Source organism: Diplotaxodon limnothrissa, linkage group LG13, assembly GCF_057381915.1.
Source record: "Diplotaxodon limnothrissa isolate DT_005_m linkage group LG13, D_limnothrissa_male_GT1.1, whole genome shotgun sequence".
In the NCBI taxonomy this organism is placed as follows: Eukaryota; Metazoa; Chordata; class Actinopteri; order Cichliformes; family Cichlidae; genus Diplotaxodon; species Diplotaxodon limnothrissa.
The window spans coordinates 14687765-14830352 of NC_140608.1; the positions used below are offsets into that span (position 1 = coordinate 14687765).

A 142588-nucleotide genomic window follows, 5' to 3' on the forward strand; every position below is an offset into this window, starting at 1 on the left:
CAGTACTGTGGTGAAGTTTACATCAATTTATGCTGTTGTAAGGAGACATCCAGAGCAGATGGTGATGATGCTGATTAAATTCACTTACTAAATTCTACCTTTTATACTAGCTTTAGGCTGTCTGAATCTGGAATCTATGTGCTAATGTATCTTGTTCAATTTTTTCTTTTTGCTAAATCCACAGGAAACAGTGAATACTTGAGTAGCAGTACATGTCACAGCCTGTAGACAAAGAAAAATATATCAGATCTCACAAATCAAGTCATTATGTGACTTATTACCAAGTGATTCTTTTCCTTTCACCTCACTGCAACATCAGATCTTAGGGTTCCCCCACCTACCAAATCCCTGCATATATTACCTGGCAGCTCTGATATCTGTGGTCTTAACACACGTGCGTGAAGACCTTTTCTAATGTGAGGGGAGTTACAATTAGCAGAAAGGCTATGCATAAATTTCAAGATCTAAACAGAAAGAGTGATAATTAGAAAAATAACTACATACAATATAAAGTGTGGCATGTAAAACAAGTTACCAACATGCCCATATGAATGTCTCACCTCACAGTATGGACAGAACCTTTGTGGGCTCTGGTTCTTCTCCACCAGATCAGCGATACAAGAGAACTGAGGATCTGATTCTGCTCTGTCTAGTGTCCCAGGGTCTTGTGTCAGAACCTTACAGAATAACCCAAGGAGTATGGAAAAGTGGACCATCGACACCTGGGTTAAACTACTGGTTGGCCACACACATTCACAACATTAAGGATAAAAATTTTAATAGCACACTTTACATACATTTAAACAGACTCGGTAGAATACCAAATAAACTAGCTGCAGTTTACATCAGTGTTTGCTGGAATTCATATAAAATTGTAAAATGTATATATATGAAAATTTGAAAAATGTAACAGTCAGTAACCAAAGATTAGTGTAACCAATTCAAAATGGTAAATATGGTTAAATTTTCATCTTTTCCCTTTCCTGAGTTACACCATTTTTTTTTGTTTTCGAGTGGTTTATAATGTTGCAGTGAAGTTGAGTTTTGACTTCTTCTTCGCCACACCTGCCTCCATATCACCATATCCCTATCCTCTTTTCCTTCAACCCTCTGCATGTCCTTCTTCGCTCCATCTGTGAATCTCTCCCATGGTCTTCCTCGCTGCCCATATTTAGCATCCTTCACCCAGTGTATCCACTATCCCTCCATCTCAGCCTTGTATCTCTAACTTTGTCTCCAAACTGCTCATACTCTTTTCTAACCCTGTCCCTCCTGGTCACTTGCACCAAACTCTTAGCATCTTCATCTCCCCCACCTGTATTTTTGTCAGCGCCACCATCCACAAATAATACATCACAGCAGGTCTCACTACCATCTTGTAAACCTTCCCTATGACTCCATCTGTCACAAATAACCCTGTTCACTTTGATTACACCCAATGCTTTGGATGGTTGACCCCCAGGTACTTAAACTTTCACTACCTCTACTCCTCGCATCTTCACTGTTACACCTGCCTCCCTCTCATTCACACATGTATTCTGTCTTGCTTCTAATTACTTCCATTCCTCTTCTCTCCAGAGCACATCCACAGCTCTTCAGACTCCAGACTCACAATCACAATATCGTCTGCAAACATCGTCGTCCACGGAGACTGCTGCCTGACCTTATCTGTCAACCTGTTCATCACCAGTGCAAAGGAGAAGGGGCTCAAAGCTGATCCCTGATGTAATCCCACCTCCATCTTCAACCCATCTGTCACTCCTACCACACACCTCAACAATGCCTTGCTCACTATTGTCCTCACTCTCTCCAAGATTAGATTAAACAAAGGTCCCCTCTATCCTACATATCTCCATATGTGACTATTTGAATATAAAATGTAGTCACTTCATCATACAGTGGCATTCTATTTTGTCATAAATAGTGTATGATTCTGATGTGTTCATCCATGCAGTTGAACAATTGTGCTGAACTCCTCCAAGACTCACAGCTCAGCTAACGTAGGTGTGTGAAAAGCTGAATTATCAAGAAATATGTATGAGCAAAAGACCTAGTATATGCTAGCTTTTCAAAAGGATATTAGGCATCATTTTTCCATAGAAGCAGAGCAGAGAATGGATCAAACCAGCAATGAGGGTTCCCAAGTAGATCGGGTTAGGTAACCTAGAAAGAAGACATATGCTATGTGATATAATAGCAGTAAAGGATGATTATTTACATGCACTGCAATTTTTGCCAAACCTTTGGTATGTGGTCATGCGGTGGTATTGTGTGAAAATGCTTCTGGCAAGCCATGGGAAGAGCAAACCACAGATTAAACCCCCATAGCCTCCCAACATGGCTGCAATCAGCAGGATGGCAGCTCCACTCAGCGATGGAAAAAACAGTGTCCAGTAGTATAAAACTGTTAAGAAAGAAGAACACAAAACACCCTTTTACCTGTTTATAAGATCACATTCAGCATAAAACATCTAAAAAAAAAAATCCAATTTCAGAGTTGTAACATGAACTGTTTTGCAATTATTATCTTTGTGTTTTTATTGTAAAATAAATGAATAGAGCTCATATACAGATCCAAATGTACCATGAGACTCTCTGGGCTTGTGGTGTATTGGCTCATTAATGTACCGACTCAGTAGTTTGGCGAGTTGCTGATGTCTAGAGAAAAAATACAGCAGAGTAATAATCAGCATCATAATCCCAAGAGAAAGATCGAATCAGGAAAAGCAAACATACTGGATATTTCATAGGTACCAAAGGATGCTAGAATGAAATGCAGCATCCTTCTAGTTTTATGAGGGGGGTGTCACATATTTCTGGAAGCAGCAGATTCACCTAAATGTTTTGCCCTGTTTGCTGAGCTCCAGTGGTGTCAGGCCGCTATGATTCTTCTGATGGAGCATCCCGCACCCTGTTCTCTGCAGTAGTATCCAGCACACTTCCACTCCACCCCTCTCTGCTGCGACGTGAAGCGCTGTCGCACCCTGCTGGTCAACTGCATCCACAGCACACCTCTGAAACATATTTGCAAATCCCAGAAAATGTACATAATTTAAGCCTTAGTTTACATTTTAAACAGTTTAAAAGTGGAAAAGTAAAAAGAAGAAAAAACAAATATTTGCAAAAAAAGTGAAAAAGATAAAAACACCAACAGAATGCCTATTATTTTCAGACGCATTAAAACAGGTACAGGCATTGGTGGAAATCACTGCTCAGGCTCTTGAAAACAGTCAGTGACTACACTTCAATGCTCCATCCCCAAAATGCAAGTTGAAACCATGCATTCATCATGCAAATATATACTCTGTGTGCTACATGCAACACACAGAGTGAGAGACAACCAGTCACACTATTTACATTATTAATAATCCATACTCTAAATGTTTGGGTTAAAGAAGCACAAAGATCAAAAGTTGACTAAAGCATAAAGTCACAGTACATTTTTGTATGATGACGTTCGTCATCCCGGCAGCTTTTACACAATATATATTTGACTCAACATTGTTATTAAAACTTTTAGATTGGGCATTATCTTGTGTATTACTGTGTAATAATACTGTTGCACAACTAAAGAGGGTGAAAGAGGCAGACAGTGAAAACTGTATCATACCTGGTCCTTGAGCAAATACCGAATAACTTCTGTGTTTCCTGTGGATGCAGCCAGGTGAAGGGGAGTCACCTGGTACATGTCTGTGTCTGTGAATCTAAACATTCCTGTCTCCCACAAATAGTGCACTGCAATGCTGGGAAAAACAACTAACAGTTAGTGCATGCATAATACAGTACTTTGCAAAAGTCACCCCACATTTCTTTATACTTTCCTTCCAAGAAGCCAGACTTTCTTCTCATTTTTATAAATGTCTTGAGCAATAGTTCTCCAGGCTTTCTGGAGGGTTTTTGTTTTTGTTTTAATTGAATTTTGGCTGCTTTTGCACTCATTTTCTGTTCAGGACATACAGGAATGTTCTGTCTGTTAACCCCCTTAACGCTGACCTGGACTAAAAATCAGTCCAATAGTTTTTTGGGTTTGTTTTGGAGTGATCAATGCAAATTTGGAAATGTTGGTTCTATCTATTTATGTTCAAATCAGTATACATACAGTGAGTGTCTACAGCCATCTGTAAAACTGGCAGAGGCTCTTTCATGGCATGGGACTGCATTTCAGCCAGTGGTGCTGGGAATCGTGTAAAAAATTATGAATGCAGAAAAGTACGGTAGGATTTTCATCCACCATGCAATACCATCTGGACAGTAACTGACTGTCAACAGCTTCTTTTGTCATTGTGACAATGATCCCAAACACCCTGCCAGTGTAGTAAAAGCATACCTGGATAGAAACACATATAGTAAAAGACTATCAGTGGACTGGGTTCACCAAAGCCCGGACCTTCTTATTAAAGCGGTGTGGAATTATTTTGACAGAAAATGGGAGCAAAGGCAGACAAGATTTAAGGAAGAGCTTTGAATGTCCTTCAAGAAGCCTGAAGAACAATTCCTGAAGTCATCTTAAAGAAATTCAGTTCAGGCTGTGTTGAAGAATAAAGGAGATATTAATGACTTTGAAACTTATTAGAACTGTATATCCTCTATGTCAACCTTATATACTGTATTTCTATTTCTATTTATGTTTATACATGTATCAATAGATCACTGCACCTATTTCCCATTCTTATAGCAAAATATAAAGAAATTAGGAGTGGTTCAGGGCTTTTGCATAGCACTGTATATATAACTGTGTAGTAGCCCATGGCAAAAACGACTAAGTTTGTGATACAATGTTTCATCCACTTACATGCTCCCCCCAGTGACCGCATGGTGCAGTGATGTTTTTCCCTGTAGGTCTATGAGACGTAAATCGGCCCCATACTGCATCATTTGATGTATGATGTAGATGTTCCCTTGCCTGATAGTAGTACAAAGTGCACAAGCTCAAATCAAGCTCTCACCTTGAAAATCCAGGCTTTAACTAAATATGCAGCTGCTGCTCACCTGCAGGCAAAATGAAAAGCTGTCTGTCCTGCATCACATGTCAGGTTAGGACCAGCTCCTGCACTAAGGAAAAGGTCGACCAAGGCTCGGTTACCATGCAGAGCAGCATAGTGGAGTGGGGTAAAGCCACCCCAACCTGAATGATGAGAAACGCATTTACATTACACAATCAAGCTTGATGACACTGACCTTCAACTCTGACTTTGACTAACAATATGAGACTGGCATAAATGCATCGACTGTCAGCCTGTTGACGCTGAAAGCCCTCTCAAGTTTGGGGGTTGGAGTAGTTCAGCACAATGTGACTTTGTGCTGTGTTGTCACTGGATCTGTCCATCTCTTCATCACAGGATCTGTGCCAGACCATCTCACAGAAGAGCTGCAGCAGAGTTAGGTTTCTTTTTGGCATTGTGGCAAAATCAAACCAAGAGAGACCAGAAAATGATCAAATATACAATAACATCCGGTAAAACTATAGTTAACTCCCAAACACATTTGCACATTATTCCAAAGTTCTAAAGCCAGGCATGGCAAACAGCATAAAGTGGGTATAAACGTTCTCTTTCTAACTAATGTTTCAGCAGTTTTCTCGCAATAAAATGAGGAAATTGAGAAATCCCGTCGCGATAAGGTTGAATAATGACCTTTTAAAAAAGCCAGATCTGAAGTTTGCACTGTATCTCTTCCTAGCTTACCTTTTTGCTTGAGTATAGATCGGTTACTCTGAACGAAGTGTATACACTCTTCAATATTTCCTCTCTGTATACAATCAAATATGTCCCCACCGCTGACGGAGGACACGGGCATCGGATGCATTATGATGGGTACACGGAGGCCACCTTCTAGTGTTACCACCGACAGAAACTGCAAAGGAAGCAAAATCAACTCCTGGGAAGCGGCGCTACAACATCATAAGGTGAAGTGAGAAGGGATCTCATGTATCGCTACAAAGCAACCGACATCTTTCATTGTGTCAAACTGATTGAGGCAATCCACGCCCTGGACACCGCATTGGTTGCAAGGTGTCACGTGGCCGCGCTTTGCCCAAAGCACGTGGTCGCTATAAATACCATGACGCCTCCAAAGTAAGCAGTAGCGCTGTGCTGTGCCGCGATACCAACTATTACTAATACCAGTACCAATACTTTAAAAACATAATGACAGCTTATGTGGGGGAAGCAGAATGTCGTTTTGAAAATAAAACATAGATGATCCTATTTCACGATTTCTTAAAAAATAAATAAAAATAACAGTCAAAGTAGCCATTCATTTTTCCTGACTCTTTGAATACCCCCCTTCCTAATTATCTCCCTTCATCTATTTTCTTGTGTTAATTTAGTCTTTCTCCATCTCTTCCTCACTTCTCCACAGATGGTGCATCAGGATCAGTTGTTGCTGGTACTACTGTTCATGGTGCAGCAGCCCAGATAGTTAACATGTTGGTTAATTTGACACATTGGGCTGCATTTCTTTTTCTTTTCTTTTCATTGTTTTATCTCAGCTTTCCATCTTTTACCCACTTCTTCCACACTGAACCTTTTCTACAAGCTGCATGAGCGTGCAGCAAAGGTAGAGGAGGGAATGGGCTGTAAGTGCTTGTATCCACTGGGTCGCTCTTCAGGCCGGCCCATCGGCCGAAAAGTGCATCGGGAAAATGCCCTGTATGCCAGAGTACCTGACTTAGAGGATAGAAACAACATATTGATCCGATCGCAATGCCAGTGTTGGTATCGATATTGTCGATATTTGGATGGCCCCGCCCACCTCTAGTAAACTGAAAGTGGCCTGGGGAACTTACCAGAATAGTGTAAAAGAAATGCAAACACCACGGTCATTTAATGGAAGTGTAAGGCATATACTGAAGGAAAAGAGAGCATGCCTTTTTTATTACTTGCCCCTTGCATTTAGTCGTGTAAGATTATGTAAGAATAGCATGGTTTAACCTATAGTGCTCAGGAGGTGAGCTTGTTGGAGTCGGAGGCTAAAATAAGAGTCCAGCTTTTTAACTTCAGAAGGAGCTCGTCAGTTACACATGTCGTCAGCTTACAAAGGTTGGTTAACACTTCTCGTTTTGAAAGTGGTTACTATATGACAGCTTGACCCTACAAAAGAGAGGGCAACTTTGACTGGGGAGCTGACTCATATGTGTGAAAACGTATGTGTGATTTCCATAGCCACACTGTTATCTTTACTCTTTAATTTGCATTCGCTAATTCTGGAACCCTCTTTAAGTGCAGGCATTTTCACTTGTGATACTTAATCTCAGTACTAATACTGAGCTATGCGGAAGGACATTGCTAAGCCATTTTCTTTGCTACATCAGCGTCTCTGCTCTCTTTACTGAAAAACACCGGTTCACTTAACTTATCAAGCTTGAAAGTCTGTGTAATTTTGAGCCTTTTCTTTTACTCCCAACTGCTGTTGATGACACGTTTCTGTATCGTCAATACTCACAAGATGGCGCCGTTTAGTCATTTAGCTAAACACTTCACAAGTGCCGCACACGTCTGTGTGCAGAGTTTCTGCTGTGGTTATTGGCTTTAATTCACATTCACGAATTGTGGTGTGTTCTGCAACGTTGCTAAAGGCTAGTTTCTGTATTTAAAATACTACTTTAGCATATAAATACATCAACTGTCAACTTGCATGGGTTGCTCTTCTCATAGGTTGGTTTTGAAAAGTCCTTCCTAAACACAAACAGTCCAGCCATTCTATTTATTACCAGCAAACAAACAAAAAGCACTTTGTTTCCAATTGTTTCACCAGCAAGTCAATTCCTTCACGCGACGTGACTAAAAGCCAGGTTTGTGGCTTTTGTTGGTGAGTCATGGGCCATGCCACTGTGATTAAATATCATAATAACCTTACAAGACCGGTCTATAAAAAGAAAAGGGACGTTTCTTTGAGCTGCAGTGGGAGGGCCTCATCTAGCCAGCTAAACAACTGTTATTTCACTTCTGCTTCTCTAAGGAAGTGGGAAAGCACATGACTCGCACCAGCTGATTTGAGTTGCTCAAAGTTCAGTCTACTTGGTGGAGATTAGTAAGAGGCGGGTACTTTTACAAAGGGGGCTGCAATGTATGCACTAGTCATGTCTTAGCAGGTTTCTTCTTGTCCATTCCTCCTGACATGGGAACAGAAACAGACCACTCAAGTAGTTGGAATAACACAGCACAGATGACAACATCACCTTAGTGCCAGGAAAACCCCAGATGGCTCTTACACAAACTCAGGTAAAGAATGATCTGTTGCATCTAAGTATTCATGAATTTTGTGGGAAATATGAAAAATGTGTTGGCTTTAAGTTAAGCCCTCTGATTCTTACCACCATTGTTCGTTATGAGTACGTGATTCAAAATGGAAAGTAGTCGAAATAGAGCGACTATAATATGGAAACGACACTCTGGCTACAATTGCCATGCAGTACAATGGCATGAATGTTTAGCAGTAAAACTCCTCACCTCCTGATATGCTGTTAAGCAGAAGTGAAACACATTGCCTCGCAGTATTTAAATAAAGGGCTTATTCAGAGTCACTTACTCCCAACAATGTTGTCCTATTATAAGGATAACAAGCTTTTGATTTTGGAAGTGCAGTTGTATTGAATTGACTTAGGAGTGCTTATTGTGTCATTTTCACACGAGCGATAACTGGTGCTGGTCATTTAACACTACACTACCGGCCTATTCTTAGCAAAAGATCAGTCTTATTTTTTTGACAAAGCAATGGTGCGTGTGAAGCGTGAAAAGTATCACACAGTAGCTCTCAAAGTACTGAAAGTTGGACATCCTTTGTAAAATGCAGACCCTTCATAAAGATGGTAATCAGTAAATGAGAATGGCACATGACTGCCAGTGGTTTGTCCTTCTGCCTATTTCTGAATTGAGACAGTGTGACCAGGGTTGACGGCAGAAGGTTTAGCTTGGGACAAATTAAACTGAGTGACACAAGTGAAGAAAATGTGATTAGATAATATTGTGAAGATTATATAACCTTGCTGTATCTAAAAAGAAAAAAGATGGAACTGTCATATATATTTTTTTTTCTTACCCCCTCCAGGAGCAAACCTTTAGAGGGGAGAGGATCAATAAGGAAACTGGAGAGCTGAGTGCTTCGGGAGAGTTAACAGTCTCTGTGGAGTTGAAGTCAGAGAAAGTGGAGGGCTCTTGTAGCAACCCTCAACTCACACAAGTGCTCAAAGAACAACTGCAGGAGCTGAGAATTCAAACAGCCTGTACCCCTGACCACAGAGCTGTTACTCTGGAGCAAAGAAAGGACCATCTGCGGAAAGTCCTGCCTCTATACATACAGGTATAGACCACTATAAGCAAATAAGTGCATACTTGCCACGGATTGTTCTTCTGTTTATTGTTTTCAGAATTATGTCTTGCACCTCAGTAGTCTACCAAGCATGTTATGTATTTCTGAATATTGTATAACACAGAACAAATTTTCTTCTTGAGAGCCTTTATTAGATTATGTCATTCCAGTTTGCAGTGGGGCCTAAGTTCAAATTTATAATCAACTTTGAAATGGGTAAGTAGATTGCTGGAGACAGTGTGGCATCTGGAAATGCTTCAAACCACAGGAATGAAGACTTAAAGCAACATTAGATGACAGTCAGATGTTTCAACCTTAGGTGATCTTATCACTGAGTGGTTCCAGAACTATTGTGTATGTTGTTCCTGTATCTTTAGATAATAATAAAAAAACAAAAACTCCTTTAAATTGGTGGCTTCATGCCTTACTTTGATTAACTGGTGAAAGAGGTTTTTCTGTTTTTTCCTCTCTCGATGCATCCCAGTTATGAGGAACCCTTACTGTTTTTTGTAACACTTGCATGCACTGTTTCACCACTGTGCTCTTACAAATGCAGACATAATTAGTCTCCATACAACCACACGGAACCTGATGGCTGTGTGTGGTTGTATGTGAAAACCTCACAACCTCATAAGTCCATCTTTAGCAAACTAAGTAAAATCTGATATTTTCTCATGGAACTGAAGACTGTATAGTGTGTGGTACCTTTCATTATTTATAGTATAAAACAGCGGTCTAAATGTAATATTTTACTTAACTTAATGCCAAGTACTTAGTTAAGTAAAATATTAGTTATCTTAATGTCAAGCTGACGAGATTGGCTACTGAGAGGCAAAAATCGGTTGCATTTTAACTTACTCTTACACTCAGTTTCAAAGTAATTCGCAGAGAGAACTCTTATTAATTAAATTAGTTACATCAAACATGTTGATAGTACATCAAATCCAAATAAATATTTCTGTTCTCAGTTTTTACTTAAAGGTTTTCAGAGAGGTATTGGGACTGTATTTTGTTGTATAGAGAGGGAAATGGTGTGCACAACATGTAACTTAGTACATGGCTACATTTACAAAAATCAGCTTCTTCTTCGTCTTCGTCTTCTTCTTCTTCTTCTTTTATTAGTCTTTTATTTATCCAGGTAAAACATCTCACTGAGATTAAAAATCTAATTTCCAAGAGAGACCTGGCATCATGGCGACATAAGTCAAAATACATGTGATGGTTTCTATCCTCTTCGATTCCAGGCCTGTGAAGATGGTGGCCGATTTGAAGGTTTGGACATCAAGGAGCTCGCAGCTCTCACCGCTGACACTGTCATCAGCATTGTCCACAAGAGACTGGCAGACAGACCTGCAGGTACTGCTTCTTACAGTAAATATAGCACAGTAAATTAAGACTTTGGGACTTTCCTCCACCTACTTCTGCTATTTCTGGGTGTCGCTGTTTTTTTCAGTCAGTTATTTTGGCCACTTGGTAAATGGGATGCATATTGAAAATCAAAAGCATACAGTACAGTGTAATGCAGACTGTTCTAAAAAATTATGAAAACACAGAAAGAGGTTACCACTTTTCTGGTTTTATATTTCTATTTCTCTGTCTCTCTCCCGTCTTACTCTCTGTTCCAACTGTTGCCCGTTGTTTATGAAACTGTATATTTCTTTAGATAAGAAAGAGAAAGTTATTTGAGGAAGTAAATGCTTCTTCTTTTTGACACGTGATTTAATTTAGAAAAAGGCCAGCATGGTCCCTGTAGTAGCTTATTAGTGATTTACCTCTTCTCAAGTTTAACCTTCATTTCATTTTAAATGAGTTTACTAGAAACTGTTGTGTATTAAATAAATTCAATTTAGTTATACTTTACTGAAACACTTCTAACTTAAAAAAAATCTGTTTGTTAATTTGGATTTATAATTATGCCAGCTAAGCACATGGTAAAGAACTAAATTGAGCAAAACCGCCGTATTTAACTGTTTTTGAGTTGCATTAATGCCTTCAGATTGTCACAATAAATCTGTTTAATTTGTTTGTTTTTAATCTCTCAGAGGAGGCCCGTGAAAAGGTGGTGCAGTTCTTCAAGAGGCCAGATAATGACACAAATCATGAAATGGAAGAAAGTTTAGGATGGCTGCTGTTAAAGTCTCTCTTGCTGCTTACAGCTGACAGCTCAGTGAGTCATTAACAGTTTTAAAGCATAGTAAAGTTTCAGTCGGGTTGCTACTCCATATTTTTAGTTGATCAGGTGAATTAATTATGTGTTTGTTTTCAGGATATACTGTCATGTATAAATCAAGAACTCCCTGGTGCTTTGATGAAATGTCTGTACCTTCTAGTGTGCCTTCCATCTAAAAAGGAGAGCATCAAAATAGAAGAAACCTTTCAGGAAACATTAACACAGGTTAGTAACAACTGACTTCTCCCTTTAGATGGCAATGGGTTATTTTTGTTTCTGTGATTTTTGGTTTTCTGTTGTGCAAACTCACATTTTCTTCTTTCCCCAATTTTTGACAAACCATACTTCTCTCTTCTTTCTCTTTTAGGTTATTCTTCAGCTGTGTAGGCTGCCAGTCAACGTGGAGATACTGGTAGAGACTCAGGAACTGCAGTGTCTTATTATTGGTCTCACGTCATTATGGGATCAGACCAGTGCCACCTGGAGGTATCAAGCCTCCCGCATCCTCAAAGCAGTCTCTGCTGTAGCAACAAGCAACACTGTCCCCAGCTTACTAGGTAAGATAAAACACAAATATTTGCAGTAATTAACATTTTTGTAGCAAGTATAGTCTTCTTACTGATTTGCTTCTTACTTGTAATAGGCCTCATTGCACTCTTAAATATTGTGTCAAAACAGGATACATAGTAGCATGAGTGGGAAGTGATTTGTGCAGTAATGAATTAATTATAGCAAGAAACATGATCTAACATCTCAACAGAGTTGTACTGAAAGTCACATGAAGCCTTAATAAGCACAAATAATTCATTCGAATGTTCTAGTGCACATGGGTTTACTCAATTTATTTTGGATACCAAGATGCTATCAACACTTTTCCATGTGGTATTTTGGTCAATTGACTCTGTGCCACTTTGCTGTGGAATTAACATTCTACTGCAGTTTGTGGAACTTTGCACTAAGAAAAACATTTTATTAAGTCACTATTCAAGACTGCTATAAAGATGTATGGTTGAAAAAAATTGTTTGATTCAACTGTAAACTTTTATGCAAATGGATGTTGTTGTCAATTCGCTAACCAAGAACACTGCTTTTCTTATTAGGCAAGAACTGTGTTCGCATCTGCATCCAGAACCTCTTGCACATCACTGGTGATGTCTCAGGATCACTGCTAGCTGAGGTGGCTGTGGCTGTGTTTAGCTTCATTAGAGACACCTATCACCTCAGTCCAGCCCTGTTCATCGAGTTTGACACAAACAATGGTTACAAGGCCCTCGAGAATATCCTGAAACGGTGAGAATAAAGGTCGCTGACACAAAAAACAATGAAACAGAAGCTGAAGTTAATGATACTCAATTAAAAACATATTAAGCAGACATACTTATCTAAAGACAATTAAATATGTTAAAAGAATTGTATTGTTGTTTTGTTGGTCTTTGTAAGCAAGGAGATGCACATTAGTGAAAGTTAAGTGGAATTTATTAGGATACAACCACTTCAAGTAATGAAATGTTTCATATAAAATCAATTTGGTTGGCCAGCACAGAGGAAGCTTTATTTATCTTTAGTAAAGAGCTTATCTTTAAATATTTATTTCTACTCATCATTTCTTATCTTTGTTGTCTCCTATTGTTATAAAATCATTAGCTGTGAGGAGGGCGTGTCCTTAGAGCAGTTTCAGCCTGTGGAGGAGTTACTGGCTCTCATTGGGTCTTTCACTCTTCTTGGAAAAACTGAACTGAAAGTGGCTCTTTGTGTCACCAACCCCCAACCTTCAGGCTTTAAATTTGACCCTCCACTCACTAAAGGTAGGCCAAGCCTTCATAATAAGCTCTCTATTGTTATTCTCAGGACACCTGTCACTAATTATCACTTAAGAGCTGATTGTACCTTGAGGATAAACTCTGTATTTGGAAGAGATGCTTCATATTCCAAACCATCTAATTAATATCAGTTGCATGGCTCAGCAAAGACAGAATCAGATTTCCCTCCCAGAAGAACCACACAGGTCATCCCTCCTTTGCACTTTTGCCTTTATATAACCCACCCAAACTACACTACCCACTTTCTATGATTTCCCACACATCCTGACTCCCCATACAGCTACCCCCACTGCAGCACACAACGCCCCTCGGGTTAACAGGAAGCTGAGGTGATTATGTCTGGGATGATGAAGTGGAGGCTTCCCCTCTAACTCTGTTAGGATGCCCCACATCCATTCACCACTGGCCTACAGCAACCAGTCATCTATCATGGATGCACACACATCTCTATCAACACTCATAAATAGAGTGTCCATAACAAACACATACATATCATCCCAGCGTACACACAGACACGCACTCAACACCCATCTATCACATCAAGGAGTAGATCTGTTTCCAGCAGAGGGACCAGGGACTGTTTTATGCTGACCTTATTTGGTTTTGATGCAATTTTGTGTAATCGAGAAAATGAATCCTATTACTAACCAGCCTTTTATTTATTCATGACAAACACAAGTGTGTTTTGGCACCTAAATGTAAGGCCTCCTCTTAATATTTTGACAGTACAGTAAACAAACTCTATCAAGGTAGATCATGCTACTTTTCTTTTGCACTTATGCATGCGACACTATCAAATCTTTGCTTGTATAACTCAATAGGTTTGTGAGATTGAACATGTGCTCTGTTGTTTATGTCTTTGTTTTCCTATGACATTCACATTGTGATGCCAGGAATTTGCACGGATAATTCAGGTTTTAAATTCAAAACATCTTTTAGCTAAATTGACCTCAAACTGATATTGTTTCACATTACTCTGTGTCATAAAGTAGTATAAGAGTGCATTCCCTACCCATTCATATAGAACATATTTTCTCAAATCTGATCAGATCTAAAAGCAAAAATCTTATTTTGAGAAGTGTTCTAGTCTTTGGACACATTTTAGTTTCCATACTCGTGTCTCCAGGTTTGGCAGTGAAGAACCTTCGTGCCTTCCACTTGCTGCAGGCCTCCTTGATGCATTCTGAGGATTCTCTGCTTGCCTGCCAGCTTCTTCGAACCTTACAGACAATATGGGAGAGAGACCCAGCCAATTTCTTCCTCTTGGAGTGGACTGTTCAGTCAGTGGCCCAGCTGGCTACTTGTGTGTGGCGTAAACCAGCTCCCGTCCAGAAACTCTTCTTTTCCCTTGTAGAGATGGTATGATTTCTGATATTGACAGTAAAATACATATGCATCCTTTGTCATCAATGCAACAAGCATACAGGGCCTGATTAAATATCTTTTATTTATTTATTTTTTATTTTAAACAGGTGATATTTAAATTGAACTACATCCCCCATGAGACTTTGCGTGCGCTGTTGAATGTGTTGAAGCAGAGCTGGGCTGGGACTCTGGCCGGTGCGGTGGCAGGGATAGAATTTGGAGTGGTGGCTCTTAAGAGTTTTCACAAGTAAGCAGTGCAAGTTGTTAAAATATTTATCTTTTCAGTACGTTCCTGCTTGCTCGTTTATATTTATTTATTTATTTATATATATATATATATATATATATATATATATATATATATATATATATATATATATATATATATATATATATATATATATATATATATATATATATATTTTTTTTTTTTTAATCCTAAAATAAAAAATATATATATATTGTTTTCGGTCTTGTTAGTGAAATTACTTTAAAAAAAAGAATGCAGCCAAAAAACAGTTGTCTTTAAAAGCAAAAAAGGTGGGTTATTCAGATCATTTAAATGTCTGTCTTTAAATATTAAAAATGATGTGTACTGCTCTTTTAATTTCTTTAAATAAAATCTCTGTTTTTGAAGGATGACTATGCACAGTGCAATGCTTTCCGAGGCGCTAACTGACTTGGGTCTGCTGGAGCTGCTGCTTGGAGAACTCCGCAGGAGAGCTAAAATCCTGAGGAAGGCTGGAGTAGTCTCTTGTCCTAAAATGGGTATAAATGATTGTTTCAGTTTCCTCAACTTGTCATATAATTAGTTGTACAAGTACTAAGTGCAGACAAAGGGTGCTTGTGTGACATAATGCCTGCCGTTACAAAAAACTTGGGAATGAACAGAACACTTGGCCATGAAAGAGTACTTAAGAATACAAAGTGTGTCATTGTGAAATGAAACTCGTATGCTTCTTTGTATTTGGCCATGTACCTTCGGTCTAGCAGGCAAATGTAACCTGAAAAGTGCATCTTTCATCCTGACTATGTGCCCTGCGGTTCACACCTTCTCTTTAGATTCTCAGCAGCTGCCATGTATCGAGGAAGGCGAGAAACTGCTCACTACTTGCATGCTTCAAGTTGTGTCAGCCCTTACTCTGCGTTCAATCAAAAACACAGGTACATGCAGTCATACTTTCCATATCCAGTCACTTGTGTACCAGGCATAATAAATATTTATTTCTTTCATTTGTCTTGAAGCTGCACACTGTTTTTGCTAAATGTTTTGCACATGTATTCCAGTTTCAGTGCGAGACCTTGGTATGATTCCCTATATCAAGATCTTCTTGGATGTTGATCAGTATCGAGAGTCCACTTTGAGCATTTTGGAGCAGCTAGCTGAGATTAACCCAGAGGAATTCATGAGTACAGCCATTGGAGCTCTCTGCTCCTCCACACAGCAGGAACTTGGATTAAAGCAAGACCTTTTGCAGGTACTTTACATGGACCCTCCATCAGAGACAACCTCACACACACACACACATCCAGTGATCTAAGTTGAACTGTGCATGTAGCCTCTATATCACATCATAACAAATAGTAATACACTTAAAACATAATAAGCTTCTGAATTTATTTTCTTAGCATGTGGGACTCTTATTCCATTATGGACAAATGCAGATTGATTTGTTAAAATGCATTTAGCTGTTAACTCTGGACCGATTTGATTAGACCTGCAGCCTTGTGCTGTGGCACTCAGAAGATTACCACCTCTATCAGATCAGTGAATGGGACAGATCTGATTAGACTTAACCAAGTTACACACCTACTGTATGTGTCCATTTTTATAGATGGCAGCAAGAAGACCACTTACTTGCTGATATTATGTGTACTTTGTGTGTGAGCGCGTGTGCTTGTTTGTGCACACATGCACGCTTTTTTTCTGGAAGTGTGGGTATGTGTGTATGTGTGTGTCTGTTCTTTGTGCTAACATGGTTATAGCAGGTGGCAATCAGATTGGGTGCGACCTGGGCTAGCAAGTGTTGAGAGCCATTGTGATTACTCCAGTTTCAGTTAATCACATTTCCCCCTGCGTTCTGTCTCACACATTACCTACCTGATGGATTAGTTCTCTAAATTTGATAAAGGCTAATGGGATTTTGTTCACTTCCAAAAACTAGTTACCAGAAATGATTTATGATTTATCTATACGTTTCATCTATTTTTTATGACACTGTTTTAATTGAATGGGGAGATCTTTTAAAAGCCAAGATTTTAGGCTTAGTGCCTATTACATTGCTTTATCTGTCAATGCTTGATCAGAATCTACTGGGTAAATGTATTATTAAGCTAAAATGTGTTTTAGTGTACATGCAGATTGTTCAAATGGTCTCAGTTCTGTCTTTGGTATTTCAGTCTTTGTTGAAGGTCTTGGAAAGCCCCAACAGTTGGGATGCCTTCAGGAGGGCAGGAGGCTTCACTGGACTGTTGTCTCTGGTGACGGACATGGAAGGAGCCCTATCTAACCCTCCGCAGGGAGAAGTGTGGAAGTCACTGGGGCATCAACCACTAGTTGACCACCTCCTCCTCACATTGCACATTTTGTCTGTGGTTGTGCATCTTCACACTGCAAATGCCCATCATTTTGAGACTGGTGGCTTTTATGAAAAACTGGCAGAGGCTCTACTTCAGCTTGGCTGCTTCCATGCTGAAGGCTCTGGGAGAGAGAAGTGGGTTGGTGAAAAGTGCTCCTGTCCCTGGACTGGAGAAGAAAACCAGGCTCCTGGAAAGAGCTTCTACCAGTTTGTTGATTTGGCAGAATCCCCTGTAGCTTCTGCCTCTCCCTCCACACCACAGCCCAATCTGCCTCTCACTCTTCAGACATGTATAAGGCTGCTGTCCTTTCTCGACCAGTTTGCCACAGGAACATACTCTCCTCAGAAGTTAAATTTGGGACCAGAGCGAGAGGATGGATGTGATGACAATAAAAGAAAATCAAATGGAACAGCAGCACATGAAGGAGTTTATTCAGGATCTCCTCCTGCCCACTTGGGATCAGGCTCACAGTCCATGGAGGACAAACAGGGAAGTTCCAGAAACATGGTGCCCAGGAGTCCCTCAGTTTGCACGGAGTCTCAGTACAGGTGGATATTTCATTTTGGAGGGTTTTTCTTAATATAAATTTATGCATTCACATCTAAATTGTACACATAAATGTACTAATTGTCTGTGATGTCAAGTATTGACCCTTTCCCCCCCCCCCCCCTCTTTTTTTTTTTTTTTTTTAAATCTCTTTTTTTATTTTTATGTTGCCTGGTTTATAGTAGGTTCAGTTGTGATCCTGTTATTCTTCACCCAGGAGCAATCAGAGTTATTATGACTCTCCTTCCATCGGTTTTTACTCACGAGGACCCACAGGTACCTTTCCATACCTGACATTTTACAATCTCTAATGTGCCATACTTTTTAATCCTCAAAGAGGCCCGGCATTAGAGAAATTTATTTTCCTCTTTCACAGCTCTCAATGGAAGTCCAACTCTCACTTGCACACCACATCCAGGCAATGGTCAAATCTGAGCGAAACCGTCAGATTATGTGTGAGGGTGGGCTGGTCTCCATCCTCCTGGCCCACTGTCAGAGCATGTTGCTCACTCCTAACCACCCACTACATCTACCTGTTACACGCATTTTGGAGAAGCTCTCTTCCCAGTGCATCACTCCTTCAGACTTCAGGTCAGTTATGCACATAAACTGGAGTTTATATTCAAAGTATTTCTTTTTTGTACTGAACCCACAATATTGTCTATATAACCTTTCCCTCCTCAGAAAATTCCTGTGTTTGGGGGATCCTCTCATGTGTTTGGGAGACAAAACAGCCAAGCAAATACAGTCAGAATGTAACCCAGAAACCAACGGACCTGTATCAAATGGTACACATGTGTCAGGTTTTTTTTTTTTTTTTTTTTTTTTTAAATCAATAAATATTTCATTTCATCCTCTTGAGATTTAGCTTTGGTTTTAATACATGAAACACATTAGATTTTGCTTGTTGTCTAAACCAGGTCACAATACAGGGGTAAAGACATTGAAGCGCAGCTTCAGTTTGTTGCAGTCTACAAACTCCATTGGTTCAGCAATCCCTGTCCACCAGATCCTCAGTCTCGTGTCCATGACTTCACCGCGGACCTTTAAACCACACAGACTCTCTTGCTCACCTGCTTTTGTGGAGTTTGACATGAGTGAGAGTGGATATGGGTGAGTTCTTGCTTCACTGAGCTTCTGACTACTCTTGCAATATTAAATAGAGTAGATGATTAGATGGGGTTTTGTTTGTTTTTTTTGTTGTTGTTTTTTGCTGCAGTATCAGATTTCATCAAGTGATAAGAAAGGGAAAAATAGTGAGAATACAGTAGTGAAAAGAGATAAGAATTTTAAATCATTATGTTAATAAAATATTGTGCTGTAAGTGTTGCACATAAAATTACCTTATAATTAAAATAAATAAATAAATCAGCCATTTGCTAAATACTTGTAATGTAACATTTTGCTTTGTAGCTGTCTTTTCCTCCCCTCTCTGGCCACAGTGAAAGGCGTGACTGCTGATTCAGTCTCAACAGGTGGAATTGGAGGAGGCAAGTCCCCATACTTTATTATTGCAGATTTGTGCATGATTCTGAATAACTGTTTAATCAGTTCCCTCTCATATTTCAGACTGCAGAAGTTTTCCACCTACAGCTGGTCTTTCATTTACCTGCTGGTTCCAGATCAACAGGTTCAGTTCAGCCTGCGATTCCCACCCAATCCGCTTACTGTCTGTGGTTCGCCACATGTCCCGCACTGAACAACAGTACATCTGTTTGTCCATCTCCTTCTCAGCCTATGACGGCTGTCTGGTAATATCTACAGAGGAGGAAGCATTAACATATCTAGGTGAGAGTACTGTTTGTTCTTGGTATGAACTTAGCAGAATTTGTTTTGAATTTTAATTAATTTTTAGTTAAAAACATCAGTGTTTTTGCAGTGAGGTGTTTAAACTACAGAGACCATTATCCTCCATGTTTTTCAACAGATATGATGGAGCTGGAAGCTGAAGTAAGCAGTCCCACATCTTTGCCTACGTCGCTGAGGTTCCGTTGCTCCAGTATGCTGGTCCCAGGTCAGTGGCACCATCTGGCTGTGGTCATGGCCAAAGACTTGAAGAAGAGCTGTGTGACCTCGGCCTACTTCAATGGCAAAGCAGTGGGGACAGGAAAGGTATGCTGCTGAGAGGAGAGAGGAGCTGCACTGATTCAAAGTCTTACTGTAGCATTCATGTGTTCATTCATGTGTCCATTTCCTGTCAGATGAAGTATATTCAGCCATTCCCTGGTCAGCATGTCTCCATGGACCCCTCAGCTGTGATTGATGTATATGGAGTAATGGGGACACCTCCTCTCTGGAAGGAATATGCTGCTGTAGTGTGGCGAGTGGGTCCGTCTTACCTTTTCGAAGAGGCTTTGAGCTCTGAGGCAGTGGGTGCTATATACACACAAGGCACCGCATACCTTGGCAATTTTCTGGCTTTGCGAAACACAAGTGAGTCAGCGTTGCACTAATTTCACACATCTCTAATTTGTTCACTTTTAGTGAGTCATCCTAAATGGGCACTTTAGGTTTAGTCTGATTTTGTCTTTTGTCATGAGTTTTCATCATGTGAACCTACAATTAAGTACAAGTTTAATAGTGTCATAACAGTTCTCATTCAAAAAAAACATCATGGTAGATTATTTTAAATTATTACATCAGTTGCATGTAATTGCACAAGTAGTTTTTCTTAATATACAGAATTTGACAGTTTATTGTGATCCATTATGTGAATCCATCCATTGTGCATTGTTTAGCTTCACTCACTGGACTTGATATACTTCACCGGTCTGTATTTACCTCTCTGCTTGTGTCCAGGCCATGATCGAGATCATGACTCTCTCCCTCTCAGACTTGTTCCTGAGGAGAGGATCTCATTTGGCATTAACCCAGCAGTTTCCACATTAACAACTGTTGTTCAGATCAGAGAGGATTACAACGAGGTGGATTGCAGGCTGATTGCTAAAGAGGTAAGGTGAGCCTTTTGTTGAAACTAATTGTTTGTTGTTTTAATAGATTGTAGTAATCCATGTGTCTAATTGCAGATGGGGATAACATGTCGCGATCAGTCCACCCCTGTGTTCCTTGCTCAAAACATCAGCCAACACCTGAGTGGTACAGCTCGTACCATAGGAGCAGCGCTGGTTGGACATTTTGGTAATTCAAATATTGTCCTGAAACTGTTGTTCCCTATTACTGACACTTTATTTATTCATTTATTCATTTATTGTTTTACGTTTGACTACTTCCTTCTAGGTGTGCGTACGTTCACCCCTAGTTCTGCATCTAATGGTTTTCTGTACGTCGGTGGACCTGCTGTTGTTCTCAGTCTGGTTGCAATGGCACCAGATGATAGCTCTTTGTATGCAGCAGTTAAAGTCCTTCATTCTGTTTTGGAGACCAACTCTGCCATGCAGCAGGAAATGAACCGCATAAATGGATACAAGGTCTGTGAGATCTTCATGTGCTGGAGTAGCACAGTTGATTCATTAAAAGACATAAATATCTGCTGTTTACAGTTGTTATCTCTTTTTATGTGTGTCCTTGTAGCTGCTAGCTTTCCTGCTGAAGATGAAGAGCAGTCTGGTCAGCCACCGAACCTTTCAGTTGGTTCTGCATCTCACAAATTCATTTGAGCCGGGCTATGGATCTGGTTGCCTACAGAAAACACCTGCTTTCCAAGCTCTGCTGTGTGACCTAGATGTGGGTATCCAAATTTTACCCTGTTATTGTTTTATTTTATTTTTGAAGGCTAGTGAGAATCTTAATGTCTCTCTGTTTTTCAGGTGTGGCAGAATACTCCAGACAGTCTGCATCTTTCAGTTCTGAACTACTTTGCTGAAATCCTGAATTCCTCAGGGTAATTTCCACTGTTATCAACGTGTAACCCGACCACAGTGTCTACATATGTAGTAGCTAATTTATTATTAACTCAGATGATTGACAAGGTACGGGGCACAAAAGAGGCTTTTGTTCAGAATTGATGACAGACTTTATCGGTTGTTCTGTCAACATTTATAACGGCTTCCCATCGATATCCTGGAACTGTATGACAGAAAGTCAAGGGAATGTTCAACAGAATCAGCGACAGAGGCTGAAGAGAAGATTGAATGTTTGAGTGGATTGCTGTATTAGATTTTCTGTCTGTGGGAACAGATTGCGATTGATATTAATACTGTTTGCCTTTCCTTCACTGTATCCTCAACAGTGACAACGGGAATGCAGCAGTCATCCACAGCGTGGACATGTTACCAAAGCTGCTATTTGAGTTGTGTGACCCTGCTGTGACCATTCAGAAGGTTGTGATTATTTCTCGTGTCATCACATCTCTCCTTAAGGTTTACTTGACCGCCACTGACATAAGCAGGTATAGACAGGGAACGCACTGTCAACAACAACTGTCCTTTTGTTACATTTTTAAAAAAGTATGTTATCTCATTATGGTTGGTAAGGGCTCATACTTTCTCTGGATTCCTTTTATTTGATTAGACTTGGGCTTTTCCTGGTCTACACTCTTCCTCCTTCCAGTAATGCACCTGAAAGCGGTGAAATATCTGATGTTTCACAAGATGTGCCAGGTACAGCACAAAAAACCAAAACCGTATCTCATAGTGTGTCATGTTTAACTCAAGTTGTTACTTGTACTGAGCCAGGCCTGTCTCCCCTGTGCTGCAGCTCAGAGTACCGGCCCAGCCAGCCTCATCTGGATCCGCAACCAGATGCTGCTTTTGCTTTGCGAAATCCTTGAGCCAGACAACTTTTTAAACAAAGAGTGAGTCTGTTACCTTTTAGCTATCCAAATTCTGAGCATAAAGAATTTATCCATTTTCTTGCTTAACCTTGAAAATTTTTTTTCCCCCTGCTAGTCAACAGAAGGTCGTATTTGATGCCTTGGGCAGTGATTGGTTCCTGTTCTTCCTTCAGCCACACCTTCATCCTTCCACATTTAAACTGGGTCTCATTCTCCTCACACACTTTCTGTCAAGTCCAAGCCAGCAGAGAAGCTTCAGAGAGGGAGTTCTTCCAGGAACACTCATTGGGGGCATGGAAGAACCCTTTGCTGTCATGGGTACATAAAGTTTAACATTATATTTACTTGTTTAATTAGAAGTTTGATTGCTTTTAAGTACTAATACAACCACACTAAACAGCAGTTTTTATAGAGAACGTTACTTATTAATTTTACACATATAAGTATTTCACCTAAAACCAACTAATATCAGTAATTTTTTGCCATGCTGCCAGACAATCTTCAAGCCAATTCTTGGTCTCACGAGTGCGTCAGTACCACGTGTTCTGGTTTTGATGTACTGCGGGAGTTGCTGATCAAACAGTCTCATCTACCTCACGTGTATGAAGCTCTGGCTGCTCTGCTCCAGGGGAAGAAGACCAGTCACACTGCAAAGGGAAATGTGGGTAATTTGTTGTTTATTTATTTTTAAATGTAGTAATCTGTCTTGGTCATAATTTATGATATACTGTAGGTTTGTTTGGATGATATCCTGCAGCCACTTATTGACAACCAAGTGGAGACTCCTGCCCAGCCCCTCTGTGTTGAAGCTGGTTTAATAATGGTGGAATTGGTCAAAGTTGTTGTCACTCAGGTAATATAAATAAGCATAGCACTTCAGTTTTTCACCAGAAATGGATCATGTTTAATAACTTTGCTTTTGTTCTTACAGCCCTTTTCGCCATCGAAGTGCAAGTCAGTCACTGATACATCATGGGAGTCACAGCTTCCAGCAAGCGTGATGCAGTTTCTTTGTCTCATTCATAACCTCCGGCCAAGAGACCCACTGTGGGCATCACCCACATTCCTGCACGCGCTCGCTGGCGTTGTTTTCCCTCTGGATATTTCAGAGGTCTGTGTGGTGTTCTAGTTCCACAAAATTCTTTAGCAGTTCTCCTCTCTCTGGTCTTATTCACTCATTTTCTCATGTCTTTCAGGGGGCCAGGAAGTGCAACATAGTGAGTGAAGGCGAGGATACAGTCAAGAGTCATCAAACCCAGAAACCAGTCCTTGATTTCATCCGTATTCTTCTTATGGACAGTCTTCTCAATGTGTCTGCCAACACCAACGCTCATCCTTTTGTTCTGCTACTGGAGGTGAATTTACATGAGTACAAGTTATTGTGTAATGTTTCGGCATAAAATATATCAAACATAGACAACATGTCCTTATCACAAACAAAAATATATTTCCATTGAAGAGGCCTCTTTATTTTACACTAATACTGTAAAACTCTCATTTGTCCAGAAGGTGCCACTCTATACTCAGTTACTAAAACAAGCATAGTCAAGCTATTCTCAATTAAATTATTCACCACTAGGAGGGCAAAGCACAAAGAGGGCAAGCAGTGCAGAGTTCTACACGTTTTCAGCTAGACACTGCAAGTGCAGATGCTGATGGCAACAAACATCAAATTAAAAGAGAAAACTTTTACCTATCAACATGTTGTCTCATTAATTTCTAACCACTTAACTACTTAAATGTTGCAGTTTTCCCCTGATGGTGCATCATTTGAACAGAGCCAGAGTTTTCAGAGTGAGTTGCTGGAGCTGGTCATAAATATCATCTACATGCTCAGCGATGAGGAAGACAACAACACTCATCTGAGTTCACAAGGTAGAATTACAATCCATGCTTTATACGAATACTTGAATTCTGTACACAAAAGTGTGTTTACTTTTTTTATTTTAATTTCCCAGACTCCAGTAGCGAGAGGCCTGAAGGACGGATTGTTACACTGATGGAGAATGTGGTGCTTTTCAGTCAGACTTTGCTATTGAAACTTTACATCGGAACTTATTTGGCAGACTGTGAGATTTTGCTCAACTTCCTCGCAGATCAGATTGTGGTGGTGAGACAAATGCACATACACAAACATGCATGTAATGGTATGTGAATGTTTCCTCTAAAAAGTGTACATATTAAATTAACAAAACTTGCAAAGCTGCTCTATAAATTGTTAATTTGGAGACAATTTTATAATCAGTGGGAACTTTAAATTATGATGGTGCAACATCTGCCCACAGTGCGCAAATGACTCATTTTGTTTCGGTTTTATTTTAACTGATGATAAATGCACTGCTGTATTCTTCTAGGCTCTAGAGAAAGGCCAAAGTCAAAAAGAGAAGATTGTGTCTGACCTCTACTCATGCACCAATAAAGTCCTCCTTTACTTCTTGTCTCAACCGCGACATTCCCAAGAAGAAAAGGAAGTGGTCATCAAGGCATTGCAGACCTTAATGGAACGCTGGGATGTTGTAATGGCAACTTACAATGGAAATGCCAACTTTGTTACTTGCCTTCTTCACTGTTTGTTACTGATACGTTCTGGCAGGTAACAGAAAAACAAAACCCACACACAAGTGCGCACACAGTGAAACCTGATTCACTGGTAATTCACACTCTCACATTTTTGTAGCTATCCTGAAGGTTTTGGGTGTGTGGCACAAAAACGGAGCAGAAGTTCATCCAGCCTGTCTCTTGCCAAAACTAAGCAATCCAGATCCCTCAGCAATGGAGGAGATGGTTTGACAGGTATATGAATTTTCCTTTACTTTTACCACTTTAGTCTGACATTTTGTCAATTTTAAGTCCACCAGGTCACTCAGAACAATTTGGTGCTTGTGTGTTCCAGATGAGAGCCAGCTAGTGTCCTTAGTGGAGGCCTGCTGGTCAAAGGTCATATTGGAGAGGCAACGCATGCTTGAAGAAACCTATAAGATAGAGATCTCAGCGAGCCACAAAGTGCAGACAGAGCCTGTCAGCATGACTGACATTAGTCCTCTTTGGGAGGAGATGGCACGCAAAGCCTGGCTTCTACACACAGGTTAGTTCCTGCCATGGGAGGTAATGCCTGACCATTAGTGCCATGATACTGACATCTAAACCCTGACTTTCTTTCAGAGTATCAGAATAAGAAAGTGGCCAGCAGCTCTCAGAAGAAGTTTGACATCAGCAGTGCTCTTCGCTCAGCTTTGAGAAAATCAGTTCCAGAGTCAGTAACTGTAGAGGTAATTGTGCACTTACGTTGTCTCAGTATTTGGTTCTTCTGCACAGAGCAGGCCCAAGCTCTGTGACTGTTGCCCCCTGTGAGGATTGTGGGGTTGTTACCTTTCCCATGTGTCTCTGCATCCTAGAGCTCTGTGCCAAACACTCATCCCAAAGTCACCACTATCCTTGTGCTGTGGGCCATCCAGCCCTGTGGGGGTGTTTGATTATTTCTTTAAATAGATTTGGATTATCACAGCTGATTGCCCCTGAGTGGGCATTGTAATTGATATCTGTTAGGCCAATCCATGGGAACACTCACTACAACACACTGTTTGCAGCTGAAGGTTAAAGACGCGTTTATTGTTGTTTTTTTCCCCCCGAAAAACACGTGGCCCACATCATTAGTTCCCCCACAACGCTTAAGACGTCGAGCCATCTGGAGCAGGGAGCAGGGACATATTACTCAGGCACACAGGCATGAAATTACCGCGTCTGTGTGTCTGTCTCACACCCTTAAAGTGTGTGTGTTCTTGCGCACGTCTCTTGCCCACAGAAATCGGGTTGGCAATTATAGTGGTACCAATCTGATGAAAACATTATTCATTTGATGTTATTCTTTATCATATCAGTCTTTGACAGGCTATCAGAGAGGGTGATGAATTGTTTTTCCATCTGAGATGCAGGAAAGAAGAGGGAGGAGAATTTTTTTTTTTTTTTTTCCCTCTCTGCAGTGAGTTGCACCACTTTGCTCAAAATAGGTTGCAGCATGCACTGAGTGCTCAGGAAAAAAAATGGAATCATCAGCTACGGTCAGCCAGTCAGCTCCTTTTTTTTTTTTTTTTTTTTCCCCCATCCTTCCTCATGAAGAAACAAGTGAGTCATTAATTAATTTCTGGATCATCAACTTATGACCTTTGTTTGGCATGTGACGAGCTTATGGGGAGTCTCTTTTCAGACACAGGATCCATGGTTGCATAGAGCACTGAGCATAGTTTCTTGGGCTCAGAAATGTACATTTGTTGAACAAAAAAGAGTTTTAAAGCCCACTGTAGGTAATGAATGAGAATATAGAGACTGATAGGCAGACTGTGTCCTCAGTCAAGCTTCAGTGCAATCCTTCCAGAGATTTATTTCATCACCGAATGCAGTTTCCATAATCATATCTGTGTCCTCATATTAGAAAGATAATTAACAGCACTAATGATCACGTTAAGTTCATTACACATTCACTGCCAGCCCAGAATGAAGTTGACATTATGTTGCCTTATCATCAAAGGTGGCGTATTGTTGGGAAGTCATTAAAATGGAAATGAGTGTGATGTTCTGATGTTAATTGCAGAGGGAAGAGATGAGTTATGTATTTAATGCAGCATTTAAAAAGCCAATGAGGTTCCTATCTGCTAAATGGGGTAATTAATGCTATATATTACTTATGTTTGTCAAAATGAAGGAATGAAATTAGGAGATGATGACGCCGACTTGCTGTTTATCTGTCACAACATGGCTCTAGCTTGCAAACTTCATTATTACACTCTTTTCTGTCTGTAATATTTCTATAATCTCCCCTCAGATTACCCCTTTATTTCTTTTTCCCTACAACTTCTCATTTGAATAGGCAGTCAGTCATTTAGAGAAACACTTTTCATTCTCTGGCGAGCTTGTCAAAGTTTGGAACATTTTTGGGTTTCACTTTTATTCTCTCCCCCCCCCCCCCCGAATTCTTTTTCCTTTTTCCTGCATCTCTTGTAATGCAGAACTAGTTGTTTTTCCTTTTATTCTACTTGAAATCAATTATTCTGTTCGTGGGTTTATAGTTCACAAAATAGAATTAGTATCTGTAAATAAGACTCTATATAAAGACTTACCGCATTTTCATTCAGTCAATTAAACGGCTTTCCTGGGTCAGCTGTGAGGATGGACACATGTTGTTTCACTAGTCTCTCAGCGAGCACTGCTGTGATGATGGGCTTAATGAAGCAGTTAACAGTCAGAATATGATCCCAGTGTGTCTGCTGAACATGAGCATCCTGCAGTGTCAACACGGCTTTGTTTTATTTTTTTCCCTCATTTTTCATTTCTATCCTCTTTTAATCGACGCATAAACTCTGACTCGCACAATATAAAAGCATAGACACACACTTACCTTGCCCTTTACGGTGGTGTGGCTCAGCAATATTAATGTTTATGTTAATTAGATAATACCAACAAATGATTACATTTCCAGACAGGGTTATTGTAAGACTGTAGCCACTAGCTTATTTTGCCCAGTGAATGCAATTTAGAGCAGATGTAATTGTATGAATGCATTGTAATTGCATGAAGAAACAACAATACTATTATGCATATACAATTTATGTGAACATGATGTGTACTGTGTGTGTTTGTACGATATGAGCTGGGGGAAGAGTGATTGTGCTGCCCCTCTTTTCATTTGCACCCATCAGGTTACTCTTGTTGCTTTGCAGGAGTTTTTGTCCAACATGGAATCGCATCGACAGAGAGGCTACAAAGTGTTGGAAAAAATGAGGGCAAACCACTTACAGGTTTGATGGAAATTTTTAACATGAATACGCTGCAGTGTATTTTATTACAAATTTAAAAGCGGGTCTAATGCTGTTTACCTCTGTGGCTCTTCACCCCCCACTATTCTGCTTCGTTTCGCAGGTACGTGCCTCTGAGTGGGAGCATTTGAGCTTCACGTGGCTGAAACTGGAGGCCGAGCTGCTGAGGGAAAGAGCCGTTTTCGGACCTGGCCCAGGAGTGCTGTTGAGCCAAGATTGGGTGCAAGACGCTGCTGAAGGACGCAATCGAACGAGATCACGTATTCGCAGAAAGACTCTGAGACAGTCCAAACGGGTATAACACTTTTGTGTGAAACACATTTGATGTTCAGATAGTGCACAGTCTAACCTGTTACAATGTCATATGTTTTTACAACAGGCGCTAGGAATGCTGGGTATAAGGCCCGACATGTCCGAAGTTGGCAAAAACAGATCAGAAAGTGACGCGGGTAAAGATGATACCTGATTGTTTAATTTATTTTTTTGTATTGACTCATTATGCTCAGTGGGGAAATGTATTTTCATTCTAACAGAGCCTAAGCTCTTGTGTGAAGTTGCTGCTGAGGTTAAAGACGAGGAAGAGGATGGAGGACATTTATGTGATCGACTGACTTTTTTCCCTGCACTGAAAGACACACCTGTTATCACCGAGGATCTACCCGACCATTTAGCTCCTGTGCCCTGCTCCCTCACGCAAGACTGCCCGGACATACGTGTCATCCTGCAGGAGCTGCTCCCAGGAGAGGAGGTACTTTGGGTTGGAGTGTGTGTTGGTATGCTGGGCTGCAAACATGGTCCTAAAAAGAAGCACAACTGCTTCCCACCCTACTAATATTCACAATCATAATTATCTGATGTAGACTAAGGGATTCCAATTGCCCAGTGCTGCTATCAGAATTTCATCTTTCCTCATTAGTATAATGTTTTAATGTTGAGGCCCAGCACAGCTCTTCTCATTCTTACAGTGAGTTAGAAACCAGTGCACATGTTGACAGGGACTCTCATCGCTCCGGCAACCAGCCGCGGCTTTTAATGTTTCTGACAGAAGTATTAATAAAAACAGTAGGAGGTGATGCAAGCTGTCTTACATCCGCTTAGTAAGTGTGTGATGTGTGCAAGTGTGTCCTGTTGTCTTGCAGTGGTTGAGTGCATGAGTCCTGCTGAGCTTCCTGTCAAATGAACACAGTCATTAGCTCTGAAAAATGCACACACATGCACAGACTTAACACACACACATGCAGTAACACACAAAGGGAGACCCACTCATAATTAGCTTGCCAGCGCCAATAGTGTGATTATGATAATAATGTGTGTGGGGAGAAATCAATGGTCTGACATTAGGGCTCTTAGTCAATAAAAGTCCTCCTTTTCTCTCCTTCTTCCCATCATCAGCTAAATCGCTCTCAGACTGATAATGCGTATCTGTCCAGCGCACAGTAAGGAGATAAGGAAACAAGTTTATTGTTATGTATTTAATCTTTGATAACAATAAATTTAACTATTTTTTTCTGAAATATAGTCATTGTTGGAGACAGTAGGCTGGGTGCCAGTTTGCTTTCACTGTTGGAAACTGCTTCACAATCTGAACATGATATAACTCAGTGCAAGATTTCTCTACCATGTCGCTAAGACTCACTCACCTTGACTCTTCTTAAACACTTAAGTGATATTATTCATAGCATATCCCTGCGTGTGCATTCAGACAAGAGGTTCTGATCACTTATCAGGTTTTCTATTGTGTGTGTGGCAGTGATTAATTCTCCTAATAATGGCCAGGCAGGGCCTTCTCCTCCACGTGTGTGTGTGTGTGTGTGTGTGTGTGTGTGTGTGTGTGTCTGGGGGTAAGGAGTCTGATTTGATTAGTATAAATTGTGAGGAGCCTGCGGGTGTGTAAGGGCCCCATATGGTTTTTGGGCGCTATGTCTCAGAGGGCCTGCAGAGGGGCCAACACATGGAGACAGCCAGGTGCATGCACTCGTGGTGAAATGAGGGGAGACAATAGAATTATCCACGCATTATCACAATGCAGTTAGCATTAGCTACAACCAGTACTGAAAGCAGCATGTGGGTTCACTTTGGCACTGGATGGAACACACACTGCTGGAAAAAAGGGGGCCGGGCCTGCTAAACCCCATCAATCAGTTCAGATAATGAAGTGTTCAACTGTGTCTTTTTAATAATGATTAAAATATGTGATTAAAATGATCAATCAAATAAGGCCTGAAGTGCCTGTGTTGCTGCCATGTCATGTCCTTAGAGATTGAGCGAGATGGGCGCTGATGTGGATTGTGCTCCTCACATGGGGTTTAATGTATATCTCCTACTCTATGCTCAATGAAATTCAGTTTGAAAGGATTTTACTGGCATGAAAGTTCAAAAGAACAAGTTAATTTCATTTTTATTTCATTTTTATTTATTTAAATGGGACAGTGCAATTTAACATAGTCAAAGTACAAAACATGACACTGATGTAACGCACATACGTTTATAGCTGTTGCTAATTTTCAACAATTGTCCCTTGTTGGGCTTACAATCACAATACATACATTGTAAAGTACTTTACACAATAACAGCAGTATGAACATTAATGCAAGAACTCTTTCTCTCTTGCTGTAGGTAATCTCTAAGATATGTGTTGTGATGGTGAGCGGCCTCAGAATCACAGAGGGTTTGCTGCTGTTTGGGCAGGAGAGCCTGCTCTTGTGTGAGGGATTCACCCTCAGCCCTGCTGGAGATGTTTGTTGCAGGAAGCACCACCCCAGCAGGTATAACTGTGCATGTTTACAGTTCTGCACACCATGGATCTTCACTTGTCGGTCATTCATCATCCTGTGTGTCTCTTTCTGCCAGTGTGAGGGATTCCTTTATTTCTACCATGCTAAATAAAGACCTGCCAGCAGCCAGTTGCAAATGCTGGCTGTATGAAGATATCAAGGAGGCACGCTTCATGCGTTTCCTTTTAGAGGTCAGACACCCATACACCTACAGATATCAATCACATTTGATCTTAAACTTCCTCTTCTTACACACATTTTATTTGCTCTTATCTTTGTGGAAAAGCGAATCTGATAGAATTTCTGTTTAAAGTGGGGGAAAATATGCACTTTAAAAAGGCTACTGTCCCTCTCTCTGTAACTGTAAGGATGATGCTATTGAGATCTTCATGAAAAACGGTCACTCAGCCTTCCTGGTATTCCTGAATAAAGACCATGTCTCTGCTTATAAAAGGTAACATATTTATATATACTGGATAATAAGAAAGATTTATTTTCAGCATTCTGATCTTTGTCTTTGGTCTTTTTCTCCCTACAGGTTGAGCAGAGTAGTGCCAGCCTTAAAGGGCAGAGGAGTTGCTGAGGTCATTGCTAATGCCAAGTAAGTGTCATGCGTTTCTTAGAACCACCCATAGGCAATATTTCAACAAATTTCTTTTTAATCATCAGTAGAAACATTAAGCTTACAAAAAATAGTCACAGCTTGATATAATGCACACGCCTATTAAATGCTGTGTGACTGACCTATCATTCCATCCTTTCCTGCTGTTTTGTTTTTTGATAAGTTGACATCAGGAGACCTGCTGGTCATTTGACTTGCACACATTCAAGCTTTTCTCGTAGTCTCCACAAATCCTGATTGACTGTAGCCACTGAGTTTGGTGCCACCAGGCCAGGAAATGCGCTTTTCTTTTTCTTTTCAGACATGCAACTATCTACTCCTTCTGCTTCCCTTCCCCTTCTCCCTTCCGCACCTCCTTTAATAAGCTTTTCCCTCTCTGCTTTACACCTTTTAAGGCAGGTCCTACACAAGCTGCTCTCATGGACCAGATACACATCCTCCTTATGCTCTGACTTTCCCTTCAGTAATGTCTCATCTTTCCTTTGATGGTATGATAGAGGATTTCGTTTCACATTCACCTTGGTGAGGTTGCGTAGGCCTTGCAGAAATTGTGGTAACTTTTTAAAGAGATTATCAAACAGGCCCAATTCTTGAAGATTTTCCAAGGCCACCAAAGTGAGAGGCAGGTCATCAAGCTGATTCATTCCTAGATTGAGACTCTTCAGATTAGTCAGGGAGCCCAGGGTGGAGGGTAAACCTGAAAAGGTTAAGCAGTTGTTGGAGAGGTTTAGGTGTGTAAGTCTCCTATGGTTGCCAATGGACTCGGGCACAGACACTAGCTTGTTACTGTGTAGATCCAGCCATCTGAGTGATGACAAGTCCCCAAAGTTTTCTGGGAGTTTTTCTATGAGGTTGCGGCTCAAGTCCAACTCGTCCACAAAGGTTATCTTGAAGAGGCACTTTGGGAATATGGTTATTCCCATGTTGCTGAGAACGAGTCTACGCCGTCCATCTGGGGTCGTGCGTATAGCCTTCTTTGCAGTTTTGAGGGTCACCTTTGTCCCTTTTGCTTCCTTTCTCTTGGGCATGGTACTGCAATGCACAGAGAATTACTGAACAAGTCGGTTTAAAATTTCAACTTGGCCTCCCTTTTGAGATTATTTCACCAAGAGACCAATTTACAATAATTTATCTAATCTACACCACCACACAGTACTCTAGCAAACAAAAGGGTTGTGAGTTTATGCGTAAAGATGTGAGCGTGTGTGTGCGTTGTGTGAGGCTGATGTGATTTATTCAAATACACGGGCTTATGTAGGCCTCGGGCGGTGGGGAAAGCATGCTCTCTGAGGAATGAGAGCTCGAACAGCGTGTGTGTCTCCATGAGTGTGCATGTATCGCAGTGTTGTGACTGCACTAGTGCGTGCTCACCCAGTGTTGCCCATGGGGGTATTTAAGAGCATGACTCTCTAATTAAGGCTAATGCTGGGGAACAATAGGAGAGAGGCGACACTGGGTAATACAGCAAAAACAAATGAGTGCTGATGCTCCCTCACCATTCAGTGGATTGCGTTGCTTGGCTCTTCTCAGGCAAGAAAAGTGTGTGCGTGTGACATATTGCCATGCAGGTGTGTTGACAGACATGGGGGTGTGTGTGTGTGTGTGTGTGTGTGTGTGCAAAGAATCAAATCAGGACTTTGATAAATGATAGTTGGTGAGTGTTGGGAGTGTAATGAGGGCTTCGCTCTTCTCCCCTCCCTGTCTAAAAGAGCAAGGTGTGTGTCTGTTTGTGTCTGTGTTACACCCCAAGGCCCTCTCTCGCCTCATTCATCATCCTCAGGATGAGAGAGGTTATCCACTGGTGCTTGTTCCCATTATAACTCCTATAGAAAACTATTGGATGAAATTATTGCCTGCAATTAGATAACACGTACTGAGCCAAATGCAATGATTGATTTAGTGCAGTTTTACAAAATATTTGGTCAGGAGTTATTGGCGTTCGAAACGGACACACTTTAAGAGGCTCTTGATCATTTGAACTCATTTCCCACGTGCATCCTTATTTCATCTTTGAGTTTCTGTCTGTACTGTACTTTTAAGACTTTCATCCGCAGTTTGTTTTAGGTGCAATATGCCTTTAATTGCCAAGCCAAATGAAAGGACGGACAACAAGAAGCAACTAATCCTTACAGTACTTACAATTTAACAACAAAAAAAGCATGGCAGTACATCATATTGATCATAGGTCTCACTTGTAAATGAGACATTGAGTCTCAATGGGGCCACCTGTATAAATAAAGGTATTCGTCTAACAGTTTACAGTTTATAATTTTAAGGGTGTATAATGTCAAAACATAAATAACGTATACATACCATGCTAATGCTAACATATAATTCTAGTTGTCTGACTTTTATTGAAATGTTTTAAGTATAACAACTTTAACTAAAATAGTGTTTTCTGTGTTAGTGTTAGTCTAAGTTTGTTGTTGTTGTCTTGCTTCATGATCATCACTTGTTTCTGACCTGTGTGGCTATATAAGATTTCTCTTTTAAGTTCTAAATTTAGACAACAGTAGGTTATTTGTAAGGATAGCTTTAGAGCTTGGACTTGTACCACTTATTATCAAAATGGATGAAGGCAGGCACTTACCATATTTTTCCCTTTGGATTGTTGTTAATCAAGTGAAGAGCATTCCTTAAGCTTCTGTGAACTGGTTGCTCATCTCACAGTCTCTCACTTCTGTGCAAAAAACAAAACACGTTTTATTGAGATGCAACACCTTCAAAGTACATTTACAATGATCAGTACAATTTGGTTGGTATGTGAAAGTTTTTGTGATTAAATGACAAGGAAAGACCATTCTTCTATATCAAAATTTTCCTTGCCTTCCTGATCTGAACGGGGATAGTTGAGGTTCTTCTTGTTTTATAACGTTACTTAGCAACTGGGCTGCTTGGCGCCTGGACTTTATTGCCCTGTTACTAGTCCACAGAGGAAGAGAGGAGATTTCAGGAGCAGTTGATCACTTTCCTTATTTAGATTAAGCACATTTAGGCAGGAGTATAATACTGAATAAAATGTTTAGTCACACTGTTATTAAGTATCTATTTTCTCAAGCCAGTCACACACTTTCTTGTAATTAGAGATAAGCAAACTGGTTTAGTTTCTTAACAAGCAGCTTTTATTGTAGTGCCTGAAGAAATGGGGCAAATTCAGCATGTCTGTTCAAACATCAGTATCACCTGATATGGATCTGTCTGGAAATAAGCTGACATTTAGCAGTGAACAGCTAAAAGACTTTAAACAGTTGTTACTTTTTGTGACTTTTCTGTTTCCTTCTCGCAAAGAGTGGAATCAGAACCTAAACAGGACAAATTGACCTGTCAGCATTGATATTTCCCAGTCAGTTATAAAAAATAACTATACAACAATACAATACCTAAATAAAGTAAAAACAGCTGACACCAAGTTAGATATTAACCGTTGTTTCTCATTGCTGGGAAACAGGAATTTCACAAGATGATGGTGCCCCTGTTGTCCAAGTAATCATCAACTTCCGTTAGGGAAAAATGGTGCCACATGTCAAAACATGCCCTTCAAGTCATCAAATCTTCTTTCAAACATTCCAGTTTGCTGAAGTAGCTCCAAGTCAAAGAACCTAGTCTTAATTACCTCGTTTCCTCATCATGTGCTATATCCTTCACATGTCTGCTCACTATTTATGCTACATACTGTAGCTCACATCAGCCCCTTAACTGCTCCTGCAGCTGTGTACACACACTCTGTTTTCCAAGTTTGCTCGCTCACCTCAGCTACGCTGCTGTTGCTGAACTCTGCTGTGCATACATTTAAACTGTGGTTGCTAGGCAACAAAGCAAGCAGGAAAACTTTGTGTTGATAGGCACTGCTCAGTGATCAGCTTCTGTTGCTAATTCAAAGTATTTTCTCTTGTTGTGCTTTAGAAAGACTCCTGTGGTTGAAAAGACGGCCCTTGTTAAATGGCAGGTAATGCATGTTACGAAGTTGTTTGTGCTCACAGATTGTTTTGGGAAGACATCCATTGCCAATGTTGAAGGAGCAGCCAACAAAGTTGAATAAATGGCATTGATGTAATCCACTTTATTCTGAATTGACTTGTTTCTAAGTTGTTGTTTTTTCTTGTCTGTCCTTTAGAAGGGGGAGATAAGTAACTTTGAGTACTTGATGCATTTGAATACGATCGCTGGGAGGACATACAATGACTTGATGCAGTATCCGGTTTTCCCCTGGATCATTGCTGACTACAAGTCAGAGGTAAACCTTACACATGACGTCTCTGTCTTAAATATTGTCTCAAACTGTGGTTTTTCAAGGGTCCACAACCAGAAGCTAACGGGTCTGCAAAAGATTTGCTCTAAATTGTAACAATTTACTCTATCAATCAAAAGTGCATCAATGAAGATGGGGATTGTTAATTCTAATTTTAAAAAAGCATTTTGTGTCCATTTTTATCCTTCCCTGCTGTAACTGCAACATGTCACATCAGGTGTCACTCATTTCTCTCAGGGTGAAACAAATCCTTCCTGCTGCTCTGTAGCTTGGCTTAGCAAGCTATCCGGTGAGCCTGGAGAAATTTCAGTCGGCCCAAGTAATACCAAGTCCAGCTAAATTGGTCCAATAAATGTAACGAGATCCTTTGAGGGAGGTGGGGACAAAGATGTGTCAAATGTATGATTTATCTGTGTCCTTCACAGATTCTTGATTTGTCAAATCCTGCAACGTTCCGGGATTTGTCCAAGCCGATGGGAGCTCAAACAGAGAAAAGGAAACGGATGTTTATCCAGAGATACGAAGAAGTTGAAGGCAAAGAGAGTGAAGGTATCCATTTGGCTCAATTTTATTTACTTGTACTGCTTTATTCATGTCACTGTTAGTATCTTTAAAGTGATTTTCTCTAACAGACCTGACAGCACAATGCCACTACTGTACCCACTACTCCTCGGCCATTATTGTGGCATCCTTCCTTGTCAGGATGGAGCCATTTTCGCACACCTTCCAGGCGCTACAGGTGAGTCCAATAACAGAAATTTAACAAAATACTATTTGCATGTAGGAAAAAGTAGACCTTGTTACTGACATGTCTGTAAAAGTGGTTTAGATTAAAGATGATGACACACAAAGTATAAAATTCAAGACTTTTCATTTGGCAGTCACATTTTTGCCAGTTAGGCATCATAACTTCACATTATTATTAAAGTCCAGAATTTGACCAATTGGAGCAACTCTAGCAGCAAAAAGAAATATTAACCATTTTGCAGAGGTTCATGTCATTGCTGTGGAGTGCTGTGGCTCATAAGACTGAAAACATGCAAAATTTGTTGTGGTTGATAAGGTTACAGCATAAATGAGATCATTAAAGAAGTTTTGTCTTAATTTGTCAGATGAAATGACGGGGAAAGTTGTGTTCAGTATGTTTTAGTAACCCACAGGGCTTTCTGCAAACCCTGTGCTTTCGATGCCCACTGGCATTCATCACATTGTCATTTTTTTTAAATGTAATCTTGCTATTAATATGAAACTAATGTGAGCTATTTTCAGCTGTCCAGATCCCATTTTAATGCTGTTTTTGGTACAAAAACAGATTATAAGGACATTTTAATATGTATGCAAATAATTACACATAGCGTCCAAAAGAAGCCAGTGGAAATAGCCACAGATGTTACCAATTTACAACACAGCATCCAGTTGATTATAATGAAAAGGCATGCATATTTGATAGTCAGAATAAAACAATAAAGATGTTGAATTAGGAAGCCTTTTTGTCTTCTGAAGCACATAATGGGTGTGTAGTAATATCCATAACTGGATTTACATCTCTAACCCAGTTTACCAGTATATATGCTATTTTCATTCATTGAGGTAATTGTTTTACTCTAAATTACATTCACTCTCATGAGATTCGCATCACAGATGATGGAATTTTACAGAAAGATGAAAAGCTTTCTTCTAATGGTAGCAAATATTCTGTGCTTACATAATACAATAAAGAACATAAAATATGATTCTCTGCACTGTATCAGGCAGACTGCTTTATTAATATGCCCAAAGAAAAGTTTATCTCAGTGATGTTCTGCGGGTCTGACAGGGTTTTGTCTGCTCTCCTCACAGGGAGGGTTTGATATCCCAGAGCGGATGTTTTACAGTATAAAGAAAGAGTGGGAGTCTGCCTCAAGAGACAACATGGGGGACGTCAGAGAGCTGATCCCGGAGTTCTTCTACCTGCCAGACTTCCTGATCAACTCCAACCAAATCCAGCTAGGTCAGCTTTTTGAATCCTCTGTGTACCTAATGTTCGTAAATGAAAACAAAAGAATGTAAAGTGATTAATTCAGACTTCCCTACCCTGTCTCTTGTTTTTTTGTTTTGTTTGTTTTGTTTCTGCGAGGTCAGAATGTGTACTGTATGTCCTCAGTCATATATGCTACATACAATCAGCAGTCACTTTATCAGGTGTACCTTGCTAGTAAAGGGTTGGACCTCTTTTGCCTTCTGTGCTGCCTTCATCATGGCATACATTCAACAAGGTGCTGACCTTGTTGAAAACACCAAATATTGACATGAAGTTGCTGCACAATTGTTTGCTGCCCATCCTGTTCTGGTGACGTTTGACTACAGTCTGTGTGCCCACATACACCCAATTGCTATCATGTCATTGGCTTTTTGCATATTTGCATTAATAAGCAATTGAACAGGTATATCTAATGAAATGGCCAGTGTATTTTCATCATGTTGGTGATTAAGCAATGATTCAAATGAGAGGAACTCCATGTGGAGTTATGTCCTGATTGGATTCTGAAGCACTCTATGTTAATTTGCATATGAGTGATCAACGATATTGCAGAATTTGCTATAACTATTCTTCTAAGCTTCTGGATAATAAGCTGCATAAGTGATAACAGATATGAAGCATCCAAAGAAATGGTGTGAAATTTAATCAAATCATTTCTTTATAATTCTTTTGTTGCTTAACTGATGAACTAATTAGCTTAATTTGAATGAAAGACGATACAGTAGAAACTGCACATGTATCCCACAGATTGACTGATTAGGTTTTGCATACATTTGTTCATGGTAATGAGGGAGCATATAACAGATCACACCACAGTGGTTTGCTGGAGTGTTCGTTGGCCATCAATGAAGGTGTGGCACAGAATAATAAGCTATATTAATCTCTGGCCTGTTCCTATTACAGTCATGTCGTTGGTCTTTCTTTATTTGGCAATAAAAATATATAGTATGCCACATGAGGATACCACTTTTTTCCCTTTATTTTTTTTAATCAGAAAGGCCTTAAACATTTGCAAAGCCAATTTGATTGTATATTGTTTCTTGGCACATTTTCGCCAGTTGGTGTCAGTCAGTGTAATTGCATGAAGCCGTTGGCAATATTGTGAATGGCATTATTCAAGTGTTAATGCATGTATATGTGTGTCTCTGCACACAAATGACACGCAAACAAAAACGGTATTTACTAATTAAAACACTGCTTCACCCATGTCACCAGTGGCTCCTCTTGATTTCTTTTTCCTACACAGTTCACGTAGTCAATAATGCATATGTGTGTCTTTTTAGGCTGTATGGAAGATGGCACAGCTCTGGGAGATGTCGAGCTACCTCCATGGGCAAAAGGTGACCCCCAGGAGTTCATTAGAATCCATCGAGAGGTCAGTGACACCTAGACTTTCCCCTCCAAACCGCTAGCCTGGCCTGTTGTGTACTCTGACTTATGTACCCACAACACCTAATAATGATAGTCATTACCGGCTGATGTATACAGAAGATTCACTGTATTAAGTATCTCCGCACATACATTCACTACATGTGTGGCACTGTAATAGTGTAGGTTGCAGTTTGTTGTTCATATCACAGATGTTGGTCAGTTCAGTAAATTCTCAGAAGGCAGTTTTGTCTCGCTGAGTTTGGTTCAGTTATGTTCTTGTGGTACTAACTGTTAGTCAAGTATAATGACCAGTTGTTTTCCTATACAGAAGATGCATAAAAAGGCATTTATCTGAAGCTTAGATGACAGACAATACAGGACAACAAGCCTATTTAACAGGATTCGGGGAACACATACGACTCTCTCTTTTTCATAATGTCATTATTTCTGCCAGTTGTTGATTGGTTGAATATTCTCACTATCTTTCTTCTTCTTCTTTTTTTCCCAGCTTACCCTCATCTATCCCTCTGTGGGGTTATTGTACTCGTCTGTTCATTTTCTTTCTGTTTCTACATGATGACCCTCCCTTTTTCCATTCCTGGGGCATATGTGATGGTTATCACTCTGTAATCTACTGAACTACTCTTATTGCCTACCATTCTCATAAAATTAGTGACTTTAGAAGATTTTTTTTTTCTTCCACAGACAAATTAACTCAGGACAATATATCCTTGTTATGATACTTTTTTCTTTTTTTCCACCTTTCTGTTCATCCAGGACCTGTTTATTAAAATGTGGCGCTAGGATATAGCTGGTCATAATGCCCACTTTTCCTCATTAACTCTTCAAAACCAATCTCTGGCTAATTCAACCCAAATCATTCTTTAATTGTAACATGAAGATATGCTCATAACACAGCTGTTCGGTCTCTTGCTGTCCTGGACTTCTAAATTGACTTTTGGAAGGAATTGTAGGGTACCTTAATAATTTGATTGGCTGTACAGTCTTAGAAGTTTTGTGCATTGGTGTCATATTAGCAGTTTGACTGATGGTTTGGGGACCACAATAATAACGAGTGCTAAACACTGCTGGGTTTTTTTTTTTTTTTTTTTTTTTTTTTAAAAGACTGTTGTATGCATGTTTTAATAGCTTTATAATATTATGTGACTAGATGGCTTTAGTTTGTGCAACAATCTCCTGCTCTGTTTGCTTTAGGCACTGGAAAGTGACTATGTGAGCGCCAACCTACACCTGTGGATCGATCTGATTTTTGGATATCGGCAACGAGGTCAAGCTGCAATAGAAAGTGTGAACACGTTCCACCCTTACTTTTACCCCCAGAAACGCTGGCAGGACACTAAAGACCCTGTCATCAAGAGCACAATCTTGGGATATGTCAGCAACTTTGGACAAGTTCCCAAACAGGTTTAAAAAAAAAATGATGATAATAATAATAATGTGACGATGAATTAGTGTAATTGGAGTATATTTACTGTATTATGTATTTCCCATAGCTCTTCATCAAGCCCCATCCGCCTCGCAGTGGCTCTAAGAAAGAAGGGTCATCAACACATCAGCCAACTCCATTTTATTTCAAACTGGATAAGCTAAAGACCCCTGCGCAACCATTCAGAGGTATACCTAAACACAAAGATGTTCAGAGAATATGAAACATATCTTAGAGAATTTCTGGCTTCCTGCCCCTCAAAAGCTTTTTTCCCCCTTCTTTGCTTTTCCTTTCTTTTCTTTCTTCCTTAAAATAAAAAATCTTTATTGTAAGCTGCTTTGTTGCTACAGGCCTTGGTTTCATATTTGGTGTAATTGCGGCAAAACTGTCAAACTATTCTAGTCTTCAAACTATGTTATAAGATAAAAACAAATCTTAATACAGCCTCATGAATGATACACATTAAACACTTTTATGCTGAGTAAACTAAATTGAATCAATTATAGTGATCTTCGTTGTTTTGCATTGTTCCACCTTTATTTTATTCCCTACTATTTGATGTTGGTTATTATACACCGGATGTGCCCAAATCTTAGGGGAATCATTGAAATGGAGTGAGAATGCCCATAGATTAATTTACACTACAGAAAGATAGAAGCTATCTGTTAGAGCTACAATATGGAGATGACTCTGCTGCTGAGCCCTACTTAATAATCGGAATATCCCTATAGGCCCACTGAGGGATAGGAGATGAATCTGCGAATGCTCAGGGAGAGATTCCTGCATATTACATTTCATATTAAATCTTAGAGTGTCTGATCTGATCAATAAGCAGATAGAGATGAATAGGACGAGGAACACTAAGAACGAATGCAGACAGAGCTTCTTTCTGGGGATTATAGAAGCAGAACTGGCAATCGGATGTAATGATTTTGCCTCTTCCTGCATGAATAGGTCAGTTACAAGCGCAATCACTGCCTTACCCCCAGATGCAGGTGCCCCCTAGGACCAAGCCTCAGCTCGTAACCATGAGGATGGCTGTTTTAATTGCCCAGTTTTTCTGTTCTCTCTTTAATGAAACACTTTACAAGTTTACTGAGATACGAAACTCTTTAATATGATATTTTTGAAGAGCTATTATCTTTATTACAGGTACACGTAATATAGAAAAAGGTCATTTTCTTTACTTCTTTTTTTCTTTTCTTTTTTTTAAGACTATAACATTTTTGTGTTGGGTTTGACAAGTTATATATACTGTTCTAAATATTACTGTAGAGCTGTCAAGAGGCCCGGTAGGTCAGATACTGTGCTTGGAAAAAGAGGTCTTGGTTCTGGAGAAAAACCAGCTCCTCCTGTCACCGCTACGGTGCTGCTTCTTCAGCTGGGGATTTCCTGACAACAGTTGTGCCTTTGGAAACCATGCCACAGAAAAGGTATTATGTAATGTCAATGCATTTTACACATTTCCATAACTAGTTGATTGAAGTTGATGCTCATTAAACTTGAGCTCAGATTTTATCATAATATAGTGTAATTCTAAACACTTTATGTATGTCGACTTGTAGACGTTTGCAGTGTGTGAGAGTTTATGTGACTGGGGAGACATATTGTGCGCCGCCTGTCCCAATGTGACCACCGTCATCACTGCAGGAACCAGCACTGTCGTTTGTGTGTGGGATGTGGCAGTCACTAAGGATAAACTCACTCACATGAAACTCAGACAGGTTCGTCTGTCCAAATGTTTGTATGCTCTTGAAATGTAACAGTATTGTTGACAACTTATTTGCAACACACACGCACTAATACTGACCCCACTGTCCTTCACAGCCGTTATATGGTCATACGGATGCAGTGGTGTGTCTCGCTGTGTCTGAGGTCCACAGCATAATAGTGAGCGGCTCTCATGACCTCACCTGTATCCTGTGGGACTTGGAAGAGCTAAGTTATATCACTCAGTTAGCAGGACACACAACCATCGTCTCTGCACTGGCTATCAATGATCTAACTGTAAGTCCACCTTCTGGGTCCCCTTCTTTCCACTGCTCTGTCTCTCCTGCTCTTTTCCTCCTGTCCTTTGAATTTTTTGGCTCACTGTCATCACGTTGTTCCTTTTCACTCATCTCGCAGCATGAGGAAGGGAGGGTTCTCACTGTTAACAGCATGAATATCCTGTTTGTGTGTGTTCTTCTCCTTTTGTTCCCTCTTTCTGTCTGTATGTCTGCACACCTGAACGTCAACACTATGTTAATATGTCCAAGGGAGAGATTGTGTCATGTGCTGGACCGCAACTCTACCTGTGGACCATGAAGGGCCAGCTGTTGACCTGCACTGACACTTCCTGTGGGCCTCAGTCAAACATCCTGTGCATCAGCTTTACACAGAGACACGAGTGGGATTCCAGGAATGTCATCATCACAGGCTGTGAGGATGGCATTATACGGGTGAGTTTTGTTTTAGTTTTTTCATGCAGGTAAATAACATAATGGTTGTGTGTATGATGTAGAATGTTTTTTGTTGTTGTTGTTGTTGTTGTTAATGCTATCACAATTCTCTATAGCTCCTAATAGATCAGTGGGAGTGTTTCTGTACAGTATTCAACTGTGGCAGTCATTACTTTGGTTTTAGCCTTGCTGGTACCAGCTTGGGTGTCCATCAAAGTATTAATAACAGTATATGAGTTGTGTGCAGTGTGTGACTGTTTTTTGCTTAAGATTAATATAAGCATGTGTTGCCTTTCTGCAATCAAAGCTGCAAACAGTAAATTGTGCTTCACTTTGGAGTGGGTGCCCATGCCACGTGGACAGCACGCACACATAAACAGAATTATTACGGTGTGTGTGTGTGTGTGTGTGTGTGCATATGTGCATGCATGTTGGTGCATATATGAGTGTATTTGTTATTATCTTGAATTATATTTATGATTTTGTTACTCGTTATGTGTCTCTCATACAGATATGGCGGGCAGAGTACACCAGAACACAATTACCTGCCCCTCCAGAAGAGCCTGTGTCCCCAGGGCAAGACCAAACAGAGAGAGACGGTAATGGCAGAACGATGGGATATACATGCAGGTGTTGTGTTCATAATAAAATGAATAAGAGTGGTCGACAATAACAAAACTGTGAAACCAATTGAAAAGCAACTGCACACAAAGACCATCATTATTTATAGTGTTTAAAAAATAAAAAAAAGAAGACGACGAAAGAACCATTGCTATCTAATTAGATAAATTCTTAAGTGAGATGATTATTTTTAACCGCTCATCTCAGAGCTAGACAGTGTGGTTTCCAGATGAGAGCTTGTAATGTTCATCCTATCCCTCACTAGCATTAGGGCTAGCAGGAATTATGTTGTTATAAAGTTATTAAACATAGAGGCAGTAAACACTGATGAGTAATTTTGCTGACGTGTGTGAGCGTGTATAATTTAGAAAGCAATAATACCCAGATCCAATTTGGCATACGTTGGTTACAGCCTCGCGTCACCTCATAGGAGTATTATGCTTTCCAATTACATTGAGACAAGTTTTTACGTAACACTGAAGCATTTATATTTGAGGGCTTTTTCTCCCTTTTGCAGCCTGCTGACTGCAGATGGACACATGCTTAATACACTCTGAATTTTTTTTTTTTGGTTTTTGGGGTGGGGAGGACCACTGAGGTTCTGATTTCAGGCGGGGTGGACAACTGCCCTGTAATTCACTATTAAGTAGATGCTAATGTATTCTCACGAATCCACAGTGAGCAACTCCAGCCAGGCTAAAGGCTGGGAGAGACATCTGGTGTTACATCAAGAGCTGAACAGAAGTCAAGCTGTGTCACAGCGGCGCTACAAAAATAATCCAGCCATCACAGCGCTGGCTATGTCCAGGTACAGTAAATAAAAAGCACCCACTCATAGGAATGCCAGCTGGGGTTTAGTTTCTGTTTATTACTGTACTTTAAACTTTATTCATCTCTGTGTTCGAAGAAAAATAGTATGAGTTTATATTTAATTATATGCAGTATTTGAAAGCTTCTAATTCTCTTTGTATGTATATCACTGCATGCTTTACAGCACAACACTGCATTTCCCTTGCTGTATTCTTTGCAGGACTCATGCTACTCTGTTGGCAGGCGATGCCTGGGGCCAAGTTTTCACCTGGACGTGTGAGTGAAAACACAATTTCTGCACGCCCTTTATCCTCCCAGAGAGACTCTGATGGGAAATTCATTAGTATCTCAGGTCTGACTGCAGCTGAGCAGCAGAAGTGCTGTGTGTGTGTGTGTGTGTGTGTGTGTGTGTGTGTGTGTGTGTGTGTGTGTGTGTGTGTGTGTGTTCTCTCTCAGAAAACAGTGTTACAACATTTGATGCATTTAGACGAAACATGACTTTTACCTTCTACACAAATATTTAATTTTGTATTTTTCTGTGTGTAAATACAGAATTTCAGTATATTTGAATAAAATTATTGATAGACACTTGCCAAAACCTTTTTCTGCTGGTCTCCTTGATTTTTGACTGAATTCTGTGTTGGATTTAATTGAATTTAATTCGAGTTAAACCAGAAGGACACTGGCTAAATTTTTCCAGAGTTGGTGGAAGGATACGGATGAGAGAAACACTCGTACAGTCATTTAAATGGACCCTTACTGCTTTAGCAGAGCTTTCTAGGGCCCACAGCAGAAGCCTGTGGTTGAAATGGGCACTGCTAAACTGAACATGAGAAGGAGTGTATGAATGATGACCAGGGGCATGTGCGCTTCATAAACTGTTCCTGAGAAATGCAGCTTTTTCACTTAAACATCTCTGAGAAAAACTGGAAGTCAAGCAAACACTGTTGTGAAGAGACAAATAAGTCAGCGTTTAATCAAGTAAGCGTTGTAATGTTTTGGTCTGGTAAATGTTCGTGGTAAGAAAAATTCAGGCTGTTTAGTTTGATGTGAATAGTTTGCTGGCTTTACTATTTTGAGTTTCACAATGTGCTTTCATTTTGCTTTGTAATATGGTATTTATGAGGGTTTTTTTGGACAGCCCATTTTGTACCACTTAAATTTTGCACCGCCTTAAATTTTCTGTGATCATATTATGTCTATAATGGGTGATTTTCTCTCTCTCTCTGTGTGTGTGTGTGTGTGTGTGTGTGTGTGTGTGTGTGTCCAAAGATATTAGAGACCAAATAAACAGAGTATCTGACAAATTTCACAAGATGTGGTATGAAACTCGTCCCAACTTGCAGATGAAAAGTGTAATAGCAACATTATCACACTTGCACTCCAGTGAATAAGTGGGCATGTTAGGCTGTTGATTGTGGAGGTTTGTTTGCTTTCTGTTTCCTACTTGCTCTCTCATGCACATGCGCCACTCCTCTCTGTCATAAAGGAAGAGGTCTCTCTCTTTAACCTTTGTGTGTGTGTGGCTAATTGTGCTAAGTGGAGTAGCTTAATAGAGTGGAAAATAGTCCTCATAATTTTCCCAGAGAGCTAGCAGTGACCTTCTCTAAAGACAACGGCTATCTCCATTCTCTCTACATCGCTGGTTTTATGATATGAAATGTCAAACCATTGGGTTCCTCAGAATAATTAAATCAAATAAATTATTGCACCTAGGCAGAACCATCTTGTAGCCTAACCCAATTATAATGCACTGTAAAGCTAATTATTAACCATGATTACAATTAGTCTAATTTGAATAAATGTAGTCATTAGTGGGTTCATTGTAGTCAGTGAGTATGAACTGTGGGGGATGATGGTCTCTCTCAATCTCTCCCACTCACCAAGGGAAAGGTGTGGATTTGCATCATTCTCTTCCTCCATCTTCATCCCATTTTTCACACAGTGACCTTCACAAAATGGCCTGCACCCTTCACCTTTCCTGAGCTTTATGTCTGCTGCTTCTAAGATTTATATTTGCTATTTATGCTTGTGCCACAGTGAGTACACTTTGAAATTAGAGGCACTTTGTGCTGTTTCTATTCTTTCTACTATTTTATTAGGAATCATGCATGTTTATTGTTGATGGATGAGAAGATTGATACGTATATTAGATTGTTAGCTTAGCATAAATACTGGAAACTGTTGGCCTGCCTTTTGTCTGAAGGTGGCAAAGTATTGGATCCATTACACCAGTTTATTAAATGTTTCATCTTATCCATGCTATTGTGTTAATATAGACCAGAGACATGATAGCGTCACGCAGTCAGCTGCACATCCACGATCAGAATCTCCGGTTTCACCACATGCCCAAAGTGCACCGTTGGGTTGAACTTGATTTGATGATTTGATCTTTGTACCATGTTGGAAGCAGCTATCAGAAGATGGGTACACTGTGATCATAAAGGCATTGGCATGCTGAGCAACAACACAAAATATCTTCCATGCCGTTACACCAGCAGCAGCAAACTCGAATCATTGATCCAAGACGGGATGAAGACATCCCACCAAATTCTGAGTCTTCTATCTAAATGTCGCAGGACAAATTGAGACTCATGAGACCAGGCAACTTTCTTCAAATCTTCTGTTGTGCAATTTTGGTTAGCCCCTATGAATTGCAGCCTCAGTTTCCTGTTCATAGCCAACAGGAGTGGCTGCTTCATCATTCAGAAACGCTTTTCTGTGCACCTTAGTGTGAAGCAGTCTGTCTGTTCTCCAAACTCAACAAGGCATTTTGACCACCTTTTTTTTTTTCCCCCTCTCTTAGCCGTTCTCTGTAAACCCTAGAGACAGTTGAATGGTTTCAATCTTGTGTAACTTTCATCATTAGACGCAGAAAGGACATTTCCCAACTTTGAAAGATTATCAAACATTCCTGTTATGTTTGTATATGTGTCTAAAATTTCCAGATTCGTAAGCAAACTGGAATCCACCCTTCTTTAGAGAAAAGATGCACTTAAAAACTGTATTTACAGAAATCAAACACTGTACTCTTTAGCATCTCTTAATATGATGTATTAGTACTGTAATCATAAATGCATTTCAAAACTGACTTTTACAATGCCTTATTACACTGCGGTAAGAGAGCCTGGACAACAGTTTCTTCCCACACAGTCTCCTGAGTTTATAAAGAATAGTTAACGGTAAGAGCATTCTATAAACATCTGGCTCACAGGCCAGTGATGCCAACAAACAAAGAAACAAAGTTATGAGACCCGAAGCTGCTGTGCTGGAACTGAACACAGCAAGCACAAGCCTCCCATTTACCCACACATGACATTCTTGCATCCAAAAAAGAAAACCAATGTCATACTAACAGTTCATAAATATAGTCCTTCGGCTGCTGCACGGTTCCGATCGGAGAGCTGGATCTCTGCAGGAGGTACCAAGCTTACATGTTTACAGGTATTTCTCCTGGAAGAGGATCTGAGCATAGACTGTGTCGGGGCTGGAGGGTGTGGGGTCGGGGGTGGAAGGGACCGGGGGCTCCTGTCTTGGTCGGACAAGCTCCAGCTCTGCATATGTCAGGCTTTCTTCCTGTGATATTCGAGGCTAGAGGAGAGAGGAATTGGGTAAAAGTAAGTTCAGCTACAAAAAAAAGAATTGCTGCAGTATATACAGTGGGGCAAAAAAGTATTTAGTCAGCCACCGATTGTGCAAGTTCCCCCACTTAAAGTGATGACAGAGGTCAGTAATTTGCACCAGAGGTACACTTCAACTGTGAGAGACAGAATGTGAAAAAAAAATCCATGAATCCACATGGTAGGATTTGTAAAGAATTTATTCGTAAATCAGGGTGGAAAATAAGTATTTGGTCAATAACAAAAATACAACTCAATACTTTGTAACATAACCTTTGTTGGCAATAACAGAGGTCAAACGTTTACTATAGGTCTTTACCAGGTTTGCACACACAGTAGCTGGTATTTTGGCCCATTCCTCCATGCAGATCTTCTCGAGAGCAGTGATGTTTTGGGGCCGTCGCCGAGCAACACGGACTTTCAACTCCCGCCACAGATTTTCTATGGGGTTGAGGTCTGGAGACTGGCTAGGCCACTCCAGGACTTTCAAATGCTTCTTACGGAGCCACTCCTTTGTTGCCCGGGCGGTGTGTTTTGGATCATTGTCATGTTGGAAGACCCAGCCTCATTTCATCTTCAAAGTTCTCACTGATGGAAGGAGGTTTTGGCTCAAAATCTCACGATACATATCCCCATTCATTCTGTCCTTAACACGGATCAGTCGTCCTGTCCCCTTGGCAGAAAAACAGCCCCATAGCATGATGTTTCCACCCCCATGCTTCACAGTAGGTATGGTGTTCTTGGGATGCAACTCAGTATTCTTCTTCCTCCAAACACGACGAGTTGAGTTTATACCAAAAAGTTCTACTTTGGTTTCATCTGACCACATGACATTCTCCCAATCCTCTGCTGTATCATCCATGTGCTCTCTGGCAAACTTCAGACGGGCCTGGACATGCACTGGCTTAAGCAGCGGAACACGTCTGGCACTGCGGGATTTGATTCCCTGCCGTTGTAGTGTGTTACTGATGGTGACCTTTGTTACTTTGGTCCCAGCTCTCTGCAGGTCATTCACCAGGTCCCCCCGTGTGGTTCTGGGATCTTTGCTCACCGTTCTCATGATCATTTTGACCCCACGGGATGAGATCTTGCGTGGAGCCCCAGATCGAGGGAGATTATCAGTGGTCTTGTATGTCTTCCATTTTCTGATGATTGCTCCCACAGTTGATTTTTTTCACACCAAGCTGCTTGCCTATTGTAGATTCACTCTTCCCAGTCTGGTGCAGGTCTACAATACTTTTCCTGGTGTCCTTCGAAAGCTCTTTGGTCTTGGCCATGGCGGAGTTTGGAGTCTGACTGTTTGAGGCTGTGGACAGGTGTCTTTTATACAGATGATGAATTCAAACAGGTGCCATTCATACAGGTAACGAGTGGGGGACAGAAAAGCTTCTTACAGAAGACGTTACAGGTCTGTGAGAGCCAGAGATTTTCCTTGTTTGAGGTGACCAAATACTTATTTTCCACCCTAATTTACGAATAAATTCTTTACAAATCCTACCATGTGAATTCATGGATTTTTTTTTTTTCACATTCTGTCTCTCACAGTTGAAGTGTACCTCTGGTGCAAATTACTGACCTCTGTCTTCATTTTAAGTGGGGGAACTTGCACAATCGGTGGCTGACTAAATACTTTTTTGCCCCACTGTATGTGCAACAATTTCAGAATTTACAACTGGGAAAAACAGTCACAGACAACTGTAACTGTCAGCATTTCATCTTGTCAGCAAATTGTAGTTTTTGTCAACTTCCATGGTAAACATCTTTTCTGTTTCCCAGCAGCAGAATCTGTTTACATTGTTTTCAGGACCTCTTGGAACATTTAGTTTACCCGGAAAACATTTGGTACAACAGGAGCCCTATCCAAAATCCTCAGATCCTCCTGGCTGCACTAATCTAATCAGCATGTTCGTGCTAAAGAAAAGCTCACATCTCCAGTGCTTCGTTTCAGTACAAAATTACAAGAACGCCATTAGACGAAATACTGATGATGCTTAGTTTGAGTAGTTTTCTTCTGTACACACTTGTTTGACACTTTTATTGAAGATATAAAACCAATGAAGCACTATAAATAAATAATTGTGTTTCAGAAGCAATAAAGCTAAATAGAATTATCAAGCTCATAACTGAATGAAGACATGGCAATAAACTGCTGTAGACAATCATGCAGTCGTGAGACAAATTCCCTCTTGCATGCATCTCAATAACAACTGTGCTCACGGAAAAAAATCTTTTCGAAACATTAAGAAATACATTCTAAAGGTATTAAGTACCTATGTTTCATAACTGATCTTCATAGTTTTAGTTCACATAGGTTTTGTGCTTGAAGGAAGAGACTTACAGTGGCAGATCTCCTTGGCTGAGTCTTCAACCTTCTGGGCTTTCGAGGTCTCTTTGCAGCAACGGGCACTGAAAACGGAGACAACCTTAATTGACTCAAAATAGCAGCCAGGAGGAATGAACTGGCAAGTATTAAATTGTGGTTGAAGTCAAAATTGTCCTTCACAAGCACTTTGTGTTAAACCTAATCACAGTGTTGTTTAAAAACGGATGTAAATGCTTTCTTCTGCTGTTTTCAGTGACAGTGTTCATTTAATTCGTAACACACTAGGCAGGAATTTCACATTCTCTGACTGTTTTTGTGCAAGCTTAATTCCTGCTTTTCTGCTTGCTGACAATTTACTGTAATTTACTGTTCTTTGCCAAATTCCTGCTCTTGGGGCTAGGGCCTCTCACGCCACTCTGTGACTCTGGTACCTCTAGTATGTTTCATCTTAGGTTTAAAAGCTGAAACCTTTATATTTTACTTTGTGAAGGACTCTGCAGGACATTTTACCTTTGGCTGGTATGTGCAGTGGAGGCTCTTCAGGTAGCTTAGGTGGCGCTACTGCTTGTGTTCGGTTGGTTTTCTGTCTCATGTCTCTCCTTTGTGCGCTTGGGGAGGAACTGGAGCAACTACTAGAGCTTGTTACAGTCTCTCCTGAGCTGTAAGGAGTAGATAAAGTTGATCTTAATTTATATTAAAGCTAAAAATGCTCTTTTAAAAATGTGTAAATAAATAGACATTTAAAAATACTTCTGAAGCTCAACATAATGTTTGTTTGTTTTGCATATATATATATATATATATATATATATATATATATATAATTGGCAAATACTGTGTTTGTCCCCCCCCCCACACACACACACTCCCCCAGCTTTCTGATTTCTAAATAAAGAGCATACTAGTACCTGCTTTCTGGACATTTGACCAGAGGGTAACTGGCTGTAGAGAAAGAAGCAATAAAGACAAACATTTGATGTGACGGTTTGTTTTAGATACAAAAGTGGGAAACATAAAGCTATAAATCTACGGTTGCTTTGGGAAAACAAGTGGTTTTACATTTGAGCCTGTGTCTTCTGTAGAAGTACTGGCAGATTAGGACGAGAGTGAATAGGAAGATGGACAGCAGGCCCAGTGAGCAGATCAGCACAGCACACAGATACACATCTAAAAACAGAGACATCAGAATAGAATAAGCTTTATTTAAGCAAGATGTGTAAATGAGACAGAATTAGGAATAGAGCTGAGAACAGTACCTGCAAACAAAAGCCACAATCCTTCACTTCTACCATCCTCGGGTGTAAAGTGCACTGTAGAAACAGACAGTTTAAAATGTCATCAGAAACTGTACATAAAAGATGGAAACTGTGCCCAGACTGAGTATCTTTATATTTGTTGATGTCTGAGGGCTGTGGCCCTGTACAACAAACCCCAGTGGTTCTTGGAAATATCCAAACCACTGTCATAAAGGGAGAGTCTGCTTCACCATCAGCCAAACACAACATTAACACACACACACACACATATATCAGCTGTGTTGCTGTTCTTGGACCATGTTTGGGGGTTCCCCATTGTTCCACATATCAGCTATCAACAGTGTTCTCTTTGTCCTTATTAACTAAGGAAAAAAACAACAACAAGGGAGCTGTCACTGATTTTGTACAGGTCAGGGGTATTTAGGGAGAGGTTGAGAGTGAAGACTGTCTCTGCTCTCCATAATGAGATTTTAATATGACTTTTCCACACAGGTTGATGCATATTGTAAGATATTAACTCTAATTGACTTTTAGCCTGTTTCCAGACCACTGAACTAAATGCAAAATTGTCAATGTGTCTTCACTGTTCTGTTTCAGTAACACATAATTAATGTGCAACACTGTGGGTTAGGGAATATTTCTAGGATGGAAAAAAGGTATAAAAAGTAAATAATCATGTTTTTGTTCTTCTTGAAATGGAAGATTTTTTTTTCACAAATATTTTTCCATTTCATCAAATATAACAGCTTGTTTTTAAAAATGCTCTTACCACATGCTATCTTTGCCATGAATATAACTTTCTTTTAAGACTAATAAAGGTGTGATGGGCCAGGCTATCATGTCTTTGCACTGTTAAGCTAAGATAAAGACTTGTGAAGCAGGCAAACTTTACCAGTCTTGTTCACCAGACAAGGCGACAGTTACAATTGGCTGGAATCTGGGCTGAGGTTAACCACCAGTTAAACCGCACATCTGATGAGAGCAAACACACTGAGGTCACCAGCTTCTCTGTAAGGGAGCTATTAAATGTAAACGCTCACTAAAAATGTTTCTACATCATACCAATAGTGATACGTTTATGTGAAATGTAAATACCCTATACCCCTGTTACACCATCAGGTCCAGATTTAGGCTTATCTGAGGTCTTTCAGCTGTGAAGGTAAATGTGGAAAACAAATTACCAACCACTGAAACTGGCAGCTCAGTGAACTTGAACACAGTGTCTAGAAAGTTTACCAGTTTAGAAAATCAGCACAAAGCAATCAAACTTTCTTATTAAAGGTCTGAAGCTGGGAACTAGATATAAAGAAGAGGTTGGAGTTTTGTGAATGAAAGTGGTCCATTGACCTCTTTAGGTTGTAGTCTTTGCTCTATGCCCTGCAGACTGAGATCTGCAGACTAAGGGGTTCCCTCAATATAATTTTTTTCCCTCTTTGTTTACCCTCATAATGTCAGGTCTTCTGTTTCTGGTTCTGTGGTCAATGCATGGCGGAGATGCCTGAGGTTGTGTGGCTTCCTTAGTGGGACATTGCCCTGAATATAGGGCAGGGCGTTGTCAGGCTCTGTCTGACTCGAACCTCTGCGCTTTTCTTGCGTAAAACTATTGAAAGGTAAACTGAGTCACACACGGCCTCCTCAAAGTGTGGCAAAGCCTCATAAATCTCTAGTAAACCCCTTCACCCAGTGCATCTCACCGATGATCGGTCCAGTGTGTTGCACAGATAAAAATAAATATTGAAGAAATATTTATTACTTCATGTGATTTAAATGATTTCTTAACAGGGTTCTCTTTGTTTTGTTTGTTGATTTCTGCAAGACCATTGGCACACACTGAATAAGCTGCAACTAAACTCTCCAGTATTTTTTTTTTTTTCCTGAGGCTTGCATAAAAGTAAACCCAAAATGCTGACATCAGAGTTTTTGAACCCTGCCAGCTCAACAACACCCTACCTTTTACTCCTTACACGCACACAGGCAGGGATTTTGTTAAGTGTGGTTTGGCTGTGTGAGCTCATTGTTTTGAGATGGAAATGCCAGAGGACTGGGGTCGCACTCAAACATATAGGCATGACCGTCTGCAAATATTGCAAGTTTAAGTTAGAGGACACATTTCTACACAATCTTTGTTTCTTAGTAGAAGAAAATCGTGGCCCTTCCTTAATTTGGTTGTTTTTATTTCCAGATAACTTGGTCGACATTTTTACTAAAACGAATGTGGGCTAAGGGAATTCTTTGAAAAATAGCAGTCTGAAAATATTCTTTTTAATTATCTCCTGAAACAGTTTTATAGTTTTAATATGCAAATAAACAAACGGATCATCAGCTTAAATAAAGGTATTCATATACATATGATTACATGTGTATATGAATACAGAACAATAACTAGGAACATTGACAAGTCTCAAGTCCTCAATTCTCAGCATCCACCTCATAAGTCAGATGAGTCCATGGGTCTGTATTTTAAGAAATATGGCACAGAGATGTGAGGGAATACATCTTTTTACCTGTCATCTGTGTGGTGCTGGTACCATTGGAAGTGATTCTCCATATGTCTCTGTGTTTGCGGATCTCCTGAACTTTACAGCTGTAAAAACCCTGGTCCGACCCAGTCACGCTGAGAATCCGCAACTGGTACACCTCTCCCTCCGTTTTCTCGTGCAGATGAAACTTTGGTTGTGGGAAACGGTAGGTGTAGTTCCCATACAGCTTCCTTCTCCTTAAGCCCATCTTTACAATCAGAAACTGCGGGTGGTCGAGTACGGGAGGAGAGTTGGGTGGAAGGGAAGCAGGAGGCACAGGAGTAGGAGCGGTTAGAGGAGAGAAGAACCAGTGAAGAATCAGGACACTCGTGGTCCTCTTCCTTTGAGATACCAGACAGGACAGTGTCAGGTTGTCGTTCTCTGTTGCCAAGACGACAGGCCCAGGGGTCACTGTCACATTAAGAGCATGGCATACCTCTGTTGACAAAAAAAACCACAAACGCTTTTGGTTATATATGCACAAATGTATACAGCTTTCATTTTAATTCGATTTTGTACATATATCATTTAGTTTCAATCTACTCAGTATGTTCCTTTTCCAAAATGTCTGCTTCTGTTACTGTGTAATACTTTCCGAGTAAGATATCTAGGTAAATGTGTGTCAGAATAAAATTAAATCAAACCATAAGCCTCACAGAACGCTTATATGACTCAATCCTTCTTTCGAAATTAGTAATAAACGAGTTAAAAGTTTGTCTGCTGTCACAGCTTCAAACAATCACTGGTTCTATTTGTGCATCTTCCCATGATTGTATGTGTATTCACTCTCTTTTAGCAAGGAAGCGTAAAAGCACTGCGAAAGAAACAGCTAAAGTATGACTTTACTTTCTTGGATGTGCTCTTGGTTTAGTCTGCTGTGAGCCAGGGCAGAGACAAAGGGGTCTGGACACAATATGTGTCCAGACCCCACACAATATGTGTGACCAGACAGGCAAAGAATAGCTACAGGTGGGAAACATTCATCCTCGGTATGGAACAACCCAGAACAGGCAAGGAGAAACATGGAAGGATAACAGGGACCATCTGGTCTTCCATGCTGCTTTTGCTTAATTTTTTCTTTTCTTTTCTTTCTTTCTTTTTTTTTTTTTTTTTGGTCTTGTTTGTTGGGGAATCTCCCTTAGGCTCTCTGGGGCTTGTCTAACACTATTTAATGTGGCAACAAAAGCAGCTGAAGTACTTCAAACAACATTATGCACAGCTGAAAAAAAAATATAGGACATAAAACACGAGTTGTAAGTCTGCTTCACAGCAGTTTTTAGGACACAAATTATATGTAAAAACTATACTGAGGTTTTCTCTGATCACAGACAACAAACCACCCTAACGCCACAACTGGTTGTTTTTTTTTTTTCTCTTTTTTTTTGTAAACAACTTTTCTGCACCACACTATTAACACAATAACAAATGCACTAGCAAATTGTGATTATTTTAGATATGATGACCTCTAGATGCTAACTGTAGTTGTATGCTTTCTATTATTTCCTTACCAAAGGTCCATAATGCACTGAAACTTTGACGATGGTGTGTGATGACAGCTCAAGTTACAACTCAAACACATATTGCCTCTTTTACGCCTGCTTGCTCACTTTCTCATTGCTGTATGCTGCGGTAAAGAAGGCACACTTACCTGTGACCAGAGCCTTAGTCAGGACAAGGATCACTACAGAGAAGTACATTTTCCACAGTCAGTGAATCCATAAACCCAGACAACTGCACAGCAACTTACACAAGCAGCTACATTCAAAACAGAGCCTGACTGCACAACCCACCAGAGCCCTTACCCACCATTAACTCTTCTCCTCTTTCTCCTCTTTTCTGTGTAATATGAAACAGTAAAGGCTCTGTTCCCACTTAGAAACTCCCACTCTCTCCCAGTACTCTCTGCCTCCCTCTCCCTGTGGCTGTCTCTCTCACTCTCTTTCTCTTGTGTGTCCTGCAAAACGTAGGAAATGTCATTTCCTGTGTTCTGAGTGTGTCCTGGACCGTGGCCCAAAACCCCCAGAACTCCAAAGTGATGGTCAAGTCTCGTGGTTTGTGTGCACGCGTGTGTGTGACATTGTGTGCAGTTCTAAGAAGCATACACAGTAAACTGCTGAAAATGCATTTCCATCACCTCAGTCACCAGGAATAATGCTCATCTTGCATCTCGGAGTAAAGGCCAAATGCTGATGTTTATTTGTGTGAGGTTCATATTTTTGTGTATGTATGCATGTGTTTATGCATTTATGTTGAGGCACATTTGTCCCCGTGTGTGTGTGTGTGTGTGTGTCTGTGCTGGGACCTCTCCCAGCTGCTGGACAGAGTGGCATGGGTTTGTCTCTGGCTGTGGTTGTCAGACTGTCCCAGTGGTATGAAGCCTGCTGCTTTATTGGGCAGGCTAAACTGCTGAGGCAGGGCTTCTGCTGGCGCTTTGAGCTCTGCCAAAGCCAAATGGAATTACACAACAGATTTAACCCTTAGTCGTATGTAGTGTTCTCTTAAGAGGAACTGAGTCTGTGGGAATCTACTGGTTTGTTTGTTTGTTTGTTTGTTTGTTTGGTTTTTTTTTAAAAAAACAGACAGCTGTAATATAAGGTTAAGCCACAGTACAAGTTTTATAAATTGAGGATCATGTGTTAAAATGATACTTCTGATTTTGACTTCTTAACAAAATCTTGTGTTCAGGGTTTCCTTCAGGTTTTTCTCTTCCCAGGTCTTAAGTTCAGGTCTTTGCTCCAGCAGATGAAGCACTCTGCTCTGCCCCACAGTGGTCAAAGCAGGTTACTGCTTCTCAGGGGATCAGCTGTATGGTTATGTTAAACTGGAGAGTATAGGCATGCATTCTCACCACAGCACCGTACATTTAATTGGAGTGTGTGGATCAAGGGAAATAAAAGAAGGCACATTTTCACACTCTCGTGGGTATAATATTAAAAGATTTAAACATTTGGATTGCTTCATACAGTAAAAAGGACACAAAATAAATGCCATCAACAAAGTGTTATTTTCCTTTATCTCTCAGGACATATTACTGCACATTACAATAGCACATTGTAATTGTCTTATGCAATCATAAAAAGACTCTTCATTTTGAATCACTCAGGCCCAGGGTACATTTCAGAAGTCAGAACAAGATGTCATTATATTACATTATATTATGGTTGTAAAATAAAATCAGCCTCTTGCATGAACCTTTTTATCTTTTCCTTTTGGGTTATTTCTAACTTTTACAAAGAGGTTTAAAATACACCGTGATGAGAAATTATTAATCGATTATTATCTGATTCAGCCCATTTCACGCTACTGTTTCACAGCAACCAAACAATTTTTACAAACATTCAGCTATAAAAATAGACTACTGTATGATATTAATTCTTAAAAACAGCAACAGCCACATCACCATTTTTTCACTTCATACATGGCTGAATTAAAAAACTATGCTTCTGAATCTCAAAATCTCCAATTTGTGCTTAAAGGTAAAGCAGGCTTGTCAGTAGCAAAAGTTTTTCCAAACAACTTTTGATATACCGTATGATATATAATAAAATGCAGTTAGGTTGAACAGGCAGTGCTAATGACACTGTTTACACAAGAAGCATAGCTTAGCTTCTCACATTCAAAGTCAAATGGAATGGTGAACTCTGTAAAACAAGTAAATCAACAGCGAATCTCCAAAAGCAGAAACAATATAACAGTTTGCTATAGAGACTTATTAAAACTACAAACCAAAAACATTCTGAGACTATTTTCACTTGAAAAAGTCATTTGCAACCACTTAAAATCATGTATATTATGATCCATTCACTCTTTACTTTATTAAATATTTAATATCAGTTTTTACTCTCACCAATCAGACACCTCCATAAAGTCCTCCAGTTCACTCATAGCTATTATATCACGAGGATTATATTGCGAGTGGGCTGAGTTATCATTTTCACAAACTGAGCTTCCTGCAAGCTGGCTGTTTGTGTCACACTCTGGGAACGACTCATATGAGCCATGTGTGCTGTAAATTGTGTTATATGTTTTGTCTTTGTCATTAACCGTGTCCATGTATGGGGTCTTCTCTGGACTGTAGCGATGCCCTTCAGAGTTTTGTCCCAGTTCAAAAGCCTGATGTCCAGGCTGCTGGTTCTGGTGGAGAGTTGCAGGAACCTGCGACTTGTTGGGATGCAAGGAATTGATACTTGCAGGCTGGTAGTGTTGGGGATAACCGTGGGACCCTTGATAAAGCACAAAGGGTTTGCCAGCAGGAAAAGTCTGGGAGAAGGGCTGTTGCTGGGACTTGATCTGCATCTCAGGCTGTGGGCATGTTTGCTGGGGTTGAGGTTGTGAGATGCTCTTGCCAGACTCGCGCACATTCAGTTGGATATACTTTCCTGTCTGTGGGTCAAAGAAAGTCTTCTTTTTCACTTGAACAGGCAGGTCCACTACAAAATACTGACCAGAACCGGGGTCTTGCAGCACCTTGCGCTGGGTCAGAGGGTAGGCCTGGGGATAGCTTGACTCTACATGATACTGTGTCACTGGAGCTGGGTGGTGGGCTTGGTGGAAAGTGGGAGAAGAGGGAACATGAGCAACAGTCTTAGGAGCAGCAGTATGGGAAGCAGGGCCAGTAGCATAATGAGACACACCAGGGAGGGAAACGGCGGCAGTATGAGGGATAGAAATAGGACCAGTGGCATGAGGGGAAGCGTGGAAAAAGTGGTGTTCTGTATGGGTGGAAGGCAAGCTGGACCCTGACACAGGAGCATTAGCAAGGGAGACAGGTGAGGAAAAATGAGGGGAAGCCATAGCATGGCGATTAGAGGATCGTACCTCAGTGGATGAAGAGGAACGAATAGTGGAGACATCTTTCTCAACTCCAGAAAGGCTGTCTGCACCAACTTTGGACAACTCTTTCTTCATTCTCCGGGTAGTTAGCCTTTGAGCCCTCCGTAGGGCTTTCTCGCTCTTTGGGGGAACAGCTGGAGGCTTGCCCAAAGAACGGGACACATCACTGCTGAAGCTACATGCTGATTCTGGTCTCTCGTAGTCATAAAGACCTCGTATGTCTGCAAGGTCTGCTGCACTGGTGGCAAAACTTTCCACATCTTCAGACATATTGCTGATAAGAGAGCGTGAGTCATCTTCCTCCATAGCAATGCTTCTCCTGGAATAGGGCCTATAATGAGGGATAGGGGCTGAGTGATCCTGTGGTGAAGATGCTGACTGGAAAGTTGAAGATTCACTGACAGCAGTGAGTCTATTTAAACCTGTGTGATGCTGGACAGGAGTTCCAGCACTGTGTCTTATTTTCTCCTGTCCTTCCTCTCTTTTCTCTAATCCCCTGTCACTGGGTGAACCCACCCGGACATCGTCTCCAAAGCTCTTATAGAATCGTGGCTTAACCGATTTGGTGGAAGCGGAACCTCTGAAGGTGTTGTCCTTTACTCTGAACATTAAGGGCTTGACTCCTAGAGCAGGTGAGGAAGTGTTGGATCGGGGCAGAGATGGAGCTGGAGATGCAGGGGCATGGGGTCTATAAGATCTCGTGTGGGACCCGTGGGACTCAGTTGACTCATTTTCTGATAGATTGTTTCTTTGTTGGGAGGGTGAAGGGGAGCATAGTTGCCTTTCTCTTTGTTTTGTCTCTGATTCTGTTGAAGTAATGGCATAGTACTGGAGAGCATCCACCTGTGCTACTCTTTTTTCCTCTCTCCGATTATCTCTCACCTTCTCACTGTCAGCTGTTACCTTTTCTTCTTCCCTCTTGTTAGCCTTGATGTTATTCTCTCTTTGAGCTAGCATGCCTTCTTTTTCCACTCTCATCTCATTTTTCAGTGCTTCTTGGCTGTTTTCATGAAGTTTAGGTCTCTCGTTGGCTTGCTTTTCTTCCTTTATGATGTTTACTCTTTCTACAGCTCTCATTTCTGCCTCCCCTGTTTGAGTTCTCATCCATTCTTCCTTTTTCTGCCTTTGTCTCTTTTGCTCTTCCATTTGTATCTGTTCAATCCTTTCCTCTTCTGAAATATGCAAAACTTTATCTCCTTCTCTTGGTTTTCTTTTATTGTCTGCCTCAGTATTGGCAAGTATCTTCTCCTCAATCTGTCGTTGTTCCTCAATCAAAGCTGCTTTCCTCTGTTGAATCTCCTGAAATGCTCTCCTTTGTTGCTCTCTTTGAGCTACTCTCATCTGTAGCTCTTCTTCTGCAGCTCTCTGTAGCTTTTCTTGTGTAGTTTTCCTCTGTTGCTCTTCTTGTGCAGCTCTTCTTTTCAGTTCTTCGGCAGCCCTTTGTTTTTCTTGTGCTACTCTCAGTTGCTCTTCATGCACAGCTCTTCTTTGTTGCTCGTCTTGTGCAGCTCTCCTTTGTTGCTCTTCTTGTACAGCTCTTCTCTGTTGCTCTTCTTGTGCAGCTCTCCTTTGTTGCTCTTCTTGTGCAGCTCTCCTTTGTTGCTCTTCTTGTGCAGCTCTCCTTTGTTGCTCTTCTTGTGCAGCTCTTCTTTGTTGCTCTTCTTGTACAGCTCTTTTCTGTTGCTCGTCTTGTGCAGCTCTCCTTTGTTGCTCTTCTTGTGCAGCTCTTTTTTGTTGCTCGTCTTGTGCAGCTCTCCTTTGTTGCTCTTCTTCTGCAGCTCTTTTCTGTTGCTTTTCTTGTGCAGCTTTCATTTGTTGCTCTTCTTGTGCAGCTCTTCTTGTAAGGTCTTCAGCAACCCACTGTTTTTCTTCTTGTGCTATTCTTAGTTGCTCTTCATGCACAGCTCTTCTCTGTTGCTCTTCTTGTGCAGCTCTCCTTTGTTGCTCTTCTTGTGCAGCTCTTCTCTGCTGCTCTTCTTGTGCAGCTCTCCTTTGTTGCTCTTCTTGTACAGCTCTTCTCTGTTGCTCGTCTTGTGCAGCTCTCCTTTGTTGCTCTTCTTGTGCAGCTCTCCTTTGTTGCTCTTCTTGTGCAGCTCTTTTCTGTTGCTCGTCTTGTGCAGCTCTCCTTTGTTGCTCTTCTTCTGCAGCTCTTTTCTGTTGCTTTTCTTGTGCAGCTCTCCTTGTAAGGTCTTCAGCAACCCACTGTTTTTCTTCTTGTGCTATTCTTAGTTGCTCTTCATGCACAGCTCTTCTCTGTTGCTCTTCTTGTGCAGCTCTTCTCTTCAGTTCTTCTTCAACCCTCTGTTTTTCTTCTTGTGCTATTGTTTGATGCTCTTCATACACAGCTCTTCTCTGTTGCTCTTCTTGTGCAGCTCTCCTTTGTTGCTCTTCTTGTGCAGCTCTCCTTTGTTGCTCTTCTTGTACAGCTCTCCTTTGATGCGCTTCTTGTGCAGCTCTTCTTTTCAGTTCTTCTGCAGCTCTCTGTTTTTCTTCTTGTGCTCTTCTTAGTTGCTCTTCTTGCACAGCTCTTTTTTGTTGCTCTTCATACACAGCTCTTCTTTGTTGCTCTTCTTGTGCAGCTCTTTTTTGCTGCTCTTCTTGTGCAGCTCTTTTTTGCTGCTCTTCTTGTGCAGCTTTTCTTTGTTGCTCTTCTTGTGCAGCTCTTTTTTGCTGCTCTTCATACACAGCTCTTCTTTGTTGCTCTTCTTGTGCAGCTTTTCTTTGTTGCTCTTCTTGTGCAGCTCTTTTTTGCTGCTCTTCTTGTGCAGCTTTCCTCTGTTGCTCTTCTTGTGCAGCTCTCTGTTGCTCCTCTATTCTTCTGTTCTTCTTTTCCTCAATTTCTTTCATTCTCACTTTTTCTTCTCTTTGTTCTGCTCTAATATCCTCTTCTTTCTGTTTGAATTTTGTTTCTTCATCTGATCTCTCTGCTTCCCTCTGCTTCTCTCGCCTCTCCTTGATCTTAATAGCTACGGCCTCACGCTCTTTTGCTCTCCTCTCCTCTTCTCTCTGAGTGGCTCTCCTCTCTTCTTCAGCCAGAGAAGCTCTACTCTCATCCAATATATGCTTTATTTTCATGTCTTCTTCTCTTTTTATCTCTTCAGACATGAATGCTTGCTCTTCTTCTAATTGTTTTTTCGTACGCTGCTGCTTTGCTATGATTATTCCATGCTGAGTTTCAAGACTTTCTTCTTTTAGTTTTTCTGTCCTCTCATCGTCAGTCTTAGGCCCCAGGTCTTTATTTTGATGTTTTTCAAATCTCCCATCTTGCATTTGTTGGGTAAAATTTTCTTTCCTGTTGCGCATTTGCTCCATGGTTGGATGTAGAGAGTCGTTAACTACAAAAGATGATGTTGCTGGTTGCAAAGAATGACTATTTGGCTGACAAACGGTTTGATCTTCTTGGTATCCCTTTTGGGAGCCAGCTTCAGATATTTGTATTGTCTGAGTTTTTGGTGAATGGTTCCTTTCTTTGTGTTGGGTATATTTTGCTGCATTGTCTGCCGGGCTTTTCTTCACTTTGGAATCTTGTCTTTCTTTTTCTCCCAGTTTGAACATCCCTGTTCTTTGATGCTCTTTGTCTGTGATGGGAAATACTAGTAGTTTGGGTACTTTATTCACCTTAGCACTCATTTCTGTCTTATCTGGCAAACTTTTCTCTTTTACAGAGTTCTCATGTGGGTCAGTAGTAAACACAGGACGTCTGCTATGACGGGTCTGTATTAGTGGAAAGAATCCTTCCTTTTTGTTGGGTGGGTATTCCTGAAAAGTATTTGCTTCTCTGTCCTCTGAAACAATTACTTTTAACCTTGCATAGTCTGCAATTGCTGATATCTCTGGTGTTGTGGATAGCTTTCCTTTTGGTTTTGTTTTAACTTCAGGTTTTTCTTGAAATGTGCTCTCCCTTGCTGGGAATGAATTTCTTGAACTTTGTCTTTCGGTTGCCGATACAGTGGAGTGGTTCTCAGTTTGTTTTCTAATGTGATTAGCTTGTTCTGCCTTAGCATTTTCATTATTATTCCATCTCTTCCTAGATCTGTCTGTCTGTTTTGATTCTAGCTTATCTTCTGCGTCCCAATTTTTCCTTTTAGCATCTTCATCTTGAACTGTACTTGAATCGGTTGTTTTTCTTTTACTTTGATCCACAGTGAACACAAAGGCTTCAATCTTTCCTTCATTGTGTGTTTCATTGCTGGCAGCTGTTCTGTTTGGTGGTAACCCTGGAAGTCCCCTTCCCTCTGATGCATCTCTATCAGTTTTGCTATTGTACTGTGGCTCATTACTGGTTTCTGTTATCCCTTGTACTTGAAAGTAGTCTCCATTTGCTTGTTGTTCACTTGATTCACCCACCAGTTCCTCACATTTCTTTACTTTTTCAAGCTCTTCATTCTCAGATTGAGTATTCTCGCTTGTTGCATTGTTGCTATTCTGTTGATTGCTAAATTTCAGCGAATCAGACAGTTTTCTAACACTGGACAGCACATGTGTGTCATCAGAACTAGATCTCTCAGTGCATGCTTGTTCTTCTGTGCTTAAAGTGATAACTTTTTCTTGGCAACTAGATGATGTAACTTCTTTCTCTTTATTACCTTGCACTCGATCAAATGGCAAAGTTGCACCATCTTCTTTTCCAACTATCGCCATGTTATCCGTCTCAGTTACTGATGGTACAACTCTGATGGCGATGCTGTCAATGTGCACGTTATCGTTCTCTTTTTTATTATCCCTGATTTGGTTGTCATTATATTGAAATTTGTGTGATCCATGTGTGTTTTCATTTTTGAATAACTTGTTGGAAGGACTGGTGTTTAACATTTTTGGAACTATAGAGTCATGTTTGTTTTCCTCAAGTAGCGGTGCTGTTTTGCCATCTACATTGCTGATGCTGGCCTGATTGTCCACATTTGTCATATCTTCTTTCAGAACTTGCTTAGCGACCTGCTTTATCAGCATTTCAGCATCATTCATGTTGTTGATTCCAGTGTTCACTGTTGTGACAGCTAAGTTCTCATTGCTATGAGCTGTTTGCACTTTTTGTGGATTTTTCTCTTCATCTGTCCTCTCTCTTAGCATTTTATCTGTGTTGTCATCCTTTCCTTGTCTTGCTTTTATGTCCTCTTTGTGGTGAAGGGGTTGAGTTTCACCTGGCACTGTATTTTTAGCGGGTACAGTGATGGTACCTTTTTTGGTCAAGGTTTCTGGCTGTGTTTCCCCCTGAGGTTTTGTATTCATAGTAGAACCATCCTGCTGTGGATGTGTCCTTTCCTGACACATCTTCATATTGTTCTTTACTGCTTCTGAGAGTGGTGTTTCTTGCACATTTTCAGGATGACTTTCTCTAACAAATTTAGCCTGATCTTCTGTTTCCTGCGTGTTATTTTTCTTTATGACCTCATTTGAAGATGTGTTTCTTTCAGTTAATTCTAGACATGAGTTGGGAGAACACTTATCCAGTTCTGAACTGTTGTTCTCTTTCTCTGTTACATTCAGATGGTTTTGAGCATTGTTATTCCCTTGACCAGTGTTCACAGTTGGCTTTCTTTCGTGTACAGTTACCATTATTCCCATAATCTGCAAGCTATGATCAGCTGCAGGTTCTTTTTTCTGACCAAAGACAATGTTTAGTGAAGGTGCTAAGTCTACATAAGTTTCTTCTTTACTTTCAGCCTTTTCTGTCATCACAGGTTTGGAGCTTGCAGCATTGACACAGGTGGTGTCTGCAGGATCTTCTTCCTTTTTGTTGGGAATGTCAGCTTTTATATCTGAAGAGTCTTTACCTCCATCTTTTGGTTTTCCAGATATTTCTGCATAAACTGCTTTCTGTTCTTCTTGGTTGATCGTGAGTGGCTGCTCTTTATTTTGCATTGGTTTGGACTCCAGCTTTTGATTTTGTAGCAAGCATTCAGTTGTGCTCATGATATTATGAGTGGTGGTTGCTGCAGATTTAACTGGTATAGTAGCAGAGCTTGAAGGTGAAACAGACTTGACACGGTCCATCTGTACTCCTAAAGATCCCATCTGAGGTTTCAGTGTTGCATTACTGGGCATTATACTTTCATGCTTTTTAGACGCCTCCTGCGATGGCGGCCTCTGTCGTATCTTAACTGTCTGACTACCAGCTAATTGCTTGGAAGAATTTTTGGATATGAATCCATCTCGTATAGCACAGCCCTTTTCTTTAATTGCTGAAATTTCCTTTTCAGCATGAGCTTTTATCTTGGAAGTCAGAATCTCTTGCTTGGTCATGGCTCTTTCTTTATGAGACAGTGATTTGGGAGGCATAAAATGCTGATCTTTACTTGGGCCTACATTGTGCTCAGCTGACTTAGGTTTCCTTTCATGGGGTAGCAGTTTCACCCAATCAGAATCTCTTTGCTGTGAAACCTCAGTGTCTTTCACAGGGGTGCATTTTTCCAATTTTTCAACACTGTTGTCCTTCATGTTATCGCTAACAGTGTCAAAATTTGCTCTGTTTTTTACATTAGTTACAGAATAATTGGCACTGGGTAATTTGGATTCTTTGGCTGACACATTGTAAACAGGCTGACTTTCAGAGACTTCACTGGATTTAAAGCCACCTACTTCCTCTATATTTTTTTGGTTAGCTGTGATAAATCTGCTTGTAGGACTGTGTTCTTCTGTTGATTTCTCCTTATTTACTTTCTCAACTTTATTAGGAGGTAAAACTTGCTTTTCATAAGGACCATTTAATAAGACATTCCCTGTCACTGATGAATTGTTTTTGTCTGTTGAAATTCTGTTAGTACAGCCATATTTCTCTCTCAGATGTTCATAATCATCACTGCCTCTGCTGGATTGATCATTGTCTTTTCTGATAACTGTTTCTTCCTGGTGACGCTTTTGAACTTCCTTATCTTTCTTTAAGTAATTCTCTTTTTCATTTATATTTAACTTTAAAGGAACATCGTTCTTTGAAGTGCCATCCTCTTTTATGATGATGGCATGTCTGCCTTTCTCTTTTTGCTCACATCTCATTTTCTCTTTTATTTTGGCTAACTCTGCTTTAGCTTTAGCTAGCTCGGTCTTGACTTGCTTGACTTTATCTGGCTCACTTTTGACCAGTTGTGCAGCCGTTAGTTTAGCTGTGAGTTTAGCTGACATTTCCTGCATGCTTTCTGCTTTTATAAGCTCTGCTTTAGCTCGCTCCTGCTTTGCCCATTCTGCTTTTCCAACTTCAGGTTTAGCATCTTGCGTTGTGCTTGTTCCTGTTGTAGACTGCTCTATATTCACATGAACTGAAGCTTTTACTTCCTTTGCTTTTCGGAAACTCCCAGCTTTAATGTGGTCTGTTTGGATCTTCTCCACTTCAGCTACATTTGTCTTCACTTCTTTTGCTTCAGTTTGCTGCTCTTTTGCATGCTCTGTTTTTTCCGCCCCGGCCGTTTTTACATTAACCTTTTCTGTTCCAGATTGTTCTGTTTCTGTCTGCTCTTTCTTAACTTGTTCAGTGGTTACCTCCATTTGCTGGACTTGTGCTACATTGATCCAATTTTCTGTGGCCTGTTCAGTTTTAGCTTCCTCTATTCTCGTCTGCCAAGCCTGCTCGGTTTTTGCCAGTTCAGTTTTTATGTGCTCTTCTTTTAGCTTCTCTGTTTCAGCTCGTTCCGCTTTGACCTGCTTACCCTGCTCCTTTTTAATGTGCTCAGCTCTTGCTTCCTCTGTGATATTTCTTGGCTCATCTCTTACCTCGTGTACTCTGGTTTGTTCAGCCTTTGTCTGCTCCTCTCTGGCAAGCTCTGGTTGTTTTTTTCTGAACTGTCTTGTTTGTTCTCCTTTTATCTTCTCCTCTTTATTTTCTTTAATATGTTCTGCTTGGGGTTGTTTCCCTCTCTCCTCCTTTATTAGTCCTGATTTGACCCGCTCTGCTGCGTCTTTCTGCGAATCATTCTGCCCTGCTAAAATTAACTTAGAGGGTTCTGCTTTAGGCTGCTCCACTTGAGCCCCCTGCTGAACTTTTGCCACCTCTGCCTGGGTGTGGTGGGATTTTATATGTTCTGCCATGACCTGTTTAGCCTTGACCTCAGCAAACTGTCTCTCCGTCATCTGCTCTGCTATTTGGGGGGCAGATGTTTTGTCTGGGTTAAATGAATTAATGTGTATATTATGTTCAGACTGTGGTTTCACTTCTGAAGGCTGAAGACTCTGGACCTCGTGTCCCCTTGGAATTTGCATATATTGTTTTCTTTGACTTGTTTCACCCATGCCTATATGTTTGTCTTTAGCTGAAGAAAACATCTGATGGCTTATACATTCATTGTCATTATATTTGTTATAATCCTGTTTAAAATAATGATCTTTCAAATCAGTTTTCTCATTACATCCAGAATGTGTTTGAAGCACTCTTTTGTCCTGGTGACTTTCTTGCCTTGTCTTTTCCATTAAAGTAGCTGTTTCTTGTTTCCATGGAGAGATAGTTGCATTCATGCTGAGCTTTTCTGTATCTTGGCTGTTTGTCTGCCTCCACTTATCCTGTAAGGAGACATTACTGTAATCATGTTTGTTGTGTTTGAGCTGCTCACATTTCTCCACCTTTGTGAATAGCCTTCCCACTGTTTCATTAAAAGGTTGTTCAATGTTTGGCTTGCTTATTAAATATTCTCCACTTTGATTGTTGTCAGCATTTAGCCTTGGTGTTTCTGTAGCTGAATAAGGTGTTTTATGTGTGTATAAAGCCCCTCCCAACGTTCCTACATCAGCCATAGTATCCTGCCTATAGGGAGCAAATGATGCTAAATCTTCATGGAGATTCTGTCCATTAGCCAGCTTATTGCCGGTGTAGTTTTCAGGTAAAAATCCAGTAAACCCAGAGTGATGAACCATCTGGGCTTGCATCTGAGCTCTATGGTAATCGCTTAAAGAGTATTCTGCATATTGGCCTGTAGTTGCCATTACAGGTTGAGAATTTGACATTGTAAGTGACAGTTCTGGGATGCGATACTGGTTCATAGCAGCATTTGTCCTGCTGGATTCTTGTAGCTGTGAAAATTGAATTTCTGAATCTGGAAATTCAGGGATATCTATCACAGTATCTCTAGACTCGTGCGTTGGTGGCTGTTTGTTGTTCTCAGACGTCTCCGCTGCTTTAAATTTGGTAGGACTGTAGGTGCTTTTTACTCGTTTTCTGTTGTCTTTGAGATTGAAGAGCAGACTCGTGGCTCTGGATTTGTAGGTGGACATCCTAATGTCGGGAGTCACACCCCTGCTTTCAGCTCGTACTGGAGAATGCTCTACAGGTTGAGGAGAAGTTGCATAATGTTGGAGATCAGAAGAAACAGCTTCTTGATGTGCATGGACCAGAGGTGTCAGCAGCTGGCTGATGTTAAATGGCGTGGTGCTTGTGTTACTGCCAATAGCGTTAGGTGCCACTGTTACTGCATTATTGCCAAGACTTACATTTTCTTTTCTGTAAAGTACTGTTTGTTGGTTTTCTGTCACTTCCGTAGTAATATTTTGCTCTGCCATCATTTTGATTTTCTGCTGGAGGGCTTTGACAGAGCTGATGGTGTCCCTCACACGTCGAGACATCTCAATGGTGGGTGATGCAGTCGATGGGCGATGGGACGGAAGCCTGTTGGTTCCCACACTCTGGCTTCTTTTTCTGTACGGGTAATTACCTGCCAACTCTGACTCACAGCGTTTCTCCACAGCTGAAGCGTTCTGTAGCACTGTAGATGTCGAGGTGGAACGTGGAAGAGATGGTGAAATCATGGGTGCCAAGTTACTCCTTGGCCGTCTGATACCTGTATAATGACCCTGTGGTTGACCCATTTGTGAAGGCTCCTTGTACATAGGTGTCTCATACCATTTAGCGAACTCGGAACGGTGCATAAAGCCTGAGATTTGTCCTTGCTGGAAGGGAAACCTGTTATGGTCCCTCCACACCTTGAAGGGACTAAACTCGCTGTGTATAAAGACATTAGAGTTGCAGTTGACCTGTGTGCACATGCTCTGTTTATTGTGTGAAGATCTCATAAAAGAAGATGCAGAACTGTGAGACACTGCTGCTACATCAGATCCAAAGGAGTGGAGGTTGTTGTCTCCATATGAGAATGAACCAGAAGAGGGGAAATGACTGCTGTGAAAATTTTGCTGGTATGATGTAGAGAATTCAGAAAGTTCCCTCTGGATACTCATTAGAGCTGATTTGTCCCAGCTCGTCTCATCTTTCCACTCTCTGATTTTGTCATCCATTCCTACTCCATCCCTGTTTCGCTCAGAATTAAATGCTCTGATGAGAGAGGAAACTCTGGAGTTGCTTTTGCGTTGCTGTGAACTCAACTCTGTGGCTCCATTGCTGAGAAAGTTGAGCCGTTCCTCCTTTAAAGATGTTTCCTTTTGAGAGGTTTCCACAACGGAGTGCTGGAATGTGGCAGAAATCCTCCCCTGTGTCCTTTCTCCATGAACCTCCCATTGTGGATCTCTGTGAATCTCACCTCCATACATTCTTCCATGGCTCCAGTCCTGTCCATACTGCTGCACCTTGAGGCTGAAGTTCTCACGTGCAGCTCTCTTAAGTTCTTCCCTTTCTCTGTCCTCTCCGTCCTCTCTGTCCTGTCCGCTCTGGCTAAAGGCCAGCTGTCTGTCTCTCTGAGTGCAGGGTGAAGACAGACTTAGGTCTGAGTCATTATAAACAGCTTCATCGCCGATACAGAGACTCCTGAATGCCCTGTCTGTCAGACTGCAGACCTCACGGTCATTCTCATCCAAGAAGGACCCACCGCTGGAGGTGTCGCTGTAGCCTCCATCGCTGTGCCTTCGATGCCCGCCACTCTTTCGGCCAGAGCGGCGCTTCTCAACGGAGGTCATGATGCAGAATTGCAAACAAAAATGTCTGCCTTCAGTTGTTCAAACATTCATGCAAACATAGACCTCAAAATTACACACTCTGCCTGCTGCTGGAGCTGCTGCACCCAGAATTTAGGGCCCTGGGTCAGGATTTTGTAAAGCCAGTAGCTCCTACGGCATCATGCCATTTAGCTGGCCTGTCTCCAAAACAATCCCAGAGTTTGTTGTTTTCCTAGAAGAAAAAGGAAATGGGAAATAGGCTAGGATGAGTGCTGTAATCCATCACTGTATAAAACACAGTTTCATAACACTATTTTGCTCAATTTATTGCAAACTTATCCAAAGACTAAAATATATACAATATTCCCTCCTATGTCATTTGTTGTGGTGCTTAAGTTTTTGGTTGCTGGTCTTGATACGTTTAAATTTTCTTTTGCATTAAGCCACAATGTACTGTATGTGGTTCTGAAAACAGCGCTGTAAATCCTTCCACTCAATCACCGTGACCTTCAGAGATCAGAGACATGTTGTGAATAAAACTACACTGTTGCTAGGCGCGGCGAAGACAGCCTCACGTGAGTTATTTAGGGTAATCAAGATGCATCTGTACAAATTTAGATGGGCACGCATGCACCACAAATTGACTTCGCAGTGCAAGACAGAAACTGAGTAATCAGAGCTTGAAATGAGCACATAATGTCACATTTTCAAGTCACTAATGCTGCTGATCTTCAATCAGCCTGTTTCCTGTCTAGTCAAAGAGGGAAAACATCTTATTAGGACTTGTCAAGTGTGACACTGAAACTTTTTTTTCTTTACATAGGGGGTGAAAATTAGATTATAATATCCTTAAGCATAGCTCTTACTATTCTGGGATTTTACATGTATAAATTACCTAATCTACTGCCAGTAAAGTGCATAATCTGTTATCGATTTTTTCAAACAAACTATATGTCATTTAGACTCCTTTAAATTATCATTAATTACAAAGAATGTTCTTCTTTCATAAATAAACATGCAAAGCCTTAATCTAAATGAAACTCAAAACATCCAAGGCCACATGTAAGATCTAAGTAGTAGAACAGCTGACACAGAAGCTTTACTTTTCCTATTATTTACACTCATGAACTTCTTGTGGTGGGCTTCAAAATTCACTAAACTGAATTAGAAAATATATCCACAATTCTACAAATCACAAACCCTGGGTTATATATTAAAATATAGTTTAACATATCTGCAATAATGTAGTTTGTTTCTTCCCGGCTGCAGGATATAGGTGAGGTATCACATTCTTCTTCTGTTGTACTGTAAATGGGTAATATCATGGGTATATTTTGGTTAAATACTATGCAGCTGCCAAGCAGCCATCACCTTGCTCAGAGTACTCAGTGGTTCATTAATATCTTTTGACCTGGAGGCTATCCATCTGATACACATCTATAACACAGTTACTCACCACACTGCTGTACTGACCGACTACATCAGCATCTAATAAGAGCGACGCAGAAATAAAAAGAAGTTTAAAACTATAATGCAACACGTTTCTCTATTAAGCAAAAAAAACAAAAAAACAAAAACGCAGTAGCTTGAACAAGGCCACATGTTCCATGTCTTTGCATTGTCCCAGTACACTCACAGCAAGTATCTTCTTTCAGTGTATTAAAAGAAACATTGAGAAAACGATCAAAGCAATTAAAACATTTTAGATTTTTGTTTTCATCCCAGTCTGTCTTGACTCAAACAAAACATTTGGTATATAGAGAGAGACTTCTTAAAAAAGAAGCATTAAAGACGTGCACAATTTTGATAGCCATCCCTCATTCAGCTGCATTTTTTTTTTTTTTTTTTTGCAGTGGTGTCTTGTAAAACTGCCAGCTTGATTTCAGCCCATTCTTGCATGTGACAGGTTTATTTTTGTGCAGTGACGGGTCTCCAGCTTAAACCTGACACCAAAGATGACTCGTTTTCAGATGGGACTCCAATCCAGTCCAAAGGAAGACTGAACAGGAATGTCTCTGTACCTTCTCAAAGGATAACAGTAAATGTTTGCTGATGTCAGCAAGTTTCAGTGGAACAAAACCAAATTCTATAAGTGCAGCTAAACACTGCACAGTAGCTTCAGTAAGTCAATTTGTATTACCTTTTTACAAATGGGATCAGAGATTTTCTTATCTCTTACCTTTCTTATCTGTGTGAAAATCATTGAAATTCCAAGCTTAAGAGTAATGTTATGTACATCTGTTATGGTCATGTTTTTTGGGGGCATTTTTCATGTATTTCTTTCAAATATGAACAAGAATGCACACTGAGATTCTTGTCTTACCTTTGAGTTTTATATTCCATAATTTGCGCCTTGTTGTAAACTCCTCAAAAGTGTTTCATCTCTTTAAAAAAGCCTTTGACGCTGATCTGATCTGTCCCCTCTCACAGCTTCAGCTCTCAGAAATCCAAAAAACCCCTCTATGTAGTCCACTGTCAGGTCTCTGAGCCGCTAGCAGGACTCGGGGCTGGAGACTAGACAGAAATAGAGGAGTTGTCCCAGGGAGAGTGTCCACCATGGGGGACCAGAATGAGGACTCGGGCTAGCATGTGGGTCTGTGAAATCCTTTGGTGTCGAGTGTCAGATGGATGAAACAAACAGCCTCTCAACTATTTATAAATCTGGACAGCTACTATTGGCCATTAGCAGCCAGAGCTAACTGTCAGTAAACTGGAAACGTATTGCAAGTTTGTGAGGAGGTTGCAAGATCTAAACCAGGAGAAAACACTAATTTCCTGAGGATGTGCTATGGTGCTGAGTGTTTGGGAGGGTGTATGGAGGGGCTGTAGCTTGGGTGCCCTTCTGGGAGACAGAAATAACTTGATTGTGTTGCACTCAAGTGCCACCTTCTTTGTTGAACAGAACTGACAAGCACTATATTGAGTGTCAACAAGTGGCCTCCGGCCACTTTGCTTGAATGAAGCTTCATGTTGGAGACCAAAATGAGGGAATTTATTTTTCTATCATTGTTGGGCTTTCCCCCCCCCATCTATTTCCTTTTATTTTTTGTTTGACACATCATGTCTGAGAGGTTAATTTTAACCTGAATTTTCACTTTATTACAGTACTCAAACCATGGCCCGTCTAATCTCCCTGACTACAGCCTCACTCAACCCCCAGCAGAAAAGGCCATAAGGCAAAGGAAGGGGAGGAACTGTACCTCCCCCTTTCACCCCCATAGCTCCTTCCCCTCCTACAGCATGCTGCTATAATAGGAGATTGCTGCAGCAGATAGTTTCCTGGGATTCTTGGCGGGTGCAGGGCTGGCCTGACAGGATGATGGACACACACACATGGGCCTTAATGGAGACGCACTCCTCCGCACATGCCCACACACATACACAGATGGTTTTACGTAGAGCTCACTAAACTTTAGGAAAGGCTGATGTAATCCCTTTTTAACTAATCTCTTTCCGCCCTTCTAAACAGACTCCACCCACACGCCCTTCTCATGCTCTATTTTCCTCTCCACCCTGAAACCAAGTCAGTCGCTGACAATCAGCTGTATGTTCCACTCATATCAATAACAGATGCAAGTTGCTGTCATAAAATCTTGTTTTGCTATTTACTTTTGGGCCTTTAATCTACGAGTACGGTCTTTTAAAAAATTGTTTTGATTGATAAACTGTCATTTGTAACATGCCTCAGTAAGAATAATCTGTATGTCATAAACCAAAAGGCTCAATTTCCCCACTTAGGTTAGACATGATGCCACTCACATCAGTTTCCTGCTCACTAAGTCCCTCTAGTGGGCAAATTTAGATTACAAAACACCCAGTTTTTACAGTTCTGTGCAGAAATGTGGACTTTTGATACAAACCTCTCAAGTTTTTGTACAATGCAGCTCTCCAGCTTTGCTTCAGAATAGCTTTATTGAGAAGCTGCCGGGGACTGTGAGCATTGATCACAAACGCTGAGGATGCTTTTCCTTCTGCTGAGTAAGGGGGAGCAGAGCTGTGGTTATGTGGCAAACAGCAGACAGGCACATTACTCGCTGCATTAAGATATGCTTTGTTTGTATAATCTCCATCCAGAAATGAGCCTAATTGATTCTAATTGATTGGGTTATTGGTCAGCTTCGCTGCAGGAATTAAAAGCAGAGACGATACTTTAGCAGGTTGTTTTGGCCCTTCACTGGACATAGGCCTGAATTCACTTTATGTCTGACTTTGGGAGCTAGGTATGTAAATAGTAAAAATTTAGTGTTGCACCTAATGTCAAGCAAAAGGAGCTGCATGTATGGATGACTCTTTCTTGAGTGTACGGCCTCTTTCTGTCTTATATTGTCTGCGTGCGTCTGTGGATGGGTGCATGTGCGCAGCGTCTCCCTGTTTCAGGACATTTTTTCCCCACATCCCTGCAAAAATATTTCATTACTGCAACAAAAGAAGCCCATTAACTGCACTGTAAGAACAGAGTTCAACTGCTGTCCCCCGTATTCACCATGTTTGTCTGCTTTTCTGGCCACTCTCCAGCTAATTTGATATAACAATGCTCCACAAAACCGCCTCAGGACTTTTTTTAGGTGACAGAAAATTATCAATGATGCCACATGCACAGCTGAATGTCAACACCAACTTGACTTGTTTATGAAATATTAAAGCAGTGAATTATGGGCACCATGCAGAACTTAATGATGATCGGAGTCATTATAACTTCAGCATCCTTTGTTTTGGCTAATGATTAAATTCCACAACTGCTGTATTCAATTTTGGAGAGACTGAATGTGTTTTTCTGTGTCTTTTGTATGAGTTGGCCGGATTACGTCGTCCATACTGGTACATTCTGGAGAAGAAGCTGGTTTGTATAAGGATATTGTGTTATCATTAGCCGCCATGTCACTGGGCTCAACATATTTGCTCTGGAGCTCTCTCATGCACTTAAAGATAAAGCATTATATGAAGGCGCAATGTTTTTGGTAATAATATTTGGGCCATTTTTAGATCCAGGAGAGCAGTCGCTACATAATGCAATATTTCTATACCTGCAGTGTTTTATGATATCAAATATGTAAAATTAAAAAAAGGGCCTCCAGTTGAAACTTTTGTCTAAATTTGGGGATTTTCTCTGAAAATGTAACACGAATGTTGCATGGGTTCATAGAAATTAAAAATCCTACCAAAAAGTCTTAAAGTCACAATCAGTAAAAGATTCACTTTATTGGTATAGTTTTCAGATATTTACAACATGCACACATAATGGTGTGAAAAAAAAGAAGAAAAAGATGATCTGTGTACAACCTGGCACGACTTCTGACATTATCTCCCTCTCCTGTGTCACCAGGGTGTCGCCTCATCAATTATTGAACCACTACTTCATGGTAATACATAATTTCTTATCAATTATTCATGATAATGTGTGTGTAGTTTACTTAATTGTGTTATTGACTATCAAAAGTAATTTCCTGAAAATCCTCAAGGACGCAAATTGAATCAGCAACTACTGGTTGTGTGCACTGCGGTTAAGTATTCTCAGTCTGATCAGTCGATCTTATAGTCAAGAGTCATTCTAGTGAGGGGAGATATTTAAGAATAATGAATCAACAAATATATTGCCCGTGATAAACTACGTTGTGAAGAGCCCTGAGGTGATGACAGATGATATTTTTTCAAATGTAAATCCAACATTAACAAATAGCATATATCATCTTTAATGGGGTTTATTAAAAATAAAAATAAAAAAAAGGCTCGCAGAGAGGAGGGGTGAGCGCAAGCGTTCCTAAAAGTAAATAAATAATAAGAGTCACGAATGCTCTCCTCTCCCAGCTTTAAAGGAAGCTGATAAATAATGTATTAGAACAGATGGCTGGAGCGAGAGGCAACAGGAGAGGAACATGAGCGAGTACATCTTTAATTGTTTTAAAGAACATGTCACAACAGGACTGGTGTGTTCCCTGTCTGCTGGCACTACAGATGTGCTAACAGAGTGGAAGGGACAACTGCCGCTCTCTCGCTGAGTCTGCTTTAGCCTGCCTGGGGTTCACACATAGTCTAGCACATGTACACATTTACACTTAAAATGCCTGATTAATATTAAAGTGCACTTTCACTTTTAAACTCAAAAGAATGAGAGGCGATTGCTTGACCTGATGCCATAAACAATATATTGCCCAAAATCCTGCAAAACTCTTCACTGTCCTGCCAGCCATTTGCACACTTACAGTTTACATGCATTAATGTTTACAAGGTAACCACCAGACCTCCTAATGAAAATGAGAGGAACAACATCAGGATTATTTAAATTCACATTATCAAATATGTCTTTGTCGCACACATATTGTATCTATGTAAGTCCATCGAAAGAGTCCAAGAGCGCATGAAGACAGATAATAGATCCAAAAACCACAGTTGTGCTTTTATGAGGGAACGAGGCCCCAGTTACTGAGCATTTCTCACAATCATAACTTACTGTCAAATAAATAGTTAAATGTTTTCATCCACACAGTGTGATATGAGAAAAGTCCGTCCCAGGCTGTTTCTGGAGTCAGTCATTTGTGCTTAGTTTCTCATACAGCCAGGGTCGAGTAGTTACAGCAGGCACAGTCACACAGATTTAGAGTATCGGTACATCCACGTTTGTGTCCAGCGCCTTCACTTTTTCTCCAGTGGTTCCTTAGGGCAGTGAGGGTGCTTGTCAGGACTGCTGCCCAGGACTGGGACCTTGGAGGCCAAGGTGGGACTGGAGCTATCTCCCCCTCTTCCGACAGCGCCTGACACCTCAATGGGAGGACCCACCGAGGGTCTTACCACCCCAGCTGCGCTCACGCCGACTCCTGACAGGACTCCCACGCTGGCACCTGGTCCGGTTGCTGCACCAAGCAGGTTAGCAGACTGCAGCACTGCCTCAGAGTGCTCACGGGCCTTCATGCGCAGGGCGGCCACACTGGCTGTGCGGTTACCCTGACAACCATAGGGTGGCAGGAAGGACAAGCCCATGGGGTCCGAAACGCAGCACGAGCACAAGCCATTACCTGAAAAATGAGAATCAGTGGAATTTGTGATAAGACAACTTAAAAAATAGATCTTCATCATCTTTATTACCATCTTTATTCATCAGTTAACAAAAATCATATTTACCTTTCAGAGTGGCGACCTGCGAGAGAGCCTGGGCATAGGTGGCAGAGTTAAGGAGGGTGCCTGGTAAGCAGGATGGAAAGAAGGGACCACCAGGACCCACTGTCCTGTTGATACTGGAGAGAGAACAAATACTTAATTAAGTATTAGGAATTACTTAGTACTTAAATATCCAGGTATAACTTTAAGCAGACAATTTATTCTAGTAATATATATCTAGAAATATCTACAGCTATTTCCAAAATACACTAATGAATTAGAATTATTGACTAACGATATGGAGCTTTCTCCAGAAGTTAATGTTGGCTATCAGAGTTTTGAAGAAAAAAAAATTCTAGTCTGGCCGACAGTGCTTCACAAATTTCCCCTTTAACAGGACGCTGTTTCACTAAGATAACTGTGACGACGGTCGTCTGTCTGTCTCTTCTCACCTTGGCTGCATCTCCAGTGGTTCTTTCTGTTTTCTGCCCTGGTCCACTGGGGACTGAGAGTTGATGCTGCGAGATGGAGGAGTTCCCTCACTCATCTGCTCTTTCCCTCCTTCAGGGTCCGAGCTCCCTCGCTCTGTCTTCCTCCACTTTGCTCTGCGGTTCTGAAACCAAACCTGCATTTGACAAAAAAAATAATATTAATTAAAAATGTGAAAAAATAAAAAAGTACAACAAATTAATTAAACCATAAATTAAAACTGGAATTCTAAAATGGGCCTAATGACACATCAATAATTTCAGTTTAATTCCTTGGATTTAGGCTTGTAATCTAACTTGCGTAATATTGAGAGAAATTGAAACTACATTAAATATATATATTCCCAATTTTTGAAATCTTGTTAACAGTAAAGTTAAAAGAAATATTCCCTACTTCCTTTGTTCTGTGACCTCTCTTATCAAGTGGCATTTGAACCTGTCAAAGCAATGCTCTGATTTCCCACAGTCCCTGACTTAGCCCCAAAACCTTCAGCATCCACAGAGCTGAGAGCACATATAGCCAAGTTCTGGTATCTTAATCGAATGAAGGTCAGTGCCTATAACAACATTTAATTGAGCAATTTTTCATTATCATATTTTAATGACTTCCCACTGACAGTTGTGCTGCCCAAGAGAGAGGCGGCAATGATGAAGTCGTTTATTTCCCTATTTAGTGATTGTTTGACAACATCAGATTCGATTAGGACTTGGTTCTAGCAGGCATTAATCATGATGTGTGAATGGAGGTTAGAGTCGGTGTGCATGTGCTCTGCATCCCTGCTATTGTACCGGGGGTATAAATGATGTCAACAGCCAAACAAAACACATGCATTCATTCGGCATAAAGAAAGGACAACATTTTGGTGGCAGGACAACAATACAGCCGATGGACTTATCTCACCCCTGCACCTTCCAGCTAGAAGTCGCGCCCCCCCACACACACCCATCTCTGAATGGGCTATAATTGCTCCATTAATCTCAATTTGCGGCGTGCTCTTAATGCGGGGGAGGCCCATTGACACTTTACACACAAAAAAGAGGGGGGGCAACAACACTACAACAGAAAGGAAATTTATTTTCTAATAATAATGTAAGTTTAATATCCCTGCATACTGCGGTGGATTCATGTTCAGATTTAATAATAGGAATGTGGTAATCGGATTAGGAGGGGAATAATTTGTTTACAATCCCTAATTTACAGCGCTGGATTCCATTATCAACCCAGCCATTGGGTTTAAGCGATAGTAAGATGACCCTGGGGAACAAAAGGCAAACTATTATATTTCCCACAATTAGATCTGCGCGCACAACAAAACCCAAAAGCAAATCTGGAATGCAGGAAATTACATACAGGACACATAACTTAATTACATCTGGCCAAGTTTATAACCGCGCATATGTGCAGGGCAGGAGCGGAATATAAATTGGCACATTTAAGGTGCATGCTTGCCCATTTTTTCTTTTATGTACGCGCGCGTGTGTGATAGGATCAGGGAGATAGGAAAGGGGAGTTGTGGAGGCTACGGACTTTGCCCTCTTTTAAAACACGTTTTTTCTCTCTCTCTTTTCTGGCTGTGTCACGAGAACGAGATCTGCGCGGATGATGTATTCCTACCTCAGAGACGCGGACAAATTAGTGAAGAACATTATCGCTGGTTAATTATGAATGACCGATTAATCAAGCTAATCTAATATTCACCATTATGTTGATGTTATTAAAGTGCATAGCCGGAATGACAGAGTGCCTTAATTTACCCTCTCTTGCATGGTCAAACGTGCCCAGGACACACCACTGCTGCAGCCATACCTGCACCCTGGCCTCGGTCAGGTTGATCTTCATTGCCAGCTCCTCCCGCGTGAACACGTCCGGGTAGTGGGTCTGGGCGAAAACAGCCTCCAAAGCCTCCAACTGCACATTGGCAAAAAACAGAGGGCAGACTTTTAATTATTAAAATGATTTGCCAGTTGATTTGAATATAAGCAGACTATTCTCTTTCTTTCTTTCTTTCTTTCTTTCTTTTTGTAAAGAGACATAGTGAATAACGCTAAATAAAGATGTCAAAGATTAGCCTGTAATTGTAAGTACTTACAGTTAAATACACGCGTGACAATCCACAATTATAATAAAAATAATCAACAGATCTTTCGTCGTCTTCTATTTTCATATGATTTTATGGCATCATTGCCTCTGGGCTTTTGGAAATAAATTTGGGATAAAGGTTTTATTTTTATTTTATTTTTTATGTCTGTGGTGAATATCAGGGAAATTCCCCCTGCCTTAAAATAGAAAACTTGCCCAACTTTGTATTTATTTCCTCCTCCTGTTGAAAGCTAGAGCGCCCTACACCTGCTTTGCTTTAAGAGAAGTTTCAGCTAGGCCCATTTCTTTTTCTCTGATTTGCATATAGCCTATATATATGTGTGTATTTTTTTTTATTTGTTCTGGTAAATAATTACCTGTTGCAAAGTAAATGTTGTTCTGTTTCTGCGCTGTTTCCTACGTAGAAATCCATCGTCAAAATCAGTTGGGGCGTGGTTGCCAAATCCGCCTGAATTCACTGAAAAAAGAGAGAGAGGGAAATTGGAAACAATTCAATCACTTAAAAAAAAAATAATAATAATAATAATACTGCTTTAATAAGGAGTTAATAACTTCATGATGTATTTAGGTAAGTTCAGTGATAAAAGTGATAAAAGAAAGGCTATAAAAATACAAATATTAGCCAAAGCAGGCACATTTTGTGTTTCCATTAGTTGCATGAAACATTGACGTTAGGTGTCTAAGGGGAACCATGGCGGACTAAAAGCCATGACACCCAACATCTGTGCCCGGGACAAAACGCCCCTTCTGCCCCGGGGCCAAACCACCAGCTCTTCTCACCAAAAGAGAGCAGAGAGAAAATCAGACTTAACCCTTTACATACATACATGAATTTGTGTGGGGAAATATACCGGCTGCTGTTTTGGACTTGTATAAATATTACCAGAGATGCAATAAGCAACCAACAATTTCAAGTTAAAATTTGAAAAGAGTGTTTTACATGCGATATTCAGATTCACAACCGAAACAGTTTGACTTACCTAGTTTTAGTTACATATTACCACGACATAAAAAATACATTTTATAAGTCGGTGTTGTTTTAATTAACAATTACTAACAACACATTGTGTTAAATGATTATATTATAATGATTTAGAGAAAGTAATGATAAATTCGGGCCCATTCTCAAGTCTCCGACAGCACACACACACTTTACGCGCAGAATCACCGCGCGCTGTCTAAACATCACAAAAGTTTACAGAGAACAACTTTAAGAGTAACGTTAGAAATAATCCGTAGCTGGAAAAAACAGCGAGACAGCGAACTTACGCGTGTTGGAGCGACAGCACTCTCCGTCCAGCTGAGGTGGACAGTGGAAGTAGAACATCTTTGCGCGCTTAAGAGACTCCGAAACGGAACCTGGAACAAAGACAAAAGTTTCAGCTTAAACCCACAGACCTAGAATAATGCAGATTTGTGACGGGAGCAACAAAAACACTCTTAAACCGTCAGCAGAAGATGCGGAACCGCGCGGGATTTGGCGAGATTCAAAGTTAATGTGTGAGAGCATCCTACCTGCGGTGAGGATGCTGATGTGAGTGAGTTAGCGCTTCGGAGAGAAGTGGCTGCTGCACTTCCACCGACTCTCTGCCTGGGAGTGTCCAGATCTCTCTGTCTCTCGCTCCCCCCACACTCTTTCTCTCGCTCCTGCAAACACACACACTCACACGCACCCCCACACACTACTCACTTCTCTCTCTCTGTCTGTCTCTCTATTTCTCTCTGGGAGTGTCCAGATGTCTCTATAACTGTATAACTGTCTACAGAGTGTTAAGGCTTTCAGCTAGTGTCGCAGAATCTCACGCCTAATTGGTCCTAATCGGATTATCACGGCTTTGTCTTTCTCACCCCCAACCCCTGGTGTGTGTGTGTGTGTGTGTGTGTGTGTGTGTGTGTGTGTGTGTGTGTGTGTGTGTGTGTGTGTGTGTGTGTGTGTGTCAGAGAAAGACAGAAAGGAGGAGAGGAAAGACATACCCGGGGTGGCAAACGGCAGCTCTGCTCTGGTGCCAAAAAAATTCATCACAAGTGATTGTTATTCCAGAGTCAAGCATATTCCCTAACCATAAACATGCACACATACCCACTGCACTTTTTATTTGGTTCTTTCATATATTAAAAAAAGCAGGATGACTGCTTTTGGGTTTTAGATTGACTGTCGGGTGGTTTAATTGCTCGTCAGGGTGTGTTAGGGGGTCCACTTTACAAGGGTTTGCGCATGTAGAACACTCACAAGGCCAAATTTTTGATTTTGTTCACAGCAAGGGGTCCAGCGATTTATTTCGCTTCCTCAGATAAATGATCTGCTGCGGGACCCTTTCAATTAGTTTTAAAGCGCATCTGGGACGGCAGAGCGCAGACGCCATGCGTCTCTGAGGTGGAGGCAAAATGAGGCTTCGAGAAGCAGCTGAAATTTAGAAGAGGAGTGCGGGATTGGACTAAACCACATAAAGTGCAGAAAATCCCTTCTAATGGCGCGTAATTGGTTCTGTAATATCATTACAGGCGGATAATGGCCAGTTACAGGGCCCCGCGCTATTAAGGGTTTCCCTGGCGTGCAGCGTTTATGTTATTAAAGGGGGAATATAATGATATTTTAGTTATTAAATGCGCGTAATTAATTTATGCACCACTGAAAATAAAGTTGTTATTATGACCTCGGTGAGGTGCGTGGAGAAAATTGAAATCAAATAACGGTTGATAACTTTATCCCAATATTTGGTCTAGACAACTCTTGACAAGAGTGCAGGCCTTAAGTGTGTGTGTGTGCTTCCTGTCAGCGCCTTTCCTCTCCATCCTCTGATGATTGCTTAAAAGACTAAATGCAATTACTCCTCATCTCCGTAGGTCGAGACACATTTACAAATAAACTTTAACTAGTTCAGGTTTTGCAGATTTTGCATAAGCCGTCGACTATTTCAGGACCCTGGTCAGCACCACAGTTAAATAAAAGGTATGTCAGCTTTTCCGTCCAATTTTGAGTTATCTTGTTATTTTAATGTCCTCACATTTACCTGTGTTCTTGATTCAAAACTGTCCCACATGTCTTTTGTAACCTGCAAATAGTTTGGCATATATTCATAATCATAAATCTTCCTTTACATCTGTGTATTTTTGAAATAACAAAGCCAGAAAAGCAGCCATCAGATTTATTGCATACAGTACATGCAAGATATGGAATTGCATTTATTTTTTTAATATAAAACACCGTTTTTAAAATGCCTGCAAACAACGGAGAGGCAATATTAATTTGTTTTGAAGTGACCAAAAACCCCTACAGTGTACAAGAAAGTTTATTATAAAATCTACAAAAACCTTTAGTGAGGTATAAAATGGCACCCTATTCTTAAACTTAACAGAAAGTTGGTATAATCTGACATCGCTGAGGTTTTTGAAGAACAAAGTTTGAGAGTAAACGCATATCTGAATATGATATTACACCGTTTTAGTCAAATCAAAATAAATGAATTCAAGTATTACCAGGTACAAGCAACAATGAAAAAAAGAACAGAACAACTGCCAAACTCAATCACAGAAACTACCTTCAAGACTTGCTTAACTAATTATGATTTCATTAGGTAACCCAAGACTGTACGGCAAAATGTCTTTCCTGAACGCAAGCAACAAGAAGGTTGCAAGACAACAACTGTAAGCTTGAGCTTGAAGGGGTGTTTAAATGTTCTTCCCTCAGCGAAAGCTCTCTTTGAGTCTCCAGATGCCCTCCTGACCAGAGGTCCTATGAAAGTCACAGATACTCCTGAGTAGTTCTCTGAAGACAGGAGCCTGTTCCTGGGTCAGTCTCGGTTTGAAATACTCGAGCACTTCCTGGGTGGTGGCTTGTCCGTCCACACTCGCCTGGAAGGCTACAAAGTTGCGCAGATCCACCAACAGCTCATCGTGCTCAGTGGGCGGAGCAGCAGGAAGACTCCCTGCAGCTCCCGAGGCATCCTCCTCCTCCTCTTCTGGTTCTTCTCCCCTGGAGGGCATGCTGAGGTGATTACGGGCCTTCATCCGGGCCAGCAGAGAGGAGGATGACAGCGGGGTGGAATTCAAGTCACTTTCTGCACCCTCCCCGCTAAAATGAGCTCCCGAACCTGGTTTCTTTGACACAGACTTCTTTATAATAGCAGCATCCTAAACAAAAGAAATCAATGAATACACCCAAAAATGGCATCAGAAATGAAAAAACACAGAGTAACATCTTTTAATGAGAACCTGGCCATTACCTTGCATTTGGTTGAAGTGGGAACAGACTGAACAGAAGGTGTAGCTAAGAGAGAATTCTTCTTTTGTCCAAAGCGTTTCCTGAGAAGGCAAACAAGAGAATGCCTTAAATACATTTGAGAAAATGATAAGTTTGTTTTAAATTAAATTAGTGAAGTTCTAAAAAAACAGAAAAAGAAAAAACCCCACCGTGTCAGTGTGAGACTACATACTTTGCAGGGGCAGGAGGAGTTTTGAAGCGCAGTCTGCACTGCTGCCGGGAAATTTTAAGAGCTTTAAGGGCATCTTGAGCCACCTTATTGGCTTCTGCTTCCACAAGAACATAGTCAGGATTGGAAGACTCTATGATGGTGTCATGCTGCATCACACTGTGAATACCTGAGAAACACCATGGAAGAAAAGAACAGCACATTTGAAAATAAGAAAAAGAAGCTTGCCGTTTCGCAAATCTTGTATATAAAAATTTCTGATACTGCAGACGGTACAAAACAAACAAACCAACCAAAAAAAACTTCTACCAGATTTCTTGAACAGCTTTGCCAAGACATAATCGTCTGATTTCTTCTGGTCCTCTGCTGCATTGTCTTCGCTCTCGGATTTCTTAAATGTTCTTTTCTTTACCAAATGAGAGATGCGGTGGCCTTCGAATCGAGCATCCCGGGAGCGCTTGTGTTTCTTATGTTTGCGTTTGTTCAAGTCGTCCGAGTCACAGTGTTTCCTCTTCTCCCTGTGTTTCTGTGGGCTGGTCCGGGCAGAGTTTTTGTCTCTGTGCTGGTGAAAACTGGCTGAGTTTGAGGTATTTGTGTCTGGTTTGGCTGCATCACAGTCGCTGTTTTTATTTTGTCCCGCAGGCGCTATATCTACAGCATCCTGGTTGGTGCTTGGACTGTCTATCGGGACATTTTGTTTACCCTGAGAGTTTTTACTGCATGGAGACGTACTTCCGGCCCTTAATGTAGGAGTGTGCGTGCTGTCTGTACCTGTATTAATGAAGGTTGCTGAGGAGTGTTTATGTGCATGGCTGCTGTGATTTACTTTGTGTGATGGCTTTGGCTTTTCGGGTTTTTTGGGCACTTTGATGTCAGAACCTGTGCCTGTTTTTAGGGAGAAATAAACCAAAGTAAATAAAATTAAATCCCTCAAGCTTATTTTAACAACCCAATAACTGGACAATGAAATGTTTCAACAGACCTGCAAAAATAGCACTTGTCTCTGTTCCCTGACCTCCATCTGGATCAGCTAGAGTAAACAGCTCATAGATGTCATTTGACTTGAAGAACCGTCGCTGTTTGGGATCCTTCAGTACTCGATTGGTTAGGAACTGTTTGAAGATTTGCCTGAATTACAGCAGATAAAATACAGAATTACATACTTGAATGCAAGCTGCCATTTCAGCTCAGCATGCAGTCCTGATCCCCTGTCACCACAGAGTAGTTTGGCTGATGGATGAGCACATTAGTTAACCTCACCACTGTAGGTATCAAAACACAATGCCTGCAGTTTTTCCAACTTGCTTTCTGAAAGCACTTTACAGACAAAAAAACAAACAGAGCAACAGTTTAGAAGTCCTCAATTGGCCATTTAATAATGCAGGAATGCTTTTCAATTACCTAGAACCGGGACAGTGCAAGTACTAATATAGCAGTGATGTAAGCAATTAGTCACGTCATTGCCAATACTCATGAATGTGTGAAATCAACAGAAAGAAAACTGAAACAAAAAGGCTCGGTGAGAGAAAACACAATGGCCAACAGAGGATTTTGTTTTTGCAATTGAATATTATCCTTATAAAGTGCTTAGAAAAGTAAACTGCTGTCTGACCTGTGGTAGATTTTCTCTTCAATGGTCCCAGCAGTCAGCAGTCTATAGATTGTTACTTGCTGCTTTTGACCGATCCTCCAAGCCCGTTCGCGAGCCTGCGAGCAGCGTAACACATTCAGAGCAAATGATTAAACCGAGCATTCAGTGAGAAAGGAGGAAAAGCGATGTTACAGAGCAGCAGGTGAACCAGGCAACAAGAAATTGGAAACGCATGAAAAGCTGGCATCCAACAAGAAAAAAAAAAGTAGGCAATTTAATGTGACAAATCACAACTCTAAGGAACATTAAGACTCACATGAGAAATAATTCACTGAGTCAATGTTTTTAATTATTTTACGTGTGGCTGTCTAACCTGCGTGTCAGTACTGGGGTTCCAGTCTGGGTCATAAATGATGACTCTATTGGCTCCAGTCAGATTGACTCCCAGACCTCCGACTTTAGTGGTCAACAAGAAGATAAAAATGGATTTGTCCTGAAAAAGAAAAGAAAAGAGAGAAGCAGAGAAAATACTGGTGATTAATGAACCCAATCTGCAATTTCATACTCTCTTTGATAATCACTTTCGGCTATAATCCTGTAAAAAAAAAATTTCATTAGTAAATTGTTAAAATTTAATGCAAGTAAGATAACAATCTCCTGCTCTCAAATTATTCTCAAATTAAACCCTATTTAAAGACGATAAAACAGCTTTATCTAAATGCAGTGTATGTTGATCAGATTTAGTATTAGATTGATTGATTGATTGATTGGTAATTTATTTCAACATGTGAACAATATACAAGTACATTTAGAAAAGAAATGAGAGAAAAAAAATATACTATACAAATTACATACAAAAAATACAACACATTTTTAAAAAGTTTTAGTTTTAAAGAGTGCTTTAATGCTAAGTGATATTTCAACATCTTCCACACACAGAAAATTGAGCACATCCACTTTGAACAACAGATTTTCATCAATTAGCGTCCCCACCTCGGGGTGAGAAGGATTCCACTGAAGCATTTGGTCCCTCAGGGCAGGATTTTCATTGGAAACACATACAGCCATTAGAGATGACTAATCCTTACCTCATTGTAGCGAGCGATGAGAGGCTGTCGGGAAGATATTGTAGTCGTGCCGTCCATTTTCAGGTACGAGTAGTTATTCTCCCTTACAAACACCTCCAAGATGTCCAGCATCTGGAAGGAGTGGGAGGATAAAGACAGCAGAAAGAGGAGATAAAGACGGGGAAAGAAGGGCTGAGGTTTGGATTATCTCTAAAAGGATTAGAGCAGATTAATATTACATGGACAGAGATACCGACAGGGAGGGTCTCAGGTTCCCTCTGAGGTATAATCTCATTGGTATTGACTGCAACAGCTGGGGCCTCCATCACATATACACACTCTCTCACTTCCTCACTTTTTCCTTCTGTCTCGCACGTTCACAGACACACTAAATTTAACAGGCTTATAGGTAGCTGGCAACACATGACACCACAATTTAAGATGTAAAGGAGGAAAGAATTATCTTGGCTTTACAAAAATCTTTTGTATTTATACAAACCACTGTTAATGCGTCTTTAATACTGGTGATTATTTCAGGAAAGTGTTCCTCACCTGTCTGGACTGAGTGAAGAGCAGGACTCTGTGGTCCTGTCTGAACCAGAGACGTAGCAGCGACTCCACAACAATCAGCTTGCCCGAGCGCTTCCAAAAGCCAAAGTGTTCCTCTTCAGTTAGCTGGTCCTCAGGGATTCCTCTCAGTATCCGGGGTCCGCCTGAGAAAAGGTCCGGGTGGTTACAGATCTTACGCAGAGCTATCAAACCTGAGAACACCTACATGAGACAAAAAGAAAAAGGAGATTCCTTCATGAACGCTGTCAGCAGAACTGATGTCAACTTTGATAAATTTACAGATTTTTACTGTGTTGCACCTTAAAAAAATCTACAGGAATGAGTTACATAATTTATTTAAAGACAATTTAGCCAGTTTTCCTGATGAAGGCCCAGTGGTCACTGCATTAGTAATGGTGGTTAATGGACTGAGAGTGACCACTGAATACGTCTGTAAGAGCACGCACGTGTGCGTATATGCATAATCTGTGGTCACCTCTAGCTCTCCAACCACGTCCATTTGGTCAGTGGTGATAAATGGTAGTTTCTCTCTCAAGGGTTTCACTACTGTGAGAAACACAACTGTACAACCTTCTCGAATTGAACCTCTTAAACAATACCAAAGTCAAGCTATTAGGGGTTTAACATAATTTACATGGCAAAAATAATTTCAATTCCACAGATTCCACTTAAAGGTGGGGATCTTTAATTGTACGAGAGTTGATAAAAATCCACACAATGTCTCTGTGAGAGGGAGGTAAACGGAAATGCCTCTGTTAGGTGGTTAAATAATGCATGTCTTGTTCCAGGAAGTCTTCTACTTTCTTATCCTCGTAAAGTGTGTGTCAACCAAACACAAAAGCAGAACACAAACTATGAAGGCTCACCTGCATGTCCCCATTTAGTATTTGGTAGACCTCTTTGGAATCTAAGAAGCTCTGATACACTTGACGCTGCTCTGCTGTCAATCTGCAAAACAGAACCTACACACAGACACAAACACACACAATAGAGGGCAGTGTAAGAGTTTATAATGAGCAGTGAACATCCACTTTAAAGCCCCTTGATGAAGTGAAGTGTTTGAGAAGAGAAATTAGAAGGAAGCAACGGCTTTTTTTGAAGCCACCGGTGTCCTGAGGGACTGACTTAATGAGCAGAAGTGGACTGAGAAGTCCACCAGCGTCAGCCGCAAGGACAGACCAGAGACCAGCCGCCTTAATGAATACCTGCTTCTTTTACTTTACTGGGACTTTATTAGCTGGTTTCACCTGACAGGGGCCATGCACATTCATCAAATACTCCTTAGATGTGGTACATAATAGTCACATCCAATCAGATAAACATCTCCCCTGTTAAGAGATGCAGGCGTTAGACGCTGTTCAATACTTAGAGCAGGGTCAAGTGTCTTAGAGTATGATGAATACCTGTTCATTTTTGTCAGGTAAGGAGAGGTTAGCCTTGACGTCTGCCTTCATTCTTCTGAGCAGGTAAGGATTTATGGTGTCCCTCAGCACACATGCGCATTTAAATGCTGTCTGGACCTTAAAAAAATAAATAAAAATCATACCTTTAAGGATAAACAAACTGCTTTAAAACAAAAGGAACCTTCAGGTCAGCATGCAAAGCAAACACATACACACTCCTGTCAGCGCTCATGTTTCCTAAGGCATGGCTGTTGTTTGGCCACTCATCTGCTATCTCTCATCACCTCATGTTGCTGTCCCTCTAAGCGGTACAAGCCATTCAACATTGATCTGAGTGCTGCTGGTCTCGAGGGACACAGCCTTCTTTCATCAGTGCTGCTGGCCAGTTCCAGTGGAAACAGAGGGGGAGATTGAGACACACTTGGTCCACACTAGAAGCCCCACTGCAAATGGCCTGCTAAACTGTATGTAGGGTCAGTGCTAAAAGCCAGTTAGTCTTTTAAACATTAACTCACTGGGGATCCACGGGGGGGGGGGGGATCAAAGACACCCTTGGCAAAGCTGGAGGGGACAATAACATGGTGGTATCTTGAGCTCAATGGGGTAAAGTGGAGAGGAAAGAAAAAACAAAAACGAGGAAGGCAGCAGATGATCCAGTGATCTCGGCGCAAGCTGTTGAGTGGATTCACATGGGGCTGCAAATGCATGCCTCAGTAATAGAGCCTATATGCACATGCTCATAAAGCCCCACCTCAAACACATATGTTTTTTTTAAAACATACATCTAGTTGAACATACATGAACTTTATGTATCATCTCAGGGCCTGTTTTGCTGCTCTGAGAATATCGAGAAGAAGATAAGGCAGCAGAGCTTTGCCCTCTCTGACCATTTAATAACATTAATAATTAGTAAAGGTTTTTATTATCGACAGCGGAAGAAGCATCAATAGCCATCTTAAATAATTAAATCTATTCAGTCAGTGAGTTATTAACGATTGGACACTAATGACAAAGGGCTACAATTTAGCTCCCCGCCTTTCTACTTTAGCCTCTCCCTCTCTCACACACTGGGGATGCACACAAGTTTTCTTGCATGGGCCTACATTATCGTGCACTGCACCTAATGGCTTCCATCAAGCTTTCCAAAACTGTGCATACATGAATAGAAGGTATTTTCAAATTAGCATAGCCCATTTATGCTCCACCCTTATGATACAGTTACAGAAATAGTAGAGTTGTTGGATTAACTGGCTCCTGTCTGGAATGATATTACCATTACAATAACATTATTCCACTTCAAAAGAGGGAAAGGACACACAACCAGAACTGAAATAAATTATTTCACAATTTTGTGTGTGTACCTGTACAGGAGATGCATTACTATATCCACCCATAGTAATTGGCACGGAGAACTGCTCCATAAAAACAGGCAATGTCCCCAGTTTGCCGGGGAACACAAAATCAAACAGAGACCACAGCTCCTTCAAATTGTTCTGCATTGGTGAGCCTGACAGGATGAATCTGTGAGGAGTGCGAAACTAGAGAAGAGAAAATTTAAAAAAATTATTAATTAATTACAACCGCATGAACTTTGCTTATGTTGATGCATGTGTCCATGAGTATATAATACCTGTTTGCAAGCAACAGTAACTCCAGCATTTGGATTCCTGATCTTATGACCCTCGTCCAATAAAATGTAGTGCCAGTCGTAGAGCTGTAGGGTTTCCTGCATGTTCCTCACAGCTGAATATGAAGTGATAAGGATACCATGACATGCTACTATTTCTGGAATGAGCTTTTCCTGCAACATGGGGGAAAAAAGCAAAGACACAAACCTTAATATGTAAACCTTAATATAAACCAGTGCAGTTATTAACCATGTCTAGTATCATATACTTCAAAGAATGTACCAAGTAGGGCATCATTATCAATGTGGCTTTAAAAAGAGGGAAAGAGTGGGAGGTAAGGTCAGGAGCTAATACTGTAAACAGAACTCTAGTGCCCCCCAGAGGGAAAAAAAAGATTGTATAAAACTCATGAACAGCTACCTTGTTGCTAGTGAAGGACCCAGTTTCATGTAGGACTGCCACTCGGAAAAGAGGCCACCAGGTATGAAACTCCTTCACCCACTGGTGCATGACTGTAGCTGGGCACACAATGACTGTTGGACCCAGACCAGCATACCTACAGCGAAACAAACACCACAGACACGTGTTTAATCGAAAACCAGAGATTAAGATGGGTAAACAATGGAACTGTGTTCATTAAACTTTGGATAACCTGAGCAGGCTTCAGTAGCAAATCACAGCCATCATTTTTACAGTGTAAAATAAAAGGTCTTTTCCCTATTAAGTAAAATAATGTATATATGCTTAGATTGCAATGACAATATATGATGCATTCAAGGATGAGGAACAGCGCACAGCGGAATGATGCAACTACAAAGCCTTGTACTTACAATAAATCAAAGAAAGTGTGTGGAGATATCCTCAGCTCCACTGTGAAAATCTACAAGAACTTTGCCAAACACACACACAGGCACGCACAAAAGATACACTAATGGGCTGGTATGAACCTCTGCCTAGTGGAAGCTATTGATATTGGACCATAATTGAGTTTGCAAGCAATCAATTTGTGGGCGTCTATAGTAGACAGAGTATTGACCATTAGGGAAGCTCCACCCAATAAATGTACGAGTGTTGTTCGAGGAAGTAAAACCAGATTATCAGCAGCGCTCCGTCATGTTTTTGGCGGTTGATTTGTTGTCACCCACCTGCTCTACCCCCACCTCATGAGCCTGAAATTCATTTTAAGGGTTCACGCAGACACTCACTCTAACGCATTCTCACTTTCAACCCCCCCCCCCCCCCCCCCCCACACACACACACACACAGAGTGTCAGTGTTTTCTCTGATGTCCGCAGTAAAAATAAATAAATAAAAAAAGTGAAGAGTCTGATAATTGAAACATGTTTAATAATTCAGATGAACACTCTCAAGTAGAAATCCCCCTAATCAAATATTCATACCATACAGACACACAGTCTCTGGACACAGTTTGTGTGTACGCATGTGTGTGTGCGCACACCTGTAGTTGGACCCTCTGGTTCTCAGTTTGCTGTAGCTCAGTCCAGCCAGAAAGCTGATGACCTGGATGGTTTTACCCAATCCCATCTCATCCCCCAAGATGCCCCCTGCCTGCTGACAGTGGAGTTCCCACATCCACCGCACACCCGTCTGCTGGTACCTGAAAAGGTCATTGACATGAATGCAAACACTTGAAACACATGGCTGTAACAGCAACCATGGACAATCCACATAAACACACATAAAGGGTTGCCAGTAATCTCATAGATCAGTGAACAAATAAATTTGCAAGGCTTGCTGATGAAATAATCATTATTTTTTCAGAGCAGTGATTGTGATGCAGAACAAAGTACACATATAATCTTTATGCGAAAAATGTTTTATTAGTCCTTGTTATCACTTGATAAAAGTGGCTCTATCTACATGCATGGATATTTAACATAACTCATTCCCATAATCAATGTTTCGGACTGAACTTACTTGTAAAGCTTTTTCCAGAGGAAACCAGGAACTTTGAAGCCTTCGTCAAATTCTGCATCGCTGTCATCGGTTAGCTCCTCACCCCTTTCTCTCTTCTCCTCCCTTTCTCGAAGACGCTGACGCTTCCATCTCCTGTTGAGAAAATTAATATACACTGATGAAGTGTTTGCACACCGATGTGATAAAATGAATTTCTTTATTTTAGTTAGAAGCTCACAACCGCAAGGGGTAAGCTCAGTGAGCCTGGGTGCTGAGAACAAACACCTGCTTCCTCTTTTAAAAAGATGAATACACTACCTGAACAACAGTGAAGAATTCAACCTGTTTAAACTTTCAGTGATGTATATTGCTACAGATGCAAAATGAAAACAACTAAGAGATCCAAACTAAATCAGACATTTCAAGTGAATATAGTGCAAACCTAAACAGGATAAGTGGAGACTGGATAGAAAGGTGTTCTATTTGCACCTCTCGCACTCCATGCGTTATTTGAGCATTTGTCTACACAGGTGTAAGGATAGCGAATGTTTTGAGTTGAAGGTATTTCCCTTGAGCGGTGAAACATCTACAGCAAAAAGGGAAATGTTAAAGGAAAACAGTTTTAATAGTGCAGGAGAGAGGGCAGTTAGAGGCACAGTCGTCGCACAGCAAATGAAGATTGATACAGACAATTAGTAGTGCGAGTTCCCCAGAAAGGTGTGAGGTACAGAGGATAAGAATCCATCTTCATTTGGGCCTGGTCCTGTCACCCTGCCACGAAACTGGTCCTTAAGCTAGGCCTGGGAGACCACACTCTCTAATTAAGTCAAGACTAAGCATTGGTTCAGTTAATTACACTTTTCTGCCCCCACTCCACCTCCCACCCAACTACAAATACCGCCCGCTCTAATAATATCATTCCACGTATAAGCTAGTCTCACCGTCCATGCCGTGTCTATGCTGTGGAATTGACATTCAGTCACTATAGTGTAGAAAAAGGACACATGCCAACACAATTTATTTGGCAGCTATAAATATGAAATCTCATTAGGGCTGCTCTTCCATTAATTTGAGCATTAGAGTGAGTGAGTGTATAAAACCATGTGCAGGAGGATAATTAGGCCAGTGTGAGAGCAGAGAGAGAAGAAGAGCAGGGAGTGAATTTGCTTAGTCAAGAAACAGCTGCCAATCTCATCTGGGATTAACTCTCTTTCTGCACTATGGAGCCAGCAGAAAAAGAGACAACTGCTTCCTCCTTAAGTAAAAGGAATAACAATAGCACACAGCACTGCCATTACAAATGTGATGCAAAGTAAAAGGAACAATCTGGTGGGTTTTTGAGCAAGGCATATGCAGGCATAAGTTGCTGCTTTCGTTTTGTAAAAACTCTGCACACCTTTGCACCCAACCACAGATCTAAACATGAGTTTAGAGCAATGTTAGTAGTGCATGATCGTACCTTATTCGCTGCCTATAATACTCCAGATCTCCATCATCTTTGTATTTTTTCGGTTTTCCCTTGTCATCATCCTCTTCATCTGTACTTTCAGGGTGGTATTCTTCCTCACTGTCACTTTTCTTTACTTTTTTCCTCCCTTTCCCTTCGGTTTTTCTCTTGTATGGTTTCAACTCATACTCTTCATCATCATCTCCAAAGCCCTCCTCCATGGCTTCTCTCTCCTCTTGGTCAGGATCTATTCCTTCATCACTGGGGAGGTACTCTGACCCCTCACTGTCTGTCTCCTCTCCTTCAGTGTGACGTTTTCTCCGTTGCTTTTGGAGCTGTGGCTCAGCCTTGGGCCGGGCCTTAGGATGGGCCTTTAAAGCAGTTACCTGGAGCTTTCGCATACGCTTACGCAGTTTTTTATCCTTGGAAGATGAAACAGTTCTTTTGGTTTTCTCTCTTGAATCTCCACCGGTTCCAACCCCAGAGCTTTTCTTCTTCTTAAGGAGAGGGACTCTCTTCCTCTCAGTAGCCAACTTGGCCTGGTCTGCCAGGTACTGGTCAAAAGCAGAGTTCTCCGCAAGCATCAGTTTTCGTGGCTCCTTCTTTACCTCCTTCTGTTGGATTCGGGTTCCAAAAGGAGTCATGTGACCTTTTCGGATAAGCTCTTCCCATTCGGTCTCCTGAGATGGCATAAGCATACTGCCCAACGTGGATGGTCCCGCTTCTGGTACAACACACACAAATACAGATTCAGAGATTTTCTTCACTGCCAGAATCAACACGAATGCCTACAGGAAAACTCTTAAGGATTCAGAAGGGTCTATTTATGTAGGAAATACTTCGGCTAGTGTGCAGGAAGTATGTGACTGCAGGTTAAATATGCACCGAATAACTCACGGAGCAGTCATGGAATATACTGAGAGCATAACCTTTATTACAACTGAGGACAAGTGTAGTTATGGGTTCTTTTTCACAGTACATGAAAATATTTCTTGCTAGCTTGAATTTTAGGTGTGAAATACATATTATGTGTATTGTTATGTGTGAAAACAGACTTGTGTAGCAACAAACAATACAAGAGGAGAGTTGTCACACCTATTTAAGCCTGTGTCAGAAGTGAAATCTGCTGAAGGCAGAAAGCAAATGGACACCCTGCTATTCTAATTAATGCACAGTAAATTTCCTTCATCAACCTAATATGGACCATAATCAGTGAATGCTACAAGTTAGGCATCTTGGCTGCCACAAAAATTGCTTCCACCCACTGATCAGTGGTTAATGTTTCCAGTCAGTACACAAAAACACGTTACCTTCCTCTCCATCATCTTCTGCCAAAAACTCAAATTCCACCCTTTGAGTGTCCTCTCCTCCCAGAATGGCTTGAAGTCGCTTCTGTTTGGCTCTGACTTTCTTCAGCTGTTTCTCCTGTATGACAAGTTTTTTCATCACCACAATCACACCATTATTATTATTATTATGTTATTACACCATCATCATATAAACCAGATTACTTTATTTTAAAACGTTACACATGTAGTATTTTACCTTATTTTCTTTCTGTCTTTTGACAGACTCAATCTTCCTACTGATGTCTTTACTGGAGGCTGCGTAAGGAGAAAGCTGCTCAATAATCTTGTTGATATGTTTTAAAGATGCTGTAACAGACCTGCAACACACATGATTAAAAGCAGAAGACTTATTAGTCCCTTGACGTTTTGCTACTTGTTAATAAAAAATTTTTTTAGTTTATAGCATCTCAACAAAGTAAGATGATTACTTCAACACAACACACACAAACCATTTGTGTTTTTGTTTTGTTTTTTTAAATTCCTGTACCTGACATCATCCAACACAGACTGATACTCCTTCTCGGCTTCAGCTTTAACAGCAGCCTGACTGGCCTCCTGGATCGCCTCGTCCACTTGCTGCAAAACACCTTGTTCAAGTATGTGCTGGTCATACACAGCCACACCAAGACCTTGGAGCTCATCAGCTCCCGAACTGGCAGAAGCTGCTTGGATGCGCTGTCGGTCAATCTGCAGCAATGCTCCAGACCTTTTCCCAGCTAAATGCACCAAAGATAACACATGAAATGATTTTATAAGGATATAATGACATTCTCCATCTCCTCTCTCAACATGCTGCACAGCTCACCGCTGTTGCCCTCCCCAGGTCCAGTGTTGGCAGGATAGGCTGCAGCAGCCTCCGGGGCCTGACTGTTTTCAGGGAAAGTACAGACTGCTGAGCCGCCTGTAGCTCCATCCTCCTCCGTTCCTCCCGGGGTGAGGGCAGCACTAGCCGGGCTAGAAAGAGAGGAGGGCACCTGGTCCTCTGTACCGTCTACAGGCATAGTGAAGCAGCTGCCAGAAGTGTCAAACAGATGTCAAACAAGTCATTTAAGCCATTGTCTCGTCTAAGCTGTTAAAGAACTGCTTTAAATAGAGAAATAAAACTAAACAGTTATTGCTTGTCGCCTTTTTATTGCGTCCAAAAAGGCTGCGTTAACTCTGAACGGTATTATGTAATGATCGGAATCTAAACCAAGCTTATATCTATGGTTAATAACGATTAACGGAAGGGTCTTAAACTAATTATGTGAATGTGGAGGCTCGTAATGGGAAGAAATGAATGTAAATAATACCAATTTAAATGAAAGAAGGTACCACATTAGCGGTTAGACGCTGAGTTATAGGATAGGCATAAAACTGAAAGAAACGTTAAAGTCTCTCACAACCTATTGTTTACGTGGCTAGGCTAACCTGCTAAGCTAACAGTGAGCCGAACATCATCAGCTGTTCAGCTTCAACAAACAGAGGACGTTCAAAGGACCAAACATGTTCAGATATGTTCCTACTACAGCACCCACTGTTTCTCGCTGTTTGAGTAAAATCTGGTCCATTAAGCCCAGCGTCAAAGCGACAGTGACAATGAGATACTCACAAAACGTGCAGTTATACAACATCACTGGCTCGCTTTATGTCATATTGTTCACCAGCCGCTTCCTGGTTTCCGGTGTTAGTGAAGGCATCCGTTCAATGATTAACTTGCTGAACAGCGCCCTCTGCTGGTTGGCAGCAGCAGAGAACATTGCACTCTAGATGGCGCCACAAAACCACTTATTTTTGCCTTATCATTGGAGAAACTGTGAACCACATTTTCAAAAACAACTCTTTGCGTTTTTAGGGAACTACTTAGACACTTCAGTCATTATTAATATGCAAGAATGTGACAAATTAAAGGAAAATGCCGAGAAGATTGAAGATCTGGTGGGTCTGCTACCTGCTTTGCAGGCATTTTTTGTTTTGTCTCCTTAGAGGGAAGGATCACTGCAGATCAGCACAGAAGTTATGATCTTTATCTTGTGATAAAATTCTTTTTTGCACTAATGGCAGAGGATGACAATGATCCCATTTACAGGCACAAAGGATCACAGAGTGATGAGAACGTCATAAAATAACATGAATCATACACTATGACCCCGACAGTCATCAGACCTTGGCTTAACCGAACAATGATTGTTGATTTTGGATAAACATGTTAGGCAGAACTCTTTATCACTAAAATTAAAACACCAAATTAGGGCATTTTCTTTGGAGAGTAGATTTCTTGGGATTTGTAGAGTCACACAGAAACTTTTCTGGTGGCACGTGGGGCTCCCACATGTTACTAAGACACTATATATTATGTTTTTCCTCTAATTTGCCAAGTGTCTGTGATTTTTTTCTGAGTCTTGGAAAGCCTACGCTTCATGGATGAGGAGCTCCAAGTATTTACCTCTGAGAGGAAGTTTATTTCCACTTTCATGCAAAAATAAATGAAGGGCTTAATTAAAATTTCCTCTCCGTCTTGCACTTTAGCGCATGAGCAGTAGTCAGTAATCTTTCCAAACAGTGTTATCTGTGTAAGCAAACATAGCTATATAAGGATGAATACTGCTGTCACCCTTGGCTTGTGAATGTAGGAAAATGGAGACATTTTCCTGTTTTATTTGCTTAACCAGTAAATGTGGGTCACCTTCAGGGGAACCTCTCCAGAGATTAAGATTTGAACTAAAAGAAAAGTGTGCTGCAGCAAAACCTTGTAGTTTAGTTAGTAGAAGACCTGCAGAGTGTAGAGCTGTGATCAGGTAGCTCACAGCCACAGTGTTTTCCTTGTTTTTTTCTTTTCTCTCAGGGTAGTGTATATAAGGGGCCCGCATACAGGAGTCAAGAAGGGTTAAATAAACTATCGAGCTGCTTAAAAATCATCATAGGTGGCAAATAAACTGATGCATTCACACGATGAGCTGCAGAGAGGAATGCAAACCTCTATCTTCCCCTTCCATCGCTCACGTATTTCACCAGTACTTGCCAGCCTTTATCAAGAGAAGGAGGAGATAATATTTAGTACACAGCTGTGCTTTTATGTGCTTTATAATGTAGGGAAAGTTCAACTGGTTAAGTTTAACTGATAGACCATGTCAAGCTCACAGGTAGCAAAAGTGTTTATCTTAAATGGATGTAGTTGTGATAACTCCCACTTCTTTGTATGCACAGAGTAGATTGTAGATTTATAAGGCGTATGAGGGTTGGGTGCAAATCTCCCAGGGTGCCGCGGAGTACTGTTAACACTGCTGCTCTGAGCTACTTTGCATCCTGACAGTAGAATAACACAGGGGGCAAGATTTACAGGCAGTGTTATAGGTTCGAATTTATATGTGTGAAAATCGGGGTGGTCCTTGCTTTTTATGGATTTTGTGTCAAAATACTGTAAATGTTGATACATGCTCCAGTATGAAGTTGTGTTTCATCTGCTGTCGCTGGAACACAGTCCTCCTCGCTTTCAGTAACGGTAACTTTTATTATCTCTCTGGGACCAGACGAATTTCTTGAGAATGAAATCACTTTACAAGAATTTGGTGAGGCAGCTAGGGAGACAATCAAGGGAGCTCCTTGTGGTCATTATCTTTGTTTATACAGTATTCTTCTCATGAATCCAACAGTTCTCATAGGTGTGCAGAAGATGTTTTTCTCCTAATTTAATTTATAGGTTGTATTCTGAAACACTGGATCACAATAAACAGAAGGATGCACGTCCAAAACGTACTTCCAACTGATGGCAAAGATTTATCTTGATCTTAATCTATGTTGATATTGTGAGGTGGCTGTGGCTCAGGAGGTAGAAGAGGAATAACCCGCTAATCTGAAGATTGGTGGTTTGAACCCTAGTTGCTCCAGTCTATTTGCCAAAGTATCCTTGGATACCAAGATAATGAACCCAGAGTTCTTTCCAATGTGTTCATCAGAGTGTGAAAACCAGATAGAAAACAGTCCGATGTGGAAAAAAGTGCTAGTATGAATGGATGAATGGCACATATTGTACAAAGCGCTGTAAGTGCTTGAGTAGAGTAGCGCTTGAATACAGTCTCTATAAGAACTGGTCCATTAGCTGTGTTGATGAACCGGATCCTTTCTTTAGCCTCGTACGAAAGATTTTAATTTTTAAGACTTTCTTTTGCTGTGTGGACCTGTTTAGACATCTTGTGAGGACAAAAGTACCTGTCCTCATGAGTTTGAAGGCAATTTTCAGACTCAAAATTTTTAGTGTCAGGGTTACAATTAGGTTATGGTTAGGTTTAGGCTAAGAGTTAGAGTTAGGTATTCATTTTTGATGGTTATCGTAAGCAGCTAGGGATAGTGTTATAATTTCATGTGGTCCTTTCCCCCCACAAAACCTAATGTATAATTTCATTCTTCTCTGAATGGTCATGATGGTGGAGATAGGTTTCTCAGAGTAATTCCATGGCTCTGGGACATTTTGTTTCCCTCCCACTTCATTCTTCAAGTGAATATACTGGAGATCTGTTATAGTTACAGACCCTAGTTTCTTCTCAATACACACATTTACACAAGGAGAACAAATGAATGAATGAATGATTTATGAAAATCTGATTTACAAAATATATGACAACTAAATGCATTGACACATTCTTTTATTTGATAGTTGCATTTGATAGTGTTTTAATTCAAAACATTTGCCTCTTTCACCTTCTTAAATATGTGATCATATGTGTATCTGTTCATCCTGTTTTGACATTTTATGCTCTAAAACATTAACTGATTGAGGAAGGAAATAATTGGCAGAGTAAATGACGGTGAAAATAATGAGTTGTAGTCCAAGAATAAATGTTTTCTTACATATATACAGTTCAATTTCCGTGTCTCAGTTGACACCTAATACATTTGTGGGTATATAAACATACACATGTAGGCCACAGGGATAGAGTTACCCTATGTCACACTTCCATTTGTCACAGTGCACACATGTAAGCATATAAATACATGACTTCAGAGGACATTACATTGAGTTACATTCATTTCCTGCAGATTCATTATAACCGTAACTACTATTTGACTAACCTTAACCTAAAATTGAACCTTAAATCATGTCTACACCTTACAGTTCAATCATTTATGTAATGATGGCTTATTTTTTGTCACTATGAGAAAGACACATCCTCATGATATGACTTCATAAACAGATTCTGGTTCCTAAAAGAAAGAAAGAAATACCTGCCTCACATATAAAATATTAGTTGTCATAGATACCTATAAATACCTATAACTAAAAAATGTGTGTGTGTTGTGTGTCTTTGTGAAATTTATTAACACAATGAGCTATTGTGATCCATTGTTTGGTCCATTTTTTAAAGATTTTTTTTATTTATTTATTTATTTTTAAATTCTGGGAAGTCTACTTGACTTTGAGTCAACATCCGCCACAGCCTTCACTTCTATTTGTATTGTGAAATTCTTGTCCCTGAAAAATCCCCCTATAATTTTGATAAAGCAAAATAAAAGCAAAACTGAAACTAACAAACTCACTGTGGAAGCTCACTTGTCCTGAAGCCAATAGTAAAAATGCACTGCAGCCCTGAACGCTTCTATTCATCACCCCACACCGGGCATATGAGAACGCAAACATCTGACGAGGTTGGATTAGACATTAAATGGTCTTTAGCCTTACAGCTCCCTGGAGCAAAGTTAGTGTGATGTCTGGTTGTCACGATTTGCATCGATGTGAGAACACTGCAGGTTGTCTTCTGGGGTATGTTCAGCCAGTGAGTGGTCATCACATGGTCTGCCTCCTGCACATCCCACCCAGGCATACAAACTCTCCAAAACCAGCACCCAAGTTAATGTGTAAAGACGGCTAAAGATAACTAAAAAAGCACACACACACATAATAAATTCCTCTAATTTCAGCTGCTGATGTGTGCGGCATTAAGTTGAACCCCTGCTTCGTGCTTCTTTGTTGAGTGCCTGCTTCATGGCCCAACTGAGCAGACATACGGCCTATGATGTTCTCTTAAGCCTCAAAGTGGTAAATAAATCAACATGAGTAAAGCATCGTCATGTCTATATTAATGTATATTCCAGCCACAGCATGCTTTACACATGTGTGTCAGTGTTGGCAGTGCTAATGTCTCCCATGTGCTCTCCTGTCCCAGCTAATACATGTCTGTTTGTGTGTCTGACAATAATTACAGGGGTGGGCTAGGCTCTCATCCGGGTGCATCAGACCACTGCCATGCTGCTGTAAATGTCTAATTCATCTGGATGTGATTCCACTCAGCAGCAGGTGTGCATTTACACATAACCACATGACAGATGTACACTGCTGCGCTCTTTTAAAGATCTTGAGAAAAAATTTGTTTCGGAGGTGAACAATTCAGAAACGTTAGGCCTGGGGAGAACGGTTTTAATCGTCAAATAAAAGGTTTTAAAGTGATTCCTAGAGAGCACAGGAAATCACCTGCATGCAAGCTCCAGCTAAGGCTGAGCACATTTGAACACACACTGTATGCCTACCTCTTCCAGGTCAGCTTGTGTCAACACATTAGTGTGAGTTCACACAGAAGTGTGCATTTAGTAGTCCTCAAACACAGCTGGAACAAACCACACCAGAGAGAATCAGGATGAGGTCTGTGTGGTTCGGTGACACATCACATGAAACCACCAGAACCGCAATGTGGGCAAAACGTATTGTATGAGTACTTGCGTGTTTATGTGTGTGTGCCTTTGTGTTTCACTGTGCGAGAGCTGGCTTAGCTCTGCATCACTCTCCATTGATAACAAGACTCTTCTCTTTGCTGCGGCTTGGAGGACTCCAACCAGTGATAGCTGCAGACCACAACACAGAAATCAGGACTTGTATGATGATATACAGTGGCAGCAGTGCCTCACAAGACCTTGACCTGAAACACAAGCAGAGGGAATACAGTAGAACGGATGTAAAAGATAGCTTGAGCAGAGACTAGACAATTCCAGACCAGAGTATATTTTACTTTTCCAGAGGTCTGATTTCCAGCATTCGGTTCGCAAGTTGCTAAAACATACATTTGTAGTTGTCAAACTGATGATAGATGTACTGTGGACAGTTGCCTCTGGTAAAAAAAAACAGCAGTTTATCTGTCAACTCATGTGCGCAGGGAGCACCTAAGAAGGCTGATACGGTAATGTAAACTTCCTATAACAGGAAACCTTAAAACTACTAAGATCTGTTAACCTCCCAAATGTTTAAACTGAGTTATGGCTCATGCTCGACAAGCTACAAACAGTAAAAATAATTGTGAATTCAAATCTAACTCAAACACTTCACCCGTACTGCACATCTAACTGTGCAAATGTTTTTTCATTCAGTTTTCTCTCCACACATCTCTCCATCATTCAGCTTTCCAATGTGTTTATTTACAAGCTAGTAACACTAAAGGGAACCTTTTAAAACCCCCACTATCAATACAGTTAATTATCAGCAGCTTATCTTTTGTCTTTAATACCCTCTTATTGACTGGCATGGACAAAAAAAGAAATTCCAAACTGTCAAACACTTCTCACTTTTCTTTGACTCGTTTGCCTTTGAGCTGTGATTTTCCACGCCTTTCAGCACTAACTGTCAGATTCCTCACATTTCTCTGTGCCGCTACCCTGCGGTGCGAGATAGGTTTGATGCTATTGTGCCCACATGGAATGCATCTATAGAGAAGTTTTGAACAGCCCTATTGTTTGTTGTGTGCTTGTTCTCTCAGTCTAATAAGAAACATGTGTACTGTCATCGGAAATGTGTGCTGAACACACAGAACTTTGACTGTTGGACCTCTGTGCAGAGACCTCACCCAGTGGGAAATTATATTGCAGATTGGCAGTAAACTGAAGTGATACAGCACAACATCGTGAGTCAAAGGTGGTGGAATGCTGAACCAAGATGTACAAAGGATCATAAGGGTAGATGATAAAAAAAAAGGTGGACTTCCTTTTTAAAAAGTAGATTATCAGATGTTATTTGGGGGGGGGGGGGGGGGAATGAAAATACTGGGATTTCCCAAAGTTGGGACAAATAAGGGCACAACCAATAAAAGTAATGTAAGATTGGTGACAAAGGTCAGCTCAAACTTCGGGTTCAAAACTCTCTCTTCCTGCCACTGCATACTCCAGTTTGCTGGGAACAGGAAACAACTCAACACTTCTTCATAACTCTAGAATTACATTATCTACAGTAAAACCTCAGCCTCGGGAGTGTTTATCTGCTGAACAGACTTGGATAAAAAACCCATTACATTTTGAAATTATTTATTTATTTATTATCTCAAAGGATTTTGCTACTTTGGTGCAGATATATATTGAGAAACTAAGTATAAAAGCATCTGCCTTGCGTTATGGCTAGGGAGTTCATACGAAAAGTGAGTTTATCATTGCTGTTGGGTCACGTTTAAGGTTGTGCAAAAGAACACAAGACCCTGGCAAGTTTTTCATGAGCCCAGAGGTCACAATATGCTTGCAATCTAAGAAAGAACATGAAGTCCTTTAACTGGGCAAGCAAAGGCAATTTATTATATGTCATTCATTTGGCAAATGCAATTTGGGGTTCAGTGTCTCTCGAGGAGCTGGTGAATAAATCACCGACTGTCTTTTATTAAATATACTTAAAACAGAGAGAGAAAAAATATAAATCGAAAGACTTTTATTAGGCATCAAGAAAATCAAATTTGATTCATGTTTATTATTGTTTATTTTTCGTACATTTTCCAGTTGTAAGATGGTCTGTGGTTGTAAGATTGCTCAACTAAAACTATGCATTAAAAAGAGACAGAAGCCTTCGGTCCTTATGGAGTTTTTGCCTCAAGGGAGTCTTTTGTCCATACTCCCTGTGTCTGCCTGTCCATCTCTGTGATCCCCATCTGATTTATAACAGGAGTGTGGGGTGTTGTGAGGGGACGATATGCTGCTAGGGGCAGCCCTCAGTATGTCAGCATTTAGAGTGGTTGATTTATTCAAGGGAAGGCCCATGGACCATGGAGTTAAGGCTGCTCATAGCCGACAAAGCTAGGAACAGGCCCCAGCCTACCCTGGGAATCATAAATTACCCGAAAGCTTTGTTAGCAGCTTTGTCTTCTGCTCCTGCCCTTCTGCCACACTTACCCTTTATCCCCACTGATTTGGCCCCTGTCCTCACTCAGCATGATTAGAAGCCTGCCCCACGCCATCCAGCCAGGAGCAAACAGAGCCGCGGGGTATGTAGCAGTAGCTCTACTTTGCCCGATAACAGAAAGGCCTAAGTAACTTTGTTGCTGTCCCCAGTGGAGTGAAAAGCAGTGAAGCTACATCACTCTTCACACTGGTAGCATGCTGCTAGCACGTGTAGAGATTTGCAGATTTGCAGACTTTCTTTCTGTTTTTTTAAAACTGTCTTTTATAATCTGATACATGTTAGAATGATACGATGAGAAAAAACTGACCAGTAAAAGTAAATGCATGCATAAGATTAGCTAATCTTCTTAGTGGACCAAATCAAACATGCTGCTGTCTTTTGAGACCAATTTTAATCGCAGATGCAGAATTATTTCCAGCTGCACAAAGCTATCAACTGTGGGAGGCAATGACCAATCTAGTAAAACAAGCCAGTGCATTGCAGTAATATATGAAGTGCTTCACCAAATCCCTTTTACAAAACACCATATCACAGGTCAGCAGTGACTTATTTTAGATGATCATAAGTACTCTCTGTCACTTTCTCATGAAGTATTTTCTCTGCCAGTATGTTCTGGTTTCTACACTTTCAACAGAGACTTGGCAAGCCAGAGCTTCAGGCTCTGATTGCAAATGTGTCATGTGTCCCATCAGAGTATAAAGAGTACATTAAATTAGCCCGGTAAGCATAAAGTCTATTCTGTGTTAAGACTGAGTGGCACTGGCCATAATGTGACCCTTTATTGTAGGGTTTGAGGTAACTCCACATCTCTTGCCAAAAGTATACAAGACTGAAGAACAGCAGATTTATGTATGTGCACTAAAGACACTTCCAGATAAATGAGGAGTACTGCTGGGAAAGTGAAAGGCTGACTCAGGAATAGATAAAATGCCAAGAGTCTTGAGTCTTGAAAGCCTGTAACCCAAATCTGATATCAGCTCTGGGCCGAAGAATCAGCAAAGGAGACATGCCAGTGAGTAAAAATAAAACCTTTGTGTGTGTTACAGGTCAGCAGGGAAGCATAAAGTGAATACTTTCATTCGCATTCTTATTGTGTCTTTGTGCATCCTCTGTCCTCCACCACATCCTCTGTCCTGACAGTTCACAGTCACCTAACAAAGGTGGGCAGTCATGGAAAATACAGTTAGTTCTCTGCTGCTGCCAGCCGACTCGACTTCCTTTCATAACCCACAACTGCCCTTCCTTCCCGACTCTCTTCCCTCAGCTCCCTTGTTAGTGATTGTTAAATGACAAAGAGGGGAGCACACCCACCTAAAAATGCAGTAATGATAATTCAAATGTACACTGTTTTTCAGTTTTTCAGTTTTACATATTGGGGTGTAATAAAAAGAAAATCTGTAGTTTTTTAGCAGGTGTTGCTTTTTTTTTTTTTTTTTTAAATACAGCCTCGAAGGAACAACAGCACATGACATATAAAACTGCATCATTAATTATTTGACAAAAACAAAACCAAAATACGGAAACGGTGTGTAAAATGACTAAGTATGCCCTTACTCCTTCCATAGGTATTAAGTAAGAACTACATCATCCAAGCCTCAGTTAGCATGTTGTAAGTTAAAGTTCATGACAGTTGGAAAAAGACTGGATAAATATGGCTTGTTTAGAAGAGTTGCCACAATAAAGACTCTTCTCTCTAAAAAGAACATGGCGGCACAGTTTAGGTTTGCAAAGTTGCATCTGAATAAAGCACAAGACATCTGGAAAAATGTCCTTTTTACAGACAAGACCGAAATGGAGTTGTCTGTCTTGTCTGGTCATAATGAACACTGCCATGTCTGACATAAACCAAACACAGCATATCAACACAAACACCTTAAATCCACTGTCGTGTACAGTGGCGGAGGGCTAACGACTGGGTTTATTTTGTAGCTACAGGACCTGATCACCTTGCAGTCACTGAGATGACCATGAACTTCTCTGTATTCCAGAGGCAAAAGTGAAGTCATCTGTCTGACAGCTAAGACTTGACCCACATAACAGGTCATATAACAGGACAATGAACTGAAGCACACCATCAAATCTGCAACAGAATGAATGAAAAAGAAAACAATCAAAGTGTTGCAATGGCCCCAAGTCCATATCTGAATCAAATGTGGTAGTAGGACCTTAAGGGTCTCAGTGAACTGAAACAACATTTAAAATAGAGACAAATATCATACAGAAGTTCTTCTTCAAGCTCGTAAAGGTCATTCTACAATGTCTGACTTAGCTTTTTAAGCTTTTTATTAATGGCATGGTGTTATGTGTCACATGTTGTTCATCTGAGGTTATAACCAGATTTGAAAACGTATATATTTCCTGACATGTAAAACCTTACAAGGTATACTTTCTTTTTACCATGCCTGTAAATGCATGCAGTGGAGAGGAGGTGGGGTCTAGGAATCACTTCCACTGGGTTCATTTCAGATCACAGTTTACTTTTTAAGTAAACAATAAGATGTTTGTTTCTAACTCTGGTCGGCTTCGTTCTCCAGATAGCAATAGGTTAGCCACAATAAGCTTTCAACAAGATAATGATTCGGCTAAGCTAACTAATGCTGCAGACACCAGTAAAGGGAACAAATTGCAATTACAATTAAGACTGAAGATGCGGTTGCTTAATGAACACCTCTGGTAAGCAGTCAGATTTTGACAGACAGAACAAAGTTAGTGTTCAGTATTTATTCATGTGTTGTGACAAATACTCCAACACTTGTAGCTTAATTGTATTATTGACGAGAGCACATCTCTGAATCTCTCTGGAGACATGGATATAGATCGGTACACCAGAGGCTATCAGCTGAACTATCTCATCATTAATCCACACACAGTGAAATGTAAACCTGTCAATTAGTTCAACATGAGTTCAACATCTGGGCCCACCAAGAATGTACTAACATCTAGGTGCTTAATGTCCAAACATAAGAATGAATCTTGTCACGTAACGCTTTATAATACAAAAACTAAGCAGGCGAGTGGACTTTAATAGGTTACACATTACTGTTGACAAGAGCCTCGTTGTTCCATGAAAGATGTTTCCTGTTTCACAGTGAAAATTTCCTAGGTCTCTTGTTGTGTATAAAATTATTATTTGCCCTTTGTTGAGATTAATGATGCTTTTTAAACTGTTTTTTGTTGTCTCGGTAATTTTTAATCTCATGTTTGCAAGCACCAAAATTTTTCATGTCAGACCTCGTGACACCGCTATCCATTTATATTCGCCTGTAGTCTGTGTTTGGGGGCAAATGCTTAAGGTCATGCCATTTTTATTGTCAGTATTCAGCACAACCTATTGTGTTTCCTGCATCGGGGAACATTTTATATTCCAGAACTAGTTTTCCCTCGCTCTGCAACATCCTGAGGAGCCATGAACCGGGATAATGGGGTCATCATCTTGCCACATGTTTATGGTGACCCGGAGTCTGTCCAGAGTGGACAAGCAGGGAAACTCCTAGCTGAAGACAGTGATGCATAGTTTCAAGCCAAAACAGGAAAATTGGGACCAACAGAAGAATCCAACACATCTTTATTCAGTGTAAACAAAGCAATTCTTGGAAAAGGCTGGCCACAACTCTGCTGCATGTAAACATGCAGGCTATATTAGTAGGCCACATTTCTATTCAGTTTACAGTTTTCAGACACTAATGACAAAGGATTTTTTTTTCACATGTCTACATTGTTTTGGGAGCTTTTTATTAAAAATGTGATTAATATTTAAGCATTTTTATTCTCGTATCTATCGTATATAGTTGGCTATCTTTATAGTTTTCTGTAGAGGCTGAAGTTAGTGTGCCATGACACTGAGAAAAGGAAATGTCCTAGGCAATTTCATTCACCAAGGTCAGCATATTTCATCACAGAGAACTGGTCTAGCATCGCTTAAATGCTTCCTTAGTATTACGGCACGATCAGGTGGTTGAAAATGAGCACAGATGTGTAATTTCCACAACGAGAAAGAGATAAACAAGTTTATCGAGTCTGGGGTGAGAGTGAAGCCAAGAAGAAAATAGTGTAAGAGCTTGAACATAATTACTGGTTATAAAATAAGGGTAAAAAGTAAGATGTCTACTGGCTTTTCCCATGATCCAGAAAAGAAAGTAGGAATTTATCTACATTTGAAACCATTAATATTCACTTTTTAATTATCTCAGTGATTTTTGTGTCTGTTTAAGATACTGTCTACAGAAGAAAAAAACACATGACTGCAAGCTGGCTGGGGAATAGTTCATCAAATGTGCAGTTATTAAAAAAAAAAACATGCACTCCTTGGCTGTAAAGACGTGAATTGAAAGAGAGTTTTGACTTGTTACGGTCCCTTTTGCCAACAAAAATAGGAGGGAAAGCTGTGTAGAACAAAGCTCTGTTGGTTTGCAGAAAAATAATAATTTTCATAATTCTTTTTTTCCTTCTCTTGAGCCGATGAAGTCCGCATTCAGGAAATCTTTCATCTTCGAGATCATTTTCCATGACTTTGTTTGTAGAGGTTGCGCGCCAGTTTATGCCACGGCTTTCAAACTGAGGAGCTAATCAAATACGCCTTTCTTTAACCACACACACAAAGAAGAGGTTTTTCACAAAGTTGGTGCTTTGAAAAGAAAGAAAACTACTTTTCATTTATTATTACAACTCAGTCTTTTCTGTGCACAGTGCCATAGCTGCTGTGTGAGGTCTAACCTGCCCATCAGCTCTGATGCTGTCTTTTGTGCTTCATAGTTAGCAGTAAAAAGCTGCTGATTTAACATTCCTGGCATCTGTTGACAGATGTTTATTTGCATTTTATTTTATTTTTTATCCTTAGCGTGCTTTTGCATGCATCATCTAATGCATCTGTTGAAGTAGTTTTACTATGACTGCTGGCATATACATGTTGCTTCAGAGAACTGGCACACAGTCCATATGACGTCTTCCAGTTCTCAGCAAGCTTTTGTTAATCACCTCCCTCCCTCGAGGGAAGCACTGCTGTTCTGACTGCTTGATGCCCATTGAGAAACCACTCCCAGAAACATTTTCTATGAAGAAAGTCATTCATTGCTGATTCAGTGACAAGTTAAATATGCTGGACATGAGCCCCTGGGGCTGTCCTCCAATTACGTAGGAAAAAAACTTGAAGGAATCAAATCTTTTTAAAGGAAATTTTAGAAAATGTGCTTTTTTTTGCATCTTGTGTTGAAAATGGTGCCAAATGTAATAAATTTAAGGTCATACTTGACGTAATTTGTACAACTGGAGGGTAAACATGATAATCCAGTGCCTTCCAGAGGTTTTATTTTTATGAGATTCAGCTACATTACTCCTCCCACCCTAGAAATAGCAAGCTGTAGGTTTATTTTGTTAACAGTAGACAAAGCCAGGCTAGCGGCTTCCCATTGTTTACAGTCTTTGTGCTATGCAAAACTATCTGGCTCTACCCTTCAGACACATGGCATTAATCTTCTGATCTAATTTTCTGCCAGCAGATATTACTGAACATTGTGAATTATCCTAACCACTACATTGTTTAAATGTATAGCTTCAAATATGATTAAAGCACAAATTCTATTAATTCCTGACCCTTAAATCTTAAAGACATCTATCATATATAAATAGATAAATGGTACTTTGGTTTGTGGTATTATGTGAATCAAGCCCTTTAATTTTAAGAAGTTAAAATCAGCAACATCGGCAATTTTATCAGTCAAGTCTTCTGAGATGAAAAGGCATCTGAACATCGCTGTTTTATTTACACTGCAAAATCAAATGCAGGAAACTAATTTGTTATGTATAAAACTGAGTTAGTGACAGCTGCATCACATAACACGACATTCTCATGCTCATTTCATTCTTAATGGCTATAAAACCCCCAACTATTTACCGTTCTCTGTGATAAGAATGATTTTTCAAATTTGAGAGGAGAAACAGCCTCCTATAGATTTCCTCCCTTCTAGGTAAATTCCAGTTTCTCGTGGCTTGTTGTTTACTCAGCTGGGGTCAGTCAAGTGCTGCTGGTAGACAGAACCTCTCATTTGTCCTGCTGTTATCCACCAACAGCTCCTGAAACCTCTTAAACCCGTCTTTATTATCCTTAACACTTACTGAAGGGCCACACTCAACCTTCCTGCGCAGATCTCTCTTCCCCTCTTCTGCCCTCTCCCTCCTGCTGTCTCCGCTTGCCATCGTCCCTTCCCTTCGTTATACATTTATATGTATCTTTTTGTTAAAATTCATGAGTGCTTTCTATGTTTTCAGAGCCCCTCTGAGAGGTTAGAGGTCAGTGGAGTTTTATGGTCCCACAGTGCCAATTCTCCCAGAAGGGTTTGGGGGCTCCTGAGACTAAACATCTCAACATCCTCTCTAATGCGTTCAGTTTGTATCAGCCTCAAGATCCAAGTGGTGTGTTTGTATTCCTTTTTAACAAGCCTCCTCTGGTAAAATGTTGCAACTGTTGCGGTGCAGGATCACGTTGCAACACAATTTTACTTTTGTGTGGATTTATTAGCAGGTAGTGTGCTTGATTCCCCATTTTATCAAGCTCAAAAAAGTCTTTTGAGGAGAAAAAAAATTAAATTAAATGAGACAGGCCACGTGGGAGCAGGACTCAAATGTTGCTCCAAATGTGGTTTCTCACACTATCATCACACACATCCTCTGCAATGGAATTTATTTTCAGAGCATTTTAAATTCAGTTTTAAATTGAAGCAGTCAGTCACTCTGCCTGCATGAGCTTTCAACACATCAAATGCCCCCGCATCCTCAGGACCTTCTATCGCTGTGCCATTGAGAGCATCCTCACTGGATGCATCACCACCTGGTATGGCAACAGCACCGCCTACAACTGCAAAGCTCTCCAGCGAGTAGTGCGGTGCTCTGAACGGATAATTGGAGGTGAGCTTCCCTCCCTCCAAGACATCTACAGGAAGCGGTGCCTGAGGAAAGCGGGGAGGATCATCAAGGACTCCAGTCACCCCAGCCATAAACTGTTCAGACTGCTTCCATCAGGAAGGAGGTTCTGCAGCATCCGGTCCCGTACCAGCAGACTGAGAGACAGCTTCTTCCACCAGGCCATCAGACTGCTGAACACGTCATAGACACCTCAGCTTCACTACTGGAACTTCAACATTATGCACTCCACACTGTATATAAATGCCACTTGTTTTGCACATATTCAACTCTGTATATTTTATATATTTTATTATTATTATTATTATTATTATTATTTTATTTTATTTTTTTACTATTTAATTTGTAAAAATGTGTATACACACACACACACACACACACACACACACACACACACACACACACACACACACACACACACACGTAGGAAAATATTTAGTATACACATCCAGAAATGCATACACTATTATATATTGTACATATATTTATTAGTTTCAGGTTGGCCATTCTTGTATTTTGCTCGTTTGTGTTGTTGTGTTTGCACATCTCTGTTGCTTGTGGGGCTCGCACACAAGAATTTCACTCGCATGTGCTGTGCCAGTGTGCCTGCACATGTGATGTGACAATAAAAAGTGATTTGATTTGATTTGATTTGAAATGCAATTTAGTCTAAGTAGGGCATTTAATGCTGAATGATCTAAGAAGGATGATGTTTCACTCCAAAGCCAGTATCACATGCATCACACATATCTCTTACTGGAACCAATCAAATGAATTGATTAACCAATTTAAATAAAACTAACTGAAAAAAAACATTAAATAAAAATTGGTCAAGCTCCCATGATTCCCAGAGTCACATTTAATGGCTGCTAGTGATCGCCGGACATGGTTGTTTGCTTGGTTGGCTTAATTGCACCATAGTTTGCCTGTACATCAGCCCGTGGCACTCACCAACATCTGTAGGTGATGTTTTATTGGATTATCATTGGTAGCAGAGGGCTGCTGGTAATTCCTTATGATAGATAACAGCCTCTGTCAATGAGAAAGACAAATAAACATCCATACCAGCACCCCCATGGTTACATCTGAAAACAGATCCTCTCTGCCTCCTGGGGCTAAAATAACAAACTCAATATCTGCTTTAACAGATACCATGCCTCCCCAGAGAGGTCATACTTCTGCAGCTACATTTCAGTGCTGTTCCCCACAGTCATGACTGCAAATAATGTGGACTACATGAAGAGTTAGCACAATACAGCACATATGGACATGTGGCTTTGTAATGTGCCTATAATAGGCGACAGCATGCTCCACTTTGAAGTGATGCAGGTCATTTCCAGAGCAGTAACATGTATGCTTTAGCAATCTGTCAGCGTTAATTTCAGCACCTGATTTCGTTTGTGTCACAGTGTCAGGGTTTAGCTGAGGATGAGTGACTAAACTGTCATACAAAATTTTCCCAGTAAATTTTTGTGGTGGTTTTACACCAATCATCTTTAAACTTTAAGGTTTTCTTATGTTATGTTAAGATTTGCCTACTCTTTCTTTAATAAATGCTAGCGTGAAGGCCTGCAGAGCTTCAACCACATTGTGTAGTCTTATTATTAGCGTAAGGAGCACCATGAGTTACAAAAGATACAGATCACCACCAAAACCAACTGATTGCTCCTTGAATCTCCTTTCAGTGAACATAATAACACATTTTCTTCACTGAAAAGTGTAAAAAGAATAATTCAGTTACTGCAAAGTTATTCAAATTGTAAATTAGTTTGCCGGTTATTGAGATGTTCTGCAGGTTTGTCCAAGAAGACAAAACAAAGTGGAATGAAAACATTGTTTAGTACATGAGAAACCTAAACAAAAGGTTCCCATGCTTTGGAGGTCAGATTCTGCAGCACATTTCTTCAAAGGCTGACCTCTACTGGTTTTTTTTGTTGTTGTTTTGTTAATGACAGCAGAGTTGAGTCTTCCAGTAAAAATAAAATGCTGTCTTTCTCCTACATTTGGCCTGAACTTGAATGCCTGTGGAGGCAGGTTTGGTGCCTCATTGTGAAGCATCAGTGCAAGAATGAAACGGTGAACTCATTCCAGCTATGGGGGTCTGTAGAGAGAAAAGCTCACCATTGTGCATGTGGGTGAATAAATCAAAAAAGTGAAACAAGGAAATTCAAAAGTCTGCCAAAGACTATATTTCCCTTAAACTATCATTCAGAAACTGGATTTGTAGCTGTTATTGTTGAAGGCAGAGATCAAAATGAAACTGTTTTGAAATGTAGTCATTTTACACAAAAGACCAAACACAGACTTACTGGAGGATTAGCTTGAGGATCCTCACCCATTAAAAATAAAGAAAAGAAGAAATAAAAGCCAGAACAGCGATTAAAGCATGTGAGTTCCTGTAACCATTTACTCAAACTGAATAGTAGTACTCTACGATGAAAGTATTTGAAAGATAAACGATAAAGTACTTTGAGTCATTTCCTTTGCTTATGCACACATGTTGAATTTGCTTGATGGAATCCTGATATTTAAACCTGAAAAATGAGATCGCTGTGTGTTTTCAGCTATGAGCCTGTGGCGAGTGTCAGTCTAGTTCACTTCTTTGGTGTATGACTAACACATGTCAATACTGGATTGTTTGCCAGGAAATTTCATTCCAGTGTCCCCATTATGATATTATTCTTAGATAATGGCTTTGGTGATCCTCAATTATTTTCTCGAATTTGTACAAATTTCACATGTACGGTTTTAATTAAATTTGAAATTAAAATGACTTCAAAGCTATTGGATGGACTGTGATTAAATCTATCTGGTAGACACATTCATGTCCACATCAAAATGAGCACGAGAACGTTGGTGAGCAAACCAGGAAAACGTGAATGTGACATGACCTGTTTGACATTCGGTCTCCCAGAACCACCTACAGACACTTGGCTTTCTCCTTATTGTTCAGGCCTCAACATGCCAATCATCATTCGTTTTTATCACTCGATCAGAAGCAGGCACTTTGAAAATGCAGTGGGGAAATCTGATAACTTCTCTTTAAGCTATGTGGGAATGCCATGTTTTACTGGACAGAACGTGTTGGGAAACTGTCTGAGTTGGATTGAGAATTACGCTGGCTTTCACATGAGTGTTTTGTTTTTCAGCTTTTTGAGAACTGAAAAGATTTATTGGCAGAAAGTATCCAGACAAAGACTGTAGGGGAGGAATCAGACATAACCCCATGTCGCTCATGAAAAATCTGGATTTAGGTAAACTGCTGTAGGTTTTCTTTGTTGTCTGTCTCTGCTTCCGCAGCACAATTTGGACTCAATTTCACATTCATAAATGCTCTATATAAGGACAGTATATATAAACAGAGAGCCCGAGTAATGAGTTTGTAAGAAATAGCATTGAGAGCAATTTTCAGGTCCGTCCCAAGGGCTGGAGGGGTAACATGGATGTAACCTTAAGCATTTTCTGGATTGCAGAGTAATTACTGAATGGGACCGCAATAACAGCTTCACTCTCTGGAGTGAAATTAACAGGCCTGAGAAGGTGTGAGATGATCTTTCACCCCAGAGGAAATCACACACAAAGCAGCCACTCATGTCTCACACACACACAAACAGACAAACACGCATTTAATTCCACTGTATTTTTTCATAAACTGTCCAATAAAATGCCAAATTATTCCTCTATATCATTTCCCTTTCATCTGTCATTCTACTCTTTTTTTTCCTCTCCATCTTCTGATTCTTTTGTGTTTTGTCTTTCTTTCATATGCTGGAAAGCAGAACTACTTTCTCCTTGACCTCCTTCTCATGTCAGTCTGCCCTACATCTTTAAATTATTACCCTGATTCCTCTTTTTTTAGTTACTGATGCTGTAATCATGTCTAGTAGGTACTTTCATCCAAGAATTCGCTCTCCTTTTATATCCAATAAAATCTGTCGGAGATGAGGTAAATAGGGCAGGCATGTAAATCAATGAGCTACCCTGTTCAATGCTGTCAGCAAACCCATCTTTTCTGAACCGCTATGTCCACAGATGTTCATTTGACAAGGATGGAAGGAGGACAAAGATATGCTAATACTCCCTACAGTTAAGAAAACACATAAAAGTCCTTTTTGTCATTTTTGATTCTTCTGTTGTGAGTTTTATTTTGACATATATCAACCATGGCTATCACGTTTGTGCCACTTTTATTGTGTTTGAAATTTCATTCCTGACATGTTGGCAACATTCATTTTCATATTAACTCTTGATGGTTGGTTGCAAGCAATAAAACCCCAGCAGGGGGTCGGCAGCTGAAATAAGCTCTGCGCTGAGCTAACCATCCAAAGCGAGAGCAGGAATGGATACTGCAGCAGTGCTTTTCACAGGGTTGAATTAAACTCCCACAGCTAAGCAAGAACAGAGAAATTTGTCCACAACTGTGAAAATTGCAGCCTCTTTTTGAAAGTGGGAGGGACACTGTTAGCGTGCTTGCGGGTGTATATTTGTGTCAGGAAAGGTGGTTGTCGATGCTGACATGATTGTTTATGTAAGTGGCCTTGAAAAGCTGGCATTGAGTTTGTGGAAGACGGATATGGCCGGCACTTGGTGTTACTTTGATAGAGACACAACCCACTTAGCAAGAGTATTTCTTTATCGTGACACGTAAAAGCCAGAGGCTGCACAGTTTGTTGAAAGCTTTAGATTTTAATGTGTTAAAGGAATACCTCAAATAACAGCAGGATGCTCTGTCTGAGTGTCATTAAATGTTGCTGAGGAGGCTTGTCAGCTACCACCCAAGAACAGCTTTGCTTTCACTATCCCATTCTTGCTACTGAGTCTCCAAATTAGGCCAGCGCTGCAGGCTCTCGTCACTTGAAAACATTCACTTGACACCGTGGCTTCTCCAGCTGTGCTTTGTAAAGAGAAGTACACTAAAAGAAGACAACAAGACTCAATTTAAATGCATGTGACAGTTTGAGAAGGAACAGCTCACAGTTCAGTCTCTTTGCAGGTGGAGAGACGTATTCAGTTACTCTCACAAAGTGGAAGATTCACATGTTGGCTGCTTTGCCAGCTTTGTTGAAGATTCCACTTCGAGGAAAGCAGAAAGCACTGTGTTAGAGTTTATGTTGCCTGTGTGGGAGGAGGATATTGTAGCATAGCAGTTACAGTAAGGTAACAAAATCTACAAGGGTGATGTGGTGCCAGCGTTAAAATAGCTTTTATTGCTTTGGTGAAATCTGCACTTTTTCACATAATTTTATCCAGTCCAAGTATCATTTCTTTCTTTGTCCGTGATTTGGGTTTACTTAATATTTAGGATGAGCCAAACTTTTTGAGAAGGTTCTTTTGTTGTTTCCACTTCAAATCGATTCAGTTCATATCTGTTTTATTAACATGTTGCAATTTGTCAGAAGTAAACCCAAATGGCTGAACAGTTTTTTAAGCATATCCATGCATGAGAAAGTTTGTTTTTCGGAGCACTGAAATTAATCTAAACCATGTGAGAGTACGAAAGTAACTTCATGGCTAATAACTGTAGCTTTTGCAAATATAGTGTAGATCTCCTGACTATCGAAATTCATATGGGTTTGATTATAAATTTCTTAGTAAGCCTCTTAGCTGATTACTAATCTCACAGAGCAGATGTTGTGTCTGTATCTTATTGGGGCAGAAGTCACCAATGGGATTTTATCTTTTATCACTTGAGCTATTATTCTTTTGAATAACTGCATGTATGGTTTTGTGCAGTTTCTGCCTCAGTGTACACAGGCTTTATGCATGCACATGTATGGTTTTTTTTCTGGTGCAGGTTTTCAGAGTACACTTTATGGCCAGTCCTGCAAAAACCGTGCAACTGTGCATCCTGATTTTTGAGCTTTCATGAAGAGGCCAAAGGAAGGGAAACACATCTCTGCAGTCTCTTTAAGCCATGCCAGATCAGTCTCGGTTATGCTGTAATTCTGAAGTTCAACGTTCATGTTTTCAACACAGCTTTTATGATCTCTGGATCCTGGACTGGTGAGAACACTCGGTAAAGTACAACTGCTGCAATTATTTATTATGGTAATTGGAATGCACTATTAGAGTTTATTCCTTAAATAACAGCTGGTAGCTGAACTCTCTCCCTCTTTACTGAAGTCAGTAATAAACAGACAGGTTACAAGATCTCCTTTACACTATGTATCATACAATTCATACCAGATTGATAGAATTCCTTTCAGTCTGGCTATTAGAAAACCTTTGTTCTAGATTCTTTTGATGTGTTTTATTTAAAGTGCAACAGACAACTGGTTTGTCTGTGAGGTTGTGTTCGTTTATAACAATAGATGTGATTCCAGGAAAATGTCTCTAAGTCAACCAGATGGATAGAGACAAATGCACCAAGCAAACTTTAAGGTGGATAGACTTTACTGTTCCTTTGTGCGCATGGCAGAAGGCTCTAAGCTTTACTTGATTTACTTGGTGTGCCTCCAGTGGTTTCCTGTGAATTTGGATCTCAAGGGCAGGTTGCGAAAGAGGAGAGTAGAGCTGGATGCCTGCGTGGTGTGAGATCATCTTGCTCTGATTATTGTCTATCACAGCTGTCATGGGGGTGGGAGGTGGGTAGATCTTGGAAGGTTGCCACTCTACCACAGGAATAACAGATGCAGACAGCCATTCTCACATTGAGGCCTACAACCAATTTAGAATCACTATTTAATTTCTCAAGCACTTCTCTGGATTGCAGGATAAAGCAGTTGTACCCAAGAGAAGCCATGTGGCAGGTTTGAAGCAGGAACCCTCTTTCTTTCTGATCTGACACGGTCACATAGGGCCACCTACACACAAATTTAACACAGGTTACATGTTTCCACCACTGAGTCATGTCTTTTGACAAGTGTATTGACTTAAACAGTCCTTGTCAAATTTGAAACTAGACCAGAGAAACTCAAATAGCTATACCTAATGAAATAAAGACCATCCCAAATATTTGTGGGGTATCAGTTGCATCAAAATGCCATTCAGATGTATCATGGGTAAAACTGATGTTTCTTCATTTTGTTTCTGGGAAACTGAATTGTTTGTGGAGGAATAATGTTGGTGGGGAGTATTAGAGATCAGACCTCCCGTATGTTTCATATAGGCAGCGTGCTCAGCCACTGAGTCATACCGCAGGCCAACAGAAGCATCTCTATATAGAAGCGCTGGAGATGTGCCAAGTACAGTATATCAGCTACATCTCCAGATAATAGAGTAACTGTTTCTTTTTTTTAATGGCGTTTCACATCCTTCATGGGCTTTTGCCCAGTCTCTTTGTATATCACATGCTGCCCAAAGCTACACATGGAGGGACATTCAGCACACCATTCATGGAGGCATCATGGAGAGATCAACCAATTAGGATGTGGGTGATAATCCTGAAAGGAATGGAGATGAAGGCAAGCAGAATGAGATATATGGGTGAGGTTTAAAGTTGGTAGTGTTTCAGCTTCTCTGGGCCCCACAGACAGAGGCCTCCTACTGTCCCCTGAGTGTGTGACTCCTTTGTGTCTCATACCTAACATCAAGTGATTGCTGTGTTTCTTCTGGGCTTGAAAACATATTCACACTAAAGGAATTTGGTTCCATAGCTGGTGTTATTGTGTGGAGGGAAGGCCCCACATCTCTGAGAACAGCTGTGTGGAGATGGATGGAGTTAGGACCCATAACCTTGGAAATATTAGCACATGAAAGGTAGAAAGACTTCAGGAGGGCTATTTTAGCCGCTCACAGGGGCCCCTCTATTTGCCTCCCCTTCGTTCACAAACAGAAACGCATATGACAGTGTTGTTACACGCTGCATGTTGGTCACTCAACATCCGCCGCAGAGCCCAACTCCTCTAAGACACTTAGCTGAGTAATTTTGTCATAATTATGATTAATGCTCTGGCGGGTCACTGGCAGTGTTAAGGAAATTAACAGCACTCGGTGCCCCCCTTCACGCAATCAACAAGTCATTTACAAATCATTGCTTGATTCGTGGAAATGTGCAACAGGTCATCTGATATATGAACAGCTTTGACTGTGCCTGTGTTTCCCTTGGGGAGCGTGAGCTCGGTGCACACAGTGCCTCAGGACAGTGGCCTGGTCTGGGCCAGGTTATAAGTAACAACAAAAAGGAGGAAGCAGGAGGGACACTTTGGTTGAGAGAGAACAGAAACCTCTCAGAGTGCTTCCAAAAATTTTCCGTGGAGCTGTCATGGCCCAAGAGGTTTATAGCTGTTCTAGTATTTGTGGTCTTGATTTGTGTTTCTTGAATTGTTGAACTCCTGTTTTGATTTCTTTATTAGTCTAATAGATTGTGAGTTTTGTTTAATGTGATATTACTAATGCTTTTGCTGTTTTTATTTCACAGTTATTGCAGTGATTAGTTTCAATCTTGCAGTCTGGCGTTTCAGTTCATGTCTTGATCTTTGTTCTCGGAATAGTTGCTATTTCCTCTTTGTTTCCTTGTCTGCTCTTGTATGGGTCTTGTCCCTGTTTAGTAGCTTGTTTGCTTTACTTTCCACCTCACTTTGAAGGTTGGATTTCTGTTGTGTCTTGTTCTGCTTTTACTTTCTGTTGTCCCTCCTTTGTAATTGTCATCCTCATCCTAACTGTCTTCAATATGTTCAGCTGTGCCTCCGCACCATTTCTCCTCTTGACTAATCAGCTCTCTCTGTGTATGTATACTTCTTTCTTTCCTCTTTCCTTTGTTTTACTTTCCCTGGTTTGTGCTATTTTCCTTGTTTCCTCATGCTTGTTTTGGGGTTTTTTGTTTGAGTTGCTTTTTTCTGTTTTAAATGCTTTATTTTTTATGAGCTGTGAAAGCTTGCGTTTGTTTAGGTCATTCAGCCTTCAGCTGCCTCCATTTGGCTCCTAACCTTATTGCTCAAAACTCTCTCACAGACTGAATACATTTGGTATATTATATTTGCTTCAGTAAAGGAAGATGGACAACATCTGGATGTCTAGTTTGATTAGAAAAGGGAAAGAATCAGTACTTAATGGCATCCACTTAGAGAGATGATAAAGATTAGAGACAGCTCTTCATGCAAGATATGCAAATACACGCGCCATGATACATCTGCTCAGGGTGAAAGCTCACCTCAGTGAGATTGCCTCTGAAGAGTTTCTGTGATATTCTACCAACAGTGTCCTTGTCGTTTATAACCATTAGATAACTGGAGTCAGACACTCTCAAATGCAATATATTGTTTCAGAAACATGGGAATGGTATTAACTGAGCGCGTTATCTCACTCATTGAGGCTCCAAAGTCAACTTTTCCAAAGAAAACCACAGCTTTAATAATACAATGAGATTTATTAGCTAAATGCAGTCTTGCCAACTTTCATACGCCCAAGAGCGTGTAATTACTATGAATTTTTTTGAAATTTCGAGCGGTGACAAACTACAAAGCATTTTTAAACTGTTATGTGTAACTGCCAGCGTGGCTGAAGGTACGGATCTGAAGCAAAGTCAGTGTCTTAAAGTAAAGCTAGGAAGTGACACACCCATGCACACGCAAAAATTAATAATTGACCTAGGTTAACTTTTCCACCTTGCAGCTTTTATTAAAAACTAGTTTGACTCAGGAGGGCAGCGTTCAGCGCGACCTTCTTGAAGTGGCTTTCTGTGACCCCCTTTGCCCTCTCATGCACACATTTACACTCATGCACGACAATATTTCATATTTTCATGCTCGGCTTTTCATGATGAATAACCACTAAGTGGAGTTTCATTGGCTCCACATCTGGGAACCTTTACAGCTAAGGATGGCGGGAACTTGCACTCCAAGTTAAATGAGCGCACACACTTAGCTCGTCCCTTGTTTCTATGTCATTCCTTTCATTTCATGTAACAAATCTTTATTCATGTGTCAAGGTGTCGGTTTTTTGTCTGACATTGTGGTTGAAGTCAAAACCCCAATGGAGTTTTTGAAGGCCACGCTGAATATGACTTTCATATGTCTTCTCCTGTCTTCTACATTCCTCAACCTCTGAGAAAACGAGAGCAGCGCTGGCTGTGCGATTCATACCAAGGTGCTGAGTAGCCTTTTGATTTCTCCTAAATTTGTATTCTTTTTGAATATTGTGCAATTTTGTAAAACTCAGTTTTGCAACACTGGCTTTATTTCATTGTCACATGTCTTTTTTTAATCATTTAATCTTTTTCTTTTCTCTTTTTCACCTTTTTTCTTATGTGAACATTGCTGCGTAGGGACTTTTTATGTGCAAAATTGCAGTGAGTCATAGCTGATTATATCTGTGCCTTTCTCTTAGAAACAGTATTGAATATGTGAGACACTCTGGCACTGAAGGTCTCTGTGTGTGTTTATTTAGGCTGGGTGCCCAGCTGGCCTCAAGTACTAACATGGCACTAAAGAAGATCATTCATGTAAATCTTATAATTATCCCGATAATCATGCTGCTCTGTTCCACTTCGTCAAACTTCATGTGAGGATGTATTAGTGCTTTAACACAACTCATTTATTTCCCAAAAGCTTTTGTTTAATGACTATTTGCAGTAACCTCTTCAGATGCTCGTATTAACCATTCTGTTTATTAGAAACAACATGTTTTATATGAATCACCTGGCTTTACTAGATTTATGCGATACCCTCACACAATTTTTCCACCTACATTTTCCATTTCTGATTAAATAAAATCTAAAGTTAAACCATTCGCTGTTTGCAGTACTCCCTACCCCCATGGTTCCAGTCACAACACCTGCTTAGTTAAACCAGTGGGTGTTGGCAGCGGTCTCGTAGACACAATGAGTTATTAACTATTACAAACAACTGCTTTTCATTAAGGACAATTTCACAATTGAGCAGATTCCTGTGCAGCCTACGTAGATCAGTTAGTGATAATGTAGGCAGACAAGATGAGCAGGTAGTTAAATAATAATGACAGAAGGCAAATAATGTATGAGCTACTCGTCTTAGATTGCGGAACTGGCAGAGCCTTAGTAAATATGTTTAAATGATCCACTTTGTAATACAGCGTCTCACACAAAGACTCTAGGATGGAAATCTCCGCTGTGTGACTAAAAACTTAAACACTAGATAAGCTCCCTTATCTTCAAAGTACTGCGAAGTTTCCACCTGCAGATCCCTGCAGTGAAACCAGTTAAGATAGCGATTACATCTGATTTACTTATATTCCAAACTGTAAGTTGAAATAAAGCTACTGCTGACTCATATTTTCTCACATTTAAACTGGATTTCAAAGAAAATCAGTAAACACAGTGAATTGGGTTGTTACCTGCATCTTGCATCCCTTTCTCTCTCCCTGATGTTTCTATTAGCACAACACTCACATTAGATACACTACCTCGCTCAGCCTTAAAGAAGGCCCCATGTGGGAAGTTAAAAGTTCACCCTTTTTAGCGCTAATGCTTTCCTAATAGTCGCTTGTTGAGTTAATAGTTAAATAGCTGGCAGGATCATTGTCCTTGCCTTTCATTTACCCTCGCGAGTAAAGCCAAACACATGTTCTCTCATCAAAGCCTTACATTTAGCCTCTGACCTGCTGGTACTGTAAGACTGCAGCAGCTGTGTGTCGGCCCTGGTAGAGCTTGCTTTACATTTGATTATAAGAGTCACTCAAATGAAAAGTGTGTATGTGTGCATCAGTGGCAATGAGACTTGTGACATGTACAGGAATCAAACACCCATAGTATTTCAAAGATTTCCTTTTTACTGACCAGATGTATACATGTTTGATAATAAAAAATTAAAAAAAAACAACACTGGATGGCTCAGTTGTGAGAGTACAGTTCCTTCATTTAAATGTTTGGATTTAATATAAATGCATAAAAGAGTACAAAAATAAAACATTTGTATGAGATAAATTTTACATAGGAAGAGGAGATTTAAATGAGTAAAAGGGTGGAAGAAAAAATCAAACCAGTTAAATTCAGTTACACATTCAATGATCACAAAAGAGTAGAAACAGGACGATAAACTGTTTTAAAAAAAGAAAAGAAAAATACAGAATGTAGTGTTTAAAGTTAGTAATAATACATTTTTTTGCTAAAACATGAATACATCAGGTATAAAGTGCATTTCTATCTGCATGACAGTTGTAGGTAGTCAAATCTATATACATATATCCATTGCCAGTAATGGTAGTATTTGTTCTACTGCAGCCCTCTGTGTTACCAATTGTTTTTATTACTATTTTAATTACCTTTTTTGCACACCCATGTTTGGAAGTGGTATTCACATTGAGAGGCTATTTTGATCAGTGTCACAATTTCTTCTCACAATTTCTCGGTAACTAACACAATTTTATGATTCTGGTAAATCTCGTCTTATTGGCTGCTCATTAAAACACAGTTTGGAAACCAGATGTTGAGCTTTTACAAAGAACAACAAAAAAAAAGAAGAAAGAAATAAGACGCAGGCGCATAATCAGCCGCAGAACAGCTGTAGGAAATGCTGCAGCTCTTTCTGCATTAATTTCCATCACAAAAACATTGTATTGCTATTTTTATAGGGGTTTTCAGTTGGGGGGCAGCTGGCATTCACTTAAATTCCTTGGTGCCAATTAACTTAAACTGATTATTTATTTTAGAGGAGAACTTATACATCAATTTGTGTAATCTGAAATCTAACATGATGAGAATAAACTGATCCACAGACCACAAGACTGTGCTCCTCACAAATGGGATGCTCAATAAAGTTTGATATGGAGGAAACCTTCTAGCTAAGACACGTCATCCCTCTTTAAGCCCCTTCACGCTGGGTGGGGCCTTTGCTTTTTTCCTAAATAACGGAGAGGCCAAAGGAAAAATCTCCAAAAATAGCTCTTTACTTTTAAAGTCCATTAACAAAATAGTATTTACACTATGGTTAGGAAAGTATACACTCATAGATATAATAGCACTTTGCACTAATATTTTGTTAAATCTATAAGTGGTGAAATGAAGTGGTGAAGGATGCAGCAGTGCTAGGAGCATGGTGTTTATGGTGAAGACTTTGAAGCTAATCCATGCACAAGGCTGCAGCGTGTCAGCTAGAGTAAGTGCTGTACAATTTAACACATGATCTGGTATCATGTTACATATCTGCGATGATGTGGTCCAAATCCTCAGCGGTGGCTCGGGAGGATTTCTGCAGGCATTTTAGTTGCCCTGTTTGGTTTTCTTCATCCTGGAAGGGAAAAGCACATTTGTCATGAGAACAAAGTAGACACGGGAACTACAACGTCAGAATCATATGGCTTTTTGGTGCTGACTGTTCACGCGGTCTATATATTTGACACTCAAAACACAACAAAAGATAAATGCACGGTAACTTGTGAGTAGTAAACACCAAAAGTGGAAATTAATGAGCATTTAGTCCAGTGGCACAACTCACGGCTGATTTCAGTTCCAGGTTATCAAGTAAAAACAGCTGCTTCGTGTTTAGAAAGCCGAAATGTTTTTGACTTGTAATCATGAGCTAACCATCTTAGCAATAATAAATGTAATTTGATTTCTGCATTCACTTTCAGTTGGCCGGTCAATTAGTGGGCCATTCTGAAAATGTTATGTAATTATGTAATTATGATGTAATTTTGCAGAGCACTGACGTGAAGCAGTCTCAGGGCGATGATGCCAAAGGATAAACAGGATATTAACAGCATAAGCACTTGGAACTCCAGTGGGTTCTTTAATTATATCTGCCACACTCGTCAGATACAAAAAGGCAATCATCATTTAGTTTACAAAAGTAACGCATGGCTTATAATCGTGTGCATTTCTACACATTACAAGCAGGTTTATGCCTCCTCCTCTATGACTGCATGTGTAAGTGGAAACACATTAGATCTGACTGATTGTAAACAAGCAACATGCACTCTACATGCGCTATTTTGTTATGCAGAGGGCTGTTCACGCCTCATCAACACGAGGGCTCCACAGTCATCCTTGAGACAGGCCGTCTGACTGCTAGACTGTGGGCGGATCTGTCAGTGTGTATTGAGTGTGTATGTCACAAGCTGGATTAAATGCCGTAGTGCGTTTAGTTTTCTTTACATGAAAAGACGGGAATCCACATGTGACATTCCAAAAACTCTTTTATCTGCCTCCATCGCACAGTGCAGGGTTTGTTTCATTCTTTAAATAACAGACATGGCAACTTGATCCCTTCTATAAACTTTGTTGTACCAACATCTTTCAGAAAAGTGTCTGCTTCCTCAGGGAAGGAAGGAGACAGTGACTTTTAACGCCACCAGTCTCAGTATGAATTTAACTTGATTGTGCAATTCAGAGTTGCATAAGGTGACAACGAATCCCATCATATTACATTATTTTTACAAATTTAGAACGTTATCTTTATCTTTACTCTCCGATGTAACGTTTAATGCACTAAATGTCCTAAACTCTAAACAGCATGCAAGTGTGCCGTGTATAGTGTAAATATATTAAACTGCATTTGCTAGACTGTGTTCCAGTATGAATAGTGATGACCAGGAACAAACCTGTAATAGCACTTAAGAGCAGATTAAGTGCACCCACACTTTGTATGTGAAAGTGGAAACGCTCTACTCCCACTTGGTCATGTACCAGCATGTTTTGACTTTGGGTTCCAATATAAATTGGGCAATTGAGAGCTTTTACTCCCACAATAGTCTATTGGTAAACATCCAAATGCGCATTTGCGCCTTTGGATTTGTAGATTCTTTGCTTTAAATTTCTATAGAGTGTAAGTGAGTATATCCCACTTGTGCCAACAGATTTGTTAAAGCCAGACGGGATTGTGTATTACAGAAAAATGACCCCATGACTAAAATCTGCTGGATTTGCTGATACTTACTTGTTGAGAGCGTTCTTCAGGTACTGCTGCAGCCACCGGATCTCAGGGTTCACGCACACCTCCTTGTTTGACTTCAGCTTGGCACTGATTAGAAAAAGGATAAGATGAGGATAAAAGCTTGAATTATGCATAATCATTAACAGTGGGTATCTTAACACACTGTTATCAAACTGACTGAATTAACACTGACTTGCTAGTTTGATACTTGCAGCGAACCTCTTAACAGTAGTGCCTTAATTTGTAAGTGATGCTGCTACAGAAATTAATATGCATTAATATTGATAAGATACTGACCCTTAAGGTACTTTAGTGTTAGGTCAAATTAGAATATATTGCAATGCGCAGGCTACTTTCTAAAGCCATGATAGTCCTGTGGTTATTTAAAGAATGGGCTACAACCATATCATATGTCTCCATGTGGGGGACCATGCCTCATTTGGCAACAGATCTTGTTTTAAGTAGCTTCAGACATGTTTTATGTCTCTTTATGTAAACTTGTAAGATATGGCAATTTTATTTTTCCATGCTTCTGAAGTTCTAATGCAACTGACCCTTTTTCACCGATGTTGCCACACACTTTCATGTATGGATTTGCACTGCACAAGCTGTGCCGACGAATGCGATCTCAACTAAAGGTTGTATGAACAGTATGAAGAGAAAACGCTGCGTGACAAGCAAATGAGAAGCAAACCCAGTTACAAAACCCACGATTATTGCTTCCTGGTTAAAAAACAAAACTGTATCCAATTTCCACCACCTTTTCACATTCGCTCATACTCAAACGGACCACTTCCTGTGGATGCGTCAGTGGGCCAGTTGCAAAAAGAACGACTTGTTTTCTGTGAATGAGCGAGCGAGTGACTGAGGGGCGTGTATGTACACATTCATGCATGATTCCTTTCTCTGGCTTGTCACCCTGCAGAGATTGATGGTGAGAAATGTCCGAACTAGGAGGAAACCTGTCTAACGTTTATATGGCCCAGACAGAAAACGTGCTGCCTGGAGAAGTCAAAAACAACACTCACATCACTTGGAAGGGGCAGTTGGGTGTGTGGATGAACCTAAGTTCTCGGATGTAGTTTCGTGGGACGGTGTTGACTGTTGAACGGCAGTAGCATCTCTCCACCAGGCTGATGGGCTTTGCTGAGAAAGCAAAAGAGAAGTTGAGTATAACAAAACTATTTTAAAGTAAAGCAAAATTTAAACAAAGCAGTAATTCAGATTAGATTAAATGAAATATCATTCCTGTATGAAATGACATACACTTATTGCAATATCACAAATTCCACCAGCAAATAAGATAAAAATACAGCAAGTCTTTAGCCTATCAAAGCACAAAGTAAGCATGCACCAGCCCTCTGATTATGAACAAATAAATAATATGCCCCCTGCAGTGAAGTATACAGAGTCTTTTGGATTTAAACCGTTTGATTTTTATCCCTCCATTCTACTTGTTTATCTCTTTCCTTGCCGAGAAGCCTACAGTCAACACTGCCAAATAGGACTAACAAATGACACTGACAGATGAAAATTCCATATTTAAGCTTTACAAAATCCAGTTTCTGCTCATCCCACACAGCAAACAGAGAGACTGAGTACATTATTAGCGGGGGTTTTACACCCACAAACACTAAGCTCTTTCAAACATCATTGTGTACTGTGTGGTCCCTGCGTGATGGATGTGCGCAGTTTCCATTGGAGCCTCACCTTTCAGGTTCCTACACTGAGATGGTCACAGTTGATTAATGTGGAAAAATAAAGATAATCTTTTTTCCCCGTTTCGTTACGTCTAAAAGCGGCGTTGGAAATAGATAAAGCAGTCGCGCCGATAGAAGTTAGTTTTAGCCCAAATACCGTTTATACACAGTTGTTTTACTTGTCAGTAAATTGTTTTAAAGCGACACTGGCAGACTGTAAGTCACAGATGGTGAAACCTGCCCCAGTGGATTAAACTATGCTAATTATTTTTTACACCTGATTACCATGATAAAAGAGCGCAACACCTTCAAGTTGGGTGATTGATGTCGCCACGTAGGCTAGCTGAGGTTTGGCTTCTAGAGACTTCATTTGTGGCTAATTAAAAGAAAACAAAGGGAAGGACAAACACACGCTGATCACTGATCCAGCGGGGAAATTCCTATACGGCAAGAGCCACATGTGCAGCCTGCCGTGCTTTACGCACGGCGAAAAATGCACTCTCCCTTCTTCAATGAAAAAAAAAATGCATGAAAGATTTATGCATTTTAAAAAATGTAAATAAAAATTTAAATTTTCAGGTCCAATTTACGTTCCCCCCCCCCCCCCCCCCTTTCCCCACAGTATTTGCACTCCGAGTGCACGCAATTGGAATTTCTCATCTGATGTCGTGCTCAGATTTTTGGCAACTAATATTATAAATACACACTGATTTACAGTAACTGTATTTAATGTAAAATAATTAGTAACAAAAAAGTATTTAAAAAGAACTGTGGACGTACTGGACCCCGATAGAGTTGCAGAACTCTATCGGGATAATTATTTATAGAAATACTATAGACATCCAGGGTCGCAGCTTGTCTGGAGCCTATCCCTGCTGTCTGGATACGCGGAAGAAATGATGGATGAATGGATGAATGAATGGACTACAGACAAGACAAGTCAACAGGTGGACAGCGTAAAAGCAAATATGTTGCTGATACTTCCCTCCAATACGCATCACAGCTGCAATACAGTCTAAACAAAATCTGAAGCAACATAAAACAGCAACCCCGAAAATGAATCCATACCTTGCGCTGGAGGTGCATATATCATCACCATGAGTACAGCCACGACCGCCAGTAGTTTCACATCCATTTTGCGTTAATGTCAAAGAGTTCCGAAACTGCTCAGAGTAAAGTCCAGAGGAGTTCTGACAGACGGGGCACCGGCGGAGTGTTAAATTAGGCACCACTGCGTCAAGCTACCATAAAGAAATGGTGTTTCCGGTCACCAAGGACCCGTTTTTTACTTTAACGGATATTTATGAAGTAATAAGGCGTCAAATTGTAACAAAAATCACTTTCAGAAAAAAACACGTCATAGATGAGCCGTCGTTTTAATAGATCTGTGTTAAATGTTATATTAATTACTTTGTCGTGATTTTATTTTGTAGGAGCTTTTTATTATTTCCGGTGTTTTAGGAGGATTTTCGGATACAGCCTATTAATGCACGATAGACCCCCAGGCGCGCGCAAGTGTGCACATGCCTCTGACGAAAGTGTTTAATGAAAGTGTTCTTTTTTTTTTTCTTTTTTCTTTTTTTTTTTTTACATGTCAGAAGATTTGGCAGTAAGCTGATTGGTAGCTGTTCATTTATTTCCTAAAAAATACGGGTAGGATCCAAAGTGTACCTTCAAGCAATTGGCACGATTTCTTCTGCACTGTCCTTAAAGCTGCTGCTGAAAAGAAAGAGAAACATTTTTTTGTGCATGCTTTTTTCATGCTTCTTGGTTTTTCATGTTATAACTGGTCATCGCAGGGACTTTACTGACCCTACATAAATAAAAGTGGGAAGAATTTGCGTGACTATACACTAATGTTTCCAAAAGTAAAAAATGTGGTGTAGAAAGAGCATACAACACTTTTGGCCTTTTGGAGAATGTGTGGGTGTATACGCCTAGATCTGAGAAATTTATTCCTATTCACATGTTCATCAAATGATACCTTATACTAATGCGTTAACACCATAATTACCTTTTTAGATTGTTTAAGTTAAATACACACAACTGAACTCCATGCAATTCCACTAAGTAAATAGAAACTGCAGACAACCAAAGCTTATATTTACACAGACTGAGGTTGTGTTTTGAGACATTTTTTTCAGAATCTCAGAGCAACATGAATAATGTGACTAAGTGGTTGGTTTTGTATTTTCTATTCTTTCTTTTTTCAGTTATTGCAGACATATCCTCTCATCACACCAACTGTGGGAAAGCAAACCACCTGCTGACAGCACACTTTGTCATGAAAATGAGCGAGGAATAGAAGATGGAATAACTTTGTTTTGCGCTTGTTTTAACTCTCTAGCCGGTATCGTAAGTAAAAAGGACAATTCCTCTGTTGTGTTGGCAAGATCTGCTTTATGACCAAAGTGTTTGTGACAATAAAGTCCTGACATAACCAATACTTACCCTTTTTGTAAACCTGTTTGTTCATAATTCTGAGACATTTTTGTTAGATTTGTTGCAGGCTGTCTGTGTTTTGGATCTCATGATGAATGAAGCCATGGATACCAGACGCACGGGAGGAGACGCACGGAGGGTAAAATTAGCTGACAGCTGAAAGGACATATTGACTTCTCTCACAGGCCACAAAGGCTAACTCCAAGAGTGCATGTTAGAAAGACAGAGTAGGCAAAAAGTAAAGAGCGTTGCACGAAGGCCCTGATATTTCAGTAAGCGTCCTCTCAGCTTGGAGTGAAGAGTTTCAGATCAAAGTGCTCACCTCATCAACCTTGCTTGTTCTCACACAGGATGCCTGACATGTCGCTACAATCTACAAGTTATGCTCACTTCACTGCACTTTCCTGTGAGCCTGCACAAACAGCAAACGTGTGCAGCGGGGTTTGCGCAAGCACACAGGCAAATGGAAGTCATTTGTCTCAAGCACAAGTACATACACATGCTCTCACATCTACTCGGTCTATGCGCATAGTTCAGGCTGTCAGTGGGGGGCAACCTGTGACATGTCATGGGAGAGAAGTCAAAGCACATTCAAGTATTCAGACGTTTCTCAACAGTAAGCAAGATTTACTTTCTTGGCCAGAGGTGAATGGACTATAATAGTGTGGTTACATAAGCAGATTTGGCAGAACATCTGCCCAATTGTTTTGTTTTTTTCACATTATCTGGCTGTGTTTTCCCGAAATGAAACTTTTCTTTTTTTTCTCAGCATATGCAAATGTTTATAGAAACCCTTATTAGGGTACGTTTTCTAAAAATGAAACAGAAAAAAGGTCTCACATTTCTGGGGTCATTGATTCACATGATTGTGAATGATAAATGGGCTGATAGTTATATAGGGTTTTTTTACTCTGAGCACTCAATGCACTTTTGTTTCTAAACTTGTCTAAAGCTCACACGTTTACACTCACAGGATGTTCAAGATGTTGCCCAAGGATACTTCGATTTGCTCCAATCTGTCCTGACCTTCCAATTGGTGAACGCCGCGCTCTACCTCTAATGGCTATAGTGGTCGATAGTGGTTTGTATATAATGCACACACATGTCTACCTGCTATGTGTTATTCACACCTGTCCAGCATCCAGTAACTTTGAGTTGCAGCATAGTCTTCTGTAGCCCATCTGTCTGGTTTGGGAGGTCTCACTGTAGGGGTCCATCTGCTTTCTTCGTGAGTCGTATCTTACTGTACTCTCAAAGAATAAGGTAAGATGGAACAGTTAAGGTTTTTCTCTGAAGTTGTGAAGGCAGGTGTCCTCCAGAGTTTTTGTTTTTTTGAAGCCTTGAAAATGTCACGTCTCATAAATGTCTAAATACAGTTTACATACTTATCCCTACGTCACATACATACACACTGTTTATTCCTCGCCTACTGTGCCAAATCTCCTGATCTCTAGTCTCATCAGCATAACACTTACAGAACAAATGTTTAAACATACTCGTTTAAAAGGGGTCTGTATGCTGTTGATGATAAGTAGGAAAAATGCAAGTCTGTCACATGCCACTAGATTGTTAAACATTCCTCTACCATTATTCACCTTTAAAAAGAGACCATGTGGTGCAAGGGGGCTGAAGTATGGATGGCTGAACGTATTATGGTGGGGTTGCCAGTTTCCATAGATCAGACTGGTTTGAGAACGTACAGGCAGCTAGCCCCAGTAGGGAATCCTCCAGTGGTCCATTGAGGCTCTGTGAGGCTGAGGGCCTGCTGGCTCAGCCTTTTGTCTGGTTTTCTCTATGTCCTCCAGAAAGTCACGAGCCCGGTGCCTCCTTACCACCATATGGACCACCTCAATGGGCTGTCGACAAAGTCTTTAGCAATAGATGTTGAATCAATGGGAAACAATGCTCTGGACAATGGCTTTATTACCACTGGTAAGATCTTCTAAAAGCGCAAAAAGAGCGGTTTTCTGCTTCGTTTTATCCAAACTAATAAAAGATCCACTCAAATAAAATTGCACAATTTCACTATTTTCTTCTAAGCATAATCCTCATGTTTGTTCCATCTCTTCTTCACTGTGTAAAGAGCTTCCTCCCTTCATCTGCTAATTAATTCTCCCTGTTTTCTTGCTTCAAATCGTAAACAATCATTGTCAATATTTATCATTTATATCGTCGTCCAAAATAGTTTGGGAACCGCACAAAATTCTAAGTGCGTCACAGTGCTGTCATGAACAAAACTACTTACATTTTTCTTTTTCGCAACAAACAAAACATGATTCTGCAGTACAAAAAAGAAATAAATGTAACTGTTGCCAAGACACCAGACATGACTTTCCTATTATTAAGTAACAATAGAATGGGTTTTGCATTGCTGAGATAGAGTAGATGTGTTTTTTCCCCTCTAGAATAACAAAAGAAAAGCTCAATTGACATTAAATGGATGAAGTAAATGTCAGTTGTGCTAGTTTTTATAGTTTCAGCTGTGAATTTATGCCAGAAAAGGGCACATGAGCCACAGCTGGTGTGGAGCAACTTGGTGGTGGATCCATAATTTGACACCTGGTGGTGTCCGGCCGCGAGAACAAAAATCCGTCAGCTGCTTGTGTGATGTTCCCCAGGAGGAGCAGAGAAACAGCTCAGGGACCCATTAGCGTTCAGGGTAACGCTGCCGGTTCTGCTTTTTTGAAGTCGAGAGTGATGATATATGGTTTCATGAGGTCACGGTTTTGTAAATTGAAGAAATGTGGCTTAATTCTTTTTCTCTTTAAGCAGGTTTTTTTGATGGGTCAAAGCGATTTGTGACTCACTCTCACAAAATGCGATAAAGATAAGTCACCAAAGTTTTAGCTTTTGTCTGACCTGTTAAAGAGATCAGTGCGTATTTTGTTCCTTTTATTGTAGTTTCTCAACTCTGCGTATGTTGGAGTCATTGAACTACAAACTTGTATATAGTCTCATTTGTCCAGCTAACTGTTACTGTGTTGCAACTGTACATAGACACACATTAAATACCAGGGCAGTTACACAGATCCAGATACACTTTTTCTCACAATCGAAAGCTCCTGCAGTTTACTTTGTCACCAAAACTGAAAACCACAACACAAACAATATGCCCTGTGCTTCAGCCCCAGCCACATGTTTAATTCTTGACAAAGACACTGACACATGTTCCCTTATTTAGCCCCCTTGTTTTCCCCCCTTCATTTCTTTTTATCCTCTTTGGCTCCTTCATTAGTCATTGTATCCTCACAAAGCTGATGTTTTTGGCTCGTCCTTAAACTTGATCCATTTCTGTGATAAAAATGGCTTAGAGGACACATGGAGTCAGTTAATATTTCATTATTCATCCATTCCTGTGTGTTATACAGCACAAGTGTTGCTGACTACACTGATTCTGTCTGTCATCAAGAAGCCATAGGTCTCCGTACTCTAAGGTTTCTGAGAGATGCTGAAAGAGTTGAATAAGTGTCAGAAAGAGCAAAAAGTCAGTCTAGCCTGATCTGTAAAGTAGTCTAGCGTAGGCTGAAACTGAGTGAACACAAAGGTGGCTGCTTAACTACAATAAAAAGACCAAAGCATTGATCTAAAAATATGTGTGATGCATTGTCTTAAAGTAACACAAGATGCAGTTGTACTTGTTTGAGTTTTTGCAGCTTATATTTCATTACCACAGTTGTGTATGTCAAGCTATAAGTTTACAAATCACTGCTTTTCCCTTTATTACTGTTCATTCTGCAAAAAAGTAATCATGTTTATCCTAAATATGCAACAGCGCTACAATGCTAATCCTTGAAATGTCCAGGGCTGAAAAAGCATTCAGCTCCCTAAAGTTAGCAGATTTTTCATTGTACTCTGACAGTATGATCTAAAACTATCCACTTCCCCACGGCTCCCAGAGAGATGCTTTTACATGTTTGGACTTCATATCAGAAATTCATCAGGAGCTAATGAGAAGACTGCGAAACATGATATTGGCTGAACAAAGAAAACACAATTTTGTCTACCTGCCAAGCAAACCTGCACATCGTCCAGGCTGAAAATAATTACCTGTGGAACAACCTGCAGCCTCCAGTCTCCCGTGCATGAATTTAATTTGGTAAGTGCACTGGACATATCACATTTCCTGCACTACAATTATCGAGGAATCGTAGCATAGTTTTAAAGAAAGTACTTTCCCCCCTTTCCTTTCGCCACTTCTTCTTGGACAACCCCCCAAGGTACTTCTATTGTCAGTCCTCTGCTGAGCTGTAACACTGCAGCTGCTGTCTCTTTACTGCTTTTGCATGCACAGGTCACTACATAAAACACTTAAGCAGCATTTAAAGGGAGAGTTAAGGCTACAGCTGTCAGTCAAAACGACAGAGCAGCTTAACATAACCGTCACTTTTATGTGTTCTCTGTGTAACTTAGGAGGCTATAATAGTGAGCAGCCATGGAGCTCTGTGTTCTCGGGCTCGGGGCTGTAGCTGCAATCAAAAACCTATTAATCAGACTGAGGAAATGGAACCAGCAGAGAAGCGAAGACAGAGTATCTTGTCCTATTTCACATGGACAAATACGAGATATTGTTACATGTTATTCATCCTGCTTGGCGGCTTTGAAGTAATCCACCAGCCGGGAAATGGAAGGTGATTTTTCATGAAGGCATAAATGAACATGAAGGGGATTAGGTGTCCGCTTGCATGTGCATGGACATATAATCACATGGGTATAAATAAAAAGGCACAAAACGACACACGAATGTATGTAACAATATTAAAAATAGATTGTGTGCAATGTTAGGATGTAGACAGAGCCGTGGAGTTCTAAACGTTCCTGGATAATTGTGATTATGTGTGCGACGTGTTTGACATGCTGGTTGTTTGGCCTGAAGGTATTTGCCTCTGGTACTCTGGTATTCTTAATAGGCCGTGTGCCTCCTGTGGGCTCACTAACAGCAGCGTGCATACGTCACAAATGTTCTCTGAGTAGGTGGCAGATGAATACGGGATGCAAATGATAAGAATGGTAGAAAAGGTAACCGAGAAGCACGGTCAACAACAGGTAACAAGAGAGAGGAGCAGAGGAGGGGAACAGATGATGCAGAGGAAAGACAAAGTAACAAGAGGTGCAGGAGAAAAATGAGCAGCCAGCTGAAGCCCCGTTTTCCAGAGCTGGCTTTTATTAGTGAATGTTACCACGCTCTGTTCCTCATTAACTCACCACAGCGTGGAGGTGCAGCAGAGGAAGAGTGGACTCTTTCCTGGAGGTTAGGCAATGCAGACTGAGTCTAAATCCATCCTCGGGACATCTCTCCACAAAACTAAGGTTACCATAACTCAAAAACAGCTTCTGATCTGATTGGTATTTCCTCACTGGGATTCACACCCGTTACTTGTGTAAAATATGAAATGTGCTATCTTAATCAGTGAGGCAAAGCTAAAGGATGACAAGTCCAGAAATCTTTATTTTTAGCTGCCTCTTGTCATCAGTGAGTGCTTTAGAGAAATTGTGCCATATAACTTTTAGGAATTTCAACCTTTTCAGCAACTATAGATGCACACGTTAATGCTGTACTTTATCTGTTATCATTTCTCTTTACAGCTAAACTCTTGGCCATGGCTGTCTGTGAGTGCTTTTGGTATAATACAATGCTTAGACAAAATTATACAATTGAACTGCATTTGTTAGGTCTGCATTTTACAGTACAGTTCTGATGTAATGTTTTGAAAATTACATTCTAAGAAAGTCTAACGAGCTTCTAATGATGGAAAATCAGCATCCTGGCTGCTTTCCTGGCCTACTATTAGGCTAATATTACCCCACTGGGATTGAATTGTGACAGGTCTTAACCTGTATGGGAGTACAAGCATGAAGGAAGTATCGCCTACACACTCCACAGCACTCTGAACAAAACCCACTCTGCAGAGGGTATGCACAATATTTTCTTATGTGCTTTGACTTTAGTTTTCTATCTAATAAGCAACAAATGTCTAAGAAAATGAAAAATATGCAGGATTCTTGTTATCTGAGCTCAGTGTTTTACCAAATTACTTTGGATTTAGGGCTAAATCCAAAGTAATTTGGTATAATACTGGTTAAGTGTGGTTATTTGGGCTATAAAGAAATTATACATGGCTTTGAATTAGACCATTATTAAGGTGCAAGGTGTCTAATTAGGGTATTGTGGTTGTTTACAGTCTAATAAATAATGTTATTTCTTGATGCAAATTATGGCTTTTTATGTTTTATTAGTGCACCATATAGTAAATACAAATTTCTGTATGTTTAAACAGGAATTTTAATGGGAACAGCAAATATCCCAGCTTATGTTTCTCTCTCTTATACCTGCTATGCAATTGTCGTGAGAATCCCTACTGTGAAAGCTTGTAGCGCCGCAAGAAGACTACAAGTGGAAATCACAAATATTTATATTCCAAAAATCTTGTCCATAAACTACAAATTCTGCATATTTATGAAGCTACATCATTTCAATCTCAAAATCTCCCACTTTCATTTTATGAGCATGAAAAACTCCAGATGTTTTGGAACCAAATAGATTATGTCATTATTTTATTTTTTCCGCAAGGTATTCCAGTAAATGAAAGCAAAATGAAAGTGATTAATTTTTGTTTATTGTAGCCCAACATGCTATTGTCATGAAGTGGAAGGAAATCCAAAATCCTGCAAGCAGAAGACATCAAAGGGATGTCTTTAATAGGATTTACACATATATACTTAGAGTATGATCATTTTTTTTATGCATTTCCTAATGGACTTTTCAGAGTAGGTCAAAAATTTAGGTCAGGATTACTCAGCATCTTTTGTGTGAAAGTGCGGTAGCATATTCAGTTTTTCTTCTTAATAATAAAAAATCATCACTATGATTTATCTAATGTAAGTGTTTTATCAGATAACATATGTCATATCTTCTAAAAAACAACAACAACAACCATAAAAACACAATTGCATAAGGAGGGCTGTCTTACAAAGCTGCAAAAGCATCACATACATGTAATCTGATTATGGGGTCTTTTAAGTAGGCACATCAGCTGTTACAAGTGCTCTTTTCGGGTTTCTCAACATGTGGTCTGAGCACCTCTGCAAGCCTGACTGTTGTTTTTTGCTTTCAAAAGTCATAAAGTGCTCGCCTGTTACACACATGCATTAAAGAATCGGTGTTCAGGCAGGTGTTGCTAAACACTGCGTATAACAGAAAACTTTCATTGGGAGTTAATTTGTTTCTGCAGCAGGAACAGCAACAGGATTACACACTCTGAAGATCCCTCACCACTCCTGAATGAAAACAAAAAAAGGCTATAGAGTGTCAGTGAAATAAGATGCCAGCACCATACAAAGGAACAAATGACAGATGAAAAATATAGTCCAATTTAAGCTTGTGACTTGCCAAACCCGCAGCGGGACGTCCCAAAAAGCTCTAACGTCTCTGTTGTTCCTCTCTAGGCTATTTTTTCACGGTGAGGGAAAAAAGACCAATATTGTGTGGTTTACATGGCTTAGCAGCTTGTTCACAAATATACCTCTTCTCTTCTCCCACTTTCCTCTCTTTTCCTCATCCATCTTCTCTAAATTGTTCTGCAGCGACAATGACTTCACACTCCTGTAAAAGCCTTTTGACTGCACAGAACCGAGCGATGGTTTTTCTCATTGCACAAATAGTCCGTCTGTTAAAAGGTCCACGCATTTGAGGACTATGTGAGCGTATGAAGTGGAACCAAGAGAGGCTTTTTTAAAATTCTAATCGAATTCACAACAATTATGCGAGTCTGGAATTAGAATTAGCTTACAACTGAGATAGACTTTCATGTTTTTCTGCCCTCTTTGTGAAGTTACTTCTATTAGCGTGTTTTCCCGGTTTTGCTGTATGACAACTGCATAAACACAGAACGGTTCAATCATGTAGCACTGCCAAAGCTATTGTTAGCTGCACAAACTGATGGAAAAAAAAGAGAACAGAGCCGTTCCCACACATATTTTAAGTATCTATTGTAGAGTATCTGTTTATGTCACAACATCCACTCTGTTTGTTTAAAAAACAATGAGAAAAGCCTTCGACGGAAACAAAAAATGTTTTGTCATTATGAGTTTTTATTTATTTAATATAAACTGATTTATATTTGTGTGCACAGAGGTTCCCAGTGGCTTTGTTTCTGTACCCTAACAAGTCTCTGTTAACCCCAGACTCTTCAGACAAAAGCAGCTTTGTGTCTGAGCGCTGTATGTGCAGTGAAAAGGTTTTCGGGAGGTGAATGTGAAATAAGGTTCTCCCCTTTCTTCTTTTTCGACTTGGTCTTTCACTTCCTTACTTTACAAATGTATGGGTGCCCAGGGAATCAAGGCCATTCAGGAGGTGCACAGTGGTCCAAAAGCAGTGATAATCCACTGTTCAGATGTTGGCTGGCCGTTGAAATGCGAGCCCACTTTGACTGAAACTGTATGTCTTTCTTTCTGTGTGCTGGTGTGGCAGCTATTCAGCAGCTGTGGCTTTCCCTCGAATCCAATTAAAGAGGACACAGAGAATAAAAATACAGAGACCAATCAGAAGAGAAAGAAACCTCTGCTTAGCCTCCATCTCACACCACTTTAGAGAGCTTGTGCTCTTTGGGGTTTTTTTTGGTCATAACACTCAGTAATGATCATATAAGCATGAGCCACTTTTGCCTTTATTATGTGGCAATGACAGAGCACAACATGACTTACAAACACACTCAGGTACAAAAGCTGAGACTTGGAGCTATATGGCTCTAATTCTGGGGGTTTTCTGCAAATCTTAACTGCGCTTTAAAAGCGTGGGCCAGCAAACATGTGAAGGGTTTACTACAAGGCACCCTGCTGTGAACATACATGCATTAAAATGTCTGCTTTCCAGACCTCCCTAGCAATCACAGCAGGCCTCAACATTTAAATAATAATTAGGAATGGGAGCAGCATTTGGTTTGTTTCAATGGACAAGCCAAACTTGCATCATTAACATGTGGCAATTTAAAAAATTGCAGGTTAGAATTTAGTACCTAAATACAACCCTCTGTGCTAAACTGTCTCCTTGATGCATGACTTCCTTTCTATATTTTACTGTGATCCTTTCAACCTGCTGCTTTTCCTCTCCTCGTGCTAAATCACTCTTATCAGAGGCTGGTTAGCAGGTCTGTGTCGTGCTGTGATTTTGATAAGAGATGTCTTCTTCCCAGGCCTCCAATAGACCACCATAAAGTGAGCCTTTATTGACTACCTGCTGTCTGTTGGCCTGGCCAGACCTGGGGACCCGCAGGGGGCTTCTGGTTAGTAAAAAGCTATCTTAAACCTTATAAAAATCTGATAACATGAGAGGAAATTAAGGCTAGAGGAAGCTTTTGAACTGTGGTGCAGGCCTGTGACTCTATATGTGACCAAATGAAATAACACAGAGCTACATGGGTGAATGGTTAATTATCTGCTGTGTTTCTTAGCAAGTAGAGACTGGTTGTTAAATGGGATCTCTGGTGTTTGCAACACTGTAATGATTGAGTGTGTTAATTAAACCTGAAATTATAATGTGAACATTTGTGTTTGGGTAATCTCCTTGTACTCATTATTGCTAAGAGTCAAATGAGAAGACCGATACCACCTGCTATCCGTCAACTATGATCCTGCAGCCAGCAGCAAGTTGGCTTGACTAAAGGACTGGAAGCAGCAGAAAAGAGCAGCTCTGACTCTGTCCAAAAGTAACATAGTTCACCTTTATACACCTCGGTAGCTGCCTAATTTTATGTTTGTTTAATCATCTTCTTTCTTTTTTCTTTTGGCTTCTCCATTTAGAAATGGCCAAAGCAGATCATCTGTCTCCGTCTCACCCTATCGCTTGCATCCTCCTCTGTCACACCAATCCTCTGCATGTCCTCCTTCAATGCATCCATGAATTATCCATGTGGTCTTTCTCTTTTCCTCCTGCCTGACAGCTACAGATTCAACACCCTTTGTTTAATACATACACGATCCCGCCTCTGCGTATATCCAAACCGCCCCAGCCGTTCCTCTCTGATTTTGGCTCCAACCTGAGCAACCTGAGCTGTTCCTCAGCCACATCTCCTTTTTGTTAGTGTCACAATTGCCAAAGCATACATCATAGCAGGGCTCACTACCACCTTGTAAACCTTTCCTTTCATTCACTTGCTGCTATCCTTCTGCCACACATCTCCCTTGACACTCATCTCCCCCCACTCCACCCCGTCTGCACTCTTTTCTTCACCTCGCTTGTGCAATGCCCGTCGTTTTGGATGGTTGATCCCAGGTATTTACGTCAGGTATCTACTCCTTTCACCTCTCATTTACACACAGGCTTCTGCTGACTTTCACTCATGACGCCACCTCTCCAGACTCTCTTTTACTGGATCTCTTTTCACACTGCAGGTCACAATGTTGTCTGTTTAAATCAGATAAAAAATTAAAAACAAACTTAATTTTGCTGGGGGCCATGGATCAGTAAATCCCTAGTTGACTGTTTCTACTTATTACAAAAAGCTTCTGGCTGTAGCTTTATATTTCTACAGATAAATTTTCATTTGGCTCTTGATGTGGAGCTGTTACTTTATATTGTAAGTATACGGGACATACAATGGAGAATGGAGTCATAGTTCCATTCATAATCTTACCATAATTACCAAATCCCTCTTTCATCAGAATAGGCATAAAAATCATTTTGATAAAGGCATGACGGCTTCTTCTGTAAGAAATTAGGAAACTTCCTTTATTCTGGTTCCATGTTTGCGGTCGAGACTCTACTTGGCAGTTTCTGCTGTTCTGAAATATTAAGTGTCCCATCCATGCATTTCATTTCTAGGTTTTAAACTCTATCTCGATTGGCATGTCTGTCGGGCGTCTGCCACAGGGCTCTAGTATGATATGTTAGTGATACTCCCTGAGGGTAAATAGTTCATATTTGCGCAGCTGGACCAGGCTGCTTAGAAAGACATAGAAGACAACTAAACATTAATTTAGACCCTATTAACGTTCTACTTCAGTTCGCGTTGAGGGAGATAGTTTCGACTCCTAACAAACACAGAGGGCAGCATTTGTTTCTTATTGAGGTGATCTTTCCTCCATGAAATCAGAATCTCCACGCTGGACTCGGCCACACATTTTTTTAGGATGAAAAAAAAAGCAATGCTCGAACTTCAGTTTGTTCTTTCACGCTCAAATATTTGCCCACATGTCAAGCTGTGAGTGGTTAAGCATCTGAGGCAGGACTGTTTTTGTCTGCATGTGTTATGATATTGTGGAAGAGGTAATTATTTTTCCCTTTAATTGAATCTGTCTGTGGCTTAATGGAGTGATCCTGTTGGATTAGGCTGGTTTCCTGTCCCACCTTGTTCTCTCAGTTACATGCACTCCACTCAAGTGGTTATGGCTTATACTGTAAACGAGGTTCTTTAAGACAAATGCCATCAAAATGTAGCCTTCACACAGATAAAGATTGAGGCTGGAATCAGACATATAAACCTAGCTCATTGCTTAGTGATGCTGGTTAAATGGGCTCTGCAGGAGACCAAAACTTTGGTTTCTGTACATAAGTAACTATGTTCTTCTAGTGGTAGTTTAAACCAAACACTTGTGTCACCTAGATAGATGTGTGTGTATGCGTGTGTGTGTCTGTGTGGGTCTCAGGAACAAATGCTTGCTGTGAATTTATCTGTCTGGCTTTCCTTTAGGCTGTGGTCATGGATTCCTAAGGGAAGCATCCCAAACACAGGGTCAATTTGTGGAACAAATCTTCTGTTTTTCACCTAAAACAGAATTGTTTGTTTCTCTTTGCATGTGGCCTCCGCCAAGCGTGGGCGATGATCTACATCAAGAGTTCCAACTTAAAAAGGCAAAAAAGGGTGGAAACAGTTGCTCATCACATGAATAAACTAGGACACCATTAAAAAAAAAGGTCCCTCTATCTGATTGCCTGTTTCCCACTTATCAGTGAAAAGTTGCTTTCTAGAAACAACAGCTGCAATTTGTACTGTGACGCATATTCAAAAGAAAATAAACATTTTGTCAAACACTAATTGCAATTATTGTGCTCAACATAAAATGGGAACGCTCACAGACTCATTAATAAAGTATGCCGCAGTTTATGATGTGAAGCAGTGTGCTTGGCCAATCATTTCTAATCAAGCTCGCTCTGTTTGTGTTACGATGCTGATAAACTGCTTTTTGTCCTGAAAAAAAAACAAAAAAGCCACGAAAAATTGACTGCATAAAAAAGGCTTTGCAATCATTTCTCGCTGTGTTTTTATTCTGCATGTGACAAATCAGTTAACACATGTGTTTTCATAAGACAATCCATGACCTGTGCGTTAGTAAGCGCATGTCTGGCACATGTTGGAGTGTGTGTAAGGAAAGGAGGGGCTGTCTGCAAGCATCAATGCTGTAACTGTTAAAAAATAATGTCTGCATGTATGTTACTAAAGAGAATGAGTGAAACCCATCATTTATTTTGCTCTGTTTGCTTTCTTTTCCTCTTGTGCTTAAGTGATTAT

At 40.4% G+C, this 142588-nt stretch overlaps 8 protein-coding genes across 9 annotated transcripts in view; 1 reads left to right on the top strand and 7 right to left on the bottom strand.

Annotated features, from left to right (window-relative positions):
- LOC146620026 (uncharacterized) overlaps window positions 1–5805 on the bottom strand; it is a 6922-nt gene extending 1117 nt beyond the window's left edge. Inside the window, exons 1-9 of the mRNA XM_085369665.1 lie at window positions 5685–5805; window positions 4990–5125; window positions 4793–4903; window positions 3611–3743; window positions 2836–3014; window positions 2585–2658; window positions 2242–2404; window positions 2081–2163; window positions 561–751 (exon numbers count right to left, since the gene is read on the bottom strand). Coding sequence (XP_085225791.1) covers window positions 561–751; window positions 2081–2163; window positions 2242–2404; window positions 2585–2658; window positions 2836–3014; window positions 3611–3743; window positions 4793–4903; window positions 4990–5125; window positions 5685–5805 — 1191 coding nt within the window. The remainder of the gene's footprint in view (window positions 1–560; window positions 752–2080; window positions 2164–2241; window positions 2405–2584; window positions 2659–2835; window positions 3015–3610; window positions 3744–4792; window positions 4904–4989; window positions 5126–5684) is intronic.
- A 2177-nt stretch (window positions 5806–7982) lies between these two features.
- Window positions 7983–45082, top strand: wdfy4 (WDFY family member 4). Its single transcript, XM_085369949.1, has 64 exons — window positions 7983–8222; window positions 9049–9300; window positions 10554–10665; window positions 11352–11476; window positions 11576–11704; window positions 11847–12036; window positions 12580–12769; window positions 13124–13284; window positions 14426–14658; window positions 14772–14911; window positions 15302–15432; window positions 15727–15828; window positions 15952–16142; window positions 17065–17792; window positions 17973–18066; window positions 18167–18381; window positions 18475–18578; window positions 18711–18903; window positions 19204–19280; window positions 19360–19578; window positions 19718–19902; window positions 19992–20223; window positions 20590–20741; window positions 20817–20928; window positions 21028–21218; window positions 21322–21474; window positions 21558–21631; window positions 21980–22138; window positions 22261–22349; window positions 22447–22543; window positions 22638–22840; window positions 23017–23183; window positions 23256–23375; window positions 23454–23633; window positions 23719–23877; window positions 24271–24397; window positions 24481–24632; window positions 24877–25115; window positions 25200–25315; window positions 25416–25607; window positions 25685–25791; window positions 28237–28314; window positions 28436–28627; window positions 28712–28781; window positions 28866–29080; window positions 30949–31097; window positions 31183–31297; window positions 31475–31560; window positions 31645–31707; window positions 35632–35674; window positions 35843–35962; window positions 36403–36526; window positions 36610–36716; window positions 37817–37967; window positions 39281–39372; window positions 40584–40793; window positions 40883–41003; window positions 42091–42248; window positions 42381–42539; window positions 42643–42822; window positions 43074–43256; window positions 43768–43855; window positions 44556–44685; window positions 44908–45082. The coding sequence occupies exons 1-64, from the start codon at window positions 8202–8204 to the stop codon at window positions 44969–44971; spliced, it is 9711 nt and encodes a 3236-aa protein (XP_085226075.1). The 5' UTR covers window positions 7983–8201; the 3' UTR covers window positions 44972–45082.
- On the bottom strand, window positions 31914–32756 carry lrrc18a (leucine rich repeat containing 18a). Its single transcript, XM_085369950.1, has one exon. The coding sequence runs from the start codon at window positions 32754–32756 to the stop codon at window positions 31914–31916; it is 843 nt and encodes a 280-aa protein (XP_085226076.1).
- Window positions 45083–47986: 2904 nt separating the features above from the next.
- Window positions 47987–56102, bottom strand: vstm4a (V-set and transmembrane domain containing 4a). The gene is made up of 8 exons (XM_085369307.1): window positions 56054–56102; window positions 54391–54843; window positions 51887–51940; window positions 51690–51797; window positions 51539–51572; window positions 51141–51289; window positions 50646–50713; window positions 47987–48278 (listed from the first exon to the last, which is right to left on the bottom strand). The coding sequence occupies exons 1-8, from the start codon at window positions 56100–56102 to the stop codon at window positions 48126–48128; spliced, it is 1068 nt and encodes a 355-aa protein (XP_085225433.1). The 3' UTR covers window positions 47987–48125.
- A 1231-nt stretch (window positions 56103–57333) lies between these two features.
- lg13h10orf71 (linkage group 13 C10orf71 homolog) lies at window positions 57334–72827 on the bottom strand. Of its 2 annotated transcripts, XM_085369953.1 has the most exons (3): window positions 72365–72827; window positions 59224–70273; window positions 58854–58949 (listed from the first exon to the last, which is right to left on the bottom strand). In XM_085369953.1, exons 2-3 carry the CDS (start codon window positions 70060–70062, stop codon window positions 58929–58931), a joined length of 10860 nt encoding a protein of 3619 aa, XP_085226079.1. In that variant the 5' UTR covers window positions 70063–70273; window positions 72365–72827; the 3' UTR covers window positions 58854–58928. The 2 variants fall into 2 exon arrangements, with proteins under 2 accessions (XP_085226077.1, XP_085226079.1); XM_085369951.1 differs by having other exon boundaries at window positions 57334–70273.
- Window positions 72828–76671: 3844 nt separating this feature from the next.
- Window positions 76672–81049, bottom strand: drgx (dorsal root ganglia homeobox). The gene is made up of 6 exons (XM_085369454.1): window positions 80992–81049; window positions 80079–80179; window positions 79429–79530; window positions 77586–77758; window positions 77158–77270; window positions 76672–77051 (listed from the first exon to the last, which is right to left on the bottom strand). The coding sequence occupies exons 1-6, from the start codon at window positions 81047–81049 to the stop codon at window positions 76672–76674; spliced, it is 927 nt and encodes a 308-aa protein (XP_085225580.1).
- A 2357-nt stretch (window positions 81050–83406) lies between these two features.
- On the bottom strand, window positions 83407–96765 carry ercc6 (excision repair cross-complementation group 6). The gene is made up of 22 exons (XM_085369308.1): window positions 96716–96765; window positions 95930–96135; window positions 95612–95840; window positions 95321–95441; window positions 95086–95200; window positions 93788–94499; window positions 92350–92481; window positions 91871–92029; window positions 90832–90967; window positions 90414–90584; window positions 90145–90321; window positions 88784–88900; window positions 88247–88342; window positions 87363–87581; window positions 86832–86942; window positions 86117–86236; window positions 85765–85859; window positions 85135–85280; window positions 84462–85037; window positions 84156–84321; window positions 83946–84024; window positions 83407–83853 (listed from the first exon to the last, which is right to left on the bottom strand). Exons 2-22 carry the CDS (start codon window positions 96123–96125, stop codon window positions 83407–83409), a joined length of 4320 nt encoding a protein of 1439 aa, XP_085225434.1. The 5' UTR covers window positions 96126–96135; window positions 96716–96765.
- A 26417-nt stretch (window positions 96766–123182) lies between these two features.
- On the bottom strand, window positions 123183–128818 carry cxcl12a (chemokine (C-X-C motif) ligand 12a (stromal cell-derived factor 1)). The gene is made up of 4 exons (XM_085369309.1): window positions 128712–128818; window positions 126972–127089; window positions 125947–126030; window positions 123183–124299 (listed from the first exon to the last, which is right to left on the bottom strand). Exons 1-4 carry the CDS (start codon window positions 128776–128778, stop codon window positions 124272–124274), a joined length of 297 nt encoding a protein of 98 aa, XP_085225435.1. The 5' UTR covers window positions 128779–128818; the 3' UTR covers window positions 123183–124271.
- Between the last annotated feature and the right edge of the window lie 13770 nt (window positions 128819–142588).

Bases quoted from the DNA above. Each gene is read 5' to 3' on its own strand.
- wdfy4 (XM_085369949.1), top strand. From the start codon at position 8,202: ATGGCTCTTACACAAACTCAG. The intron at 20,742-20,816 runs GTAAGGTGAGCC...GTCTAATTGCAG, and splicing joins GCAGGCTGATTGCTAAAGAG to ATGGGGATAACATGTCGCGA. The intron at 39,373-40,583 runs GTCAGTGACACC...TGTTTGCTTTAG, and splicing joins TCATTAGAATCCATCGAGAG to GCACTGGAAAGTGACTATGT.
- lrrc18a (XM_085369950.1), bottom strand. From the start codon at position 32,756: ATGCCCAAGAGAAAGGAAGCAAAAGGGACAAAGGTGACCCTCAAAACT.
- vstm4a (XM_085369307.1), bottom strand. From the start codon at position 56,102: ATGTACTTCTCTGTAGTGATCCTTGTCCTGACTAAGGCTCTGGTCACA. The intron at 51,573-51,689 runs GTAAAACCACTT...CTTTCTCTACAG, and splicing joins CAGAAGACACAGGCTCAAAT to CCAGTTACCCTCTGGTCAAA. The intron at 51,290-51,538 runs GTACTAGTATGC...TACTCCTTACAG, and splicing joins GTCAAATGTCCAGAAAGCAG to CTCAGGAGAGACTGTAACAA.
- lg13h10orf71 (XM_085369951.1), bottom strand. From the start codon at position 70,062: ATGACCTCCGTTGAGAAGCGCCGCTCTGGCCGAAAGAGTGGCGGGCAT.
- drgx (XM_085369454.1), bottom strand. From the start codon at position 81,049: ATGTTCTACTTCCACTGTCCACCTCAGCTGGACGGAGAGTGCTGTCGC. The intron at 77,271-77,585 runs GTGAGAAGAGAC...TTCTCTCTCCAG, and splicing joins CCACTGGAGATGCAGCCAAG to TATCAACAGGACAGTGGGTC. The intron at 77,052-77,157 runs GTAAATATGATT...CTCATTTTTCAG, and splicing joins GCAGGTCGCCACTCTGAAAG to GTAATGGCTTGTGCTCGTGC.
- ercc6 (XM_085369308.1), bottom strand. From the start codon at position 96,125: ATGCCTGTAGACGGTACAGAGGACCAGGTGCCCTCCTCTCTTTCTAGC. The intron at 95,201-95,320 runs GTAAAATACTAC...CTTGTCATACAG, and splicing joins AAAGACAGAAAGAAAATAAG to GAGAAACAGCTGAAGAAAGT. The intron at 84,025-84,155 runs GTATGTAGTCTC...TTGCCTTCTCAG, and splicing joins ACTCCTCCTGCCCCTGCAAA to GAAACGCTTTGGACAAAAGA.
- cxcl12a (XM_085369309.1), bottom strand. From the start codon at position 128,778: ATGGATGTGAAACTACTGGCGGTCGTGGCTGTACTCATGGTGATGATA. The intron at 126,031-126,971 runs GTGAGTGTTGTT...TTTTCTAATCAG, and splicing joins AACTGCCCCTTCCAAGTGAT to TGCCAAGCTGAAGTCAAACA. The intron at 124,300-125,946 runs GTAAGTATCAGC...TTTCCCTTCCAG, and splicing joins CTGAAGAACGCTCTCAACAA to GATGAAGAAAACCAAACAGG.